The sequence below is a fragment of the Vanellus vanellus genome (genome assembly GCF_965231255.1).
Source record: "Vanellus vanellus genome assembly, chromosome: 5".
Classification (NCBI taxonomy): Eukaryota; Metazoa; Chordata; class Aves; order Charadriiformes; family Charadriidae; genus Vanellus; species Vanellus vanellus.
The window spans coordinates 30,611,719-30,731,798 of NC_138910.1; the positions used below are offsets into that span (position 1 = coordinate 30,611,719).

Here is a 120,080-nt window from a genome sequence, read left to right on the forward strand (position 1 = left end):
CTAGTGAAGGCATACCCACAGCACAGATGGGGACAGCTCACATTCAGGCCTGGTGCTGGGGAATGCCAGCACCCAAAATCTCACGCACCCAAAACACCCACAACTGCATCCAGAGCCCAGAAAGCAAAGGCTCAAAGCGTGCCTTAGCTCCTGCCTTCCTCCCAGAGGCAAAATCTGGGTTGCCTGTCGCGCAGTGGCCAGTGGCTCTTGTGCCTGTGTGTGGAGCACTGACTGCTGCTACCACACGCCAAAGTCCTCAGGGATTTCAAGACCAGAGACTCTCATTACCCCCTCCGAAATCCTCCATGTCTGCAAGTCCACCCAGCCTAGGCGTGCATATCATTTGGCTCTGTCAACCTTATCAAAGCTTAATAACTTTAAAAAAAGGCAAAAAAAAGCTCAAGTCCCTACACCTCTTTGCTTTACACTGGAAGTTTTGCCTGTAATAAAGCTATACAGAAGAGAATGACAAGTCACGTGTTCCTGCGGAACACAGTGGCATATCTCTGTAGCAGGAGTCATAACTTTTAATTCTTCCCAATGATGAGTTTCTGTGAACTAGCAGCTCGGCAGAAAGCAATCACAGACAGTTTCATTATGGCTTTCAGTTGATTATCCAAATTATAGCTGAGAGCAGAGGGCAGCCTTTTTATTATCATCATTGCTGTACAATTAGAAAATGCTGATGAAGCTCCACAAAAGCAGAAACTCTCTTTTTTTGCTGGTATTTTTCATTTTTATAAGTGTTCCCTTGGGCAGTATCTTGGTTTGATTCGACACACCGGGGGGGGGGGGGGGAACAGGTACATTGGTGGGAAGGGAGGAGATAAGAAGGGGGAAAATGGGGCAGCTCTTCACTGCAGTTAATCTATCAGCTCTCGTAGCCTGCATCAGGTTTCACCACTCCTCCAGATGTATCTAATTCTTAGAGCCTGGCTGTAAATAATGCTGTATTTGCTACACTGGGGACACATAAAATCCAATTAAGAGCCAGGTAGACATCTGTTGGCTTGCTCTGTGCTTCTGTTTCCTTTTTGGGTTTTTTTCTGGTTTGTTGTTTGTTTTTTTTTTTGTTTTTGTTTTTTTTTTTTTTTTATGAATACAGAGCAGAGCAACCAGAACAGGATTAAATATGGTGTAAGTGCAAATACAGTTGATAGGCTTTTTATTCATCTCTGCAGTACAGTATGAGTACAGTGCTCTATGTGCATCCAGCACTATTAGTGACAGAAGTTGGCCCGGCACAAAATTTACTGTGGAAACCCTGGAATCAAAAGAGAAAGTGTTTCCCGCCCCTAAGAACTCGCTGCTGTTGTTAAAAAAAACCTCTACAAATTATTAGGAAATCACTTTACCTTTAATCAGCAGGCAGAGGTGTTCATGAAGCTCCACCATGCTACACAGGTCTGCTTGGGAGTCCAGCTAGTCCCTGCTCGTGGCTCCAGCCCAGAGGATACAGGCATGGGCTGGCAATATATGTGTCCTCACAGACATACCTTCCACCCGTTGAGGCCTCTTCAGCTGGGATGCAGTGGTTTCTGGTAGAAGCAGAAAGTAAAAAGGTGGTAAATATTTCTGGATTTGGTTCTTTCACTGCTGTATTGTCAGCCTACACTGTTTACCTGGACAAACTGCCTTTGTGAAAGATACTGTGACTTTTAAAGGACTTTAGAAAAGGACTAAAAGTGAGCCTCCTTTGTAAAGACTAGCACTTGGCCTTGTTAGAGAACTCAGCAGATTTTGCAAAGAGCTTTTCAGCCCAGGCTGTGGGCAGGGACAAAGCCAGGGAGCACTGATCTCGCTCTTGGCTTTGCCTGTACCAAAGCAGGGCAGGAACCTCCTGCCCCTCTTGTTGTAGCACCAGCACACCGTCCCTGGCCTTCGACCCTTCTTGCTTGGAGCAGTAAATCCCAGTTTTGTCCGCACTGCTGACAAGCCTCTGGCTCCCAGGAAAGGAGAGGTGGAGGCCCAGCACAGGTGACTATGGGCTCCTGGTGCCAGTGGGCAGCCTGCCAGTCACCCCAGCTGGAGGCTGTGCTAGCCCAGGCACTGCTCAAATTAGCAGTGACCCCCGATACTGAACTGCTTGAGCAAGAGGGTGCTGGGGACCTCAGGGTGGTTTGCAAGGCTGCCCCTCACAGCCGTCATGTTTAGCATCATGATGCAGCCACCAGCCAGCTCCAGCACAGCAGACCCACCGTGTACCGTGTACTGGTACAAAAGGAGATCGATGGATCCCCTATGCACAGGACACGGTTGCACGCTGCACCAAGGCAGGTGCACTTCTGCTTCCCCCCATCGCAAGGGTCTGCGCTCCCACCTGAGAGTCGCAAGGCTGCGGGCTGACAGCACTGCAAACCCCAGCACCAAGAATGACCTCGCTTAACTGGACCTGGAGGGGGGCTCTTAAGTAAGAGCCCAAAGTCCTTGCTGCCCTGCAGGCAGGAGGGACCTGGCAGGCGGGAAGACAGGACGGCTCTCAGCCCTTCGCGAGCAGGCAGAGCAGAATGAGAATCACCGCCAGCATTTGTGGAGGGACCCTGGCACCCAAATCCTACCCAGGTGCACCAGCAGCAGGGGCAAACATTATGTGCCCAAATGATTTAAAAGCTGTGGGCTGGGGACAGGAATTCAGATTTAAATCAGTTGAATGCTTTTCACCATGGATGTCTTGCTGAAATTCCCTTGAAAATCCTAACCTCCATCAATACTCTTTGTTTTTATACATACTTTTACAATTACACAACTTAACATATTGCAGGAAAACAAAACCATGCCAAACTGTAGTCATATTCAAAAAAGCTACACCAAACAGCACAACTTCTGAGGGAATTGATTCAAAATTATTTCTAACAGTGACACAGACTTTAGCAACACCTGACACAAGTGCTGCAGTTTGTAAAATGCTACCAGAAGTTCAGATATAACTAAGACTAAAGTAAAATCAGGAAGAGTGGCTGCATTTGAAACTCATCTTGCCAAATGAATCAATTATTACTTAACAATATTCACGTATACAAGTGCACATAAAATGTACATAATTCGTTTCTGTTGGTCTCTCCAGGGACTGGGACCCCTTTCTGCGAGGCAGGGTTGGTACAATGAAGGGGTGTTCCTGTCCCGAGGTGCCACCACCACAGCATGCAAAAGGCAGAGGCAGGATCAGGACCTTGGCCCAAAGGCACAGGATGGTCGGTGGGGATGAGGAAGGGTCCCTGCCATGTCCAGCACCACCGCCATGGCTGATCTTCAAATCTCCTTGCTGTGATTCACACGATGCGGAGATAAGGAAGAGGCAGTGAACCTTACATTTGATTTTCTTTGGGGGGCATATTGCAGACTGAAACTTTTCAGATATGTAGTTTTTGAAACACAACACGTTGTGCTTTTTAATTCTTCTCTTTTTTTTTTTTTTCCTACATGGGCCCTTGAAAAGAAAACAGTCCCCATAGTGAAGTTGACATGATAAATTAGTATGGCCCTGGCAAAGCCCTCACTCTTCATTGGGCAAATACTTATTTATGGACTTTCAAATTGTGGCTCATGTAACAACAGGGTGAGTGACTTTCAAAAAATCTCCACCATGTATTGACCTGATAGAGCCTAATGGGTCCTTCAGAGCAATTAGGTTTTATTGTGTTAGCGTCTATTGTGTATAAAGACCATTTTAAAAACATGTGTTATTTACCCAGAAGGCAGTAATGACTGTTTAAATACACAGTTAGATTGTTTCTGAAATGCTTGCTGCTCTATACATTGCAAAGAAGTTACTCCAAGTATTTTTCAGAGTTAAATACTTTGCTCCACTGGGATTTCCAAGCAGGGTGGTTGTACCACATACATTTGTATGCTTATAGCTGTAAGTGAATTGAGCTCTCAGGAAAGCTGCCAAATGAACAACCTTGAAGCACGAAATCTGAGAATTTTTTTTTTCTTGACCAAAGGGCCAGGGCTTGCCACGGTAGTGGTCTGAGCAGCTCAGGCCATTTCCCAGCTGAGAGAGCAGGCATTTCCAAGTTTTGCCCTGTCTGATCTGAATGTCCAGCAAAGGTGACCTTAACAGCCATGAAGCTGTGGTTTCCACCATAGCACATCTAACCCTCCATGTGCATGTGAGGTGGGACCATCACCACTTCCCTGTAACCTACTGAGGGGGGGGGAGGGTGGGCAGCATGCAAAAATACAAGTGTTGGCTTCTGAACACTGGTGCAGATTTGAGAAGCCTCACCCATGCCCAGGTTCCTCAGCAGGCAGGAAGGAGCACAGCTTCACTGCACAGCAAAGATTGTCGCTGGCTTACACCAGCTTTGTCTCTGATCACAAGTAAAACAAAACCCCAATTAATACATGGAAGCTGTCAAGTGCCTCTATGAAATAATAATAATAATAATAATAATAATAATAATAATAATAATAATAATAATAATAATAATACAGACTAGTTACTGCTTGCTTTATCTTCAAACCAATGCTGTTTTGATCAATACCATCTCTAAATAGGCATTGCCTTTTTTCTGCCCTCTTCTTTGCTGTGAGAGACCTTCAGGGTGAAACTGCCCCAAGCAGTTCAGCTTTGGCACAATGTTTCCCTGCCCTGCCTCAGGTCACAGCCTTTGGAAACCTGTTTCTATTTGCTTGTTTTACACCTAAATTAACATAATATCTGTTACAGGTACTTTATTTCCAGGGGCAAAAGTACTAAGAAGTTTTCTAATCCATCAGAGAGAGAGAGAATTTAGAGGAACCTCTGGCTGAAGATGATGTAGCAAATACTTCGGAGTTAGGATGCAAGTTTGTAATGGCCAATGTGCAAAATCCTCCGGAGAAAACACTCAAGCAGCCTGGACTGAAGCTGGCTGAAACTTGCCATTTCTGTTTTGTGGAAAATTCCAACATTAAAAAACAATGTAAAACACACCAGTTTGTGCCAAACAGGGCAAGCTGCCCGTACTTCTGAGAAATCCTGCAGCATCAGGAAAAGCTAGAAGGTTTCCTGTCACAATGTGAAGAAGTCTTAGAAGCCCCCTGTCCAGCGAAGCCTTGGGAGCACAGGATGGGGGAGATCCTGGAGCGGGGAACACGGAAATCCTAGGGTGCCAAGAGCTTGCTGGGAAACCGGGCAGAATTCAGCCAGGAATCAGCCCGGTGAGCACTCGTCCCTTAAGTTCTGCCTGGCTTTCAGAGAAAGTCGGTCAGTCAAAATAGAAATGTTTCCAAGAAACTTTCTGCCTATGCTGAACTGGCACTTTATGAAGAAACTGTACGGGTATGAACATCTGCGGTTATGGGTGGTCTCTCCTGGCCTTAAAATTCTATGAATTGGTGAAAAACATATGATAACAACTGTTGCTGTTAAGACTGACTTCAGTCTGTGTTCAGAATAGTTCAAGTTCACTCCCTTTCCTGCAAATACGAAGTTTCATACAATCAAAATAGATTTCAAACACATAAGCCCCTTTGACTGCACTTCTTCTCTAAGCTCTCAAGACACTGTGATCGAGATTTTCCAGGTGCAGTGATTCTGGACCCTCTTGAGGCAACCTTGAGGGATCTTTATTTCCAGAAATTGTTACAGACCTATCCTCTGGATATTGAACTCCTTCATAACATGCCACATTGCCCACTCAAGATCAGAGGCCATCAAAAAGTCACCCTACATTTGAAAGCTTTATGTGTACTCATCTATAGTATCCTAAAAGGAGAAAGGTCATATGCAATGCACCCGTGCTGTGTTTTCAGGTTTTCATGAACCAGTAAGTATCAAGGCCAGAGACCTCCTGAAACAATGTCCTCTCCCTGACCTTTCCGGCATTCTTGCTAAGACCAGGCACTTCAGATTCTTCATATCTGCTTTTGACATCCTTGAAGTGCTTGACACGGGGCTGGAGGAATATTTGGAGCTAAGGCTTAGTGAGTCATGTCATTCACATCAGATGAACCAAATTATGTTGAAATACAGATTTAAATCCCTGCATAATCAACATTTATTGGACATAAGTAAAAAGAGACAGAAACAGATGAAAAGGCAATTAGCACTAGCTGGAACTATACGTGTTTTGATTACTTCCTTCTGCAAGTCATTCATGTAATAATGTAACACACAGGTCAAAGTGATTTTGGAAAGGATGTTGCCAGCAACCTTCACATTCAGGCATTAGTTAGATGTGAAGAATTAACACATGCAAGTGATCCGTAGAGCTCAGTCTTAAATAGCAACAGCTTTAGCAGGGACTAGTGTTACAGAATTGGAGCACACCAAGAGATTCGCTGGGCAAAAGGAGTAGTACATTCTCTAAAGCCTGTACCCCGCTGCCACGTGCAGCATCAGCAAGCACACAATGATGTTACGCTGCTTGGGATATGTCCTAGTGACGCAAGGAAGTACTCCAAAATATTTTCAATCCTTCCACAACTGCTAGCACAGGGTTGCCAAAAATTTTGGATGATCAGGTCGCGTAGTTCTCTCACAGGCTCTTTTCACCAAACTGATACAATCAAACTGATTTTATACAAGCAACAAGCTGACAAAAAAGGTAGCATAACTGCTGCAAAGATGGGGCTCACACAGGGCGGCATCTTCCCTATGGCATGAAAACGGTGGAGTAGCTTGGTTGGGCTTTTTGCTCAGTGAAGTCTGTCCAGCTGCAGCAGATTTCACTCTCTATGTGTATCATCTCCCTTATGCTGGTGAAATTAACTGTTCTACTATTTGGGACAAGGGAGCAGCTGAGCCCTTCTCCATGCCTCCCACGGTCTGGCACTGGCAGACCCCCAGCTGTTACACCATCATGAAGCACATAGGACCCCACTGGGTGCCCTCAGAGAAATTACTGTGCAAGCTTCCACCACGCAACTTCATTATTTGCCCCTTGCTGTGCTAGGTGCCGAATGTACCTGCAGTACAAACAGCTCTCAGGCTGAGCAGCCACAGAACACAAAAAATGGGAGAAAGGACAGGTAATTCTCCCTGCTTTTGCAGACAGGAAAGGTCTGTGATTTGCCCTGATGGCCACACAGAGCTGGGAAATCAACCCTTCAGTCCTAAGCTGGAAAAAGACCATTCTGGCTCCTGCTGCAGACGCTGCTCTGTTTCCGTTCCACTAGAGCACATTAGGCTGACAACCTCTGGCGCTACGCTGCAGGGATGCGAGGCTGCGCGTCCGTTCAGCCAGGGCCAGACTGATTGTCCTGGAGACAAAAATCCCTTTCTAGTACAGGGGCAGCCTAGAGGGGAACGAGGCCGATTCCTTACCTGGGCCAGCCAGGCTGCATCCCCACGGGACTAAACATCCCTCTGTGGGGGAGGAGGGGAGAGGGCAAGGTGAGAATACAACGTAATCCTTTCAGCTGAGACTCTGCCAGGGATGTTGCTAATTAGCAGAGAGAGGATGTGTTGTAGCTGGTGAGAGACAGACCCGTTCTGTGTTGTGAGACGGTGCCTTCAACCAGCGCTATCTGTGAGACTCGTACGCTGTGAGCTCCCTGATCGTGTTTGCATTGTGGGAGCCATCCCAGCAACACCAGCCGAGGCCTTGATGCCCACTGTGCTGGCCTCAGCCTCATGCGAAACCCGTGATGGGATTTTGGATGGACCAAAATCTTGGTCGTGAAGCTTATTTTCGCTGTTCTAATACAATCAAACCTATTTTCATAGACATACAGAGTGGCTGCGGCTTCCAGGTTGTGGAAAAAGACTGATACTGGACCAGCAGCTGCATTTCTTAAGCTTGCTTGGGTATCTTAGAGAGAGGAGAGTGTTGTACCTGTCACTAACAGAGGAAATGAGGAGGTATTTTCAGTCTCCACCAGAAGAGAGACAGTGGTCCAGAACTGTATGTGTGTGCGTGTGTGCGCGTGCGCGTGTATCACTGTCACACACTGCAGTTTGGAAACGTTTCCAGCAGAGAGTACTAAATTTAGTCAGTTGGTGTCTGGTCTAATTTATACTGAGCTGAATCTGCAAGAGCCCAGGTTAAGTTTGTGGGGTTGTGTGTGGTTGTGCCTGGGATCAGCCCCTGTTCCAGCAGCCCTGTACCCGCAGAGAGCCGAAATGCACATCCATTAGCTGAGAAGAGCCGACAAACTAATGGCCAGGCCCTGCAGCTTTCTTCCATAGATTTTACTTAGATTCCCTGACAACATAAAAGGAACGATTCATAATTTTGTGTCTCTGTGTACTTTCCATTTGGGCTAAGATGCCCTGAATTTCTCCTCAATACTCAAGCACATTTATGTGGGGTCAAACCTGCCTTACGACTCTTTTAACTTGGCATACTCCTGAGACACAGCTAACTGTTGGTCGGGCACGTAAGCTCCTGACTGAACCTCGCGCGAGCAGTCCAGGAGATGGGCTGAGACTGGTAACAGCAACAAGCTGGTCTCTACAGAAGTAGGGATTAAACATATTCGGCTGCACACTAACAGCCACCCGAAACAAGCCCGAGCCGCGCTGGGCCAAAAGGCACTTTTGAGAAATTCTGTACGTGCCAATGAGGGCCTTGGGGTGACCCAGAGCTGGCACCGAAAGCAGGGAGAAGGGGTGGACGCAAGTGCTGTTTGCCCTGTGCGGACTTCCATGCCCAAGGGAGGGCACGGTTTGGGCTTCAGCCCGAGCAGATTCCTCACCTCAGCTACTAAGCTGCCAGAGTTGCTGTCGGGCCTTTCCCTAAATAGATTGTAAAAACCTGTACAGGCCATTATTTCATGAGCAAAGAGGGAAACAACGGAAGCAGAGGAGAACAACAGCGGTGACCTCCAAGGCCCTGCTGGGGCAAGAGGGACGGGAGAAACACAGCCCAGCCGTGAGGTGTGTCACGCCAGGCTGGAGAAAGGGACGGGGCTGCTTTAGAGGTCCTTGCTGGTCCCAAATTCGTACCCTGCTGCCCTGCTCTGGCCGCAGACTGCCTGCCATAACTGGCTAACCAGCTTTAGAGAACAAAACCCAATTTACCTGCCACCCAGAGGGGCCAAGCGAGGCCTCCCCAGGGCCAGAGCGCTGCCATAAGGGAGGGCTGCCATTTCCCATCCCGGAGCTGCTCCCTCCTGGCCAGACCCCGAGGGAAGGGGGAAGGGGCAACGCTGGCAGTAAGTGCAGGAACAATTCACTGGAGAGCCAAGGCGCTCTTTGCGGTTTGCCCACTAATTACTATTAAGCCCTGGTTCCTTTTTTTTGTGTTCCAAGGGGCGTCTTCAATGTGGCACTGCTTCTTGGGCCTTTCATGCGGCTGGGCTCACCCCTGAATAGCAGCCGTCGCCCACCCCCCTCCCCTTGCTACCCCTCTCTCTCTCCCCCTTTTTCTTTCCCCTTTTGCTTTTCTGATAGTATTTTCTGTCCATGTTGTGTAAGGCCCTAAATGAATCTTGACTGCCCCTACGGCCGACTGGAGACGCACAAAAGCGGCCCATTCCAGTGGCCACAGCGCCATTGTGTGCCCTAACAATGCACTAATTGGCGGTGACAATTGTGCGGCTGGGGAGGAAGAGGGGGCCGTGGGGGGGGGACGGGACATGGGTCTTTTCCAATCAGTGAGGCAGGTCAATAAAAAGAAGAGAAGGCGTGTGAGGGGCGAGGGACACGCTCTGCTCCGCGTCTCTCCTGCCAGTCCCACGCAGTTTGCTCCAGGGTGCCGTGTCCCCCGTCCCCTGTCCCTCCCCCCCCCATTCCTACAGGGAAGGGTAAAACGAATAATTTTAATGGGTGGCTATGCAGAGCAAGGGATGTGCAAACTAAAAGGGTCATCTCAATCTCCCAGGCTGTCTCATCACCCCAGAGGCTGAAGAGCTCATGTGATGAGGACACCACTGAGACATTCATGGGAAAAGATCACACACAAAGCCAAGGGGATGCTGGTGCCGCAGTGCTCTGCTCTGGGCACACATGTGAGAGGGAGTGCTTGTCTCTGACTGAACTGAGCTTAAAATCCCCCTTTATTTGCACAAGGACAGTGGGGTACAAGGACAGGGTGTCCTACAGTGCTCTACTGGGGTAGGTGGTGGTCCTGTGGAGTAGGTGCTGTTGGGAGTAGGGGAACAAACCTGGGCCACATTTTCAACATCAGCTGAGCTGAGAACGCAAGGAATGAAAGGGACATCAGGCGCCATGGGACTGAGGCCGTTTATTGCCATTGTGACACCTCCCAGGACTCAGAGGGAGAGACCAACCCAGTCTCACACTGAGATCTGGCTGGAATGAGCCCATGGACTCTGAGAGCTGCCCCACAGTGAGAAGTCAGTGGTGGAGTTTGGAGGATGATATATCTGATGAGATTTCAGCTCTACTCATTAGCTTTTACAATAAAATCTGGGACAGCAAACAGCATGGGCAATGCTTCTGAGCAAGAAGTATGGAAGGCTCATCTAGTTGCCTAGGTTCAAAATTAGTTCAGACAGCCAAGAGACTGAGGTCAGATGCTGAAGTGCTCAACACCTACCCACCTGTTTTCCAGACAGACCATATCAGCTCCCTCAGAGACCAGTGAAGACCAGCAGGTATGGAGCACTCTGGTTCCTTACAGGGAAAGCAAGGCAAGCCAGGCGAGCAGCAACATTCAGGTTTATGAAGGGCTCTGAAATGTCCCTTCTCAACAAAGATGCTTCTCTTCTTTGAAGCCGGCTGATTTTTGAGAAGCATTGTCCAGAGCAGGGTCAGGAAGCAGGTAACTCTCCCACCCCTCGCAGAACGGCTGTGGGACTGCTATGGTAGTGAATGCTTCTGCTGAACAGTTTGATGGAAAAGAATTACCTGCTGCATCTGGAAAGAAGCAGGAAAACACCTTGCCATGCAGTGGCATCTAACCAGGGAACAACTACATAGGAACCACCTCTAGTGGACAATACTTTTCTGCAGCATGACTAACAGGTCCCATGTATCGGCATGACTTGGAGAAGGAATATTGCCATAATCTCATGAAGAGCAGAGACAATGAACAGGGAGGACAAACTGGAACCACAGACCCATAGACAGGCAGGCACTGTGCCTGGATTTAAACTCCCTGGTGCTCTGACTGATTGGGACTGGCGTTTCAGTTTGGCCCAATACATATAAACACTGAGCTCAGCTGCAAAGTCTGGTCCTGCAGCCAAAATGTTGAGGGGAAGCCTACAGTGAGCACAATGTGAGAAGTGGAGCTGCAACAGCCTAGAGCTGAAAGTGTGCTAAGCCCAGGGTATGCTCTGTAGAAACCCTGGGACACTGGACTCTTGTGCTTTTCACCTCACGGCCACCCTGAGCACAGTATTTTTCTTAATGTCATCTCTCAGCTTTTATGGGTCCTTGTCAGCATTTCTATGAAACACCAGGGGACTATTCAGTTCAGATATATTCCTGCTCCTGGGAGGAACCCTCATCTCTCTCCACTGATTGCAAGGTGGACTTGTCAGCTGCGTTAGGCTCCTAAAAGTTAGTGGTGGCAATATCCTCCCTGAGACAAAACCCCTAGTTACCTGCTCTAAACACAGGAAACGTGCCTCTGCTCGCCTTCCCCTAGCAGGCCTCCACACAGCTCCTGCTGACGGCTATGGAAACATTCCCTTGGATTACCATGGGTGCTGGAGGAGGGCCTTATATAGTGAGACTTCTCTGCCTCCCCTTTGCCCTAAGCCCTTCACAGAAGTACTTTATTGTTTTATGACAGCATGGTAACACTTGACATAAAACTCTAAGCACAGCTAACAATGTCAATACTGTGTAAATACCTACAGTAGAGACCCATATTTTATTATACTTTTGCCCTCTTTTACCTGCTATCACCCAGGGTTAACTCTGTGCTAGATGCACATGCATTTTACAAGGAATCTGCCAATTTTATAAACCGCTACAACTCATGTCTCCAAACACTGAGAGCCCAGCTCTGGTTCTTTTACAAACTGCAGCTTTCATTGAAGTCAGCAGAGCTTGCATCTGCTTAAAGGATCGATCATGCTGTCTGTTAAATCAGAGACAAGTGCTCTTCAGAAGTGCAGAGTCCAAGTCAGAACAGGACATTTTGCAATATGTACACAACAAACAACATCCACCAGTGTCACAAGCAATTGCATGCTGATGTCTGATGACAGAATGGTGCGTGCTGGGGTCTCGGTTCTTCCCTCCCAGCCTTGCTCCCACAGGAGTCTGTACGCCCAGCTCTCATAAATCAGTGGGATTACTTGCAGGGAAAGGCACAATTCGGTGGAGAGACACTAATCATGTTTCATGACTTAGTCACTGTACTTTAGGTACCTGCCTGTAGTGTCAGTCCCAAATGAGATTAATTTATAACCTTTAGTGCTGTGAAAGCACTTTGGACTGAACTGCACCATGCACACTAATTACATCCATTACTTTCTTACACGGATTCAGCAACTTGCACTTTCTTATTTTTAAACAATACTTTACTAACAATTCCTTCTTATTCATGTGTAAATACATCATATTGTACCTACCTGATTAACACCTGGGAACTTTCAAGTCAATGAAAGTTCCGCCCTTACCACAAGCTCTTATCTGACTTCTCTTGCTTTCCAGGTGAGCCTCACGACTTCATTTTTAATATCTGAGGCTAATGCCTCAAACTCAATTATAGAAAATCAAAAGTCACTTACTATAAAGAGCAGACTGACTTTTTAGGATGTTTACAGCCTCAATGCCAAGTTTTATATTTGTCTCCGCTTAAAATGGTTGGAATTTACTCCTGCTTGCCTTGGAGACTTTGTCTGGTTTTACTTGTGACAGCTGATTATCTGAGATGCTTTTCACCACCCTCTCACAGTGGTAACACCCAGGCCTCTAGATGGGACCAGTATTTTGGAGAGTATTTAGTTAAACAAGAACTATTTTAAAAAGACAGTCCAAAGCTATGTACACACACTCCCAGAATATTTTTGTTTGCCCTCAGCATGCCTTTCACTGAAAAGGTATGGTAAGCCTCAGACCTGGAAGGTTCCTCTCTGTCCCTAAGGAAAGAAGGAGGAAGCTAGCTCCATTTGGGTTAATCTATTACTATACTGTAATTGGGATTGTATCATACATGTTACGGAAAAGTTGAAAGAGAAAAAAACAACCACATTTGTTTCCTTGAGCCTGAGGCACAGTTCTGGACAAGGAGCTTGGACCATTTGATTTATTTTAGACAGTGTCCTCAGGATTTCATAAACTCATGGACACTGTAACTTATTCCCAGAAGAAGGGCTGCGTTTCAGTTCTGCCACCTTTTAGAAAACCAGTCAACTTCCTGTATTAAACCAAATACTGTGAATTTTGGTCTAAGAGATAGAAAGGTAATTTTTAAAAATGAACTGTCCTGACCTTTGAGAGAAGAGCTGGAGCTTGGCTTGGCATGCTCAGGTGACATGAACCATTATACCTCTCATGGGACTTGGCCATAGGAGTTGATCAGCTCTCCTGGCTCAACCTATTGTAGAGCATTTAATGCAATGAGAACACGAAAGAACAAAATCCAAAAGACTGGCTGTTGGACCATGATCTAATATTCCCAACCACATAAACTTATATGATTATAAAACACTGACTTGTCCCACCAGCTTGGGGAGTATCACCCATGGAAAAGAACAAGGTGGGTGGATACTCTGGGGGTGCCAGTCTGTCCCCCTTGCTCAGCATCAGAAACAAATGCCACTTTGCTACTGTTTACCAAGGGACCTGGAGGGCAGGCCACAATTCCCAGTCTGACTGGTATTTTCTGTGGCCTGCTGTGTTAAATTAACACCATTGGTTAACAGAATAATTCCCAAACCATGGCTTTTGGGGGTGTGCATGCAGGAATTAAGGACAGGGCTGCCAAGGTAAGGTTTTACTGACAGAGTTATGTTTCACCAGAGGGCACAGCTTTCATGGAATGACAACGTACAACAGGGAGAAAAATCCCACCACTTTAGCTCCTGCCTGAAACCAAAAGAAATGTTGCTTGAAACTCCAGCCCCAAGTTACCCGTGACAGCTACTGGAGCACATCCCTTCAGCAGCTCATTTCAGCGACGGTTCATGCACTGAAACAGAGCGCAACAGAGAGGCTGGGAAAGGGCAAGGAGGAGAGAAGAAGCTGTGTAAATACAGCCACAGGAGGACAACGAAAAAAAAAACCAACCAGAGTGCTCCTCACTGGGCTCCCTAGACCCCTATGGTCTCAGCTCTGTGTTGATGCTTTTCCCCACCATTCCTTACAGGGTGAAGCGAGGAGGGGAGATGGCAGTGAAAGGGCAAGGAGACGTCATAACGGAATTTACTCACCTTGTAAAGCAAATAAGGAGGAAGAGAAGGTCTTGCACATGTTTTTTTCATGCAGCTTCTGTGGTCCCGGTCAAACATTAACTCCTTGCTTGTAGGCGATTTCATCACAGGCATGAAGTCCAAAGGTTCCTGCAGTAGAGAGGACTGACATTCCTGGTGCACTTCTGGTCTTTCTGAGGAGGGGCAGGAGGGCAGTGAGGGAGGAGATATATCCTTCTCTTTGAAGGTCACAAGAGCGTGGGGCTAGCTGCGGATTTCTCTGGGGACCCTCAGGCAGGGGGTTTAGGCCCATGGCTCAGCGCTGCAATCCTTAGTCACCAAATCCACAGCTCCAGGGAGCTGCAGAAGCTCCTCAGCTGATGCACTGGAAGGAGCAGCCCAGAAGAGCAGGAACCGTGCCTGCTCCTACATCTGTTGGTTGGAGAACCCTTACAACGTGGGCAAAATCTTGCTCTCCCAGTCTTTCAGTGGTCCCTTCAGTCCAGCTAGAAGATGCCTCCCTTACTTAGGATTCAAGGCCCTCAGCCTGGACCCTTCTGGCAGAGTTCCATGGGACAGCCACGCCGTGGGGAGCTGCCTCCCTGTGCCTCCCAAGAGCTCCATACCCACAGGCGCTCAACAACAACAGCTCCCAATAAGCCCCCCCGAGAGCTGTTGGAGGTCAGCACCATTAAAAATCCAGGCATTTGTGGCTTTCAAAAAACACTTAAAGGATTCTACTGGGAATCCAAACCCACAAAGCCTGATGCAGTCATTGATGGCATTTCTAGAGAGCACCTGGCTCAGACCCAGCAACAGTAAATATAATTTCCCCGGATTTGGAAGATTTTCACCAGCAGATTAGCATTTGTAACAAATGCTCTCTCAAAACTTGTTCTACCCGTAGCGCAGTACCCACCAGAAGGCAAATTATAAAGGACGAGTAACATTTTTTTTTAGTGTTTATTGAGAATTGCCTTTATACATGAGGGACCGGTGCTCTGATGCTGTCACAAGTGAACCCAAATAAACCCTGCTCAAGTGTCAACAAGCAATTCAACTCACTGAGTTTAAATTATAACATTATTACACATCAATAATAAATTAAGACTATTGCCTAGTAGTTGCAGATAATTTAAAAAAAATCCTTGTCAGAAGTATCAGAAGTAAAAAAAAAAACAAACAAAAAAAACCCACAAGAACAATGAAACACACATAATGATGTTGCCAATAAGTTAACATAGTAGCACACACACGTAATGGTTTTCCAAAAACTCGGGGTGCACTGCCAGTGGTGCTAAAATCCATTGCGAGTGCTGCAGGTGAGCTGGTGCTCCGGCACGAAGGGAAGCCAGGGCTGCATCCCGCCGCTCACGCCTGGCTTCCCCCAGCCTCTAACCGCCTTGACCGAACTAAAGTTGATTCGGAAGCTGCCTTTATCACTTAAAACCCTCCAAACACACATTTTGCTCATGAATTCTTACTTTTGCTTAGCTCAAGTATAGAAGGGGCTGGTATAAGCTAACCTGGCACCACAGGTATCAATGCCATTAACAATCAGTCTGAAAACACGCTTTAGTTTAAGCAAGATTGACTTTGTGGACAAGAGCATAAGCAAAACTGAAACAAATCCTTTTCCCACCCAAAAAAATTTGTGTACTCAAGGATTTATGTTGGTTTAATGCGTGGATTAGACATGAATAAATAAATAATTGAGCCACTGACAGTTGTGCACGTAGACGAGGCCTAATACACTTTGGTCCTAGATAGCTGATAGCTTTCCAGGCCTGGATTTCGCTGATGCTGCCCACAAGTGGCATCTCTGTAGTCTGGATTAATGGTCACCCTAAGGAATCTGGACAAAATTGGCATTTGAACATATGACCCAAGCCAGTGTGTGCACACCAGGGCTTTCAAGTAAAGAAGGACTTTGCACATTATCATCCGGGCTGTCTCTTCACTACACGACAGCACTGCTGTTGTCAAACGTGGACTTCAGATCACAGTCAGTATGGACATATGCCCAGGGCTGACACATGCTGGAAGAGTGAGCCACATACTTTAGCAAATAATGCTAAAAATTAAGCAGATTAACCCCCTCCCTAAGGTAATGCTGACCAACCCCTCACTGGGTTAGCCTCCAGGGAACCAGGCTGTGGTAAAACTTAAGCTTTGAGGGAATGCCTTCACTCCCACAGCACTGGACCTGGCTGTGCCACGCAGGGAGGGAGTGCCGTACGGGAGTCCCTCGCCACGTGGCATGGGCTGGCCACTGGTTCCAGGAGGAGCAAAATTGCACGTGACCTGACCCCATTCTAATGCCCAGTGCTTGCCGTTATTATATATGCACAGCTCCTAAAGGTCTCACATAAGCACAACTGCATTTCTGGCTGAAGAGAAGCCCAGCTAGTCTCCAAAATACACATAATAAAAAACAATGCCATCTCCATGCTACCCTTTCTCCTATTTCCCTCTCAAAGCACAGATAATAAATTTTATGGTCACCACTCCTAGCAAGATGGAAACTGCCACGAGCGAGGGTTTCGAGCTCCAAAGCCAAACACGCTGCATCATGGCAGAGCATTCCCGACAACATTCTTCACTTTTGAAAATTTAAGGCACCAAATTGAGCAAAAGTGAGGGGTCTCCATGCAGCTTGGTGTCTTCAGAGCTGGTATATGCAGCCTGTAAAGCACACTTCATGAGGGCAGAACAAGCAAACTGATTCACTCAGCTGCCCCTGCAAAAAAGCATGCGCAGCCACGGGAGAGTTTCAGTTTAAGCCTACAAGTTAATCGAACAGCAGATTCAAATCAGGAAATCCAAAACAGGAAGATAGACACTACTATACAGTACTGTAAGGCACTCCTACTGGGAAGGGAAAACTGGAAGGCAAATTACGAAGGAGAGAATGATCAGACACGACTGGTTCAAAAGCAACACAACGAGCTATGAAGCTCAAAGTCTAGCTGTAGGCTCAGCACTGTGAGCAAAGACAGGGACAGAGACAGTGAGAGAGAGAGAGAGAGGGGGGACTGGCTTGCAGCTGAGCAGCAGAAAGAGAGAAGATTATGATGATTATTCAATTACATTTCTTTTATACAGATCAACAGTCAGCTGCAATCCAGGCTGTGACCTGGGGAAGCCCGGGAAACTCGTCGGCTTCTGTTGCTGCAGGGAAAAAGCAAAATACAACAGTGCAGTTTCCCCATTTCATTGTAAACAGACATCCTCTGCTTTTTTTTTTAAGCCTTTCAGGACATTATCATCAAACGATTATAATACACACAGTATATTTATATTAAGAGAAGCCTCGATAAGAGGAGCTCTAGAGGTACCCTGATGACTCACTCCTAACAGGGCCATCAGAGCCTGTGGAGTATTGTGAAAAACTCAAGTTCCTCACCAACAAGTACCTTCTCTCACTTATCTAGGAAACCCTCACACCTCCCAATTCCTATCACCCCAGCAATGAGCCCATATTGGTATGTACCAGCCAGGATACTGTGTCACATCACAAACCCATCGTTTTTCATCACCTAGGACAGACAAAGAAAAGCAATAGAAAGATTTCTACATAAAAGATCCAAATTTCTCTTTTTATAGGTTGATAATATAAAAAAAAAAGCTGCAGTCTGCATCCCCTAGGTAGGTCCTTCTCCTCATTAAAGGAAAGCTAGAGGGTCAGAGTTAATAGGAAGAGAGACTTGAATAAGGATCTCTACAGTGTCCCAGATTAAAATAATCTCAGACTAACTAAACTGAGATGAGAAGTTTCTAAGTAGTTGTAGAGGGTCAGGCTATAGTCCACTGCAGTGAAGCACCCTATTTCTACACTGATTACAAGTTCTGTACAAGCAAAAGCAGTAACTGGATGTACAGATCCATTCCTCCATCAGCCATGAGAGCACCTTCTCTGTGAAGGAGACAAACAGCACATTTTATTCTTGATTCACAATTAAATGCTATTGTTCTGATTTATTTCACGCATGGATAGGATGAGACTAGAAGTACTAATACGTGATTTCACCTGTGTTGGTGTGGGGAGAGAGTTGTGCAACCCGGAAAGACCCTAGGTGCTTTTCCAGCTGATGCCTGCCCAGAAGCCTGCAGGGCAGAGCCGCTGCAGAATGGGAAAAGAGTAGCAGTGGGGACCAGCACGCAGCACTGTTAGCACAGCAGAGACAACCATGCAAGGGTACAGCATCGTCTGAAACCCAAACCACCTACAGAACCACAGGCTGTCTCCTGCCAGCAGACGGGTCTTGCGGGAAAACCATCCTTTTAGAGTTGGGTCTTTTGAGAGTTAGTAATGTGAGCAGTAGTTTCAGTTTATTCTTTTGCCTTGCAGGCCTGAAAAATGAAGAGGGCTTGTTCCTACGGCATCGGCACCTTCTGAGGGCAGGATCGAGCCTTTCGTTATGCTTACGAAAGGCAGTGACAGAAGACTTTATCTTACCAGTTCATATGGAATAACTTTTTTTGGACAGGAGCTAGGCAACCCTGAGAGGAAAGCATCTGCCACATAACATTCTGCTCCTATAGCTACCGTGAGAAGCTGTATTACTTTTCCAAGGTAGAAGTGAACGTGTATCTGTTTTAAGAACTGGCTTGTTTACAACAACATTGGATTTTAAATAAATTAATCTGATCTGTATTGTACAGTACCCTTTTACATAAAGCTTTGGGCGCTGCCAGCGTATCATAACAGCACATTTTTGCTCTTTGCTATTAGTAATGGCAGTGGCTCCGGATCTGTGACTAATTCCAACAATTTTGCCAACATCGTACTCTCTTTTTTCTGTAAATCTCAATTAGCAAAGAAACTGTTCTGTAATACTTGTACAAACCCAGAGTAACTCCAATGTTGTCCATGTTGTTATTCCAGAATTGAACTAGAATATCTAACCACCCACATGACTGGTACTTTGGAGATGAGGATATCTGTCAAAGTAACTAACAGTTTGCAATGTCTGAACCTTGATTTCTTGACTCCATAGGGCTTCTGACAGTGCACACAAGCAGCCTTCTCTAAACCGAGAAGGACAAGAACCAGTGCTGTAAGGTATCTTAAATACCAGAGCATGATGATATGAAAAACATCACCTTTTTTTTCTTTAATGACTCACCATCACGTCTAGAGCTAATTCAAAATAGTACTTGCCAGATTCTGACAGTTTCAGAGCTACTGGCTTTGCCACAGGACTAGTTGTAGTGACACATGCTGAAAAACATGGGAGCGTACTGTTTATTCAGCCGGTACCACTGCAGTTCCTGTTTGCATGACTAATTCCACAATACATCCCCAGTGTTTGCATTTGTGAACATGCAGGGAATTCTTCACGTGGGAATGGACTTGCAAGGAACATTATAAGGATGATAGCTGAAAGCAACTCATTTCACATGAGGAACAGTGAGCTGAGACAGAGACATCCCTGTGTAGGGGAAGTATTAATTTTAGTGACAAAGGTGCATGATTCACCAGGTTTATTAAATATGGGAATCCTTATACTACTTTGCCAAGAACACGGAAAAACCCTCACTTCCTTCCAAAGAATCCCACTGCGAGAAGGACTTCTGGAAAAGAAAGGCACTGCTTGTCTAATGTATACAGATATAAACATGCTTCTATATATATAGTAGTTGCACTCAAATTTGAGAAAGCTCAGATTCAGCTGCTTTCTTTGACTGGAGGCTGGAAAAGGTAACCACTTATACTCCAGTATAAGGCAATTCATTGTAGCATTCTACCTTTTAATGTAAGCATGATGTACCCTGTTCTTTTATTTAAAATACTTGAAGGTGCTTCAATGATCAAGACTGCTTTCTGCCTTGAATACAACAGCCTGCAGATTATACAGGAAGCAAAGATCAGTATTCTGCATTTTCACAAACCTACGTGAGAAGAGAGGAAAAATACACATGCATGTGACTGGCTTTTTTCTCGTGAAACCATATTTGCTTTCTGTATATAGATGTACGTGTATATATATGTGAATGCTTTCATATGTATGTAATACACACATTACTGCAGGGTCTGGAGAAAGAGTTAAGAATGTGAATTGGAAGGAGAAGGAGCTCTAAGTGCTCATGGGAGGTGAAGCCACAATGAATTAAACATACTGCCAGTGATGACACACATCTCCCCAGTAAAATCCATCACGTACTCCCCTTTCATACCATATGTCATTTACCGTGTTTAATACTTCCCTGTGTTCCAAGTGTGTGGAGCAGAACCATACCTCGAGGAACTCCACTCTCCACCACAGAAGTCACTACAGAAGTATAAAATCTCTCAGAGCTCTCAGAGAACACAGGACACAAATTGCAGATGAGCACAGCAAACAAGTGTTTCACAATTTTGGAGGTACTTTCTAACTAACGTGGGCAAGACCACTTTCCTGACTACTAGTTCAGGTTAAACATTTTAAGTTAACTTCACAAAATAAAACCAAAACCAATGTGGACACTTAAAATGTCTTAAAACATGAGACTGGCAGGAGGTCAGAGCCAACATCACCTTACTGGAGATGAGGACGTGGCCTCACAGAGATGAAGAATAACCAGAGTAAAACTCAATGGGCTTCAGTGATAGAGCTTGGCCAATATACCCAGCCCGAACAAAAACAGTAGCAAGTCCCCTGCTTATCTGCATATGGAATAGTTCACTGGGGTGGTTATAAATATATAAACATAGCTGAAGGAATTATTCTGCGTCTTAGGCTTGCAAGCACCCTGAATAAGGTTTGATGGGAGATACTTTTCTTTCCTCAGGGAGGAGTGACATGTAAATGCACTGATCCTTTAAAAACAGCTCTCTGGAAACACGAGGAAATGGAACATGTGTCCACATCAGAAGGAGCAGGTGGGTTTAAAATCATTCCTGCCCTCTTGGGTTCTGTGAAAAACCTCACCAGAACCTCTGCCAAGGCTAATAATAAATAAATGATACACATAAATAAGTAGATGATTCATCAATTCTAAATGAACAACATGAAAAATAATGTGGTCATGGCAGCAAATATTTTCTGCCTTGAGGAAAAGTCTTCTCTAGAGGTGGAAAAGAAAAATTGGGTGCTTAATTAGCTAGACCTAAAGCATTTCAAGTAAACCACATTTTGTATGAGAGCTAGTGGCTGGACTTCAACGCAAAACGCAGTTTAGCCATTGGTATTTCAAAGCCAACAAGGCTTTATGGCTGCTTTGGCAGCTGCTATTCACAGATGAAGAAGGTCAGATATTATTTTGCAAAAAGGTTTCTGCCTGGCTGAGAAGTTGCTTGAGCTGGCAGCTGGGAAAGGGATTCTTGTCAGGCTGGCCACCGCCTTGAGGAACTCATGTGTTCTGATATGACAACTCAAACATGTTGCAAGAGTCTTCAAAGTTTTCGTCCATATTCAGTCGCCTCCAGAAGGATTTCTGCTTCTTCTGCAATTCTTTACGCACACACCTGGGGCATGGTACAGCCTTCACTTTGCACTCAGAGTGGAAGACAGCACCACAGATTTCACACCTGCAAACACAAATTAGCATCAAAATTGAATGACAAAATAGGACCAGAGCATGCAATGGACTTCACATGGATTGCGGGCAGTAGATATTCCTTCAAACAGTTCTGGTAGCTCACAGAGCGCTATGTTTCAAAAGAATGGAGCTGTAAAATACACTGTCTTGCCCACACCCCTGCTGGTGTAAAGCTACTCAGGACCACTAAAGTAAGTCGACTTGCATTCACTTGCAGGAGCTGAGAATCTGTCCCAGCACTTCTGCTTCACAGACAGAAATTTTTAGAAGGATTAATATTTACCTTCTTACTAACTAGCATTCAGGTCTATCACAGAATGGACATCAGTTTTGTTTTATGAAAGACAAGTTTGCTGCTTTGGTTTGTAAAGGAAGAGTAACAACATGTATTTCCATTAAGATATATTTCAGCATTTGCAACAATCAAGATACGACATGTTCCTCACTGAACTTCCAGTGCTCAGCTGTTATGGGAAGAGTAAAGTACGGTCCACTTCAACAGCAGAAGAAGTCATACCACAAACTAAAAAATGCATCCTGTGGAAGATCGAACCAAACCAACGCAATTATCACTTCTGGCATTCAAAGCTGTGGTATTGTGTTTTCAAATGTGATACTAAGACTTCAAACAAATAAAGTGCTCAAACAAGAAGACTGGATTACTTTTGGGCCACTCTGAGGCAACGAATGCAATGTTACAGCAGATCAAGCCCCAGTTCCAGATGCCTGTGGAGCAATGAAACATGTGGTGATCATGGAGTGGGCTACAACTAAATGGTTGGACATTGTCAGCAATGCAAATCACTATCTGTAGTGATAAGTCACTATAGCTTTGTAACCAAATGAAAAAATAAAAGGATGACAGAGTCAGAGGTACAAAGTCTTAGATTCCAATTGGACAATCAAATAATGAAAGCAACAAAACATCAACTTTAAAGCAATTTCGAAATACAAATGAGGGGCGCTGGTCACCCTGGTGATTCTGTGGGAAGTCTTGAAATGCCTCGCACTTTTCCTTTTTCACAGCTATTGTAATCAAATGACTATACGAGATCCAAGTGTCCACTGCTAGATCTTTAGTAGATTTTTTGTTTGTTTGCTTTGAGGATTTTGTTTTGTTTTGTTTTCCTTGAAAACAAGGTTCTTGTCTTCAAGACAGTGAAAAAAAATTGAAAACCTGAAGAAACAAACCCCAAACACTGATAAGCCATAAGGCAAACTGTAGTATTTGGCATGCTGTCTGGCAATACTGAGAGAAGTCCATAAGCTAACACACCCTGTTAGCTATATTAGCTGCATCTGCATCTCACATGTAACTTTCAAAAACCTGTTCCCAATCTGGCTACACATGCACGGGTCCAAACATGGTCTAAATTTTAGTAACTGCAGAGCTTTGAGAAGGCTATGCAGAGGTTTAGAGAGGCACGTTTCTAGCTAGCATAAACTGATAAAACTCAAATCACAAGAAAGAAAAGGAAAGTTAGAGAGGCTAAGTATAACGTATATGTACTAACTACTATGCTCTCCTGCAGTACTTGACTGTCATATTTCTAAGTCCAGCCAGTGAGTCTAAATCTGGTTTTGAATCAAGAAACTGGCTCACACAGAGATATTTATCATTTCTGTGCTCAGAGAGTGTGTGTTATGGCCCTGATCCAGTGAAGCACATAAACACATGCTTAGGACTCATATCCCAGTGATTTCCTTGGGATTACTGATCTGCCTACAATTAAGCATGTGCTTACGTGCTCTGCTGGATTGGGATCTTCATGAACAGACACACTAATGGATGAGGGAGAGACAGAGAGGATAGCAGTGTCTTTAAAACTTTACATCATTCTGAACTGACAGTAATGGTGATTTTATCAAGCTAATTGTCCCTTGTTAGTCAGCAATTTACAGGGCCCTGGAAGTTGCTAGAGGGTAATGATTGATGAGGAGTGTAATTTTGTGCTCTCGTGTTGCCACTCCCTATGCTCGCTCGATATTTCTCCACAGTATGCATGGAGGTGACAAAACTTATAAAAAATTGCTGCTGAAATGGATGGAGCAGGATGAGAGAGGAGCCAGCACATCTGCTGTCCTCAGTCAAAGGCCATCAGCAGAGAAAACAAAGATTGATGGTGTTTAAATTAATATGAATTCATTTTTCAGAAACAAGCTCACTGGAAAAAATTAACAAACTTCTCTCACATTGCTCTGATCCAAAAGAGAGAGAAGCAATTTCTGCACTGTTATTTATTAGAGCTGGTGCAATAGCTGAAGCTCTGACGAGGATCCCACTGTCAGGGACTAACCAGAAGCAGTGCAAACAGCCAGCCCCGCATCTCAGAGTCCACTGCACCAGCAGCCACCGTGACCATCATCAGTCCATTCTGCTGGTGAGCACCATCGATTCACCCCTGACTGCTTCTCTGAAGACCCATTTTCTGCTTTCTCCAGCGAAGGCTGATGTACTCCCAGCCTCAACTGTGGGGTGCAGATGACAACAAAAGAGCAGCCTGGAAGAACAGTGCTCTGAGCTGGAGAACAAAGCTGCCTCTTGCTCTCCGCGGGGACAGGTAGAGAGGATACATGGGTCAGCCTTCGCTGCACGCTTGTATCCCCTCAGTGCTAAAGAAACTCCGTCACTGGGGCAGGTGGGGCAATGCTGATCTTGTTCTGCCTTTTGGGCAAATGGTAAGTCACTCCCTTTAAAGTGATGGAGCTATACTATCCCAAGCCACCTACAGCTTTGCTTTTCAGCATGTCAAATACAGTCAGTCCTAACTGACCCTGGAAACATCAACTGGTTGACCATTCCTAATCCAACTGTGAAATATTTTCCAGTGATACCAAAAATCCCACCAAAATTACATTCCTTCCTAGAATATTACAAACGATTACTTCTTATTTAATCCTGACATCTAATTTTATCGCCACATGTGAGTTTCAGTTTTTCTTTACTGTTGTTTTCAAGCCTCAGTATTACAAAATGCTTTTATTTCACTGAAGAAAAAAATGTATTTTTGTAGTCTATAAAAGGCTCACGTAATAGTTCACTACACTTAGTTGCCTTTTCCTTAACTCTTATTGTTGTCATAGGTAATTCACAGTTCAGGTACTATTTCTGAATCCTGACGACTTCTTTTGGCTAGAGGCCAAAAAGTCCCTGCATCTTTTGTGAGCTTCTATACACCATGGATAATACACCGATGAGCCTGTAAAGCCATTCAGGCCTTTCATGTTTCCTTCTTTAATGATTGATATTGCAATACTGCACATTAACAGCCTCTTGCTATTTTTCAAACATGATTTTAAGAATTTGTGAACATTGCGTGTTGTTTTCATACAGAGTTTCAGTCTTCTAAGAAGGCATCTGAAATAGCTTCCTCTCTATGTTCTCAGTGTTTTCTCTCTTTTTTTCTCTTTCTTGACCAACTCTATTTCGGTTGAGACTATAGGGGGTGTTTAACATTTTAAGGATGTTTTACCTGTTTGAACACCAGAGTATCAAAAATGCAGAGAATTATTCAGACCTCTAAATAATTCCTATTGCATTGAAAAGTGTAAGAGAGAAAGCAAAGTTCTCCATACCTAGACATGCATTATAATGCTCTTATTATCATTACTAGTTACAAAAGAAAAGCCTTTCTACATTAAAAGCAAAGAATCATTCCTTGTATGCTGTGGAAATGACGATGTCAGTATCCCCCATTAAATCTGGGCATTTGAAACATATACATATCAATATTTGGTAAATTGTAAATTCTGGCAAGTTGCTTTCATGCTTCACATACGTATTTCATGGGCTTACGGCTCAAGTAATTCTAGATTCTGCACAACCAATTGGTTATACTCGCATTTCCTCTCTGTACTGCACCACCGTTTTGGTGCCCATGGGTAAGATCAGGTGCCCAACAAGGGTGGTGCCAACACAGAGAGGCCTCAAAGACCTTCCTCCTTCAGCAGACAAAATAAACCAGGGATGATCAAGTGGTGGCCCAGGATGTCATCTGAAAGACAGTTTAATATATTCATTAATGACCTGGATGAGGGGACAGAGTGTATCCTCAGCAAGTTTGCTGATGATACCAAGCTGGGTGGGGTGGCTGACACCCCAGAGGGCCGTGTTGCCATCCAGCGTGACCTGGACAGGCTGGAGAGCTGGGCAGAGAAGAACCTAATGAGGTTCAACAAAAGCAAGTGCAAGGTCCTGACCTGGGGAGGAAGAATGCTAGGCACCAGTATAGGTTAGGGGCGGACCTGCTGGGAAGTAGCTCAGAGGAGAAGGATCTGGGGGTCCTAGTAGACAGTAAATTATCCATGGCCCAGCAATGTGCCCTTGTCGCCAAAAAGGCCAATGGAATTCTGGGCTGCAGAGGGAAGAGTGTGGCCAGTAGGTCAAAGGAGGTCATTCTCCCCCTCTACTCTGCACTGGTGAGGCCACAACTGGAATATTGTGTCCAGTTTTGGGCTCCCCAGTTCAAGAGGGACAGGGAACTGCTGGAGCGAGTCCAGCGAAGGGTAACTAAGATGATTAAGGGATTGGAGCATCTGCCTTATGAGGAAAGGCTGAGAGAGCTGGGACTCTTTAGCCTGGAGAAGAGAAGGCTGAGGGGAGACCTTATTATGGCGTACAAGTATCTAAAGGGTGGGTTGAGGGAGGATGGAGCCAGGCTCTTTTCAGTGGTTCCCAGTGACAGGACGAGGGGTAATGGGTACAAGTTAGAACATAGGAAGTTCCGTTCAAATACACGGAAACACTTCTTTACGGTGAGGGTGACAGAGCACTGGAACAGGCTGCCCAGGGAGGTTGTGGAGTCCCCTTCTCTGGAGATTTTCAAGACCCGCCTGGATGCAGTCCTGAGTAATGTGCTCTAGGCAATCCTGCTTTAGCAGGGGAGTTGGACTAGATGATCTCTAGAGGTCCCTTCCAACTCTGAAAACTCCGTGATTTGTCTCCTGGGAACCTAACAGGTTGAAAGACTGCTCAACATGACTGTATTGGGATGAAGCTGCTGGGACCAGCAAGGTTTATTAGGACAGCTTCAGTACCATGCACTTGGGCTGTACCTGTCTGGCTTCCAAACACCAAGTGGGGAACCAGAGCAGCTCATGGTTATGCTGTTCGTCCCTGAAATGAAGAAAGTGGATGACAGACGTGCCACCATTTCCACCTCACAAATGGGAAACAAGAGGTGAACTGACCTGCTGAAGATCAGCCAGGAGATCTTGGAAGAGATGAGAAGGGCAAAGAGCTCCCCTGTCTCACCGCAGTGCTGCTCATCCTTTCTCTTGCAATTTTATACATTAACTTTCATTTTTTCATTTAAAACCCCCACTTCCTCTATGCCAGACCTTGCACACATTTGCTCAAGTGAGTAATCCCTTGAAAGGAATTTCAGTAAGGATTTGATTTAGGGCTGAACCCTTCATTGACTAGCACTCTTCAGGTTTTTTTCTTTCCCTCCATGCAGAGCAAAACCAAGATAAAAAGGGGTTGTTCATTATGTTTTCTTTAGATGACGCTGTACATTCACCAAGCATCCAAAATACTAAGCCACCTGTAACTCGGCTATTAAAAAAAAACCCGAAGAGCAAACCACAGTAGCTGAAGTAAGCCTTGCCTAGGGATTCCAGTGTGATCACCATCCCACACTACGCACATGTGCCTGTCTGCAGGTATTTCTGAATTGCTCAGCTGTGAACATCACAGACGCGCCCTTCGAAACTCTTGGAGACTTTAGCAGAACACAAAGAAAAAGAAAATGGACTAGCCTGTGTTCACTTACAACACAAAAAAAAAAAGCCCCAAAGGCAATCAATGCCTGACACACACGTGCAGCAATATTTTTTACAGTTGCCTAGGAACCACCGCAAGGAGCCTGCCTAGGGAGGGACGCCCATGTAGTAAATGAATGGAAGAAAGTTGGCACTAGTAGGACATTGATTTGTCCCTATAAGGAGCTTGTTAGGATAACGCCTTATATGACACACTTACGGTCTTTACTAGGCACAGGGCTTTTTTTTAAAAAAAAACCAAACCTGTTAATACTTCAGACTTGCTTTTGAAAAATTTGCCTTGGAAGAAAAAAAAAAAAAAAAAAAGCCCAAACAAAGCCAGAGCAGAGCCCACTACCCACCCCCTCAAATTGTTACATGCCTGAAATTCACTCAAAATGATTAATTCAGTGTTCAGGGAGCCAGTGGTGATTCAAAGCATAATCATACTTTTCCTTCCCATACACCCGCTCATCAGACGGGGGTTACCCTTGATACGCCAGCAGAGCTTGAAGATGCTCCTCATAATGGTGTGGCTGGGTCCTGGGCTGGCGCCGGTGGGTACAGAAACAGCAGAAATAACTGTAACTGCCACCCATCGGCCCAGCTCGTGTGCTGAGGGAACAGATGATGAGGGATGAACTGGTTACAGGCGGCAGCTAGCAAGCGGTGTACAGTGACCACCAGCCTGCACCGATGGGAGTCACCAAGGAAAGCGCCCACGGTTTGCACCTCTGGAACAGCTGGAGGGACCAGCCCAAACACAGCCTGGTGCGGCGCCCGTGACCAACACCACCACTGCTGCTCTCGTTATGCCACCCCAGGATGGCCGAATGACACGATACCCAGTGTCCCTGCAAGAAAACTGCCAGACCAGGGTATGCTCCCTTTTACCCAGCGCGGGTTAGACTGAGCTGCTGGAGAAGCACCTTAGGCAGGGGTGGAAAAAGCCCCATCCTGGCTCGGCCACCAAGGGCTTTCCACCGGGTGCCTCCTCGTCTGCGCCATCTCTTGCCCCTCATCCTGTCGTGCCAGCACCCACTGCCAAGGTCAACCACATCCAACAGGTGTGCAAAGTGGTCAGATATTAAAGCCCCACAAATGAGGGGAAAAGCGGGCAGCTCACTGGAGAGGAGAGAAAACCACCAGCACTCCACCAGTGTGGAGGAGCCTCGGTGTCAATTCCTCCATTGCTGGACCCAGAGAAATCGCAGAACAGGCCTTTGTTTCGGGTGCTCACAGAACAATTTGTTACGGGCCGGGGCTGAACATGAAGCACAGCTTGATTTAACCGCCTGCTATCCTCCCGTGACAGTTGTGTACACACGCTGAGTTACCGCACCGCGGCAGGGTCAAAGCAGGAGCAAAGGGATCCTGCAGCTCCCAGACCCCTCTTCGCAGAGCTCTGTTGCTCCTGATTAAGGAATCATTTCCTCCGTTCCTTCCCAGCTGCGGCTGCAGAGATTTATGCTACGCTTACCTACATGTATTTCCATACTTGCATCCAGCAGGAGAACTAAGGACTGACTATCAACCTCAGTACTCCACTTTGCAAGTTGTCTAAGTTCAGAGATCCCAAACCAAGTAATGTGGCCTGTGCACAGCAGTTCACAAGAAATCATAAAGGGACACTAAAATCAGTATTAAAACATTTAATCTGAAACTGATGTGATTACACTTTAGTCAGTGGAGCCAAGTTACTTTGGAAATGGGAAAAGCCCTACACATGGTAGATCCACTACCTGCAAACCACTGGAGAGGCTGAGATGCCACAGAGATGTAAGTGTTTACATTGCTCAGATATATATGCTCTGCCTGTGCTAGCTGCCACGCCATGAACTGGACTTCATCCCTCTACCTCTCCTATTATTGATGAACTGCATTCACAAAGTGGTCATTGAAGTCCTAAAAGCAAAGAGTCAGGCAATACTATTAACAGTAACATTAACATACTATCCTCAGCCGTTATAATTTGACTGCGTGATTCTACTATTGTGCATTTTTCTGTAAGTCTCAAGTCTGGAAACCCTGTGATTAAGCCAGGATTTACACTTTTGATAAAAGAGAAGGGCAAAGGCACCCGGACTCCATAACTCTGCTATAATGCTGAAGACATGCCTACCTGGATCCAAGATGGAAAACTTAACTTTTTTTAAAAAAAAGGTAAGTATATCAACAACAAGGTTATTAAAGTAATCTTAGAATTTCTGAGCACTTAAGAGTTGGCAGTGTTGGCTTTCATGGGCTAAAAAGCAATTGAAAAGCTGTTGTCTGATCTACAAGGAACCAGATTTGGTAGATGAAGTCTATCTTAAAAGGGGAATTTGCATGAGGAAGGAGGAGGAAGAATTAAGAAGTCTTGACCGGCAAGTTGGAAATACCTAGAGTGAGGAAGATGGCGTAGCAGGGAAGCTGCAAAATAGAAACTGGAAGCGAAAGGGCTGCCATGTTCAGCCAGCAGGGAAGAGCACAAGGCAGCACTGCAGAGACCTTCCTACCTGAAATAAATATCTGCCTTTATGCTGAACATTCCAGTTAACACCACTCTGATATGAGGGAGGTAAAACCAACCTCTAAAGCTAACTAAGTCCCAAAATACAATGCTTGATGAAAAAAAACAGTATATTCTATCTCTTTATGTATTCTACCTAACATTACTTCGCAACCCTGCACAGACAAAAAAAACAGAAGATGAGGGCCAGATTTTGACCAGTTTTGACAGATCTGGGTGAAATTAAATTACCAAGAGAACTTAGCATCTACTCAGGTGCCTCAGTTTCTTTAAAGAAAGTGCTGAGTGTATCACTTCAGCATGCTTTGAACCAATTATCAACATCCGATAAGCTAAGCTCTTTCAAAAATTAGGTACTATACCAGCACAGCTCAAGGGAACTGGGCTTGGGGAACAGCTTTCTAGCATAAAACAAACTAGTCAAAGCAAGAGGGAAAACGATGTACCTTGAGTGATGCTTTTGACCTGTGCCAAGGTGTTTCCTGGAGATGCTCTACGCTACATATTTCAGTCTCTCCACCTAATATCCATCCTTAACGTTCTCCCCAACGCTTAAAGCTGGTTTTGTCCAGTGACACAGCATCCATAACCCAGTGATCTGTAATCTTGCAGGGACTTTGGCATGCACATAAAACTAAACACAGCCTCAGAGCCCTTAGTAAGACTTCTCACTATGTGCAAAGTACATTCATAGGTCTTATCAGGATGGTGGCCAAAGATTATAGAGGCATCCAAGCTGTCTGATATAGTCAAGCCAGTTCTGTGGCACGTCTATTTTAAGCTTGGGTCTTCTGGTTTGTATCTTAAAAGGTCTATACATGTCTTAACTGATCTGCAGAACAAATTAACTTTGCAAAGTGAAAACAGTTTAGCCTTGATAAATGAATACGAACACAAAAGAGCAACTCTCCATGGTTCACGTACATCTATAGACACCACATAAAAGGCAAGGAATTGACTAAATAGTTCTTAACCAAGCAAGTAGCTTTTCTAGCAAAGCACAACAAATTGCCTGTGAAAGTAGTCAGTAGGATGCTAACACACAGGCAAGACCAAAACTTTATTAACTCGGTAGCATATAGTAATCTTAACCATAACTATAATTACTTAATTATCTAATTGGACATAAACCCCTACTTAATGAATAATTCTATTCCATTCCAATGGTATTTTTCTCAGTATTCATTAAGATTTAAAACTTGTTAAAAATTGTTCTAGGTTATAGAACAAATACGGCCAAATATTACAGACAACAGTACCACTACACAGGCATTTTCTTTTCATTTCTGCTTTTAAAATTTATTTATTTATTTTAGGTGAAAGAATTAAGAATTTTTCACCACGTTAATGAAGAACAAGCAATATCAGAACAAATTGAGGGGCAGTGCCTGGCTGCTAACAAATGGGCAAGGATAGCTCTAACAAGCCAATTTATAACCAGGGATATTTCACAACAGTTGTAAAAATAAAATTAGTGATATAATGGGATAATTTTATACGTTTATTTGCTAAATTTAAGCCTGGGGCAAATTTAGTCCAAGAAATAAAACAGGACGTAGATGCTCAAGTTGTTTAAGTTGCCAGAGCTCCAGCAAAAGCAGAGCTGTGAGAGTTTACATTAGCTGGCAATTTGCTCCACAAAATGCGCAATTAACTCAGGAGGCTTTAAATATAGTTCTCATGATTTAAAGGCCTTCAAAAAGATGCTGAAATTGTGAAGTTTAGAAAGAACCCTGATGAACTGTCATATAAACATGGGTAAGGCAGAAAAGAGGAAAATGGGGGAGAGAGGAATCAAACTGACTGGAAGAGGCATCCAAAAGGATGGGACAATTCTTAAGAAATTGTTTAACTACTGAATCACGGCTTTCATTAAGCTCTGTGCAGAATGGCCACCTCCCAAGAAAAGCCACAGAAAGGAAGTATCATTAGAAAGCTTATGACTTTGTGAGCCCACCCTTACATTCAAGGCAGCAAACTGTTGCGCTGTATTGTTGAGCAGGATGTAAAGAGCCTGCCAAGCACAGCCCGCAGACCCGCTAATTAACTGAACTGATTGTGTTTGTTTTGGAACCGTTTGCCAACAAAGGAATGTGTCATGCTGATTAGTGAGAGAAGGGTATGTAATATATGTGTATTCAAACCCTGAGGAGTGCATAACCCAGGTATTCACTCTGTTTGCTCAAGGACTGACAAAAATGACTCTCAAGCAAATAACCTGACCAAAGAGAAACTCCAGCCCTCAAGAGAGGCCCTCCTTTTCTCTCAGCTGTATCTGTCTAAAGACGACCCATCCTTCATAAATTCCAACTGAGGACTGCTCCAGAAACTGCTGAAAATATTCTGGAGAGAAACAATTTCTCCACCTCACAGCTGACCTAAGAGACCATGAAGATGGAAAGGTAACAGCCAGAGGAGAACCGCCTTGGAATTGTAATGGCCTCTCCGACAGCTGTCACTCTTCTCTCCAAAGAGCGAGAAGGGTCAGGGAGGTAGCCAGAAAAACAAATGCCATCTCAACACAGATCCACACCCACACCCACACAAAGAGACTTCACTTTTCAAACATTCAACAGAGAGGTGAAGTTTGCAAAAGCTGTCATGCACCCTCCTTCGAATATTTCTAACCTAACAGCCCAGTTCGCTGGTAGAATTAGTAGCATGCTCAAAATTGAATGAGCAACATTCAAAAGCAAGAAGGAAAAACATGGTCTTTGGTGCTCAGCTGCTTTTCCCTCCTTAACTCAGCAGCTACAGCCAGGGTACTTGGCAGTCTAGTATTGAGTACAAAATGTGAATACGATGCTGTTAGACAGCAATTCCAGAAAACCAGGATGGAGAAAGGGAATTGTAGTCAATTCTCACTGCACATTACAGAATCACAGAATGGTCAGGGTTGGAAGGGACCTCTGGAGATCATCTAGTCCAACCCCTCTGCCAGAGCAGGGTCACCTACAGCAAGTTGCACAGGATGGTGTCCAGGCATGTTTTGAATGTCTCCAGTGTGGGAGACTCCACTACCTCTCTGCACAGCCTGTTCCAGTGCTCTGCCACCCTCAAGGTAAAGAAGTTCCTCCTCATTTTAAGATGGAACTTCCTACGTTCAAGTTTGTGCCTATTACCTCTTGTTCTTGTTCATTGTGGACAACTAAATCACAAATCTGAGCTGTTTACTCAGAGCTCTGTACAACACTTAACTAACAGAAAGCTGAACACATGTCATCAGAAATGTCAGGTATAATTGCAAGTCTTCAGACGAACCTTTTGTGACTTGCCATTCCACCTGCCACAGGTTACTCTGTACATCTGCTCATTTCTAACTAGCCTCCTCGCCTTACCCCTGTCATTCTAGTGGTCAGCACACCTACCCCGGAAATCTCTCTCATCTGTAGGAGATGGAAGCAAACCCAAAATCCCTCTACCTGGCCTTCTCCCTCACTGCTTTGTAAAACACACAAGCTCCTCTGTTGGCATGACTTGCTTCCAGCCTGAAGGTGGAAAAGAGCAAAAAACCAGAACTGAAATAATCTGGTTAGTTTCACAGAGGTGCACGTGCACACACCAGCAATAATGCGAGGTTTAGTAATAAGGAGTACAAAAGGAGTAAGCAGAATGATCTCTGACAAAATAAGAAGGAGAAATATTGGAGAACCTTTGTCCTGGTTTGAGGTAAAACAGAACCAATTTTGTTCAGCAACTTCGCTTCTTAGCTGGGCCTCTTCTAAGCTGATTGTGCTTTAATTAAAATCATTAACAAAGACCGCTGTCTTTGGCATGACATCAACCACGACTTCACATTTGTGAAACATGAACAAAAGTCCTTTCTGGCTTCTAATTCACATAAGAACAGGAGCTAGAGCGGCTTCTTTTGGCTTTCACTGAACTGCTGACAAATACTATTTGATTCCAGAAGGTTTTAAACTCTGTAATTGCAAGGTATGTCTGATCTCAGCTGAAGGGCGGGGGAACAATATACACTCAACAATGTTTTTGTGACCAAAAATCCCCCAGACAAATCAAATACGCAGACATTTCAAGTAAACCTGTCTTCCCAGATGCTCTTACACGTTCTCATCAATCTTTCTGGAATATCTTCAATTGCCTTTCATACAGTCTCAATAGACATCTTATGTTTTATGTCACCTTAGTCTCTCTCTTTTTAACTCAGCCTATCTCACCACGCACCCTAGATACATTCTTTCTTGAAAACCATTTACAGAGCTCAGCTGCACACCTTGTTTAGCTTATGTCCACTGCTTTGTCAATGCATTTTTTAGAATAAGAGTCTAGAAAAAGAATGTGCGAACAGTCTTTGAAACTCGGGTCAGGCTGAAAATCCCCAACGAGTAGTCCTTGGTTATTTGTAATTTAACATCTCTGTGCACACAGGGGAATCAGATTCATAACGAAGCCCTTTTAACAGGCTGGTCCTGATTGCTTCCAAAGGTGGCTCTTCAATTTTATTTTTTTTTTCCCCTTTAATGGAACGCTTTGGAGAACAAATTAAAATGACTGTATTTGAAACAGCCAGGAAAGTACTTATCTATGGAGGAATGCTGTGCTGTCAGATATACTGTCTTTCTGTGGAGTTAAAAAAAAAAAAAATCTCCTTTATTCAAAATCCAAGACATTTCTGAAAAAGAGTAGTAACGCTGCTGCATTGCCAAGTCTGCTCTGGTTTCCTCCATTTTGTTTCTAGGTTTTCCATGCAAGTCCTGTCCCTGATCTGGCATCCAGTACTCCATATAATGTGAAATAAAGGTTCTTTTGTTTGGCTTAGGACTGGCATACGCTTCTACTTATTTTGTAACCATCTGAGAATAGCAATGCCATTAAAAATAAAAAAAATAATTCACATACATAGGCACAGAGGAATATGCACACAGAAAGCAAAGAATTAGCCATAACATTTCATGAGGAAAACACTTCAGAATAGATGGTTATAGTTTTATAATGTCCAGTCCCAGTACATCATGGGCCCAGTGACATCAGATACCAGAAAGATATCTGTGATCACTCCAGAGAGTCTACTTTGCTTTTCAGGACATTATGCAAACTCAGAAGAGCTGTGGATAAATCACACTGTGTGATGCTACTGGGGATTCTTCCCTTTTTGACCAGCTGTTCTGAGACTTAATGGGCTTTGGGAAGTAGCTCTTCCCATCTATTTCCAAGTCTGCTCGTGGTGGCCTCCCTGGACCAGTAATCTAGTGTAGCTGACCAGAAATGTACGTACATTAGTGGGATCAATCCCGTAGTTACTTAAATAAGAGGTCACAAGGCTGAGAATTCGCAAGGATATGACTCACGAGTCAAATGTATGACTGACAGTACAGTACCTGCTTGTAGAAATGTCCTCAAAGGGGTAAAGGATTTCTCCATTGTTGCAAATCTCACAGATGAAACCCTTTTGACTACAAAGGCTGCAGCTGTACACATGAGAGGTGGCGAACTTGATTACCTTCCCCAAGAAAGGAGCCAGCTTTCCTTCAATAACCTGAAATGAGGAGAAGACAATATTGAATGAACCCCTCAACAAACGACTAGAACTCAGTGAAGGGCTGAGACAGTATTTAATACAGAAATGTAGATAAGTGCTGCTGGTTAAAACAACAGGAAAGTCACTTCCCAACTATTACAGCTCCATGAAATCCCAAGTGACAACAGTAGCCAATGAACTGGCAATGATCCCAAAGTAAAACCAGTTAATATCTCTCTATATGGCAGCAACACACAAGATTAGTAGCCATTTTAAGTACAACAATGCATTCATATACTAAGGCACAAAAAAGTAGATAGGAAAAGAGATTAAGGCTTCCATGTTATCATCTAACTGACAGCTATGGATACCGCCTTACATTTATGATTTTCATTTCTTGTTAATCTTTATGCACAAATCGCAGTTTTGTCTTTGTTCCCCTTCCTCCAAAACACAAGGGGGTTTTGCATATTTTTTGTGAATGGAACCCTGGCTTTCCTCCTTTAGTACGGTTGTGTTTCCCATTGAAAACCATCAAAATACAATATTCCCCTCATTGCCAAAATGAATAAATTCTCAGATAAACTCTTGAATAGGAACTGTGTTTTTTTCCTTCGGCGTCCAGCTCTCAAATCAAGAAGTCCCTCACTGCCAGACAATCCTGCTAGACCATTAGAAGTGATTAGCACTCCCTGCGTTGGTGTGAAAAAAACAGCCATGCAGTATAGATTAACCTGCTAGCCACAACACTCATCTAAATTTGTGACTCGGTGACAATGTCTCAATAAGGGGTGCTATTCAGGCAAAATACTTTCCATTCAGATCAAACTTCCAGAGACTTTTAGGAATTCTGCTGCTGTAGGCAATAATGAAGATGGAATAAGGCCCTAAGTGTATATTCTTCTCTCCTGGGCTTCCTGGGGTCTGAATGGCAGCCTGCCAGATTAGTGATAGAAATGTGTCACGGGATTTGATAGCGACCTCCTATAAAAAGGAAAAAGAATGCAATAATTGCTGATTGAAGGCTTGCACAGGGCTGTGTCCTGAAACCTAAGAGTGGGGAGATTTAGACTCAAACATGCGCCAGATTCAGTTCAGGCACCCCTTCCCTAAACAGTGTAACACACCACTTGTAATTTGGGTTTAGTGTCAGTGAAGCTAGAGAAAGCAAAGGTCAAGGCAGAGAATTAAACCAGAAATTTTTGGAAGCATGCTTTCCCTATGTAAAGTATAAAGGAAATAAATCTGTGTTCCGGGGCAACCTCCTGCCCACTGGCCAAGACAGCCGCTGTTTAAGAGTACACATGGAAAAGAAGGTGCGTAGGTAGCACTGATGTTGATGGCACTGAATGGCAAAGGCCGAAATGTGCCCCCTCTTTGCTTTCAGCTCCAGCCCGCTAATAACACCTGCAACAACAGGAAGCGGCAATGTTATTACTACTACTGCAGATAGGACATCTGCTCATGTTAGAGGAAAAAATGACGTTCCTATTGCATCCTGGTATCGGAAGATCCCCTTCAACCAGAATATAAACAATGCGGAGAAACTGCTGCATAAAATACGAAAATGAAGCCATAGTTCAAGGTACTGCTATTACTAACCTTCTAACAGATGGTCAGAAGTTAGTCTAGCTCCCCTCGGCTGGGTCTTGTTTTTCATTTTAAAGAAAGAAATTTTTTGCTTGCAGGCTCCAGAGTTAGAGAGGGTGTGAAAGCCAGACAAGTCGGGAGTAGGAGAGAGACACGAAAGCTGACAGTATTCAACAAACAGGAGGAAAGAAACAGTGAAGCCACCCAGCTAGTGACACAGCTACAATCATCCTCCAAAAAGCCGTTTAGCGCTAATAGATGAAATATGCATGCAAAGACAATAAATAAATCACAACACACACATATTTGCCAAAGCATTTTCATGCTACAGCCACCACCTCTCACAGGCCACAAGAGCTCAGCTTAAAATGCCAGGCTGGAGACAGAGCTGCAAACAAACTCTCTAAGGCTGTACTAATGTCACCGTCAGCGAGGACTTAAATCTCTGAATTAAAATCACATTTTATATAATGTAATAAACAAAAGTAACATAATCTATTACCTTCCTAAGCACCAGGGGTGAATTTAAGCCTATACAAGGCACAAAAGGTTTCCCAGGCTGAAGAGCTCGCGACCTAAGCAAGACAGATTGAGAGTGGGCAGCTGCCCCCGAGGAGCTGGTGTTACTTGTCCCTGTTTGTTTATATATTTATTTGTATGGCTCCTGGTAGCACCACAGTGGGTTGGCTTGTCACTCTGGCCACTGCAGACGTACAATGAAGGTGATATCTTCAAAGAGCCATGCATGCCAATTTTGCAATGTGAATTACAGGCCATTTTACTGTATTTTAGGAGGAAGACAAAATGCAACATCAAACTGATGTTATTGCTATTTTTAGCACCTGTAAATTTTGTGTCATTTTGTTTCATCAGAGACCTCAAGGCTGTGCACAGGATATGACTTTTCCTTGCAGCCTTCTCTCATTCGTGTTTGTAGTTAATAAGAGTAAAATCCTGATCTCCATTTACCCTGGCAAGCAAAAAGGAAGATTTCTACTTGCTGTCCCCAAGAGGAGTTTCATGGTAACACTTCCCTAGTGAGCGTTTTATGGCTTGGGAAAAGGAGCGTAGGACATGTAACCAAAGATGTGAAAACTTCTCCTGTGATTAAAGACTCTCTTGCGACAGCTGGAGGCGCGGGGTCAGTCAGTTTAGACAACCCAGAACCACGATGGCAGAGTCCCAGGATGTTCTCCCAGTTGATGCTGGAATCTGATCTTGAGTTTCAAGGAAACACAAGCGATTAAAGAATAGAAGTGTGTTAAACAAATGTAATGCATTACCCAGGTATCAGGGAAATCAGGGGGGACAGCTTCAAGAGGCCCTCTTGGCAGAGCCAGTAACATCTATGTCATTCTTTGCAGCTGTGTCTGTTCCTAAAGCCTTTCAGAGATGGAGACTCCACAGCCCCCACGCAGTCTAACTCAGCACATGTCTATTCTCATTGTTGGAGTCACTCCTAAGCTTCGACTCGAACCTTTCCTAAGGACAATTCAGTTTACAAAATAAGTTTACAAAATAGAGAAACTGTGAAATCACATACTGCAAGCTGTATAACAGTCCATCACATTTTAAAAGAAATGTGGAAACTTAGCACAAAACTAAGAGTATGCCAAAGGAAGAGAAACCAAAAATTTCACCATCGACTTATCCCTGTAACATAATACAGCCTCAACATGCACCTGCAAAGACTTAAAAATATATTCCTGCCTCTAAAAAAAAAAGCATCAAGTTTAAAACAAACTTTGCTGAGTTCAGATTCTCTTCTACCTACAGCACACATGAAGAGCAAGATCTGTTTTCTAATCCAAATTCTTTGTAGTACAAGCAATTGCTTCCTTGTCCAAAATTAAGAGCAAAAGGTGATTGATGAGGGCATCCTGGTCATTAATTGATGGAGGGTGCAATGCAGCTTTCTCTTCCTAAATCAGTCAAGGAACCCATCCCAAAAGGACTCTGGACGTGGGGCCATGCTCTTACAGTTAGCTTACCACTGCTGTACCTGGAACATACTGGGGTATGCTGCTTGGTGACAACAGGAGGAAAACACTTGTGTTCAGAGGCGCAAAGCAAGTTGTGTCTCTGAATAGCGCCAGTGTCCAGATCGTAATCACCGTCCACCATTGTGGATCTGTAAAAACACTCCGCTAAGCTACCACAGGATGGAAAGCCGTGGCTTTGCATACCGCAGCTCCTAACTGTGCGTCTTGCATTAGGAACTGTATACAAATACACACCCACACGTACACACATAAGAGGCCCTGCCCTCAAAACACTTACAATTTAAGCCAACAAGACAAACACCACTTTTTCCACACTAACAGCCACACATCTCCCACCCTAAATGGGACAAACTGTGTTTTGGAGGAACCTCCCTGCCTGCACGGCAGAGAGCATCCCTCTGGCCAGAGCACGGCTGCAGGTGCCGGGGAGGGCAGAGGAGAAGCCAGGAGAGCAGCCTGCACCCGGCTTGGGAAAGCCGAGGTGGCGTTGGCAAGCAAGAGGGGAAGGCAGAGACTTGTCTGCAGCGGTGGGAGAAACTAAAAGGGTACGCAGTATCTGAACGCATGCCAAAGAGGCGGTGGGACAATTATTTTAGACGATTTCTAGAACAGAGGCTTTCCGTACAAAGTTTTGAATAAAGGTAAATCTCTGTATATCTTTGTGCTACTGGTCAGTTGGGTAGCAGTATAAATCCAAAGAAACAATTACGCTCTGTATGAGTGTGTGTGTGGGGGAAATATGGGAATTGCCGAATGCTAGCAGACAAGCCAGTGCTGGCAGCAGCTGTGAGAGCCTTGGGCGGTGGGAAGACGCAATGCACATGTACCAGGTTAAGTTTTTCCTGATTCAGCAGGAAGACAGAGAAGATGAAAGGCAGCAGGGGCTATAGTACAAGTTGAAATCCCTTCGGATACATCACATTAATATGATCATGAGGGCAATGTGTGGTCAGTCAATGTTTAACTCATTGTCAGGAGGGCTGCTGGCCCCCAGAGGTTTCCTGATCCTTCTGTCCAAAGACTGGAAGTTAGTCATACTTCCCTTGCTCTATCAAGGTGATGTTTTCAGAAACAAGTGGGGAGCCAACCATCTCCAGAGAATAAGAACTGGAAAGACCACAGACCACAGCATCCTCCACAGGCAGAAAAAAACCTCCTCAGTGGCTCACTATGTGCACAACAGGACCGTTGCCCACAGACAACTTCCAGGAGCAGCATGCGTTGCCCAGGGGACTCTCACTGGTACCCCTGTGCCCTCCCTCCACGACGCATTTCTGAGCTCACACACTGCCCTGCACCAGAGGAGAGGCAGTCCCCTCACCTCCGACACATGCTGAGCTGCAGCTCTGTCCAAACCCCATCCCTCATCCAACCTCTCCAGGCCGAGCACAATGCTGGTAGAAGTCCACCTCTGAAGGTCCCCAGCCCTAGCCTTGCCCCTCAACCTCCTCCTGCCATGCAGCACAGTACAGGGGGTCCAAAGCCCCAGCCCATCACACACAGCAGAGACAAGTCAAGTCACTTTGTCTTCCCTTTTCAGTCAACAAAGACTCCTTGTATGAGAACATACTTACCAGCATGAAGGAGGGTTGCACAAACTAGTCCCACAGGAGAGTAGTAGTGAGTACAGTGTTGCAATATATATATATTTTTTTCATATTAAAAAACAAACTAGAAAAGTGCCCGAGGTTCTGCCATCGGCAGAACTTCTCTGCTGAGAGTTCTAACCCAGAGAGATGGTAACCTGAACTCGTGGCTTGTAATAACTTTCTGTTTGGAAAACAGAACAAGACAAAACCCATGCATTTAAAAAAAAAAAAAACCTAATACAAAATTAGAGTTTGTTCCAGTCCCTGACAGTTGTTAAAATTAGAAAAGACATAATAGAAGCCTCTGACTGGGTGTCACTGAAAAGCAATCAAACATTGATTAGACAAGGTAAGCATGGAAATCCCCTCCAAACGCAGACTGCATCACTCCCAAAGAGGTAATATTACAGGGGCTTTAGGAGGAACTGTAGTGGGTGTGTGCGGAAACAGAAGGAAAAATGAGTCAGCTGTAATCCACTATTGCTTCAAGTAACTCCTCCATAGCCTTCTACCCACCTATTAGACCAGGTCCACAGTAATACCCAACCTTTGCATCATGCCACATAAATCAACACTGAAATCTATCAGACACGATGAGCTTTCTGGACAGGAGAGAAAAAACAGTACAGTTTTCAGACATTTCTCAGGGCAGTGAGTGTTTGTTTTGAGGGCAGGGCTCCTGTCAGCAATGCTAGCTAAGAAGTAAAAAGCAAGGAGTAAGACCACTGTCCCTGCAGTGGCCTATGTTGTGAATTTGAGTGAGGGTCATGAAATCTCCTACCCTGTCTGTTCATTTTCACCAACTTCTAATAGTGCAGTAGATGTTTACATAGCATGGAGATCATAAATACCTTTGATCACCTACATGAGGATGGTCAAGACAGGCAGCAAAGGGGACAACTTGTGGAGCTTTCAGATACGCTGCTCTACTTGATGTGAGGAACTGCCAAGGTTAAGAAGTCCAAATTCTGAAAAGTGTCGCGGTATGTTAAATCACATCAAGGGTTTCTGGATTAAGATAATTGTTAGATCGAATTTTCTAGTCTGTGCAATTTCCAATATATGATAATGAAAGTAAAATCAGAAGTAGTTTATTTTTTTTCTTATATTAAGATCCAAGATAATGGAGAATCCACAGATGAAGTATATTTTAACACAAGCTATCCAGAATCTAAGAGAAGGTAGAGAAATCTACCCACATCTGTATATTCTGCCCGTCTGGCATAAAGGACAGCCAATGACCACAGGCATCAGGTGCCAGTGCATCTAGGAACACTCCACTTCACTGTGGCTAAGTGATCAGGGAATGAACACTGAGAAGGGAGATACAGAAATGTCCACAACTCTCCTGAACTCTCAGACCTGGACCTGCAATTTCCTCATGTATGAGAAGCACAGGAGGAAACCCCGGTTATTATCTTAACAGAGGAGTATCTGTTGCTACTGCTCTGCTTAAGAGCCCCACCACCAGGGTTTAGTCGTCCAGATAAAGTGGTGAAAATACTGTAAAACTCAGGTACTGTATCACGGCCACTGTGAGACAAGCTAAATTTGCCAAATGGCTTTGTGACCCCACCCTTGTAAATCAGCTTGTTAATCATTATCGTCATAGAGGCGATAGAGCTGTTTTATAAGCCAACACTGAAGCAGTAACATTAACTACTTATGTAGGGGCTGGTGTATTTCTCTGCAGATAACATTTATTAGAAGGCATTCTCTTTAAAGACACAGGCTTGCCTCGTAACCTTCTTCCGTAGCACAGAGCAATCTGTTCCACTTCTTCCTCCAGTCTGATTTACATGTCAGACACAAGTGATGCCTGGAGGGGATGGGTTAAGTGATATGAAATCCCTAAAACACCTTGAACTACAGGTTCAAATCTCAACTGGATTGTCCCGGCCTCTCCTCCTGACAGAACAGAATTTATGATTATTTCTCAAGGCCAGACACACACTTGGCTCTATCTGAGAGACAGACACAGACAGAATTTGCCAGGAGGCACTGACGCAATGCAGAAGAGACATGAAAAGGCCAAGAGGCACTGAGAAAATAGGAGGGGTGGTAGACATGAAGCTCATTCACCATCCCCAATTATATACATTGAAGGGATAGAAAGTCCTTTAATTATTGGGATTAGTGTAACAAGCATGCCTGGCAGAAGGAAGCTATCTGAAGGAGCAGTCAACAATTGTGCACAGCTTTCCACCATCCTCCAAAGCCAAGCTTTCTGCCTCTTCCTGGTTGTTTTCTTTCTACCTCTCCAGAAACAGCTCGTCTGAATCAAGTCTTTTGCTAACAAGCCCAGAGGTAAGCTCCAGCTTTGCCTGGACTTCAGAGTACCATAGAGAACGTGCTTCCTGGACTGAATGAAAGGGAAAATAAAATCTCCTTCTGAACAGATTGGTTTAGTTCATCACTGTGCTCCCTACCCTCCAAACTCCACTGGTGGAAGCTTTGTGGAGGAGGACAAAACACCCAGTAATCTTTCTTCGCTTCCAAGACAGACGAGAAACGTGCTTTTGAAAGAACTAACAATGATATAAGAAAACAGGGCTAGGAAAAACAACTCTAGAAACCTCCAGCTTATTCCTCACCCTGCGGCACAACCAACTGACAAATGACTGACTTGCTTAAAAACTTCTCACCACAGAGATTCCACAACTCTCCAGCGCCCAAAACAGCTGGAAAGCTTTTTCCTAATGCCTGCTGCAGATCCCTTTTGCTGCAGCCAACCGTCTTTGTTTCACACTCCTATCCTTTCATTGCGCAATCTGTTCCAGAAAGCATTTTCTGACGCATTCTCTTCTCTGTCACAGGTGACCCTGTTGCAAGCAAGAGCAAGAGCAGATCAGGGCGCAGGACAGCTACAAATGGTCGCCTTATCTCTTTGCTAACTGCAGAACAAGCGCGTATTTTCAGCTTTCGTTAAACGTGGAGATTGGGCATTAAAGCACAAAGGGTAAAACAATCTCTGCCCCCTGACAGATTTCAGCAGGGTTGGGGATTTCTGCCACGAAAGCATGGGCTTGGAGACAAGCGTGCTACAATATGCTTAGCTAAGGATAATGCAAGCTGCAGAGAAAAGAAAGGGAAAACATATTCCCTGGCTGGGAAGTTCCTAGTCATTTGTATCTAGTGAACAGACAATGGTCGCAGACTGCTAATTTCCTTGAGGAATTTTTTTTCCCTTCCGTTTGCCAGATTCCTAACACCGTGAATTCTTGTTACGATTTCAATGCACAATTAATCTTCAGTTCAGAGGAAAGGGAAATGGAAGGAGGAAGGATGATCATGAGGTAAAAGCCCCAGGGAGGCAGATATCAGATCTCAGCTGTGCCCCATCTTTTGTGCAATATACAGGTCTGGTCAGCTTTCCTTGCTCCGTTTTGACTCCCAGTCACCTCTTTCAGATTGCCTGCCTTGTTTATTTAAATTGTAAGCGACTTAAGGGAAGAATGATTTCTTAATATTTGTGTACACACACATTAGAATCAGTCACTATGCACTGCTGTAAAACAAATAAAAAAAACCCAACCCACAGCAGTAACTTCAGGAGAGCCCCATCTTTTGTTGCTCCAGCCACGCTATGGGCCACAATCCCTGCTCCCCACAGTTTGGGTGGGTGATACCTGCCCATCCTTAGCTTGTGGTAGGGGTAGCGGCAGGGTGTACAGGAGTAATTGAGGCCAGGGACTCCGTTCATCCACTGCTGTCATCAGCACAAGGTGCCGGCTCTGACACGCATGACACCGGTTTGCCATTGCCGGCCTTGACACGGGCAAAGCGATGTCGTGCAGCCACACATTGTGTCGCGCTAACGCATCACCCACACAGGGCAGAGAACAGCTCGAAAGGAAACTTGGCAATAAACACTGCAAAGAATGAAAAAAAAAAACACCACAAAACCAACCACCAAATAAATCAAACTAAAGCAGAAATGAGTGAGAAATTGAATAAACAGAAATCATGAGCTCCCTTTGACTTCTTTGTGCTAGGCAGTCCACACTCACGGCACAGCCATTTGCTGTTCGTGGTCCTTCCAAATCAGATCACTCGATCCGTTGCACTTTAATTTGCTATTAAAGTGATATTCCACAGATTTGCATGGCACAGCCATTTGCTGTTCGTGGTCCTTCCAAACCAGAACGCTCAAGATGCGGCACTTTAATTTGGTATTAAAGTAATATTCCACAGATTTGCCACTAACTATAATAGGCACTGGGAAGAGGAGGAAAAACAAAACGAGGTCAAGAGCAAATGCTGCTAATCTGTGACAAGCAGATACAGGCAGGGAGCAAGGTGAAGACAGAGTTTTACGTTGGCTGGTGGAGAGGAACAAACGGGTGACAGTCCGAGTGAATTTATAGCAGGAGGCAGAGGGGATGACAAGGTCCCTCCAAGACCTGCCCAACTCCTCTCACGGAAGGGAAGAAAAGCCTGAGATTTCAGCAGGTCCCTCTGCGCAAGCTGACGCAGGTGGGAAAGAGATGGAATTGCCTCAGTGCAAACATCACGCCTGGAAATCACTTGTGCCAGCTCCCCAGCCAGCCCCGCAACCAGGCTCCAGCCCTGCAGCCTCTGCCTTTGCACTCACTGTGCTTCAATCGTCTCGCCTTCTTTCTCCTTCCCCCGAGGTTTCCAGGCAGCTACATGTCAATTTTGTCACACCCCAAGTTCTCCTAATCTTGTTGCAGGGATGAATTATAGGTTGTTTTAAGAAACAGGTATTCCAAGTAAAGGTTAAAGGCTGTTTTAATCAAACAAGGTTGAAAGAGTACCAGGAATTTGGCTGGTAGAGAACAGAAAGCACTTTCCTTAGCTTAAAAACATACGTGACTCTAAATACCTACACAAGCAAATATGCATTCAGGCAGAGAGTATATATGAGCCTTTTTTTTTTAAGATTAAGCAGGCAATTGCATGCAGAGATATTAACTGACTCTACATGCCCACTGAGTAAGACATTATTTCATGAGTGATATCACTAAACAGAAACTTTCCTGCCTTGCACAGGACTGGATCGGGGCATTTTAAGGAGTCGTCTTCTGAAGGATTTTAGAACAAGAAAGCAAAATACCAATAAAATGGGTAGGGTTACTCTGAAAAAAACTTTGTGAGTACAAAGTATATTTAAAAAATTTTGTAAAACAAGTTTTCTTCTCTCATCCAAGCAGGTAGCCACAAGACAGTATTTTGTTTGCTTGGGAAATTTGGTTTCTTGGGATGTTACTCCTTGAGATACATTCAGCTGCCTCTCCTGAATAGAGATTTTATGTGAAGTACAGCAATGAGGTTAGAGCCCAATCTTTCACACGGCTAACCCTGATCTCCAGTACTGGGCCTTTCGTTCTGCACAGCAAAAAAAGAACAGAAGAAACCTGGTTAGCACAAAGCACTAGGAAAGGGGTAACTTATATTGCTACTGCCTCTTCTAGAGGCTGAAAAAATTAAAATATCGCCGGAGATCTCAACTCAGAAGCTCCTGTGAGGCAGTGGCACAACTGCTGGGTTGGCTTAAACAGAGCTTCGCCCTAAAAAGCCACACTTACCCAAGTGGCCTAGATTACATATTCACGTGGAAAAGCACCACATGTATTTAATAAGCCCTGTTGAAAACTCTGGTTTCAAGCAGCGCAAAACCCAGTTCTGCTATTAAAAATATCTATTAACAATCTTGCTGTATCTCCACGCTCTGCCTTTGAGACTTTTAACACGCCTAACTCAGATGAACTCGTCTTCTTGGCTGTCGCTTGCCAAAATGCTCCTGGCCAGCCCTTCCCCCACGAGCCTGGCTGGTTCTGCCACGCTCTCCGCCTGACCACGAGGCATTCTGAATGACAGCGACTCCCTTCCCCAGCAGAGCCGCAGTAAGAAGGAAATGCCATGAAGATCATTGCCATTACCACTAATTGTAAGTTGAGCTGTCAGCACTTTGGGGAATTACACACGCACCTGTAATATCAGCTAACCTGAAGTTTCCTGTTCTGCTGAAAGGCAGCTCCGTGCTAGCAAACTCCAGGGAGTGAGAGAAATGAGTGATAAAGGAGTCATAGCCACAGGAAAGTATATAAGCTGTTTAACTGGTGTTTTGCTGTCAGACCTTTTAATAGTTATGGAAATGTATAGTGTGTGTTTTTCCCATCCTAGGACTATGTTCATATTCTTCTGCTAATACAGCTACCACAGTCATACAGGCACAGGTCGTAAAGAAAGGACATAAAGATGGCTGTTAGCGTTGTGTTGTTATGGTCCAAGATGCATGTTTACATAGTTCAATACAGAATTATCTAAGTGTCTCAAAATCTTAATGTCTTTACATTGCACAACAAATTTAAAATAGGCCAGATGCCATACCCCTCCAAAGTGCTGGTTTCCCTCTTCTGAACTTAATTGTGCTGAGGATGTCTATTTTAAACATGCACATAGTAAAGTGGCACCAGTTTACCTTAATTCCACTAGAAATGGAATTGTCCTGTGTGTCAGAGAAAGCCTGCAGCAGAGCTGGGAAGAAAGTCCAGACCTCACGTGCTTTAGGTTCATCTTAGGATGAGAACTGGGCCACCATACAAATCAACAATGTGTACACCTCTCACCTCTCCACACAACCATCTGTTTCTGCCTACCTCCCGCCAAATATTTAAGAGCAGGGGCTGTACCTGACGTAAGTTAAAACCCACCACTGTTTTAAACCAGCTCTACTCTGAGCAACGTCTTCCAACCTGTGGCCAGCTGAACACTGGCAGTAACACACCGCGGGACCCGCATCTCCATCACACATGCTGTGACAACCCTTGCTTGGGAGGCTGGGGACGTAAATTAAAGTTTTCACTACAGTGCTGAACTTTGAACTGCGGCAACTACGGCACAGATGCGCCTGGCATTTTGCTGCCCTTGTTGAGCACAGTGAACTCCCGCAGATAACTGTGACAGACAGAGCCTCAGCTATCTCAGCATAGCCAGGCCTGCCAAAAACCCAATTCTCCTTTTCATTTGCCACCTCCTGCCCCTCAAGCAAGAAAAAAGGACTTGTCTAAACTTAAAAGGATCTGCTGGTACAGCTACGTGGGTAAACCTCTTTGGTAAATAAAAGTTTAAGCTGATACAGTTTATATTGAATCACTGAATGAAACAACTGATAGCAGAAGACTTTCCCATTGATAGAACCGAGTTTGCACTAATGCTTTTACAGGTATGGCTATATCTGTTACGAGACGCGGGTGGGGGGGTATTTGTCATGCAGCTATTCCAGTAACACCTCTAAAACTAGAGCAAGCCCAAAGTATGTTAGCTAAGACCCATTTTTGTCAATCGATATAGCCACATGCTGGCTTTCACCAGCACAATCATGTGGGTTATACGCCACATCCGATACTTTTTGTGCATGAATAAAAAGAAACTGCTGGACAAGGACGCTTTGGACTTGGAAGTCATCAAGCTGTATGTTATAAATCCAAGCTGAGCATTTCTCAACTATTGTATGAGGACTGAGTGACCAGAAAAGAAGTTTTACTTCCGAAAAAAAATAGCAAGTAAAGAGCAAAAAAAAGGTACACATCTCGTTGCAGTCTTTGCTATTGTTGGGACTTATGAAACAACTTGTCTAAATCAACTTAAAGTTTTGCACATGCAAAAATGCTAGAAAGAGCATCTGCAATCTACTCCTCCATCTCAGTCTAGGAAAATACAGGGAGGACCCAAATTTGACACTGGAAAAGGAGGTGTGATGAAAATACAGCACGGGTTAAAAGCCTGGAAAAGCTACCAAGACCTAACAATGTCTTTGTTCTTCTATGGCTTTCTGAGCCTGATCTAAAAATATACTAGGCTCAGATTAGGTGGAACTTATGTTTCATTGAAGTTCATTTGTATTCCCCACATTTTTGTTAGGGAACCTTATATGCGCAAAATCTTGGACGGAAACATTAAGATTTTCATATTGGGAATGCTTCTGTTACACCAACTGTTCACCTAGTCCAAAACCCTATCAGGTCCTGTAATCGGTACTATATACGTCAGAGGAAGATGAAATCACTGATCCGTCTGTCAATGGGGAAGACATCTTCCTAATCCCCTCAGTAAATAATATGTCTATTCTGAAACCTTATAATCTCTTTATCTTACGTAGTGTAACTGTGGACATTCTCATTATGGATACTTAATCCTCTCAAAGATGATAAACTTCTGGCCTCAGTAATATTACTGTGGCATTAAGTTCCTCATGCTTGCTGTATATTCTGCAAAGAAGCATTTCCATTAAGGATTTTTATGTGTATCTCATATTCACTGTATGACCTGTGCTATATTATTGCAGAATAGGGCTCTTCTGTTCATCTTTTCTCTCCATTGTTCTTCACACTGTTTATAGGTTCATCTACAGGTAGATAGTCAGGAAAGTTGATCTGAAGTAAATGGATGTTTTAATTAAATTTTAACGGATTAGTTTATCTACAATGTTAAAATGGATAAATTATACTGCATTAAATCACTGTATGGACATACACATTCAGAATGAAAATGGACTTAATACAATTTAGCTCACTTTGCTTCCAAAGTAAATGGAGATAAACCAAATGAAAGCCACTTATATTTTGAATAACAGTATTTACACAGTGATTCAATGTAATTCAACTCATCATTTTAATTTCCCATACTTTGTCACTTCAGTTTTTTTTCCTGAGTGTTGCCATGTAAACAAGTCTTCAAATCATCATCTTTTCAAATCTCCTATCTCACAATTTCCATCCTTGACATCTAGTCATTTTTGCCATTACGTGGATCCTTTTTATTTTATCATACATTTTGGGGTTAGTATAGTCAGGATGAAATAATTGCCATGATTAAGAGTGTTTCTACAGTAAAGACCATCACTGCAATCAGCTTTGTACACTTGTATCTCTTGCTATTTATCATAAAGAAACAGGCAAGACTGTGGATTAAGCACCTGAATTTTGAACTTGTCACACACAGAATCTAGTGTAAGTAGCAAGAATTACATTTCCTAAGAAATCTAAGAGTCTTGTCTGAGTCAGCTTCTGTCCAAATCAATGTTTAACAGTGTAAAAACTGTTAGTCTCACCAAAACCAGCCCCATAGTCACACAAAATGAATGGATAGTTGTTAACTCCAGCTTGCATGAACTGTGTCCACATGTCCACAAAACCAGTGACACATCCATTAGTAATGTCAGCACAGGACCGAGTTCACACCTCCAGCAGGTTTAGGGCGAAGCTACGCTGGACTGTGACCGCACCGTCAGAGACGATACCACACATAAATAAGGGTAATCTGTTTTTCCAGTGTGCTATGTCTGCTGAAACCAGCAATTTCAGGAGTGAACGCTTGCTTCCTAACAACTGGAGGTCCTCCTCTTTAAAGCTTTAATTGACTGGAATAGCCCTGGATAAACTGGCTAGCAGAGACGCAGTGGTGTTTTGGGTGAGGCAGGGCAGATTAGTCTCTGGGCGAACGATGGCAGGGAGGGCTGGAAAGGAAAGCACGTGTAGCCAGTGGGGCAGAACAGGCAAGCTGTCACGCTTCGCGTTTCTGCTTGTTAAATCCGAATGCACCTGATTAGTTTATCTCGCCTGCTAACACTTCCAAGGACAACAATGCCAAGCAGATTCTAAGAATATGTACCCCATGGGAATGCCCACAGAGAGACTTGCTGTAAACTTTAATGTAGTCCCGGGGGCCCTGGTCCGCAGTGAAACCTTGCTGGGGTACATGCGTGCATTTGTGTTTATTTTAAATAAACACGCACGTACAAATGAAGACCGTCACTTGCTGCCTCTGTGGTTAAAGGTCAGGCCTATTCACATCGGCACTATGAGCATTTGTTAACGAGTAACGTACTAGCAAAACCACTACCTCACTAGGATCTGGTGAATTTCCAAAATTAAGGACATTTTGTTTCAATTTTTTCCACTCCGCTTTTAACCTCACAGTTAAGGTCTTCCTCAGTAGAGCCCTGTCTGAACGGATCCAAGTGACAGTCATCCCCAGACCATCAGACAGCTCAAGTGTGTACTTTTCCACATCCGAAAGATCTACGTATGGAGCTCTGTTAAGCTTGGAAAGATACTTAAATTGGATTCCATTTTAGTATAGTATTATATGCTGCTTCATCTACTGGCAAACAGGCATTTCAACTTTCTTGCACCTAAGAACAGACCTTCATACCACATTTTTGAAACTCAGTTGCTTGGTAGGAAACGACCCGTGGTTTTTTAGGATCTTTAAAGAGAACTTGGCTAGGAAACAAATCAGAACTGAGCTGGGACTAACCAGGGTAAAGGTTGCTTATATCTGCAGATTACCCCTCTCTGCTTTTCTAATTCACTCACCACGCCTTATCTTTCCATTAATCTTTAATAAACCTTTTAGTTAATTCCCCAAACACATGCAATCTACATGACAGCAGGATACAGTGCAAAAGCAGCCCATGGATATGAGCAAATAGGCAGCAGAGGAATCAAAAGGAGAGGAAACTTTTAGGATTAAAAACCACCCAAACTGCAGGTTAGTAGAAAATCATGAGCATTCGGGAGAAAGCAGTGGTAAGGGGCAAACCAGGGAGGAGGCAGGGACTGTAAAGGTATTAGTGTTTCTCCGGCTGCTGGATTCATTTTCTCAATGGGGCCCTCCTCCCCTTTCCGCTCTGGTTCTACTTTGACAAAAACAGGCAATCCGATTTCAAACCCGGAGCCTCTGAAAAGCGGAAAACCCTCTCCAGGCTGACAACAAGGATATAGCTAGATTAAAAGGTAAATGCAATTTAACCCTCCCCAGCAGAAATGCTAATCAAATTCTATTGCCTCTAAACATGATAAGTTTGGGGCTGGGGCCCTCAGGGGAAGAGAAGGTGTCTTGCAAACACAAACACAAAGAAACATGCTAAAGGGAACTGCTAAATCAATGGATGAATTGTGACTTCTACCCTCCCTCCCTCCCACAGGGTGCTTGATAAGCTGCTGATTGCTTCTAAAACATCTACTACCAATGTTGGGAACTGATTAAGCAGCTTACAAAGCACTGGGGGCTAATAGACAGGGCCCACCAGGGAGACTGCAGCTCTGGAGTTAAGTAGCTTGCTTTTTCATGGCTTGATTATTAAAGATGAGATAGCAGAACACGCTGAAAAGATGTGGAAACAGTTTCAGACCTCAGATGACTGGCCTTTTTATTTTATATATGGAATGATTTCCACCCTGTGACTTCACCAGCCAACAAAAGCCATGTTTCCTGCAGTTCTGTAGTCTCCAGTTCTGAGGGGCATTTGAACTACCTCAACTTAAATGTGTCAACTGAACATCCAGCACTGACTATGCTACCCGCCATCCTGCAGAAAAGGCACCATTAGACAAGGGAAACATCAGTGGAAGAAGCTTAAAATAATGTGTTTTACGTATCACTGGCAATGGCATTAGAGTGTGAACACAGATATGCCCAGGTCAGCTAGTGCATCTCACCTCACTTCTTCCTCCACTGTGCATCTCAGCGCTGCAGCACATTCACCTCAGGTTCCCTATCCTCTCCTTTCAGCTCTTTTAGCCAAATTCTTCTTGTTTAATTTGGTACGTAACAAAATTCTGCTGTTCAGGCAGGTGTACTGCGAGGTGCCTGCTTAGTTCAATCAATACCAATGCAAAGACACTTTTTGCTGGCACTTTACCTCTTCTGTGCTCACGACTGTCACAGTACCACTGCATGGCTTAACTCTGTGTAGCAGGCTTCCTGAGGGTTTTGTGGTATTATTATTATTATTATTATTATTATTATTATTATTATTATTCCCCCTCTTGTGGTAACGCCTAGCAGACTTTGTGAATAAGCATGTTGCACTAGGGACTGTACAAACTCAAAAATTCCTGAATAATTATTCTTTCAAGCAAAGAAATAAATACCACTTTTCACCTGTAGGCTGTCATACATGAGCCTTCACTGATCAGATGAAAAATTACTTGCAGCAAAGTTCTCTTTGCAGACAACAGTTTTCTTTCGTAGCCTCTTTCCAGCTCCAATTCAACACTGACGCTCTAGGCTTTCTCTCCCTCATCCCTAGCCAATGCCCCCGGTAACCCATTTTTATATTAAACTATAAACCACAGAGATGGCTCAGAAGTAAGGCTATTTATGCTACAATTAGCTAGAAGGGGGAATGTACAATTAGCAGTGATGATGAGAACAGGCTTGATGTGTTAACATGTAGAATTAGTTGAAGAAACTTACCTGCTGAAGGTCTGCGAGAGAATAAAGATGGATTTGCTGGAGAAGATACTCTCTGGGAAAGATCCTGGAAAAGAGAAAAATGGATGTGTGTCATGCCTTTTTGACTGGGAAACTCAAAGATTTTCTCTCCGCACCAAATTCTGCAGAACAATGATGCTACAGAGAGCTTGTCAGAAACTGGAATTATATCATCCTGTAAGCACCAGCCACTTTTACAGCATTCCTCACGGGCACAACGATTCCACAATAAGAATAAATGCTGCACCAGTGTCATTCTCCAACTGTCAGGTAAGCATGTACCATGACATTTACAACCGTTGAAAGCTCATCCTGAGCACAGAAGGTGTTTCTTTAAACAATTAACCCAATAAGAAAAACAAGTAACTCAAACTACACATTAAAAGTATTTCTTACGGTTTTTAGTACAAGATTCCTGGTCTGCTAGAAAGCTGTAACAGTTAATTTCAGATGTGACTTATGGTTTTGTAGCTGAAATAACTATATTCTGAAAAATGTCATGCAGATACTGTTCTTCCAACATAAAGTTGATTGATATCAATTCCCTTCTGCATACAGAAATACATGTACTGGTATAGACTTTATAATGACTTATTTGAGAAAGGCATATTTTCCTTACATAAACCAAGGTTTCAGGCAAGACCATTGATTATCCACTGACAGACCCGTTCAGTAAAGCTAAATTACCGAAACCTGAACAGAGAAGAGATGTCCTAATTAGAGTGGCTTGCAGTAAAATGGAAAACTGGGTTAAAGTAACATTACAGAGAAAAATGGACCATGTAAAGGTAAGTGGATATTAGCAAGAAAAGTTTATGAAAACCTATGTATCTGCCATAAAGATGACAGGAAGAGAAAAAGTGCATCTAAATAAAATGTCTATCTTTGTGTGCATGCACAGAAACAACCAGCCAACTGGCTTTATTTTCCATCCACACAAAACAAATATAACACCACGCTAAGGTATCACGGGGAATAGAGAATCACATCACTCTTGCAAAAAAAAGCAATCAAATATCTCAAGAGGTGCAGCTACTTTACACTACATGTTGCTTAGAGAAGTAATCGTGAACTCAGTTCCTCCGTTACAGTCGTGTAGTTTTAATGCAATACAGAAATGAAACTCTTGATATTATTAAATGCATGAACAAAGCTCTGGCAAAGACTGGTTTGTAATGGTAGAACTGAACGGCAGTGAACTGAAAGAACACTGGACATGTTCAAAAAACCAAAAATACTGAAAGGCGGATATGAACTTACCTGATCATGATATGAGACTAACGAAAAAGTACACAGGGACTCGAAGAAGAGATTTTAGAAGCTGTGACAACATAATTAGCTAAAACACAGATCAGCAGGGATAACAGTACCAACTACAATCTTTGACGGAATCTAAGAAATATTGGAAGCACCTCTGTTTATTCTACTCCATTAGTTGTCTTAAACAACTATCTTAAACTGATGCGTTCAAAGCTTTCTTGGAGGGACCAGGACTTTTCACTGCTGTTAAGGTGAGCGGTACAAAGTCTCATACTCCTTTTGTACTTCTGAAAAAAATCTAAGCTTTATTAGGGTGGGAGGGGAGGAGTCCTGCAAGCAAGACACCGACAACTGGGCACTGCCAATCTTACAGCACTCTTCTGGAGCAGGACTGTGCCCCTGCTCCTTCTGACTCACCAAGCATGTCCCCTCTACCCACCCAATTCTCAGCTCCAGTCTCACCGGGATACTGCATTTTCCCCTTTCAGTTCTGTAGGCTACACCATTCCTCCTATTAGAAGTGACCGTGTTTCAGTGGCTCCGCTGCATCACACCTTCATAATACATTTGGCACAGTGTCAAAGACCACTAGAAAACAGTCAAAATCCAGATATCTGACAACATATGATATTGGGATTCCTCATTTGCACATAGAAGATTTATTAAAATTGATTGCTAAGGAGTCAACTCTGAACAGCATTTTGAAGTCATTGGTATTCTTCAGCTCTGATAGAATTTCTTTCATTAAAATTTCCACATCATTCTCCCCTGATCACACAGGCAGGCACTAAACAGTGCGGTAGCTTTGCCAGGAACTGTATTATTTGCTGATGCCCTTACAGCACTGCTAAGAAAAATAATTAGCTAATGAAAGATTTCCTTTTTCAGGAAATAGCCTGAATAGCCCATACGGCAGAAACTGTCAATGACTAATATCAATGACTAACATCACGTTCCCCTGCCTTCAAGGACTACATTTTATTTCCTGCAAGTTCTAACTCCTAATAAAAAGTGTGCAGATGAAAAAGAAACTCATGATCGAGGGACCTCCTTTGTGAGGGGGGTCTCAGCCAGCACAAGCACAGACCCTGCTGACAGTCACCCTCTCCCTATACCTGTCCCCCTCCCTGAGAGATGTTAGTTTGCAGCAGCAGCGGCAGCTCTGCAGAGTCAAGCATCCAACACTCCTCCTCCCTTCCAAATCTATTTCCAGGAAAAGAAGTTAGGCACTGCCCTCCCAGCCTTATGCAAGACACATATACACACGCACATACCCGGCACTCAAGTGAGAGGAGTGCTTATTTCCATTGCTATGGAAACTGAGGCATTAAAAAACCCTCAGCAAGTAAGGCTGGTCCAGCTTCTGATTTGCAGTCCTTCCGCTGACTCAAAAAAAACCACAATTTGGTTGTGGTGGGCCACAGAGAAACAGCCAGAGCTCCCGTCTACAACAGCATTTACAAAATTTCTTATGAAGCAACCGGACCAGTTCCTGTATGGTTCCCAACACCCGCGGAGGTGCAGAACACTCCCTCGACACCCGCCCACGTCACCAAAGGTGGAGAGCACACAGCTCCGTGAGTGTGAAACCACTGAAATCACCTAAAAGTAGGCAGGCAGCTTAGCCCCTGATCATTTAAAATATAAATGACGTGCCCTCACCACACCTGTGGTGAGCTGAGCGGCTGTTTCAAAAACACACCTTCCCGTGCTGCACGCCTGCATTTAAGATCTCCTCCAGAAAACTTCTATTAATCCCATTTGGAAAGAAAAACCGAAACATAACTTATGAAGCCACCTCCCCAAAACGCGTCTCTTTCTTGCCAGTTTTGTCAGCCTCTGGTGGGTGGGGCGTTTGCAAGAGCTTAAGGGGGCACCAGAATATCAAACTGAACCACATTTTCTAAAAACCTCATCATAAAATGTAAGCGCATCAGCTGGGGCAAGGAAACCCACACAGACCAAGCAGTCCAGTGAGCAAGAAAATGAATAGCGGCCGGTTTCCGACAGCTCGCTTGTCTGCACGGGTTCTCTCAGCCTGATGAGGTGACGGCTTATATAAAGTCTTTTTCAGTAGGGGGCACACGGGACTAATTCAGAGCCGTTAGCTTCTCCACCCAGACACTTCTTCTCACATAACTAGTAGGAACGTAATGTCTTGGCCATCTCCATCCCTCTGCAACTGCAATTGGCCAAAGGAAGCCCAAGTCAGTGGAGTACAGCAGACGAGATGGGGCTCACACAAACACCGTGCCATTGCATCAGCATCCAGACAAAGTACTACATGGCACCCAAATCAACCTAAAATCACATTCATGTCTAAAAATGGAGCACACAGAGCAGACTAAGATAACTACGCTTAGAAACATTTCACTAGAAAATACATATGGACTTTCTGCATGAGATGGAGCTTTGAGCGTGCTCGGGTTAATAAGGCCTTGATCCAAAAAGACCAAAATGTGCTTATTTTTGCCTTGATATAAAGGTCCTTTACAAACACCAAATGGGACATCTCTGTTAAGTTATTTGAAAGCAAAATAAAAGATGTCAGTTTTGTAAATCTTTTGATTGATGCGCTATAACGAACTGGATTTTTTTTTCAAAGTTGGTCAATTAAAAGCATTAAATAAACAGTGTCCTTTCAGTGCCATCTTAACACAGAAAAAAACCCGTAGTGAGCTAGACAGAGGTCAAACGCAAGATGTTAAGACTCATCACAATAAAAACTCAAACCTCTGCTGCTTCAGAATGTGACCTGTGACCCCCGAGAAGCAAACGGTATGGAGTGCACGTCCCACTAAAAGCACCTCCTAAGTTTTCACAGTTTGGAAACTCCCGGACCAGTTTCACCAGCGATGCAAAACAGAAGAGCTGTGAGTCACAGGAGTGCTGTGCTGTAAAGCCTGGCTACCAGTCAGGGTTAAGCCTGCAGCGAACAAACCAAGTTCAATGCTAACCAGCCCTCCAGCTTTGCCAGTTCCTGTGAACAATGAAATCCAAAGTCCTGCTGGTTAAAGGTCTCTAAATTGCTTTATTGTTATGTGCTAGGAATTAAAAGCAATCAACGCAAGCAGGAAATAAACCCACCATCGGAGACTTTCAGTCCAACTAAAAGAGAGAATCGAGCATTCTCAGTTTGTGATTATTATTCTTTTTTTGTTCAACACTTTGTAATCTGAAGCATAACCTTCAGGCAAGATAGAACCAGAAATTTCATCCGTTCCCTTTAGGATGATCTTATCAGGTAAGTATTTGCACAAACAAAGGTTATCTTTTAGTGTCCTCCTGCAAACAGAACCACTGATAAGACCTTGCTTTTTGCATTTGGACAAAGTGCGTAGTCACGGTGCTTTGTTAGCACTAAGTAATTGCTCTGCATTTAAAGCCTGTTTATCATCAGCTTAGGTAATTTTTCTCCAATGGGTTAAATACCCTGACAGCTCTGCTAAAGCTACAACCAATTAATCTGCCCAAGCCTGACACTATAACCAAAGTACAAACGTGATAAGCAGAGCGAACTCTTCTTTTTCCAGCGCAATCAAAAGAAATCAAGTTAGCTGGCAGGTGGGCACAACCAAGTCTCTTTTGTACCAAAAAGCCTAGGATGGGAGGGGAAGCTGGCACCACCATTTTCCTGTGCCAGCCAGGAGTGTCTTGTTTGACCAGGTTGGGAACGGTATGAGCGAGCTCTGACTCACGGGAGACGCAGATGCACCCGCCGCGCCGGCAGCCCCGTTCACGCCTCCTCTCCGCAGGAAGCTGCTGCGCCCACAGCTGGCACAGCAGCCCGGGTACCAAGTCCATTTCCGCAGCCAGCACAGGTCATACATACCCTGGCACTGCAGCTTGCGCCACCGCCAATTCATTTTTACGCCACTGCACCACGCTGCAAACCAAAGCAGCCATAACAGGCAAGCACATGCTGATGACCGCGGTTCCCATATTTATTTATTTATTGCCCCCTCCCCTGGACCAGGGGTACGAGGACCTCTGACATCCCTGCGGTGTGCACCACCAACAGCGGCGGCACACACGGGCGCTGCAATCTCATTGACAGGAGCTCAATTTTTTTCAGAGTTACTATTTGATTTTAAAAAGTACAGAGGATTATCAGTGACTTGCCAGTTATTGCAAATAGACGTGGCAGGGTAAATAACATTTCTTGCTAGGTTTTCTCTTGCAATTCATTTGACATCGAATCTGTTAATTTAAGGGAGAGAACAGCACCAAAGGTGAGGAGAAAAGGTAGATTTTTTTCCAGTGTTGCTAATTCTTAGAGTTTTATTCAAGCTTTTGATTTTGTATTTCCTTGGAACTCTCAGCTCCTGGAAGTATGTTGGGAGAGGAGAACCCCCAAAAAAGGTTACTCAGGGAAGTGGGGCCCTGGGAAACCCGCTGATTTGAAAGTCGAAAGGTGATAATAAACTAACAAATTTAAAACAAAACAAATAGCTACTTATTTGTTTAATTCTTGTGGTATTAGATCAGATTAATGTGGGGGTTTTTTTCCTAATTCTATGGGTGTGGCTAAAAAAGTATTTGTGAACCATTTCACATCCATGAGGTACGAACACTCTTCTGGTTATGCTCTGGGAGCAGCGATTCCTAAATATCTTCAGCCTAAACTAAGTGCTAGATTTATTAGCAAGCATGTCCAGGTAAAGTATTGTTTCATGTTGTTACGAAATTCCCCATGAGCACCCCTATGTTAAAACAGTTACTCTTCTCATCCATCAGCAATTCTGAACCAGTATATAAACTTTCAACTAAAATGCAGTAGACTAACTCTCACTCCTCTGTGGTTACTTGAGCAAGGTTATGGAAACATTGTGAAAGACAAGAATTACTACAGATCAAATTCAGGAATCAAGTACGGCTGTTACTAAAAGCAAGATGCAGAGAATTAGAGGCACACAGTTCCATTTTGAAATCAAAACAGCTTAGATCCCCCAATTAACTTGAAATGAAGAATAAGAAAATGCTCTCTGTTTTTGTCAGGCACTTCTGAACCCTTGCAGTTTGCTGCTGGAAGTTCTAATATAAAACCACAGAGACAAAACCGGCACAAGTCAGGTTTAATGTGGTGTCCACATCTAATAGGAACTTCTTTTTAAATCACAAGGGCTTTTTAAAGCAATCTAGTCCTAAAAGGTGAATGGAAACCACCATTTTGAAAGATGTCTAATATTACTGACCTATTTGACAAGGAGATGCAGGTACGCCCCTAGCCTGGAAAACGTTAACATGAACTGAAAGACCCACCTGTCCTCTGGAAAACTTATCGTATATACCCTGGCATACTCCTCAGCTGGATGCTTACCATGGTAGAGCACTGGCTTGTGCTTTTAACCTTTCCTTGGCTTGAACAGACAGCAGTACTACCTCCACCCCGGCTGTTCTGGCATTCATCTTGCTGCTCCAACTCTGTTTGTTACCCCTAGTTGAAACAAAAGGTCGAAGTCCACCTTAACTCCATCCCCTACAGTTTTAGCCAAATGCTTTTTAAGATGTTAACTTGCAAGGGGACCCTGCATGCACGGTTACTTCTTCAAAAAGACACAAGAGTGGCAGCAAAGAGGTGGTCTGTTTGCAAGAGCTCCATCAACAGGCATGGTTTATTTCAGCTACTGCAATGACTACACAACTACACGTATGCAGTCTCTATATAAAACTAATGGCTCGTGTATACTTCTCTGCATTTGCTCACCTTTCCTCACTTTGGGGTGTTGTTTGGTCTTAACACTGGATCCTCTCAGGATATCCAGATACCCTCTTTGAATGAGTTTCTCTCTCACCCTCTTTCCAATCACCCATGCAACAAATTTTCTTCTTCTGTTGATCTTGCCATTAACTCAGAGCCCTGAGTGCTACGAAACCACATCCTTCTGTTCCTTTCCTGCTCAAATTTTCTTTTTGCAGCCTACAGCTTTCACAAGTTGTGTCTTTGTTCCACTGCTTTGGGATTTTCGCTCTCCAAATGGCCTACCCATTGCAAAGAAAATGGAGAAAACTCTCTCCTTTAACAGTCTGGACATGACTTAATGACCTTCTGTTGTCCTTGGACTGAAAGACAACATAGCCCCAGCTTCATGTACGTGAGGTATTTGGTAGTATAGTGATTGCATAAGATCAATCAGGATTCCTGTGATGTGTTTAGACAGGTTCCCCAATTGCCACACAAATATTTTGAAAGTAATCTACTCTTGTGTCAGAAGTGATATGTCTGAGGCCTCACTGTAGGAAGTGACAGGACTCTATTGTTCAGCATAACTGAATTTGGGCTTGTTTCGCATCGTGCTGACAGACCAGCAGGCTCAGCCAGGACCACACGTCTGCAGCACTGGAGGTGTACCTTTAACCTTCTGCCTCAACAGCAAGCTCTAATTCGGTCTTCCTGTAAGATGCTAAGTAATGTATCCAGCACTGGAGTTTTGCTAGGGTAAAACTGTTGTATTGCTGTTCTGGAGCTGATAGACAAATTGTATCAGACAGAGATGAGGAACAAGAGTGAAATTTTTCCATATAGTTTCTCACTACCATTGAGAAGATTTACTTAGAGAGGAAGGGCACTGCAATGAGCACTAATGCACAGGGGAACGTGCTGCAGAACATTTACCTTGTGTCACTGCCCTCTGTCTAAAATATCTGGGCTAGCAACAACTGAACTGCAAGTTTAGGTGTACAGCTGAGAGCACTGAAAGTCCAGAGAGAGCTCCAAGGCTGACCTGGGTTAGCCTACCCTACAGTAGACTCGGAGGTGCCTGAAGACTTCTCAAAAAAATCATCCTGACAGTTCCTTGACCTGAAGAGCCTTCAACCATGACAAGAACAGAGGAAAAGAGGCTGTGGCATACGGACACACTGTTAGTGCGTCTTATGTCTCGAGAAAAAAAGAAGGAAGCAAAACCAGAATAAAACTTGCATCATTCAGCACGGCTTCACAGAACAACCTCGTCATTTAACAGACTCAAAGATTCTCACTCTTTCCCAGCTATCAATTTTATTGACTCCATCTTGTTCCCCTGTGCCATTCATTCATCATTCATCATCCCACAATCTGCAGGTGGTGGTGGGATCTGTACCGCTCCACTTGTACTAATTCTGTTGGCTCAAGGTTTCGGTCTTGTGTATTTCTGCCTGAACAGCATCCACACAAGCAATGCAACCAAAACAAGTGAGAACTTGTTGAGTAAAGACATTTGAGGCAAATTATGTCTGTTGCAATACTGAAGTGACAGCCACCGCAAACTAGATCTAACAACGTCCCTTGTAAAACAGGGAGCTCGGCAACAGGCTCAGTGTCTCAGCTGGCTAATCTCTGAGGAACGCTGCTGATACGCACCGGTGGAGGGCCTTATTTCTCCTCCCAGCCAAGTCCGAGTTCCTTATTTTTCCCCTTGCAAACATAAAAAGAGCTTAGAATCTGGCGGAGCAATAGGTGAGAATAAATCATTATAACTGATGGAGACCACTTTTATTGTGAGCCTTCTAGCTACTCTTAGGATTTCTTCTGCTTCTTTTCATTTCTTCCTTCCTTTCTACTTAGTCACTTGCTCCTTCAAAGTTCACAATGTGGTTCAGCCCCGAGTTCTCTGCTAGATGCCAAGTTTCAAAGTTCCCAAAGTACCTATCTATGGACACCAAGCATTATAAATAACATTTCCACATTTAAGCCAACTGGATCCTGAGCTAACCTGGTTTATAGCCATCTGGTATTCTTCAGAAAAAGTGACTTGTAAGCACTGTAAACAGTTTTGTCTTCCCAGAGGACACCAAGAGTTTCCAACTTTGCTGCCATCTTCACTTTGCGATCTGGGTTCAAGAGCAAGGTATAGATTTAAAGAAGATGATAGTGCAAATAGTATTAATAAAAGAAAGCCCAGAGCGATCTGCTTTTTCCCTAATAAGGCAGGTTCTATCAGTGTCCCAAAGGCAGCAAAGTGCCAATACAATTAATCAGTCTGTTTTTAGTTCTCCCTAGACAGCAATATTAACAGTTTGTTTCAGTCTGTTTATATGGGTCTGACAGGTCTTCAAGATGCTGTGTTCACTTTCTTGTGATTAATAGTCATTCACATACTAAGGTGAAGACCAAGCAGAAAAAGAATGGTTTTAGCGCAGGACAGATAACTGGATTCTCTCCCCCAGTCTTTCATTTCTAACTAGGAAACAGTACTAAATTTAGGAATGCTGTCTCACTGTAGTGTTTAAACTCCTCCTTTTCTTGCAACTTGCCCATGTGATGAGCCAAATGGAAATTTAAATCACTTTTTTTGTTTGTTTGTTTATTTTTCAGCTGTGCTCTATAAAGCCATTACATTGATAGTGAATGTCTGTGCACTGGGATACTAGATGCAGAAAAGAAAAGCCATTGGGACCGTTCTGAGCAAGGAATAACTCCTTCTGGGAAAAGAACCTTTCTTCCTTTCCATTTCTGCAGACCTCTTAGGGGAGATCTGAGGGACCAATTGAGCACCAAACCCACCCCAACAGAGGCTTCACAGACCAAGAAGGAGCTGGACTCTAAGGTGTGTTTCGTACACTCCTTCAGAGGCTTTTATAGTGCTTTTAACAAGTCCTACCAAACTGGAGATGCTTTCCTAGTACAAAAGCAAACCCTTCTTGGTTCTTCTCTACACCACAGAGAGCCTTCTTTAACTGAAGACAGTGTGAAGGAACCCTTATCTAAGAAAAAGGAGCATTTGGAGTGTTTCCCAGTTTCCCCTTCTGCCATTCTGGGTGCTTCATTTTGATACAGGGAATTTTTTCTCCCTCTTCCCAGCCCCGAGAAAAGACCAGGAATACATTTCTGTCCTAATTTTTGTCCATTCTCTCTTCTCTCCATTTCCTCAACACTCGCCATCTCTACTTTCTGGAGGCAGGTTTTGGGGCTGCCCCTTTGTCCTAGTTTCTTCATTAACTCTTAATTTTCTGAGATCCCTTCCCTCTTTGAATCTCCTCCTTCCTCTGGCTTTCCCTCATCCCTTTGTCTCTAGTCCATTGATTTCTCTGCTCAGGCCTCCTTTGATCTCTCTTCTTTCACTCAATGGACCCAAGTCCATTCAGTCTTGTGCCTCCTCCTGTCTATTTTAATCAAGGCATTCTTTTCTTCGGCATTAATCAGAAAGCATAATTTCTTTCTGCCACTATTTCTGAACAGCAGCATTCACAAATCTTATTCTCCTTTTAGTTTTACTGCAGTTGAAGAGGATGGCATAGGAAAGTTGAATAGCTGAATAGCAAAACAGCTCTGTAAGATAACACCATCCTCTATTATAAAATAAAAATCACCCTAATTTTTAAAGTACTGTAAACCGCCCTATCAAATAACCTGAATCGAGCAGTAAGACACAAACACATATTAACACACAGTGGGTCTGACATAAGAACTCAGTCCTGCTCTCCAGAAACCTGTTGCTATACCTTTCCCTTAGTTGTTCTAGGTAGTTCATCAAAGCAGTGACATCAGTTATGTACCAAACAACAGACTGCCTCACTCCTTACCTGAGATAAAGGCACTACTGCAGCCCCCTCTCCCTCCCAGAGAACTCAGGTCCCCCATTCCTAAACACCATCACCCCATTTCTTTTGGAGATCCACAACAAAAGTAACTTGGCTTTTTTAAGGTCACAACTGTGGCTTGGTGGTTTTAAGAAGATTGTTAATTTTTAGCTTGTTAGAAAAACGCAGCAGCTGCTGAATGGACTAAGACACAGCACCTCTAAAATGAAGTTCACTTTTTATAAAGCTATTGTTTCCACCACAGAAAACTCAATATGAAACACTTTCTGCTGTGCTGTGATCATGTGTTTTGCAATAAACAAAACACTCGGCGCAGCCATGTCATGGATGGAAAAGATAGTGGCTGAGCACGAGCACAACTGCCCTGCTGTCAGATAAACCATATGCTGGATCACATGCCAGGGGACTACGTCTGGCCTCTGCCTTTGTGTGAGATCATATCACAAAAGAGGGCAGAAATGCTGGACAGGTGGTTGACTCTGGTCCCTCTCATGCTTTGCCATACTGTGAAGTGTTTCAAAGGTCCCAACAGTGGCTACCACACTGCGGTGCCGTGGCAGGGAGCATGAGGTATCACACCTGACTGAAAATACTCACGCACAGCCAGGAAGCCTGAGAAGGAGTAAAAGATGCTCACCACAATGACTGACCCCTTGGCTAACAGTTGTCAAGAACTTCAGACCTTCAGACCCTATAAACCCATTTTCTTTGGCAGTAGATAACCCAGCTGCCCAGGGAAGTCACATACAAGCACATCTTTCTAAACAGGTAACACCTTCAGAACTAAATTGTGAAGGGGGGAAGAAAAAAAAAAAAAAAAGAAAAAGGAAAAAAGCAACATGGCAAGGAAACTACATCCTTGTGCTGTGTGTTGTAGTTCTTACCTTCTACGCAGATCTTCAGCCACTGCTGCTCTGCAGCTGAACAAATAGGCTCGGAGAGATTTCAGCTGCTGTCTCAGGCGGACGACAGTTGCCAGAGGTTCAACATGCTTGTACAACATGGGATTTTCCTGCTGGATATCAATCAATGGCTCCTCATAAACATATTCCAGGAACTCTTTGGCTTGCTTTGATACCTGAAAAATAAAGCAGTTTAGCTAGGCTTTCCTCCCAACTGGTTTTAAGCAGCTCTTCCCCTCTGTGATCTGTCAGCTCTTCTCTGCATCTGAAAACTTACTCTGTTACTAATTACAGATGAAGACAGAGCTGAGAGAGATCCAACTGTATCTGCTTATAGCCAAGTCAAATTTCATCAAGCCCATCAAAGTTGAGTGTGTGAGATAACTGCTAACTTACCCAACGTACAGCAATATATGCAGCCATGCATGCTTTCACTGCAGCGTAACATAGCTTACCAGATATTTTTCAAGCCAAAAAATGATTACCAAGTTTCTTCCTTGTTAATATGTTTCTGTTTGTTTGCTGTTTTCTTTTTGGCAAGAAGCAAGTGATTAGGTATGGGCCAAAGCACAACATTAGAAAAGGAAATGTACACACGGCAAATCCAATCACATTGTACTTTCCCAGGGAATAGAATTCCAGTGTAAAGCACAACTCCCGTTTGTTTCATACTCAGCCAGTATGGTTAAAATGACGTAAAAAGAAAATAATCAGAAGCACATCTATCACGTTGTCCTGTGTTTTTTTTTTTTTTTTAAATACAGATGAATAAAGTTGAATTTTACTGGTATTACTCAATCCCAATGTTTCATCTGTGAGAAATTTTTCTTATGTCTTTTTCATGATAGTGCTCTGTTCTATCTTCACCTGCAACGAGCTACTGTAATCTTGATAAATTAATGGGACTTTTGTTCCCACTAGAAAAGATACTCCTGTTTCTGAGGTGAGATGGCCAAATTCCCTCCCATTCCTTATTTCTGCATTTTATCACAGCTGGAAAAGAAAAGATGGAATTATCTGAAATGAGCTGCAAATCAGTTGAAACTGTGCTACAGAAATACTATTTGTTCCACAATTCAATTAGTCCTCCTGGACCTTTAAATTAGTGTTTACACTGAGTTGAGGGAGGGATGAATTAGGCTAACAAAAGGAGAAAGGGCACACCATAGCCTCTTGAGAGTTGGGATGTTATTTCCCTTCTGGTGCTGTAAAGCTGTAAGGTAGGAAGTAAGGAAAAGCAATACACATCCTTATATATAGCATCACTTCCAAAACCAGCACAAGTTCCTAGTTACAGGAGTCATTAGCTACTTACAGGAGAAGCTAGCCCCAAATGTAACCGTTTCACAATGCATAATAAAAAAATGTAAGAAATAATGCCAAGGCCAGCCTTCCCACCAAGGAATTATCTGTGTATAACTACACAGATAATACAACGTGTAATTTTAAATACAACAGACCATAACACCACAGGTTTCCCAGGGTCTGAAGCTGTACTAAATATCTCACCTATTTGTATTAAACGTCCCCCTTATTTCTTTTTTTCTTTCCTTGGTTTTTGGTTTGGTTTTTTTTTTTCAAATAATGCATGTACAAGGAATTGTGCTGCCTGAATGGAAGCACAGGTAACATGCTGTGTAAGGAGCAACGCAGGCAACTTGGATTTTGTAGAAAAAAACTCTACAAACCCCAAATATGTCAAGTTTTCTATCACTAGCAATGTTGATGTTTTATTAGACATGCTAACTGCAGTGCACAAAAGAGACTGCAGTTAAACAACCTGCTTTTACAATCATAAACTCTTTGGCTGTAATATCTCAACAATCCCCTGACAACTGCTGCATCTGTAGTAAATATTATTCCTCTTCCACCAAAGGGCAAATTAAGCTACATATTCAGTGATTCCCTAGGAGGCATGTGAAGGCTTGGTAGAGTGACTAGCACCTCCCACCCAGGAGGACGTGGTGCCCAGCGACGTCTTTGTAGTCTTACTTCCTTGCTTTAAAGCCCTGCTGAAGTGATGGGCTCCGCATCCACCTGCCCTGCTGTCTCGGGAACCAGAGGGCAATTACTGTCTGAGTACTACACCCACAACTGCGCACACTTGTACTCTGTATGGGGCAGCTCTCCTGAGGCTGCAACGTTAAGAAATGAAAAAAACAAATGCCAGATTTGAGACCATCTGAGTGACTCTTCAATGCGTGTGCACCATGATGACAAAGTATTACCGTGCGGCTCTGGTGGTGCATGGTCTGAACGCCGCCTTTGAGGAGAGAGGAGCGAAGCCAACCTTTCTCTCTCCTTGCCAATACAATGTACCCGCGGAGCGCTGATCGCAGGAAAAGTAGCTTTACCCAGCATCACTGACCGACACGTAGGTGTTGTTTCACTCTGCAGGCCTGACACAGGCACGCAGTTCGTGTAAAACATTAACTCACATCCCCGACCACAGCAAAGTTACAAGAAGCTGAAACGCAGTCTTATAATGGGAAGGGTCAGGCAGTCATAATTATTTAGCCTGCTACCAGCCAATATTCTAGTACATGTATTAGCATACTCACAGTCCCCCAATTTTACTGGGCAGACTAGACAACCCTATTAAATAAACCACAAGGAGTGAGAAGATGCAACAGGGTTTTCGCTTTAAACACCAAACGAGGATGGATGCTAACATTTCCAGACCTTTCTTTTCTAGAGGCTGCAAACTTAGAGTTTAGAATTCAATTTACCAGAAGTCAGCCTGCCTTGAAGCCTTCTGGCACGGGGAGTTCATTTCCTGCTGTGTTTGTCTGGCATTTCGCGCAGGCTGGAAGCCACCTGAACCAAACTGCAACACTTACTGGTTTTTGCGTGCAAACAGGGAAAACAGTTGGCCTAAGTGAAAGAAAAAAAGGATGTTCGCAAGATTGCCCCTTTTCTTTTCCCTTCACACAAACATGTGAAAAACACAAATATGAAAACAGTAGGGAGACGGGGGGGAGGGGGGGAGTGAGCCTGGGGACTCAACTGCTGCTTTGATTATGACAGAAGAAACACGCCTAACTGCCAAGTCCTTCCAAAGAGCTTTTATTGCAGTTAAGGGGATTTTTCTTTTCCTACCCGTGTGCTTTCAGGTGTTTAGTGCGTTGTTGTTTTTTCAAGACCCTGGGTATGGGAAGATACAACTCTACAGATTTCCACCGCTTCTGTTTTTTCGTGACCTCTCTTGCCAAAAGCAGACAAGAACCTCCCCATTTGCAGAACCTACTTCACTGATGCAACAGTTTACAGCTGCTGCTCAGATGCCTAGGAAACATAAAAGAGAAACATGGCCAATTACATTATCGTCATAAAAGCTCATGTTCCAGAGTACCTACTGGTGCTTGCTTTGCCAGAGATAGGTCAGACAGAGCCCAGAAACCCCCGCAGAGATGGGGGAAAGGCAGCAGTGGGAAGGAGCGCAGGTTTTTCAAACTCTTCATTCACTTTGCTTCCGTTTGGTGGACTGACAGCCCCATTTCAGACTGTGTGAAACACAGAAGCTTTGGAAGACTGAAGCCCTATTTCAGTTCTGACCATCAAATGTGGTATATGCTTACTTCCTGCAGGACCTCTCCGGGGTATGCCACCAATCTGGCTAGGAGCGAGCCACCCACCGCAGAGGCTCCACTTGCTGTGCTACCTGCAAGGGACAGGGCCACGCATTTAGGGGAAGGTCTCTTGTTTAGCTTCATTTTGGGATGTTGCTGCACAGCTTTGCATTGGGCACACTGGCTAATTGTGGGAGGTGAAATGGTGACCAGTTGAGGGATATTCCTTTAAAGATGAGCCCAAAGAAAATTATTACTACCAAGATCACCTCAAGGATGTGGGACATGGTATCTGTCTTTGCCATATCAGCACATTTAATCAATACACTAAGGAATCATGCAGTTTCACGGTAACTATTAAGAGCAGCAGCCAGCACTAAGTTGCCCTTTAGACCATACAGAAGAAAAAAACATCAGACCTTGTCTCTGAATGGAGAAAGGAGATGTGGATGTAGAAGTGCAGGCAACATGTGCTCTGTATCAAAAAAGTACTGCTTAGTTCCCATGGAGGCATATCAGGGACAAAAATAAAAGCACATGTATGCAGAATTGAACAGAAGGGGGAAAACCACAATGATTTCACCAAAGTAACAAGAACTACTTGTTATTTTTACGCTATATAAAGATTGGACGGAGTTGAGGAGATCCAACCAGTGATCTCCGCTCAGTTGTCACACTGCCACTGTGGCACATGATGTCCTCTTCACCTTCCCTCTCTGCCTTAGTTTCTGCTCTAATTGTTGGAGATAGTGTAGTGTTTTCCTACCTAAGGGATGCTGTTCCTTTCTTAAATCCATCTCTCTGAGCACTTTGGCACAGAGACTAGTAAAGTATCTGCACAGAATTTGCTTGTGCCCCCAAGCCACCTCATAGCTGTTCTGCCTGTCTACCAAAAGTGCAAATCGATACCTTCTCACTGTTATAGTGAGATTACAGTAGATGAAGTTTTCAGTGAATGCCTAAGCATGAAAGACCCATTTCCTTTTGTGCCTCAGTTGCCTATACCAAGACCACAGGAAACACAGAGCATAGTTTTTACCCTGCAGGTTTAGAAAACAAACCAGTTTATTTTCTTGGCAGTATTACTGACAGCTGGATATGAGGTCTTTGCCTTACAACCCACTTCCAGGGCTACCTATGCTACTGTGGGCTAGCAAGTTTAGCCCTTGGTAAAAGCATCCAAAGAAAAAAACCTCTTAAATATTTATTCCTAGCTTTTAGGAAAAGGGGGGGGGGGGGGTGTTATCTCCCCATATAGGAGCTTTGTAACTCTGAAGAATCTTGCATTTCATGGCACAAGACTATCATTTTCCTGATGGCAGGCTCTGGCTACCTTTTAATAATCTCCCCGTCTGACAAATTTTCTTCTTCAAGAGAGCTGCTTTTCCTCTAATAGAGCATTTACTGGTTGTTTTTTTTCGTCCTTTTCAAATAGCCCATAATAATAATATTCGCAGACACAAAACATCAAACAGCCTCTCTCCCTAACAGTAGCTGCTAGGTCTGAAGCTCTAGCATGGTCTGGATTCCTTATGAGTTTGTTATTATTTCAGCATACGCTCCCCGAGCTCTTGAACAACCAGATAAGCAACGATGGAAAAGATGCCACCAAGAAAGAGGAGCATGGCTGCTCCTGTGGAGGAACGCCTTAGGCCTGGCTAAGGAAAGGAAAACATCTGTCTTGTTGAGGGAGTGTGGCTCATTCTGGCAAGATGGACAAAGAAGACAGTATTAGCAGTCAGTGCCTGTAACCTTCAAGCTGTCGCAATGTCTGTGTTTCTACCTAAAGAGCAACTCAAGTCACTTGCTAGCAAGCCAGCCTGCAGGGAGATTACCTTGTATTTGGTAGTGTCCCAGTTATGAACCAGCCGTGCAGGGATGAGGAAGCTGTCATCCACGTGGCAGGTGCTGCAGTAATACCATCCACTGTAGCTGCACACCTTGGCTTTCCCATTGGACAAGCCTATGGAGCGCTGACAGCCTGGAGGAGAGAGAGGGGAAAAAGTCTGGGTCTGTACACCACGCAAGAGGTACACCCTTAGGGTGCAGTAAGAAAAGTAGTTATTCCCCCATCTGAAACCCTTTTTAAGTTTTATTTATTTATTTTAAAAATGAGACATTTCTCATTCCCTTAAAATAAATATCACTACTCTTGCACTAGCGCTGAACAAGCATGCACTAACTTGGGCATCTATGACAAAGAATTTAGGGAGCAGCCAAAGGATACTTAGCACTTCTCAAGAAACAAAGGCAGAAGACCAACTTTGAGACACTGGGCATTTAAAAGGCACGGCCATCTGAAAGCCATGACCTGAAGCTTAGACAGAAAACACCAGACCACAGAAGTACTGCACGCTTGCTCCAGACAGCTCCCATTGTCCCCACAACAGAGTGGCTCAGCACTGGCTGCCTGGAGGAGCACAAGCCAGCTCCTGCTGATGGCCAGAAGGGATGCTGACTTGTCAGGTAGGATTCGGTCACAGACTTAGTGCAGCCAAGGCAAACCACAGTCAGACCATGAATAATAACTGTGAGCGGCAGTCACATTGAGAAGGAGTAGTCCCTGACTAGCAGCAGTGACACAGCTCAGTTTCCTGTAGGGTTTTTTTTTTTCCTTACGATTGGATTACCCTGTGTCTTACAACGTCTGAGGTCTGGCTGGTACTTTTTTCTCAGCGGGATCCCTTGCCTCTTCCCATGCCCTCTTGCCTGGAGTCCCTGGGGTAAAACAATATATTCAAAAGCTGCTGCTTTAGTGGGAAAGAACTAAAGCAGAGCTCTCCTTCACCTGACCACCTGTTTTCACAAAACACACAGAAACTCAATGTATTTGACACCTCTGCCTATTCTCTCAACAGTGGCTAAAACGAGCCAACAGGTTCCAATAATATTAGAGTGGAGGGTTGAAGACAGACAGCACAGTCACATTAAACAACCTGCTCAGGAAGCGAGGCTAAAAATGTTTGGATAAGATACAATGAGATGTCTGTGGTTCTTATTAACACCTCTTTGACACAGCACACATGACAGTATTTCTGCTTTTCCTTCAAATGCTGGTGTCCCTGTATGACATTTACAGCTACAGACACAATAAGCACCAGAGCCCCACTCCGGCATGTGCTGTATGCTCAGACAGTCTCTGCTGGAGCTGGTTCACAATGCCGATTAGCAGAATCCTTGTACATCACTTCTATGGCAAAAGTATTGATTAAACAGAGTCTTTTAGGCAGAAGCCAACTGACCGACTGCTTTTGTCAGTATAACTGATTTTGTTTAGTGTAATTACGTAACTTCTCCCACTGAAGGCATCTTTTTTCCCCAGTAGAAATTATTCTGATTTGAGGAGAGACTGCAGCTCAACTACTCTAGGCATAAATCAAACTCCTCCTTCTCCCCATTAGCTGATGCTACCATGTCCCCTCTGCTCTAATCAAAATAATTAGACTAACCTGACCAACACAATTAGTTCACTTCCTCCTGTTCCACGCTCCAGAGCCATTTGGCCATTGAGTGTCTGCAATAGGCATGATCAAGTGAATCAACATGGGACATGTCCTGTCTCCATTTCTCTCTCTCCCTTCCCCCCCCTTTTTTTTTTGTTTGAAGTGACACTATGCAGTTTCTTGAAAAAGGCAAATATACAAACAGGTTAGTTGATGAGAGAGATACTTATGATAATGTCTTCTCCTTTACCATTCATAAGATCAGAGCATAAATACAAACGTGTCTCAAGTGGTATAACTCAACATACATAATGCAAAAATATGATCTCATCTTCACTAATAATCAAACAGAAACCCCAAACATTATGACTGTAAACTATTATCACTGTAGAAATAATTTTTGTAGGGTAAATATTAGCAGAACTTTTTGCAAAGCGGTATTTTTAGGGCAGAAAGAATGTAGATATGCCTTCTATAAGGGTAAAGTCAATTCAAGTAATTCAACAGTGTGTTACCAAAAAAAGATAACCTATGACTGTTGCTTGGGTTCAGAATTTAGGACTCAAAAACTTCGTACTTCCCTCAGTGCAAAGCACTCATATTCCCATCTTTCCTTTCCTGTTCTTTTCTTTTTTTAAAAAAGCAGTTTCCTGACTAGTCAGTTAAAAGTTTCCATGAAATCCTGCTCCACTGTGCTGTTATGGATGAAGTCAGCAGGCACGCCTGGTAGTAAGCTCAGTATCAGTGGTCTGTAGTGCACATAAAACTATTCTTTCAATTTTTAAAATGCATTCATACCTAAAGGTGATGGTTTTGCACAGCTGACAAGACATGAAATACCAGTCTTGTTCATCTGACATGACATTCCTCTGACTAGTAGCCCTGGAAGATGCTTGCAGAAGGTACTCACGCTGTTGCTATGGAGCCCATGTTTTTAAAAGCACGACAGAGGTAAATCTTGCCCCTCTGTAAAGGAAACAGAGAAGTATGCCCACTCCTCTCCTCATGGAGCAAGATGAAGGAAACGATGAAAGAGACCATCCCCCTTTCCCAAGCTAAACGGGAACAAGCCCTCAGAGAGGACGTTTGTGTTAGCAATACCTCAGTACAGCACGTTCTTCTGTGTCGGCCTTGCTAAAAGAAGCGAAGGGTCTGAATCTTTCTTCTCACTAGTTGCCTCTGAATTTCCTATCACTGAAAGGCACTGAAGCATTCATCTTTATACTTCAACTGGCTCCAACTTTAGCATTCATTACATACAGCCGTCGCCTCACACTCGATGAAACAGACTGCTAAATGACATGTAGCATTCTCTAGCTCAATGTGTTTGGACCAGCTAATGAAGTACTAGTGGTAAAGCTGTGCCTGGATGAGACTGAAGTCTCCTAACTCAATGCCATTGAAAAATTCCCCAGTAGCCAACACTTACTCGTCTGGGGGATGAGGATGGGACAGGACACACTGATTTCACTTAACTGCCACCATGCACTCCTTGCCACTCCACAGGCTGCTAGTTTGTTTTAGTGCCATAACTCCTGTATGTTAGATTGAAGGCGAGAATAAGCTAAACTCCAATTTGAATTGCCATCATCCTAAACTAAAATGTTTGCATTTGAGAAGTGACCATTTTGAGGCCTAATTTCTTGCAACCTCCTAGAGCCAGAAACTCACTGCAGTCCATGGAGATGTTTCCTCAGGAGAGGAATGACAAAGCACAGAAATGCCGGGGGGACTTCCCTTCTCCTCCCTACATTCAAACCCAAAAGAACTGAAGGTCTCTGGGGCGAGGAGGGTCTCAGCAAGCAATCTTGGACTCCCTCCCCTTCAGAAAGACTGGTTTTATAAAACAGAGAAAGTGGAAGAAGTTCCTATCCAAGCAGCATGCATTGCTTTCTCCCTTATTCCAGCCCTTCTCTGAGACCACGTTTGTTTCCTTGTTCCTCAGAAACACATTTTTTACACAGAGTATTTTTCATTCCTCTTCATATCCTCAAGTAAATCATATTCTGCAAAGCTACATGACAGTTGTAACGTTGGGGTATTTCAGATGAGAATGTGGCACTGGCACCTACCTTACATTTTCCCTTACCTTGCAAGCTTTGCTGTTTTAAAATCACCGTCTTTTCCATTCCTATCTGTTGTGAATCATAATGATGGCTATTTCTACAATCCTTTCAAATCAAGTTATCAAAGCACTGATTTTCTTTGATGTTATGCAGTTCAAAGTGATGTAGTGTGACAAACATATTTCTGTGGCATAGATCACTTATGCTACTTTGTTTTTTTAAGATGGAAAAAATAGAGCAAGAGTAAGAGAGAAAGAGGAGGAGGAAGGAGTAGCTTGTGGCTTAATGCCTTTGGCCTGCACCTGGACATTCAGGTACATAAACTTGCCCTTATGCTTACCAGAAGCAAAGCTAGTACTGATTCCTGACTTTAAACTCTTGAGCATCCCCCCCAGCAAGATAGTCAGATGTAGCTGACCGCCTCAGAGATCGATAACACAACTCAACAAATAATTTGGGGTGGGGGAAAGGACCATTTCATGTTTGCAGAGAAAACACTTACTTGCCTATAGCTAGAGAAAGCACCTTCCACAGGAGGGGGGGAAAAAGCAGCACAACTTTCACCAAGCCTCTCTCACCTATTCCTAATGCTCAGACAAAGTATTATCCATACAAGATCTGTACAAAGGTCTGGCAAACCCTGAGCCCAGAGCAAGGAAAATACTGCAATATTTACTATTACCCCAAATCACCCCTACCTAAAGGATGTTATAGAGCAAGCTACAGAGGGAAGAAGCGTAGCTGTAGGTATACTGTCAGCAAACTGGGGGAAGGAGTAATCCCAAACCTTTCATCACAGAAAATATAGCAAAACAACCTTGGAATCAAGCAAAGAAAATAGGGGTTAGAAAAAATAGCAGCAAGAAAGTACTGCTGGGCAGAGATGAACCTCTCTCAACAACATGTCTGTGAGCAGAGCGGAATATCAACATCAAGAGGCCCATCTGCAAGTGTTAAGACTTCAGGAAGAAAGAAGTAAAGGAAGACGAGGTTAAAAAGTTACGACAAGTTTCTCTCCTTGACTTAAGGTGATGGTGAGGATAGTATGGAGGAGGAATACAAGACACTTGAATACAATTCCTCTTCTGCAAAGAGTGGAAAACACCATTTCTGCCACTTTCAGGATGTTGCATGCTCTTACAGTCAAGGAAGACAAGCACAACTATTCTTTTTATCCAGATACCTTTTTCTTTAATATTTAGTAAGAAAAGATTGGAGTAGCTCCACAGTGAAACAGAGAAAGTGGAAGACCAAACGAGAATTAAGTACACAACTGTTTTCCTTATTCAATAAAGTTCCTTGCTCAGTATCAGAAAAAAGCAACTCCCTCGTGATTGTGTAGCATAATTAAATCTGTGACAGATTAGCCTACAAGCTAATTCATTTAGAAACAACATACAATATCAAGAAAAGAAAATGACCCACAGACTTCAAAAAGCTTTCAGCTTGATAAAGCCATAAAACAGACTAAGCAGAAGGAGCACAGCAACAAATTTTCAGTGTTAGATCAGCCGTACAACATTGCTCAAGCTGCTCAGCACAAACAGAAAGAGAAGGTGAGAATGACTTCAGTTGCTGGCCTTGTGCTTCTGTGCATCTATTCCAATTCACTCCACCACGGGAAAATTCAAATTCACAAGGAAGACACACTAATGATCGAGCTCAGTTCTCCCTCACACCTACCCACATTTGAACTGGCATTACACTTTGTCCTTTTCCCTGCATTACTTTTTTTTTTTCCAAAGCCATTCTCTTTCTAAAGAAATAATCAAAACCTCATAAACCTCCAAACAAAGTCTGATACTTAACTCACCTTGCCTACTTTTTTGTGAGCTTCTTAAGGACTTTAAAAAAAAAATGACAGCAAAACCTTAACAGACTAAAGGCAAAAAAATTTCCCTGTTGAAGCCATGTGGGTTTGATCCAGTTATAATCATCTAAGCAACATAGAAATCCCACATTATTTATGTCAGCGATGTACAAATCCCACTTTAATTATAATCTAGATCAGCTCCCATAGAAATAAGAAAGGGTTCACTAGTCCCCAACTGCCAGACTATTTTTTTTTTTTTAAATAGATTCCAAAGGACGGACCAACCATTCTGAGTCAATGGAAACCTTGAGTATTAGCTGGAGCTCAGGACTAAGCCCTAAATTAACAGCCTTCCCATCTTCATTAGTGCCATTTGAAGATACAATGCATAGCCCTGTCTTTCCTGTCTCACACAATCCAGCTCAGCTAATTTAGCCTACGCAGTCTAGGCTTGCTGGCTACAGGCTCTAGACTGGGCTGGGGAGACAGGTCATTCCAGAGCGTGACCCATCCCATTGTACTGGTGATGTCTCAGAGGCGGACAGCCGCAGAGCATCTCTCCAAGGCAGATGAGAAGAATCACCCCCTAGGCACCTGGGCTTTCTTACAATCAGTGAAGACTGGATTAGCATAGGCATCCAATATTTAGACTGGTAGGGGTAGGCGAAGTAAACACCACCCTTTAGTGTCAGTCATGCTGAACACACAGAGCTGTGACCCTCTGCAAGAAGATGAACAATAAAAAAAAAATAAAATCACTGGTGGAAACAAGCACATATACACATATAGCGCACATACATGCATAGGAAACATTCTGCATGTTTGTATTGTACTTATCCTTTGTAGAAGAAAGGATACAAACATGCTGCAGGTTACACAGCTAAATTCTGCCTTCCCAAAAAACTAAGAGTAGTTAAGCCTGCAAATTTAACACTGAAAAAACATAAATGTCAAAGAATAAGCTTGCACTTTGCCTATATAAGTCAAGAACAACATTTCATCAACAAATCAGGACCAAAAAATACTAGCTATGTGTCAAATGGCTGCAACAAAACTACACTTTTGGAAACTAGCTTTTTATTTGCTTGGATTTCCTCACTTGAATTTCACCAGAATATAGGTTCTTTACCTCTAGTGTCAAATGCTGAGAAGGGCTGAGATACCATTCTTCCCAGAGAATTTGTTCCAAGGGAATTGCAAACAGCTACGAAGACACGCTTCACACACAGTTATACTTTGTGAATCCTTTAACGCGTGGCCAGTTTGCATCCTCCTAGTGCATCCTTTCAATGCCTTTCTCCCCATTCCCTGGACAACGGCACTGAGGAAGAATACCATATACCTCAAGCTAATTTGCTATTCTTTCCCCCATGCCCTTATAGGATTATTCCGTACAGTATCTGGCGCTTTGCTGAGACTCTGACGTGCTGTCTGACAGAAGGGAACGGGAGCTCCCGTGGAACGACTTATTGGCAGGGCTCAGTAATTCACCGGCTCTTTAGTCAGGGATGGGAACCGAACACGCTTTCTGGGCCAGCTCTTGAAGTCTGCCAGCTAGGAGTAAGTAGATAATTTGAGCATAGTTGATAATGATATTCCCATTCCTACAGTTGATTACACTCGTGCTTGGTTTTCTACGCTAAGAAGGTAGACAAGAGAACATAGCAAAGAGCAGGCCAGCCGTTTGCGTGACCAGAGCAAGCGCTGGTGCCAGTGTGCCCAGCTGTGGCCAGGTCATTCAGCAAAAAGGGTCTCTACTTAACTCAGTCTTCATTTCTGCTCCACAGTTAGTCTGAAGAGCACTTACCCCTGCCCCGCTCACTCATTTACTTAACACTGAAGGCTACCTGGTTTGCTAAGTCTCACTTACTTGATACAGCAGCTATTAACATACCTAGAAATAATCAGCTCTCTTTCTGTTTGAACGCACAGCTGGCTTTGTACCCCCTTTTAATATGAGGAACAACTGTTCAGTAAGTGTGGTTATGTATTTTTGCCAATGCTATTTGGCTGAATTTCTTCTTAGTTGCACATCACTACCACAGCAGCACCTTGGGCATACGCACTATTCAGATTTACGCCACACAGGTATGTATCAGAGTCTATTGATGTTGCAGAAGGAGAGACTCAGAACCTGAAACCTTCCCACCAGTTGGCCTGTGGTTTGTCTTGTATCTTCTTTTACATTCCCCCTGATCTGATCCACATGTAATAGTTTTGCCAGTAATACACTGCTTTGGCATGTGACAGAAGTGGGAGGAATGGGAGAGCCCTGCAAACGCACACCCCCCACCCCCTAGTTTTGTGGCAGTGGTCCTAAAGCAGCCATTTTCCTTCTGTATTTGTCTCTCAAGGCTGCACACTTGCATGGATGCTCTGATGCTGAGCAAACGCACAGTGCATATCATAGTTTTTTTTCCAGAGCAGCGTTAAGAGGGGCTCCCGATGATGCCGGCTCCTGTTAAACCTCCAGGATTCCCACATCTTTGCCACCTCTTCTCCTCTGTCAAATTTTGTTAAAACAGTCAGGTAGATTCAAATCTTACTTGGATATTCAGAATCCCTGTTTTTGGCATCCTCTTCTTTAAACTTTAAGCCAAAAGATTCATCAAGACTGGCTTCACACAACAAATGGACCAAAAAAATCCCCAAGCAACCAAGAGTTCTTTGGGGGCAGTGGAGCTAACACCAAGCACCCACAAGCTGGGAAGAAACAAGGCACAGCCAAGGACAAACGCAGAGCCTATATTGAGAGCAGAGACATGCTCACACACAGCAGAATTGAGCTCATACAAGTAAAAGAAATAAGCACAAATATTTTTTTTGAGGGGGCGGGGGGGAATCAAAAAAATAACATACTGAAAACCTGCAGAGTTGTTCACAGAGGCAGATGAGAGCAATGGGGTCACAGATGCCCTTTAAACCTGGCAGGAGGAATATGTAGATTCATCAGCCAAGACATTCCTATCAGCTGTTCAGCCTGCAGGGCTGAGGCAAAGAAATCAGTCAAACACCAGCTGAGGATTGCAAAGCGCAGGTCACGGTGCAGCACAGGCACTGAACTGGCCAAGTACTCACCTAAACTGCCCTTCTGGGCAGCAGCAGGTCCATGTCAAACCTAAACCCTATGAAGGGGAAGATCCCACTCTGTGAAGGTGCCAGCCAAATCCAGGAAGGTGAAGGACCTAACCTTCTGCCAGCTTAGCTAATATTTTTCACTGCCATTTCCCCTAGTCAAGCCATCTTAAAACCGGATTGAAGAGCTCGCTCACCTTCACCACTGAAGATTAAATGGCTTCTGTGATCATAACTGATCACTGATAACAGGTCTAATCAACTCAAGCAAGTAAGAGAGATACCGTGCGGTATCTTGTGATCTCTCCCCAAACAAAAGCTGTCACATGGTCACCGTGGACCAGCAACCTTGTGTTCTGAAACGTGTAGGTGCACTGCAAATTAAGTACCTCCTTGCTACACAAACTCAAGTCACCCTTGTCTGGAAACCTTCCTCCCACTCCTCCCAAGTCAGTGGCCTTGTTTAGACATGGTGTATTTTCCAAGTACTAATTTAGACATGGACGATGTTTTTTCTGCTCAGCTAGTTTTGGGTAGCAAAGAATAAGAGTTTAGAAATACCACCATTAACAGTGGAAGTTTTACTTTTGAATCAATAGAAACAGAGCCTGAAAGTCACATACAAGACTGGAAGACTGTGGTCTAAAGTGAAGGTACTTAAACAATAAAACCTTTACAGTGCAAAACACATTCTCAAGGGATTTTACAGATTCTCAAGTAGAGGGAAGGCAAAAAGCTGCTGAAGTCTTGGAACAAAGAGATCAATTGAAATGAAACCAAGCACAAAATATATACAGCACTTAGAAAGCACAATCCTAAAAGCCCTGGACAGGTGAGAACAATTGTTATTTGGGACTAAAAATGTGACAAGAGTGCTGACAAGCTTCCATAGGACCTTCTGGTATTTTACTATTGTGCTATGTTTGCCAAATTCATCCCCCAGTATTTTTATTTCAGTGACATGCTACAAACAGGTGCTGGATGTGATGACAGTTCACGAAGTATTTGCTAAATTCAAGGAAGGAGCACCCATGCTTTTCAACTATCTGCATTTGAGAAGTTTCAACTATATGGCTTTTTGAGAAGTTGAACATCAAACCTGGCTAATGCTTTTTTGCCTTTTTTTTTTGTTTTTTTTTTTTTTTAAATCATACTTGCTGGCTTGCAAGCTATTCAGAAAATACTTTCTTTTCACTGAGGAAAAAAAAAAAACAAACAAAAAACCAAACCCCCAAATTTTACTTTTATTGCAGTAGGGGCTGGTTTCAGTCCAGTGGGGTGAGCTAGAGCAGAGGCTGCACAAGCTGGTGGTGTTGCACTGGACTGTCCCTCATCTACACACTTGATCCCAGCACCAGAGGCAGAATGACTGCTTGAAAACCAGCGGCTTTCCACCTGCTGCTCAATTTGACAGGGCTGCAAGCTCAGGAAATAGCCCATTTACTAACCTTGGCTTCTCTGCACCTAGTGTTCAGCTCAGCCAGCCAAGTCAGTGGAGCCCTAATAGCAGTATTTATCCTTTTGGCAAGACGTGGAGAAAGCAGGGAGGAGAAGACAGAAGGCACCCCAGAAGAGGAGCAAGGAAAGCCACACAGACAAATAAAAGGGTGTAGAGCACATTTTGCAGAAGGCAGAAACTCCCACATCCATTGGGACTGGCTGCTAAGCAGCGAGAGTTCCTGGCAGACACAATTGACTTCTCTGGAAAAACGCTTGTTTTAATAAAGGACAGGGAGAGAAAAAATAAAAGGTGAAAAGGAAGAGAAGGCATCAAAAGAACTGGAGCAATGCAAAAACAGGAGGCAAGGGCAGAGGCTGTTTTGTTTGTTTTCCCCATCTATGGAAACCCAAAGGCACACGCTAAAGGAATAGCAATAGTGAAGGGCAGCTGAGGACATTTGCTCCTTACAGAACTCCAGGAGAGTTCCTCCAGGAGAAATCCCTGCCTTTCCCCAGGAGCCCATGGATGGTCCAACAGGGAGACAGGACAGCCACTGAAGTACTCACATCCACCTACCGCCGTCTGCATGCCAAACACGTTTTGATGGAAGCCACCTCATCACAATTTTGTAACATGAACAGTTTGGGGATTTCTCTTGAATCCAGGTGAAATAAAGACACAAAAAATAATAACATATTCCCCCCCCCCCCAACAGATCCTCCTCACATGATGCATGTCTCTCATTTCCTGCATATTAAAGAACAAATCATAAAACCTGATATTTACCAGCTTGGACTTGCAACCAACTTTCACTTCATACCCACTTAAAGACAAGGGGTAGGTCCCTCCAAAGTCTCACCTGAGCAGACTGAGGCTCACAAATGCCAGCCTTGCTCAGAGCCCCAAACGCTTCCCACGGGAACATGGCTGTACTCCAGTGACAGGACAAGAACGAGCCTGCAGTTATACGAACGTGCAAAGGACAGAGGAGGCTGCCATTCCAGTGCCAGCAGTTTCTACTTAACCCCATATTCCGAAATGTATTGCTGTTCCAAGCCAAAAATATAAATGATGGCAGCAAAGGTAAAAGTGCTTCTAAAAAACACACCTCTCCGCTGTTCATCAGTGGCCCATTCGTTCATTTTTGGAAATTATGAGAAATAATGCCCTGCCCTCCGCAGTAAGACAAAGAGTTAGAAATGCGGGGAAGAGATTTTGTGTCTGCTCATCAAGCAAAAGAAAACTTTTTTCAAGCTGCCCTTCTGACTCCAGTGTATCAACAGTTTGTCCCCCCTGCCCCATGCCTACATTTGACACCACCGCCCTGGCTTATATCAGGCCTTGAAAAGTGCTAGTCAGACTCCAAGATAAACTTGTCAGTAGTGAGGCACAGACATTCCTATTCTTCCCTACCTGCTTGTGAGTGTCAGCTGTTTGTCTGGGAGCAGTCCCTTGAAAAGCTTTTACTGAGGGAGAAAAGGAAAGGGGGATGCAGAGGGCATTTCGGGGGGGGTGGGGGGGTGGGGAGAAGGGAACTGGGGAGGGTAACCCCACAAAGACTGCAAAGAGAAAATTAAAAAAAAAAAAAACCAAACCAAAAAACCCACCCTGTCCCCATCAGGTCCTCCCAACAACCTTCTTTATCAGAGGTTCATTGTCAATCAATTAGCCGAGACAGCAGGGGTCTGTAGGAAGGGGGGTAGCTTGAGAGACAATGGTCTGTCCTGTTGTATTACTATTTAATCACTTTTCCTAAATAAATAAAGCAGCCCTGAGGTGCTGTCATGTCAAGGGAATTTATAACAAAAAAACCCTTCATTTTTCATTGGTCATTACTTTTCCTTCCCTCCCACCCCTGCAGGACTAGAGAGGGTTATTACTGTAGCCTTAAGTTCCATCTTTGTGTTGCTTGCCTTTGATTCCCACTCGGACCTTGCCACTTTCTGGCACTAATTTGTCAGGCCGAACAAAGGAGGGATTTGTACCTCCTGTAAGGTCTCAATTAGGAAAGGCTTCTGCTGTATTATGTGCCATTGGGACAGGACACAAAGACGGTAATTACAGGAATTTGCACTAAATGGCTGAAGAATTCACAGCAAAACTTTTCTTCCTCCCCCCTCCTCATCCTTTTCCAAGCTTACCCCTCCCGGCAGCCCTGGGGAAAACCCGCTCTCAATGCCTGCAAGCTGTAATTACCAACAGCAGGCCCCTTAGGTTAAACAGCAGCCCATGCGGGGAACGGCGCAAACCGCCTGCGGAGACCAAGGCACAAGGAGGGAGTCTCAGCTTGCTGGTGTGCCTCCAAAGCCTCCTCAGCACAAGCTTTTCTGAGCCAGGCGAGTTTCCCCAAGTTTCTCCCGGTCAGAATTACAACTATTCATGTCTTTGCACCATGGTGACAGCCCGGAGTTCCAGCCGACTCTCAAAGACCCAACTCAAAGACGGCAAAGGGTCCGCTCCTACCATAAGTGCCGTGCATCCCCATCCTCAGGTACAGGGAATCCCGGTGGCCAGCTTCTCACAGATGCTCCACAACTCACATTTCTCTGCACAAGAGCGTTTGTTCAGTGTCGCAGACTAAAAGGAGAGCACAGGAGCACTGGGAACGTCTGTAAATTAGGAAAAGACTCCATGCAACCCTGACACGGTCAGAGCACCTTATTTCTGTTGGGAACACATGAGTGCAGATGAATTGTCCCATGTTTGGGAGAGGAAATCCACCCTTTCCCACAGAAAAGTCTGCTCCCATACTCTATAATGCAAGACTAAAACCTATGTCACATTGGAGGCATGTGTTTTGCTGCCATCCCAAGGCCTGATCTTATTTTTGAGGTCATTGGAAATGCTCACTTGAAACTCTCCTGGACCTCAGTCATAGGATGAAGCAAAATGACAAAATTTTCCTCTACTGAGCTTTGAATTAAAAGAAGTAAGGAGAAGAGAATAAAGTTTTAATGTCACCCGGGACATTATCTTAAAATGAGGCTGTCAATTCTGCTTGTCTTCTTGAATTTCACAAGGCTGTCTGCTGGATAACACACTGGGCTGAATCCATCTTGGGGATACTTATTTGACCCATTCCCAGAGTCTCCCTGCAGCTTTCCCTCTCACAACCACCCTTAAAGGTAAGACATGACCATTGTCCCATAGTGTTCAAGGAATCAGAGTTGACCCAGGCACCTTCAGTTTCAGCAGTAGTTTGGCACATAATTGATCCCATAAAAAATTGACATGAAGTCATGCACAGAGTTTGTGGCCAAGAACAGAACTGAATGCAGGCAGAAGCCCCCATGTGGTCATCAAATCAATAACTGCAGTGAGGCCAACCTTCAAGATGCTCCAGCTACCAGGTGGGTGCAATGCACTGTGGAGAGGTGAGCAGGAACACCACCTGCGGGTGTCTCCCAGAGAAGGACAAATCCAGTTGCACCCACAGCCAGTTCTGAGGGCAACCCAGTACTTCTGGGGCTCAGGTCTCCCCTGGAAGGGATTAAGGCCAGCCAGCAGGTTGCGGGCCTACACAGAGCCCCCCAGAGCCATGTGTGGTTCCAGAGCAACAGGAGATCCCACACCAGACAACCTCCTCTACCCCAGAGCAGACTGGGGAGGAGGCAGGACCCTCACAGCTCCCATAACAAAAGAGGAAAACCCTCCAGAAAAGCTGTTTCTGATACAGCTGACAATTTCCAAGTGAACATAACTAAAGCCAGCCAGAGAGTACAATTTAGGCACAAAGTTCCCAAATTTGCACCACAAAGGTGCCCTTGCTGAAGTAAAAGGACAAAGAACTCCATTCACACAGGTCCTCTCTATTTTCACTTCATTCCCAAACTGGATAACATCATGCCCTTGCCTCAGAGTAGAGTCAGCAGTCAAATGAACTGAGATTTGCAATTAGATGCAGAGGCTTCAGGTCATGTTTTCACCCCTGCCATAAGAACCGAGCAGATAAGCTCATGCCTGAACCTCAGTACTAGAACGCACGTCGCTAAACAATGGTGTTTCAGGGAAGCATATATGCTTTGAGGAGTCTTCCGAGAAGACCCAGAGCTGAAAACTGAGCTCCAAAAACAACTTGGAGGAGACAAGGAATAAATAAGGAATAAGTAATAATAAAAGGAAACAAAATTAGAAGTCGGAAAGTTGCATCGAATCTAGAATTCAAATCCCTTTGATTCTGGACCACATTTCCACTGTCCTGACAGCAAGAAAACAGCTCAGGCACCTTGTTAAGGCAGCCCTGGCCTATGTAGTGCTGTATGTTACACATGCAGGATCTAATGTTTCAGCATTGCTTATGAAATGCAGGTGAATCCCAAAATATCCCACAGGCTTTTCTCCACATTTTACAGAGAGCAAAGAAAGGCTAGCACACCAAAGTGTCTGTGGCCACAGTGAGAGGCAGGGAAGAGCTGTGGGCTGCTGAAACACGTACATGCCCTTCCAAGTGATTCTTTTTTTTTTTTTTCCCCCGCAGAAGGGGAGCGGGTGCAGACGCCGCAGGCTGGTTGCTTACCTGCACACTTGAAACTCTGAACTGTGAGCCCTCTCTCTAGAGACAGCGTGGTCAGGATGCTTAGGAAGCTGGTGGTCACAGACTGGCGCTTGCTCTTTCTGAGGTCATTTCCAAAGGGCCGATCTCTGGGTTTGTTCCTAAGCGTGACCTGTGGGTTCTGAGTTAAACTTCTAGTAGCATTGGCTGCTGCTCTCAGTGCCTCCATCCACTCCTGGGCTCTCTGACGGGTCTCTGCACGCAGGCGGAGGACATCTTGAGGAAAAATGACCTGAAAGCAAGAGTCACAGCCATCCTGAGTATCCGTCTGGACTGACAAGCACACATCGACATTGTAGCTTAGCAGAGGATCTTCATCAAGCCTACCGGGTTGGAATGCCATGAGATAAGACCTGTTCAAGACAAAAGTAAATGCCTTCCAGTTATTCTGGACAGTTAACCTATAAAGAGTCCCTGATTTGAGAATATTTTGGTACTCTTTAGTGTTTTCAGTCAAATTCATGGACAGCAAGAGCTTCACGGGCTTCTCTAACAATCCATTGGTTTGAGAAAGGTCACTGTTATTTTCAGGCTTTGGCACATTCTCCAGTTTCTCCTGCTGTCTCGTGAAAGCAGGCACAGAAGCACGCACCGCTTCCCAGAGCTTCTGTCCCCAGTCCAAAGCCTCCCATGAGGACTCCGCCTTCAGCTGTAGCTGCGAGTTGTCCGACAGGACAGCGTCCACCACCTTGGTTTCAATGCAACCAGTAACAGTGACCCTTTGAAAATGCATGAGTGGATACACGGTGGGAAGAGTCTGGTTGCCACTGCTGTCCAGGCAATACAAATACAGTTTGTATGGGGAGAGCTCAGCATAACAGGTTTGCCAGTAGCTGTCATTGTCTCTTCTAATTTCTAAGTATCCCTTCTTCAGAATATTTGGGAACATTGGCTTGTGTTCTGGAGGAAACAAAATGAGAAAGTTACCATTAATTATTTTTAAATGATCATTTCAAATTGCTACGTCATTCTGGCTTATACATCTCTCCTACCTACACCTGATATACCTGGAGGACAGGATCACAGAATAGTTATACTTATCAAACACAAGCACTGAATCTACATTTAAGCCAATGAGAATACCGCACTTTTTTACTCAGAGGTACCAAAACACTTTACAAAAAGGGGACAGGGAAGCACAGGGACAGCGAAACAAAGCAATTTTCCTGAGATTATCCAGGAGAATAGTGACAGAGCAACGGAACACCGCAAGTCTCCCAGAACCTAGTCCAGAAGAGTATGATATTATCAAGTAATCTATTGCCAATTAAAATAGATTTTGCCAGTGAGAAACAAATACAAACAAAAACAACCCAGCCCTGAGGAAAAAATTCTTACTCACATTTGACTTCTACTTCACCTTTCCAGTAAGGGTACCTGTGATGGATCTTGACTTACAAACAGTGGCAGAATTAACAGACACAAACAAAGAGACTTCTGCCCGCGGTTGTCCATCTCCCTCGGAGACTGCTATTCCCGATGCAGGAACCAGGTAGCCACCTGGGAACAGCTCCTCATCCACCGCCCGGCACCATTAGGTCAAAACAAAATCAGCATCAATTGACCTTAACACGCAGTGTTGCAAACCGCAGCGATACAGGAGCTGTGTCACTCGTGGTTGCTGCCCTCAGGCTGACAACCTTAGAAAGAAGGACAGGGTAGACAGCTGGAGGCACAAACACATTTTCAGCGTCTCAGCTTAACCAGTTACCACTCACGTTAACAGGCCACGCTCTGACAAGTTTCAGACATGATCATCTCTGAGTATACCTAAAATGTCTTCAGTGCAGAGCTAAGAGAACAGAAGTGTTTGGACTCGACAAAGCTTGGAAACAAAAAGCCAAAGGTGAGCCTGTATAGAGTTACTGCATCCCCATCTGTCCCGGGCTCCCCAGCTAACACGGCCAGGATTGCTGACCAAGCTGCTCTCACCACCGCTGGCTAATGGGTGAGTCCGTCTATCCTCCCAGGGGCACAAGGAGGGTCAGGGACTATAAGTATTTGAGGGACTTAGTCACTGTCCAAGGGGCTTCTGATACCAACTGGTGAGAAAGCAGAACTTGGGCTGTAACCTACAGTCTAAGGAGGTGCTCCTGTCCTTGGCTGAAAGCATCACTGTAGTCGGTTGTGAGAGCTTCACAGGTGGACAGGTGAAGAATTCAAGACACCAACAGTGTAAAAGCTTTGGCCAACTCTTCAGCGAAGGCCAACTTTAAGGATTTATAAGGATTAAGCACACAAGTTTAACTGAAACTTTCACATTAAACATACATGAGAATTAAGTGTTTGATATACTTAATGTCAGTATGCAAACCTCATGGGGGTTAAAAAATGGGGGAAGGACGCAACCTCCCATCGACACTAACAAAAAGGACGCGCTTCAGTTTCACCTTGCCAGTTCAGCCTCAGCTTCCCCACATCACCCGCTTACTCAGAACGGAGCCTGCTTTTAACACCATGTTCAAAGTGCTCTACACTTACAAAGATTTCCTGCATGTATGACTAAAATCAAAACAACAATTAAAAAATTGCTACTTTGGCACTAGGTCTGAAAAGGTGGAAAAGAAATCAATATAACTACACTTTGCCAACAAATAAGCTACTCGAGAGTATTTTAGCTAAATATGAAAACTGAAAGCCTAATCTAAAACTCAAAATGACAGAGAAAAAGCACACTTTCATATCCCAAATGGATAGATATGTGCATGCACACAAACACACACACGCACAAAAAGAGAACCAATTTTGTTCACTGTACATCTCTGGCCCTGACATTCATTAGTATTTCTGCGCTAACTCAAAAGCCATTAATTTCTCTGAAACCCACACTAATCCCTTTGTAGTGCAGATAATGGGCAGCCATTCTAGAGTCATCTTCCCTTTCTATTAATCCAATCAGAGGCAGCGCTTCTGCAGCTCCAACTGCAATCTCTCTCGCTTCCATCAAGTACAGATGACAGTTCAAGCTTCTCCATAATAAGACAACTCGTAACCTTCCCCCAGCCGCCCCCCCCTTCATCTGCACACAGGTTTGCTTGTCTTTTGTTGAGTTAGAGAAAAGCTATCTCTCCCTGCCTTTCACAGAGGGACACACACCCCCCTCCTTCCCTGCAAGCTCCTGTGGATCAGCTCCACTGCCTCTCCCTCTAACTGGGACAGAACCAGCAGCCAACTTGATTAAAATTCAAATGCCGCGTACTGTTTAGGTCAGGGCAATAAACATGGGCAGAGACAGGTTGTATCCATATGCTCCACATACACACACACTTTAAAACCCTCTGCTTTATCTCCTCGATGTGCACTGTGCCAGATAATACCTTTCCAATCAGAGAGCAAATGCTACCACCTCTCCATCCACCTTCCAAACAGAAACTGCATCTCTTTTCCTCCCTGCAGAGACAGGGAGAGTAAATTGAGGAAGAGTAAAAAAAGGAGAAATAATCACAGTAAATGGCCCACGCCTGAGCCATTCGGAGTTACAATTTCAAGGGAAGAGGGGGAAGGAGGCAGAGGGAAACAAAGAGAGACTCAGCAGCTAGGGACAAGGCACTATCTTCCTCAGCGCCCCTCCTCTCCTTTGGGAATTGCCCACTCGTGCCAGCTAGGAACGCTGCAAGAAGCACGCACCTATCCCTCTCCACACTTGGGGGCAACTGGTGCAACCAGTATTGCAGGAGAGGGAGCCCAAATGTCGTCTCAGCACGACCAGAAGATATATGCTCCTGAACAACTGACTGTACTTGCTTCCCTGTTGCTATGGCAGAAAAACTTGCCCTGTTTTCCACCACTGAAGCATTTCTGATGACAGCAATACCAAGTAACTTGGAAAAGAGCAGAAGCAGTGATGCCTAGATTCTGAGGGGTTTGTCTCCTGAGGTGGCACTCCTCTCTGGGGTCTTTAATGCTTAGTAAGAGATGAGCATAAGTTACAGAGTTTTTGTAATAGTCCTCCTCTCCGATTTCCATAGAACTTAGCAGACACTTTTAGGACCTAAAATGCTCTCAAATTGGGTTGAGCTAGTCACCTGCTTGGTAGGGTTTGGTAGATCAGGGACAAGCTGTGCCTCAGCCAGCGTGACTCAGATTCACAATGTCCACTTCTGACTTAAAAATACAGTCTTTTCTTCCCACCTATCTCCCCATCTGGCTCTGCAGGTATATCTCTTCCAGGCAAGTATATCTGATTCCACTTGGTCCTGAAATAATGACGTTGATATTTAGCCAGAAATTCCCAGCAGATGGCTGTCCTGGAGCCAAATCTGGCTTCTCCCAATGCCACCTCTTTTCAAGAGACCACTACACCAGTGGAACTTTGAACTAGGTAGCAGTTTGCATTAATTTATACACAGAAGCAGCAGCTCTCCCCACCAGAAGGGCATTCGCTCTTTTTCACCTTCTTCAGGCTTAGGGAAAGCAAAACCTGCTTTGAAAATGTTGAACTTGCAAACTCTTAATGTTAGATTTATGCATTGCTAGGGAGGTTGGCTTAGGCATTCACCAAAAATAAGCTCCTCACCGAATGAACTGCCTAAACAGATGGATAAAGAACCTGAACAAATCATTCTTTACGTCTTTCCTTTCAGGTGTGGCATAGTGTGAGAAATGTATGAGAAACTCTGCTGAAGTCTACAGGATTCTGGCTCCCCAGTCACTCCATCCAATCCTTTTTGCTCCTCTGCAGCAAGTTGAACACTCGTATAGTGTTTGCTGAGCAGACCACCAGCACCCTGTGCGTACCAACATGGTGCCTGTGCCAAGGGGGCAGTGGAGAAGGAGGCTGGACTCATTCAAAGTGCAAGACCAATCCAGAACAGGACTCAACTGGAAGAGACAGAAGTATAATGAGTTGAAAGAGATGGCTACCTACCACCAGCTTGGAGATACATAAAACAGCAGCACTTGCAAAAGAAGTGAGAATATCAAAGATGGATTTGCTGATTTTTTTTTTATAAATTCGCTCAATTCAGCTTTAAAAAGAAGGAAGAAAGGATATAAAGTGACTGTCAAAGCTACGAAAATAGGGTCAATTCACCTTAGGAGAGTTAGCTGACACCACTAAGGGAATAACAGCAACTAACCTGAAAATTCAGTTATAAAAGTCATCACAACATCACTGGAAGCAATCAGCACTGCCCCAGGAGATGCACTGCAAATTTATCCCCTGTATGTGAGCCCCTCCTACTGCCTCCCACCGCAGAGCCCTCTCCATCACTCCACACCCTCCCACAGCCTCCCAGACAAAGGAGTGGAGTAGGTCACGTCTCACTCCACCTGAGGCAGCTGCCCACCCTAGACCCCTCCGCTGCTGCCACTCTCTGCCAGCCCTCCATGGCCCTTCCCGCTCGGAGGGTGCCCAAGCCCACGGAGCAAGCAAGAGTGAGCCTTCAGGGAACACAAGTGAAGCACTCTCCCAATTATCTGGTGGGGTTAGAGGGGAAGTATCATCCGGCAGATGAGTTGAAGTCAGGTGATCCAAATTATACTCCCATTTGATCTTGGGCAAAGCGCCTCACCTCTGTCCCTACTCCTGCTCCCTATCCATACTGCGTGGGGTACTTAAGCTGTGGTCTCCTGGGAGAAGGGGCTGTCTCTTGCTAGATCCACAGACAATCCCTGGCACTTATGGACCCCCGCAGCAGAGGGCATCCAACTCATGTTGGATTTAACATAACATTTTTGCCTCCTTAAATCTTGAAAGGCCTCAAATCCCTGCAATACAGCTACCTGTTGAAAATAAATTTGCCACGGGGGGGTTAATCGGTTCACCAACTGGCTTGATACCTCTGGGATTATTTCCAAGTGGTTTGAGGCTTCCTGTTCTCCAGAGAGGAAGGTGCAGAAGTGTTGTTTCCGCACATCTGCCTCTTGGATGACAGCACCGTTATCTTCTGCACACCACCACGGATCTATAACGTTCTACCATCCCAGTGGCAATTAACAGCCTACTGGTCTGCCCTGGCCGTGTAGCTTCTACATACCACATACAAAAGACAGTGCTATAGGGTTTGGGGTTTTTTTGCAAAATCACAAATGGCAGGGAGGCTTCAGAAACCTCCCTGGTAGATGGGTCAGGAGCTAGGCTTTACCTGGCTGTCACTGGAGGGGAAGCATGAAGGCTGCATGTCACACCTCCAATGTTTTATGCCTCTCAGGATCTCTGGCCACCCTCCACCTCTGCAGCAGCTCCCTTACCTGCCACACGTCCCCTTTCCAGCTTTGCAGCTCCTCCCTGAGCAGAACAACAACAGCAGCAATTGATAGCACTGCTGCCTGCTGCTGTGACCCACCACCACAAACCTGCTCAGCGCACTGTACTGGTACCACTAAACGTTGCACAAGCCAATGTCACAGGCACAGAGCTAACAGCCGCCACCACTACTGCTGCCGAAGGTGAGGATATCTGGCAAACAAAGAAAAGTCTGTGTGGTCACCAGAATAAGAGAAAGCAGCATTGTAAAATGACTCCTTAGAACTCCAGCATCACCCCCAGCGCCCAACCTGTGAATCAGTGGCGTGTTGCTCATGAATACAGATTTAGGCATCTCACCTCCACAAAAACACACTAGAAAAGTATGCAATATGTACAAGAGCTCTATGAAGAAGGGCTCAAAGCTCTCTTGAAATACCCCCTGCACAAAATCCGAGTACGAGATCATACCTTCAAAGTGTCCCAAACGATTGCTAGGCTCGCAGCCGGATAAAAAGATGTGAAGAGAGGGGGGGAAAAAGGTATTTTCTTAAATCAGACAGTTGAAAGAAGGAGGTAAAATCCTGGCGTCGACCAGACACCGTAGCATTTGTGCCTGTCGGCCAGTTTTAAGGCAGTCACCTTCCTCTGGTACATCTATTTTGCCATGCCACAGTGCTGCAAACACCCCATAGGCTCAGCTTCCTGACAGAGCACACTGCAAAAATCAATGGGGCTGGCTGAGCACCTCCATAGCCGCTTGTTGGAGAGGGGCACAAGGAGTCAGCCTTCTGCAGTGAGGACAGTTTGTCAGCATGCAGGTGCTCAGCGCAATGACAGCTCTGGAGTTCCCCAAGCTCAGAGGCACGGCTGTCAAACAAAACAGCTACCCAGGAAAAGTCCTATAGCACCCACACTCTCAGAACTGCCTGTGTTTGAAAACATCCACATGACTATCAAAGATAACTGCTCACACATTGTGTTTCAGTGATCTAAGCAAGCTTCCGTGGGATACTACAGAAGCAGCATTCTCCCTTTGTTTGCCAGGCCACATGCCCAGAAATACAAAAGCCTGTCTTGAATTTGCTTACAACTTCCATCTTTGCTTGCTCCACTTACCGCTTGACACTGCTCACTTCTAGTACCCACGCTGTTTTGCCAGCAGGCCTAAGGAGATACTGCCCCAAAAAAGGCACAGCATCTTTTCAGATCCTTTTCTTTTGCAGCACATGGAAAGGATCCAGATTCATTTTATTTGTATTATAAAAAAGCAAGCAGCAGGAACAGATAAGCTCATAGTAATAAATATACTAGGAAGATAAGGAAAAAAAAAATTGTGAAGAGTTAATCTATGCAGCAACTGGGCCAGCCTCAGAGGACTGGGAGACCTCTGCAGGCTCCAGAGGGAAGTCCTTTACCACAATGAGGACTGATAGGAGTGGCTGAAGTTGCTCTCAGTATCTCATACGCATTCATTTTATCTGTATTAAAGCCCTGGAAAGGGATATCTCCACAGGCTGGGGCCACTATGACTCCTTCAACCACTGCAGCAGCTTTTCGCCAACCTTCAAATACATTTTTCAGTCTCTTGTGGAGAATAATTACCAGTCCCAGACACACATACCTGCAACACCTATTTTCTTGCTTTTGCTTTTCTCTTTCCAGCTTAGCTCACAGTAGCAGCAAGCTCTATGGCAGGCTCTCTTGTGAACACAGAGGGAAGAAATACCATGGCTACCTTCTAAAACCTGCACAGCAGCTGAACACAACAGGTTAAGGAAACAGGCTAAAAGAGTGCATTTTTCAGAGCACAGAAGTTCTCCTTCCTCAAGGAGGTACCGCCGCCTTCAAACATGCCATGCAGAAAGGCTCTTGGAGGCCACACAGCCAGCACTGACAAATGCCTTGCACCTTTGCAAAAAGCAGTAGAAAAAGTGTGAGCTGAGCACCTGAGAGGGACTGTCTGCTGCTGGGCTACAGGTGAGTACTGGGAGTTCTTCAGCCACTCGTACTAATCCATTTCCTTCCTTTGCTCAGTTCACCTCCAAAATCCCAGAACTTGACAATACTGCATCTCTTCTGCAAAAAGCCATTTTGAAGAGATCTACGCTTCTGGCAGCACTGAGCACAGCAATGGGACTTGTTCCCAGTACCATAAAGAAATCAAGGAATGGATGGGCTATGGGATACCTGGCACTATTGCTATAATTCACAAAACTGCTTTATAGATGCGAGGTCTTCACAGTTATAACTCACAACTACAAACTGGTTAACGTGAAATCATAATGATAAAGAGTATATCACACTCTAGCAGAGTTTGTTCACTTTTTCTGTGTGGAGAAAAACTTCATTGCATTAACTGCATTTAAACGGTACAAGTGCCTGCTGAGGGGCTGCGGAGAGTACCTCTGAACTGCACTGCCGCTACTAAAACAGCACACCTTGGATACACACTGTGACGGGGTGATGGAATCCCAGACTCAACCTAGCTTACAGAATCCCACTGTTAGATCCAGCTATACACAGAACATGAGTCTCGTCTTTCCTCTTCCTCTCATGGTTATATCACAGAAGGTTTTCTATCAAGCTGTTCTAGACACTGGTTTGAAGTCCTGCTATAGACTCGCCTCTGGATACAGCAAGGTCCTTTTAGGGCTTCCAGAAGGTTGGCGCACCTCCCTGAAGTTTATCTTCTCTAAGCAAAGTGGACCGGAACAGCTGAAGCTGCTGAAAGTGCAGAGACTCTCACCCGGGAGGGGTCAGACCCCACAGTATGTGGTCCCTGACTTCAGAAGCAATGGTGTCCCAGCACTGCAGTTCCTAATACAATTTCTTCGTTTGCCAGAAGGGGAAGAAAAACCTACATCACCGTTTCCATTTTTTCATATCGCTTCCTTTTATGAACAGCTGCATCACACCATCTTCCATTTGTGCGTAAGGGAGGAGGGAACGTAGTTTGCTTCACCCCAGACAGGCGCAGTGCATTAGGGTACACCACAACGTACTCTTGAGGTTGCCTAAATCCTGGACTGACAGAAGGGAGACCTCTTCAGCCCCGGACTACGCTGCTCAGCGCCAGCTGGATTGCTGGCTTGCTTCTTGCAGCTTGGGCATCCCGCGGCAGCTTGAAATCACTCTCACTGAACAGGTACACAAACAAATCTTTACATACAGCACGGCTGAGATATTTCTTATTGTAAACAGTATGACTAGCAGAACCCCTTTCTTTCACTGAGGGGCACGTGGGGAAATTGGGCCAAAAGGATAAAGCTTAAGACACTATCAGGGACATGTATTGACCTTTAATGGCTAGATTTTAATGGTGTTTCTGTAGGCACATAAAGGTGTTACATGCTAAGTTAAACCTGTGAGATGCCCAGGATACAGCTAACAGAAACTGAGAGCTCTGTCTCCAGGCTTCGAGGTGCCTTCCTGTTCTGCACCCTTTCCATGGGAAGGACACGGAACAGAGACCCCACTCTGCAGGAGGCAATATATCTCCCTAAACAAAAATAACAGCAGGTATACTTGCCTTTGTAAACCAAGAGCACCCTTCTCTGGGATACAGCAACTATGTCACAATAAAACACAATAACCTACATGTTTGTGTGTGTATACATACATACACACCTACATATTATATATATTTATATATGCACATACCCACAAACACAACCATTTAGCCACCCGCTTTTCATGCTTTTCATGCTCCAAAATAGTTGACTTACCTGGAAAAGGAAAACCTTGTTTTAACCCTAAACAGGCTACCTATTCATAACTGGAGCCATTCCATCATACACACACATGCATGCTTTCACAGCCCTTTGATTTTTAAATTCCTTTGTTAAGCTCTGCTTTTATTTAGATTATAAAACCTTTGTGGCACTGCTTTTCTTCTCCCTAAGCGCCCAGTCCACTTCTGGCACCTACAAAATAAATCATGGAGATGGAGACACTGGTTCAGTGCTTCCAAAGCCCTGAGCACAACCTCTTCCAGTGCAGTGCTCAAGGAAGGAAAAGGAAAAAGATTCACTTGCTGAAATATCTCTTCCTACGGCTCACTGGAGACACCTGCCTCAATCTGATAACAAGGCTTCCTGTACCCCATACAAAGCTGGCAGAGATGCTCTAATATTGACAAACACAAACTGCATGCTTAAGTTTTTGTTAATTGTTTATGGACTGAACAGCCAGCATTTCTTAAAGAAACAGAGCAGAGATCTCAGGCCTTACAGGAAAGCTTTGTACGCCCTCTTTTTAATGGCCGCTCTTTAACTTTTATGAAAACTGCCTTTGTTTGGATTTGCCATTCTCCCAATCGCTTTAGCATTCAAAGGTTTTTAGTTTGGGAAAATTAGGTAAGGAAATGATCAGAAATCCATAACAAATAATTTATTTTTTCCCAAGTCAAACTGAACAAAATAGAAGCAAAAAGTAAAACAAGCTCAGTTTTTCAAACCGTGAAAGGAACAGAAGTCAAGACTGGTTTAAAAACTGATCGGTAGGCAGGCAAACAGACAGAGCTATATCAAAGACAACAGAGCTATGCTGATTTCTATCACCTTAAGAGCTACCTCAGAGCTGTTTTCGGGGGGGGTTGTTTGTTTGTTTTTTAAATATGAAGCTCCTCTTTCAAGATAAATATTAAGAACAAATAGGAAAGTGCTCGTATCAACAGAAACAATAGAGCATCAGCACAAACCTGTGTTTCCTTGGATGTCCTCTCCCTTGGTTAACGCCAGGTAAGAGAGCAGAGCGCAGTTATTGTCCTGACCAGGCGCAGGTGGCTGCTGCAGGGAGGTGCCCGTGAAGACCACTCCCCAGTTGACATGGCTGATATCGGAGCGTGACCTGTTGTGTCCTGGCTTGAATGTGGAGGCTTCCTCATTCTGCACCAGGATGTCGTTCACCGAGCGAGGCCTGTCTCTCCTCCGCTGGCAGATGTTGAAGATGTTAAAAGCTGCGGTCTCCCCTTCCCCTGCCCAAGCAAGGTTGTCAGCAGCTGTCCCCCTCTGCACCACGCGCTGGTCTTTGGCAGGGAATGCTGTCTGAGCTTTGGTTTCCAAGAGGCCATTTTTGCAGTGATCCCAGATGAGGCTACTTTTGGCTAAGGAGGCGACGTTCCTCAGATTCCTGCTCTCTGTTACCTGATCAAATACCTCATGCCCAACCAGTTCGGGGACCTCCTGTACACCGTACACCTCTGAGGGCTGCACAATCTTTTCAAGCTTAGTATCAAAACTATTGAAAAAGTCTTCCGTCACTTCCAAGGCAGGGCTAATGTCATCAACTTCAAGAGCCTCCATATCCTGTGCTGCCGGTGGGCCCGGGGTGTCGCGACGCTTCAAGAAGACACCACATCAATACCCAGGGAAAGCGCTGCTTCACATCTGTCCTTGGCACACCATTAACTTAGAGATGGTGAGGCAAATACATTCACCACCCACAATCCTCAGTGGCAGAAAGGAACCAAATCAACTCGCCTTCAGATGGGAGTCTTAACATCCACTGATCAAGTGGGATACGGTCCCTCTATGAAATACACTCATCGTGATGGAGAGTACCTGTAAAGCAAAGCAAAACATCACATCAGTAAGGGCCTTTTCCCACGTAAGTATGTTTAATCACATCACTCCTTTCACAGTCACAGTCCCCTTGATTTTACTTTCTCCTTCATTTGGCACCAACGTTATTGTGTATGAAGAACCCCTTTGGCGTTTCTGTTCACTGCGTGTGAACTCTGTGTATTATCACTTCTTCAACTGGAACCTGCGGAGAGCAGGATGGGGCACCAGATAAAGGGGAACCCAAGTGATGCCATTTATTAACCAAGCTTTAGAAAGCTGCACTGAGAGGCAGTACTGACTGACATCACAAATGCAGATTCCTAGGGAATGCTTAGTACAGGTTCCCATGGGGCTGCAAGAAAAAGTTGAGAACTGAAGGGTTACTGAAATAGGCCAACCAGCCTCAAATACTTTGTCTTTTTCTCCCAGATGGCTTGCACTCCCAATCTGAGGAGACCAACTTGAGTTTCACAGCAGCTACTTCGCCTACTTGTCTGCATAAACAGAACTGTGGTATTTGCCTAACAAATCAATGCTATTAGGCTGCTGCAGAGTACTGCACATAGAGTTTGTCTCTAGAATATCACTGGGAACTAGAATTGTCTCTAGAATATCACGCGAAACCACGTGGCAACCTAAGCCCCAGTAAGAGAAAGCAACCTACCAGCAAAACAAAATATATGATATCCTGCACCATCACAAATCTGCAGATCTTTATTTCCAAGCAGCTGACTCACAGGGCAAAACATAAGAATAGCGAAGGGCTTTAAGGCTAGAACTGCTGAAGAGCTGTATTGACCCACCCGAGCTCACGCCTGTGAGGGAGAAAGAAGGGAGGGTTTCTATTCCCTTTGGTGCGATAAGGGGGTGCCTCACTGCTGACTTCTGTCACACCGAGCCTGCTGCCTTCTAAGCCCTCCCTCTTGAAGCTCTATCCACAGAGCTGCCATGCTTGAGGGAAGTGTTCGGTATGTATGTTTAAATCGGGGAAACAGTCAAATGCGTGCAAGTTCTTGGGACCTGGAGCCTGGGCGTTTGTGCTCGCAGGGGAACAGCTCTCACGGTTGCTCGGAGAAATCACAGTACCCAGAGCCTGTACGTGCAAAACAACCCAAAGTCAGAGATAACGCATCCCAGTTTTGACCACATCAGCTCGAGTCCTAGAAGCGGCAAGGCTGCATTAGCGCAGAGCTCTGCCTAGACTAATACACTCTTAACAGAACTAATTAGCCTGGGCAGGGCTGATAATTAGCAGCTCATTAGCTTGTGAATGCTGCTGAAGTGCTACCAGGACCCATGAAGATTTACACTTAGCAGGAAAAAACATCTATTAAACAGCATCAAACACATATAATACTTCTATTTAAGGTTCTTTTTTTTTTTAATCCAGAACAGTCTATTTGCCTAACTTATATTAGCAAAGTCTTTTAAGTAGGCACCCTTTCCTATAGCAAGCCAGAAGGAGGAAAGAGGCGAGCAGCCCCCCAAGGGGGCACAGAATGCTGCAGCACAAACCAACTCCCCACAATCACCCGCTGGTTTCCTCCCATCCCTGCTTCGGTTGTGGCCAGCCATGACACAGCTGCTGTCGAAAGCAGCAGCTCACCCTTCCTCCTGACAGATCAGCAGTTCAGACCACGATCTCTACAAACACACTCCAAATAAGTAATTTTCAAAAGCAATAAACAATCACATACGTAACTCTGGAAACTTCAAGCCTTTACACTGGCATCTCTCTCCCCTTATCTCTTTGCAAGGATTTACTTCACTAGCCTCATAGTGAACCAGGACTAGGACCAGCTTCAACAAGTAAACATAGAGTAAGACACTGAAAGCAGAGCCAGAACCGCAACCACAGGGCTGAACAAAACAGATCTGGAGTGGTTTCAAATCAGAACAGTATGGGATCAGACTCTTTGCAAAGCCGTGCAACCATGCCAGTGGACAGCAGTGGGAAATAAAGTCATCATGGGCACATCTGCACTGTCAGCTTAATGCAGCGTGGAGTTCACTCTTGAAGCTCACTCCTGCCAGCAACCCCAGAACAGTGTCCTGCTCCCCGGCACCTTGCAGCTTGGGATCTCCAGGCTAAGGGACACGATGTGGTATAACCCGTCCACTTATTCTACACCCTCCTTTGGTACGTCTTTAAAGCAAGAATGGTATTTTGAAGTTGCAAAACTGCAACAGGCATTCAACTGAACAGAACCAGCACTAACATAATCACCCGCCAGCAGTGAAAGTTACAGGCTGGCCCATACAGAGATGCCCCTTCACAGGGGTGAATACAGCGGAGAATACAGCCTTGCTCTCACTCAAGGCACTAAAGCAGCAATCACTCCAGAAAGGCTCGTGACACGCCACTGAAGCATTTCAGTGGTAGCAGATGCAGTGTTGCTCTGTTCTTGATTTTAAATCGTGTGGAAAGGTGGAAAGCAAGGGGAAAAAACTGAAACTTACATTTAACAGCTTCATTTTTAAATGCTGGAGGCTTCATGTGGCTGCACGTTTCTGGATCCTGTGAGACTGGAGCTATCCAGTGTCATGCAGCCAAGCGTGGTGATGCTGAACTACAAACTGACCTCATATCCAGTACGATGCTGAATCACAAGGTCATGGGAAGATTACAGGCCCCTGCATCACACGGTTCACAAATTGCAGCACTCATACCTTCCAAACTAGTCTGCTTGCCCTGCTCAATAAAGATGTGAAAGGTGACCTCAATGGTGGCAGGCTCATCCCACCAAGAACCTCCTTAGATCAAAGCAAGAGTTGTGCCAGTAATTCTCACTAGCACTGGGATTCTGCAATCACATATCCTCCATAAACACAATTTGGCATTTTCTGACAGTGGCACTCAACAAAATTTTAATTCATACTTCTGCACGGATTTGGTGCCAAATGAAAGCAAAATCTGATATGGCAGTAAACAGCTCCATCAGAATCTCCTCCAGGAGGGAAAGCAGTGAAAATCACTTCCTTCACACAAAGGGGGAAAAAAGGCAAACAATAGGATAGGATGAACTCTTTTTAAAATATTATAAAATGTGTTGCCTTACATATTCTTGGAAACACCTGAAATTTTCCAAAGACATTCAGCCTAAGGCAGTGAATAGGAGAGGGAGAGAAGCATCGACCCAAACTATTAAAGACTGCCAAATCTATAGGCAACTGCAAGCAGGGATTTGTTATGGGAAGCAGAAACCTAACAGCTCGTCCAGGCCCCTGGGAACTAGTCTGACTGAAAAAAAGGTGAAGAAACATGGTGCATTGCACTTAGCAAAAACTGCTGCATACAGGGACTGCCACAGCTGAAAAACATGCTTTCCTGTAAGTCTGTCTAGCACAGATACAGCTTTTGTCCATGAACGTGGAACAGATAATTAACATGCACTTACAACATGAGTAACGTCTTTACTATCACGAGCTTATAGTGGCCATGTTACTCATACAGGTGAGGTAAACAGCAAGGGTTGCTGGTGGTGCCACGTGAGATGCAGAAGTTCAGTTTAGTCAAGATTACTTCTCTGAGAGAAGCAACAAGGACTTAACCCGGGTGACAGCAATCTGACAGCAGAGAAAAATCATGGACGATAAATGCCAAGGAATGTACACTGGAGGAGATCATTTAATTTAATGGGCACAAGTTGGAACATAGGAAGTTCCGTTCAAATACAAGAAAAAACTTCTTTACAGTGAGGGTGACAGAGCACTAGAACAGGCTGCCCAGGGAGGTTGTGGAGTCCCCTTCTCTGGAGATTTTCAAGATTCGCCTGGATGCAGTCCTGAGTAATGTGCTCTGGGCAATCCTGCTTTAGCAGGGGAGTTGGACTAGATGATCTCTAGAGGTCCCTTCCAACTCTGAAAATTCCATTATTCCATGAACTTCCGGATCTGTTTTTCTGGATCCCCACAGGCCAGGGAAAATACCCAGGCATCGCATGGCAAAAATTAAAAAGCAGGGAAGAGGTAAGGGCAGAAAGGAATCATCTTGCAGGTGATACATGCCACCACAACAAGCACTTGCTGTGTACCCCCAGCTTACATGTTATGTTCAGGACTGTTCATTCTAGCTCAGGCAGGTGAAAAAACTAGAGCCAGCATGTGTCTAGGAAGCAGTGACTGAAGAGGTCCATTTAGCTCACCAATCCATACAAAAAGTATACATAAAAGAAGCACTTTTCAGTTTGGTTTTGTAAGGAAATGGAGTTTGTGCTGCCCTCCGGCCTAACTGCCAGTAATTCTCCTTCTCTCTCTTTCTTTTGAACTGTACAGGTAACTTCAACAAGTGTGACAAAGCAGTAGTGTCCTTAAAGATGCAGTTCTTGAACTGCTGTTCAACACTGGACAGGAAACAGACCCAAACTCACCCTCCTGCTCCAGAAGAAGCTGGCAAAACTCACTCCCTTATCCTTTCTAGAAGGCCACTGTCACCACCTGGGTCTCTTCAAATCAGCCACTGCATGAAGCAGCCAGTGTCATGTGGATCTGAAAACACTGGGAAGCAGAGGGGGAAAGTAGGAAGGAGGAATAGGAGGCATCATACAACCTGATAAGCAGTCTTGTCAGTTTTGGTGCTCACAGGACCTCCTCTTCAGTGAATGGGTAACGGATGTAGAAGCCTGGAGAAGAGAAGGCGCTGGGAAGATCTTATTGCGGCCTTCCAGTACCTAAAGGGGGCCTACAGGAGAGCTGGGGAAGGACTTTTTACTCGGGCATGTAGCAATAGGACGAGGGGGAATGGCTTTAAACTAGAAGAGAGCAGGTTCAGATTGAACATTAGGAAGAAGTTTTTCACGCTGAGAGTGGTAAGGCACTGGAACAGGTTGCCCAGAGAGGTTGTTGAGGCCCCATCCCTGGAGGTGTTCAAGGCCAGGCTGGACGTGGCCTTGGGCAACCTGGTCTAGTGGGAGGTGTCCCTGTCTATGGCACGGGGGTTGGAACTCGATGATCTTCAAGGTCCTTTCCAACCTAAACCATTCTACGATTCTATGTAACAATGAGTGATACACAACGGATAAATAGGAACTTCCCCTTTTCTCTCCTATTTGGAGAGAGAATTAGAAAGGAACAATCAATGATGTTCAGAAGCAGTGTGTTTAAGAGGAAATGCATAAAGGAGAGGAGCTCTCAGCCAGCAAAAGATAGCAAAAGGCTGGTAATAATGTTAAAAGTCTCCCAAGTCTCATTGATTCCTATTGGCCCTTAGGCCCAAATTCCTGGCAAAGATTTGGGTGTTTCTGAGAATTTTATCTCAAGAGTACAGGAGGAGTTTTACAAGTTACCTGTATGCAAACAGAGAGCAGGGGTGCCCCAGCCCCTGGAGAGCTTGCCCTATCCCCTTCTCAGCACCCTGGAACCTGCTGTGGGAACCAGCTCTGCTTATCTCGCACTGCATTGCAACTCTGGGCTGAAACTCCAACGCCAACAAGGGGAAACAGAAAGAGATGTTCTTTCAATTGGGTAACAATCCGGTAGCAGAGAAAATTCAAGTCGCCTGAGGTACCTTTCTTTCTGGTATGTTGTAGGCCTGGAGCGCTACAGTCCAGTTTACGAGCTGTGATAAGCCTGGTCTGAACAACAGGTCATCTGGAAGAGAAGATGGATGTACAGCCTCTTTGAATACAATCCACTGGGGCCGGAACAGCTAATACCTAATGAGCTTTTCTGCCTGTAAGTTTGAGCAACCACAGCCTGTGACCTGAATGTCTTCCAGTGGCACCTTTGACAACCACAGCCTATGGGTTTTGCTGCCACAAGGACTTCTGACTAGCTCTGCGGGTCCCACGAGCCAAGTATTGCCTGGAATTTAAATGGGATCCGCTTAGGTCAATGACAGCCCCTGAAAATTAGGCTCTGCTGTGCAGAATCCCTGAAAAAAGTTATGAAGCTGAAGACACAGGTGCTACCTCTTACTTAAGAAGTTGAGCTGTATTTGTCAGGTGGGAACACCCGAATGGGTACAAGAGAGAATAAGGATGCCCAGATGGCTGACTGTCACAAACAAAGTCTTTACCACTGCCTATGCACTTCTATACATTGCTGGCACAGAATGCTTGCAGAAAAGGTTGAAGAACTGACAGTGGCAGCACAACGCAAGGTATTGTGGAGCGCCCTCTTTCCAGCATCCCCCTGCTGTAACTAGACAGCAGATGATGCTTTATTTATTTACAGTATAGCAAGGCCTACTCAGCAAACATTCTCCATCTTGTTCTGACCAGAAGTTCTTTCAAAGCATGATGGTATCTGGGTCTCTCTCCCTCAGCTGTCCAGGAAGCACAGTATTATAGCTGCTGTGCTTGAAGCCTCAGCATACAACGACCCCAGTCAGATCCACTGCACCGCGTGCCATCCACATGTAACCAAAGAGCAGTCCTGGTTCAAAACACTTATAGTCCCAGCAGTTGCGAATCCCATGCATACAGTGACCAGTTCTTCAAGCACCAATTGCACTCCTGCTTGCCTCTCATGCTCCACTTGGAAAGGCAATTGATAACTAGGAATTTCATAAGGGACAATTGCAGAGAGCAAGTGTCAGCTGGGACACTGTCCCTGTGCAAACTATCACATTTTCTTTTATCCTGGCTGTATTTTGGTCACTCAGTACAAGGCAAGCCTTCTCCCCAGGTGATTCCAAAACCGCAGGTGACCTACTGCTGTGTACACCGAGTGAGCAACACCCCACGCAAGTTGTTAGATTCATCATTTAAACGTCTGGATGAAATTTACAGTGCCTCACAGAGAAGATAAAACTACAAGAAACTTTTCATATGGAACAGGGCACCACAGTTTCAAAGAGGTTGCCATATGATAGTCAATGTATGGTTCAACATGGCCTGGATAATTGTCTTTAGACCACATTTTTAAAGCCCCTCTTCAAAAGCCTCTTTCCCCAACACACAACTGAGAAATTAATTGCTTCAAATTTTCAGACGATGCCAATTTTAAAGTGTTTCACATAAATACCTTCTGACTGGTATTCCTGCACAAAACCACTGACAATATTCAGGAAAAGGTCACGAAAACTGGAGAAAGAGGCTTTCTGGTCAGGGATGCTTGGCTATAGGGGCAGGTGCTAGAGGGGATAACTGTGAATGTAAGCATAACCATTTCCATGTCACAAACCTACCTGTTTGCTATAGTCGCCCTTCAGGATGAAATCGACTGCCAACACTTATCAGTGAAGAAGAGCTCCCACATCCTGTCTGCTAGACCCAGCAAGAGGCAAAGAGCAGGAACAGCTGCTATTAACTGGGTGCCTAATCTCAGACAAGCTAAAAGACAGCAGTGACCTCTTCCACACTACAGAAAACAAAACAAAACAAACAAAGAAAAAAAAAAAACAACTGAGAAAAGACGAAATGAAGAGAGTGGCAAAACCAGGGGAGGAAGCGGAATGCCATACTCTGTGAGGGGAAGCAGACCCTTAGTGAGGATACATGAGTCTCGCTCTGTGAAAGCACAGATATTCCCCAGCTGCTGATCCGACCCAGTGCCTGTAACAAGGAAAGCTCCCCAGGCAGCCTCCATCCGTGGGGAACTAACAGCGCAGCTACAGAACAGCTCATCCAGTGATGAGCACACAGTAATGAACAATAAACAGTGCTTATAGTATACATTATCTTTAATTTTAACTGCATTTTGGAAACAGTAATTAAAACGCAAGAAAATCTAAGCTGAAAAGCGCACAACAGCCTGCTGCACCAGAACAAAGTGGTGTGAGGAGGGTGAGGGTGAGGAGGACTCAGCAGTGGAGGAAGACAGACCACAGAAAGCTTTTCTTTTCCGGAGACTGACTGCTGTACAGCTTTCCAGAGATCTTTATCATTGACTCCTTCGCCTTGCAGCCATCTGACACACATCCCTCCTGGCTGGGGAGCATCACCCAGTAATGAGGAGCTGCATCACTTCCTGTGGATGAGTAACTGCTTGAAATCCCAATAGCTGGACTGGAACTCCGGAAGGGGTGAAGGACCCTTGGCAAGGAAAGGAACAGAAAGCAAAGCAGACTGACCAGAGGGGAATTAGCTGATGGTGACGCACAGCCCAGGCTGCAGCCCAGCCAAACCCATCAGCATGTGGGCACCTTCACAGGTTACATCAGACTGAAATCCAGACTACCCTCTTCTGCATGCTGCCTGTTGGCTGGCTGACCTCACAGGGAAGGATGTCAGGCATAGAGGAATAGAGGCTGTCCCGAGTCCAACCACTGCCTCTGTAGATGGTCTGGATGCAAACACCTCAAACCCACACTACAGGAGCAAAATCTGTGTGGACAAACAGAATGAAGCGGTGCCGTGATTTGGCCTGAGGCACGGATCTTAAAGGCGCCTGAGGCATGGTCTTAAACATACATGTAGCCGAAAAAAACAACCCAAGGGAGGGTGAATGATTTCTACGCTTGTGCTCATTTGGCTTGCATGTACAGGTTTGTCTACAGTTGTATGACTTGCATTTTACATGCTGCTGTTGACTACAAGAACTCCTGCCTGTTCTGCCAGGCAGACACCACAAAACAGTCTGTTACCTCCTGATCACAGAGACCATCAGAGAACAGGGTATCCAAGAGGGGCAATACAAACATCCTCCAGTACAAGAGGAAACCAGTACAAGAGGAAGCATGACTGAACTGGACATTCAAGAAACAACAAACAACATGACCCAGTCTAATATTTCTAGCTGTATCTGTCACGATGTATCAGCTTGTCTCCTGCTAGGATGCGAGGGAATGTTGTACATGCCAGGTGAGATGAAACTTTCTTTTAAAAAAAAAAAAAAAATTATGGTTGATGCAAATTGAAATTTTACAAGTATCTCCTCACTCCACACTAGAACTATGCTGAAGGGAAAAGACAGACAGCCCTTAAAAGCTTGAATTATTTTTTTTAAGAGATCAGAAATTAAGACAGTTTCAGCTTGTCCCTGTGAGTTCTGAACAGAACTAAAAGGCACATTTCGTTCTTGAGGATGTTGCTCCTCCAGGACTCATTTACAGAGGCAGCTGTAAATCAGGTTGCTGAGCTTTCCGCTGTTGTGTGCAGCAATGTCCTGCTGCACCCAGAGGTGGCTGCATTTAAGCAAAGAAGGACATACAGAAGGGGGGCTGCCAGGTGAAGACATTTACCTCTTTATAAGTAGGCCTCAGGGACAGTAAGATGCTTTGGGACCTTTCTAGATGAAGCACTAGCTAGTATACATAGCAATATAATAACTGAGTCCTTTACCATTTATGCCAGACTACACAATTAATTTTTACTTAGCTCTGCAGGGTAGTTCCTTTGAGGCACACCAAGCAGGAAGCAATGGTCAGGCTCCAGCACAGCCCAGGATAAGCCCACAGCTGAGAATAACATCTGTCATCGCACCAGAGGCCAGAAGAAGGGTAAGAAACACAGCATTTCCCACAAGAACACAGGAGAGATTTCTTCCCTGAAATCATGGCACAGCCATAAGAAAATATACCTAACATCCAAATCTGTCCAGCATACAGATTTCTGAGAAGCCCTGACCTGCAACTGTACCCAACTCCTCTCTCCAACCGTGGTCCCCAAGGAGCTCAGCTGGGACAGGACAAGCATAGCGAGACCTGGATTTCCCGTAACTATTAGTGGCTGAATGGTGACACCAATGGAAATACAGCGTTTAATAACAAACTCACTTCAAACCTCAAACTAAGCCCTCCACTTGTCTTTCAAACAGCCAGAACCACAGTGGCTTGTCACATTAATTATCAGGGGAAGGAAAGGAAGCAATGATCCAAACAACGCTGAAGTTCGGCAAACTACCACAGCAACCCAAACCCTCAGGTCCCAGCAGCCCTGCCACAACAGCAAACGCCACAGGCTGGTTGTAACCACATGTACCACTACAGCCGTGTAACTACTCAGCACAAACGCTTGCTGTTTTCCAAACTGAACTACAACTTTACTACAGATCATTTTCACAGAAGCCCAACTGAAACCTCAAAACACCTGATGAACCTGAAATGTTAACACATAACGCAACTTCAGTCTGATAAGATTCTGCAGGAACGATGTACGTAGCTACTGTCAACTGACGAGATCCTTCATTCCGCTATGTAGCGCCCTGTTTCACATTTTGGATTTCTGATTATTTTTTTTTTAATCCCAAATTTAATTCACTACTTTTGGATGAACAAGCCTGGAAAGCGGCAAGATGAAAACTACTGTTGCTTAAAGCGTACGGGCATCGGTCCCACTAAGATTCAGATGCTTTCTTATTCTTACACACTGCGACCTTTCGTAGCCACTCAGCAGGACTATGCAGTGCAAATTTTTTGCAGGATCGGGGCCATAAGTGCATACTTGCAGAACAGAAAAGCGATCGGGGGCGAGTCGTGATTCCTTACACAAACCTAATCTGGACTTTCTTCCCTTCTCTTACGCCCTGCAATGCCAGCGACCCTGGCATTTCTGCTGGTACCACACATCCCTGCGTGATGGATACGCTCCCGTCGGGCCTATTGGATTGCAGAAGGTATAATGCCACCGGCGGTGTTTGGGTGCTTGCTCCGTACAAGAAGCAATTTTACCGCAATGTAAGAAGCCCACGGCATCATGTCACACGCGGGGGCGATTAAAACAGAGCGCGATGCCCGCACACCGCGCCTACACACACGGGAGTCTGATTCTACCCAAGGGGGGGGGGGGGGGGCAGCCCAAATTCCCATCGAGAAACGTGAGCGGCTCCGGGTGGGGAGAACTAAAGGACGGGGCCTTTCCAGGCACATGGGGATGCGTCTTTTCCAGCGGGGCACATGACTACCGAGGCGTCCGTGCCGGCTGTACATGCAGCCGCGGCCCCGGCTCCGGGCAGGCAGCCCGCGGCGGGCGGGCAGCGGGGCGCAGGCGGTGGCGGGGGGGGGGGGGGAGCCCTCCCCGCCGGCGGGGCCGGGGAACCCTCCAAAGCCCCACACCGACCCGCAGGGGAGAGGATTTACCTGCCGCCCGGAGGCCGCGCTCTGCCCGGGGCTCCGAGGAGGGGCTCCCCCTGCTCGCCACGGCCCGGCGAGGATCGGAGCCGCCGGTGCGGGCCCCTCCTCGCCGCCGCGCTGCTGCCGGGCGGCGGGGCCGCGTCCTGCCGCAAAGGCGTCCCGGCCGCCGCGGGAAACGGCTCCGCGGCACCAAGGTTCCTGCCGACGCCGACTCCCGCCCGCCCAGGGGGGAGCCCCGGTGGCCGCCCCGGTGGCCGGGGGAGCCCCGGGCAGAGGTGGCCGGGAGAGGTGTGGCGGGGTGCGGTAGCCGCGGGTGCCCCTCCGGCCTTGCGGCAGCGGTGGGGACGGCGGGAGGTCACCGCCTCTCCCGGGCACCCGCCGGCTTCTCATTTCCCCTTAGAAAAAAGAAAATAATAGCAATAGAAAAACCTTCAGGTTTTCCCGTATAAGCATAAGGGGTATGGGTGGACTCGATGATCTTAAAGATCCCTTCTAACCTAGAGGATTCTATGACGAAATTGCACTTTTCCATGTGTAAAGCTGCGGAGATTCGCGGGGAGCTGCTACTTGACTTCGGGAGAGAAGGAAAACGCAGAACACTGAATGGGTTTTTAGAAATGGCAGGTGCCAGCACACTCACCGAGGGAGGCGTGAAGGCTGCAGGGAGCAGCACGGCGGCGCGCGAATGCACATCGCCACGGGGCGGCAAAAAGGTCTCCGGCACAACCTGTCACCCAAAGAAAACAAAAAGTTACAAGTCAATTACAAATAGCTTATTTCATTGGTATGTAGCTTGGCACCCCACCCAACAATACACGTCCAGTAAAAATAACTTCATGGCAAGATATACCCGTGCGCGGGTTAGGGGCGTACCTGAATTTTGATGTCCAGTGTATGCAGACCAACTCTGGGTAGCTTCACTTACAGATTTAAAATCATGGGTGCTCTGCTGTTTCGCTGACTGCGTCCCAGGGGAGCCAGCGGTGCCGCACTGAGCAGCAGAGACAAGGTTCGTGCTGAAATGCAACTGCACGACAATGTGGTGCTGAACGGAGTCCATAAAGAGGATGCACAATCCACAACAGAAGGCAGGTGTTAGGTTAGCTTCCAGCAGTAGTTTTTCTTCTCATCCTGGCACGCCAGTATATATTGCAAAATGTGACTGGCACAATTAACAAAGTTGTGTTTGTATGGGTTATCTCATTTCGGTGACAGCAAGGATGAATGAGCACCTTTGGCAGAAAAAAATACCAGTTTATCTGACTGAAAATTAATTAACCTTGGCCTTTACAAATAATATATTACTAAACCACCATACATTTCAAGTCTCCTAAAGATGAATGGCTTTTTTCACTGGGTAACAGTCAAAGATTCATCTTTTTATTCTAATTCAATTGTATGCACGTGATCCCTCAAAGGACAAGGCAGTATCCTCACTTGCCATGTGATTTATCGCCATCCAGCCTTTTCTCAAATGGTGCCGAGACATTTATCTCTCGGTCTCCTCAGAAGGAAAGAGGCTCTTTAGGACTCCTGTGTCTGATGATGCTTCAGGACTTTGCCTCTCTGCTGACTATGAACTATGAGCTCCCCTTCCAGTCCCAGCATACTTGCGTGGGAGGCACTGGGCACGCTGGTCCATCGCCTGTGGGGACACAAATGTCAGCAGAGGAGAGCAGATTTCACTGCTGTGTTAAAAAGCAGTTGCCTCTGTTTAACATTACACTCATGCTTAGGTAGTTTTCTGGGAAGTGGCCCATACATCATTTCCACCTGTAGTGGAAAAGTGATTTCAGGCTGCAGAAGGGCACAGATGTCATTTCTTTTTAGGGGAGGACATCAGTGAGGCCTTGTTAAAGAAGACTCACCCTTCTACTCAAAAACAGACTCCCAGAGACGCTTGGCAGCCATAAATGTGGAAGCACAGTAACCACATGCCACAAACCCAAAACAATCCCAGCTGTCTTAGCAGCCAAATCAAGTCCCAGGCACTCAGTGCAGTCAGACACTATTCCTTACCCCCTCTTTCCTACAGCCCAAGCAAGTCCCACGGGGCTCCTTGGGACCCCATTTGCCAGACATATCCAGACATTGCTTTGGTTCGCATTGTGCAATCCCCAGCTGCGCGGGAGATGGGAAAGACACCTCCTGCCAGTGCCCCATGCCCTGCCAGACACTTCCCAGGCCCCCCCCCAACATCCTCGCGGCATTGCCTTCTGCACTGTGGGGCTCTGTAGGAAGCGCTCTGTTCCCCCAAGAAAGAGGGGGAACATATAGTAAAAAAGGCTGATACTGGTCTCTTAATTCCATTCTTCTCAGCCCTCTAAAGAGCGCTTTTCCCAGCTCTAGATATTCCTAACTCTGTTCTTATCTGCTGGAAACCATTTGCAAGGACTGGAATGGGTAACAGTTTCCACTACCTAAGCAAAATGCAATTAACACGCACCTTTCTTACACTGGCTGTTCGGGAACACTTTGGGTTCAAGTTTTTAATTTTCCATTCTGTCTGAGAAGCACTTTATAAACAATTGTTACCATTTTATTGACAGGAGGAGGAGATTCCACCCCCTTTCAAAACGACATTTTTATATCTATGATCCATCAGATATCCCTCTACCACAGTAGATGAACCACTGAACCACTGAACAACTGAACCTTTCTGAAACCAGGTGACTCTGTTTTCTTCCTCTAGTCTGGTAGAGATTTCTCTTCCTGCAGTCTGTGTGCCAATGGAAAAGAATACATGACCAACCTTATCCTTCAAAGCTGCAGGAAAACACACTCTAATTCTGAAGAAATAGGAACCTTGGAAATTTTTTGTTGTTGCTATATTTATTTAAGAACATAAGTTCCAGAAATCGCAATTTTCATTGTTTAAGCTTATCACCATCCTCCAACATGAAATCATGAGCTGTTTCAACGAGGATATACTGGTTAAAGACACAGTGGCGGCTAGCCAACAAAACCTTCCACACAGCTTGACTTCCAGCTTTGTCCCCCTTGCTCGTCAACCATCAACATACAGCCCAAAACAGAACAGAGTGCACAGAGCCACCTGGTGGTTAACTGTGCGAGTAAACAAATTGTGCCCTATACGTCCATGCGATGAAGACATAAATGACCTCATCTCCCATCTGCTTGGTACGTCTCAAATGTCAGCTTTTCTTAGCTTTTTTGGTTGAGGTTCTGGCAGTCTAGAGAGTTAACACCGAAAGAGGGAGAAAAGGCTCGCTCTGTTAACACTAGAGACAACTTAGCTGCTTTCCTTGTAGGAGAGTTTGCAGGACCGAGTGCTCTTCTTTAGATCTGAACATCTCCCACGAGTACTGCAGAATCATCTTCCAAAGACCGTATCATTGTAATGCGTACTCCAGAGTTTGGCTCTTGTTGATAAGGATCCAAACATCTTTCTCAAACTGGGGAACTCTCAAGAACCCATTGGGCACGTCCTTCGCTGGCATAATGCGGAAGGAGCAGTGCCCATTTATTGCGGCCGTTGACAGACTTGCCAGTTCACACCGGCTGAGCGTTAGACCCACTGTCTTTCCCCGCTGTCTCTGAAGAAGGGGCCTTTTTTTCACACATTTTAATTACTGACTCCCTACATAGAAGCTATTACCTCACAGAAATGCCGTTAACTGGCACGTTCAGCACAAGATGAAACCTTTCCGATAATTGTTCCTTGAGTTCATGTTTGTGAAAATAAATATCATCAGATGATTAAATTAAACACCGCAGCCAGCCCAGCTATACACTATTTTCACTTATCATGCAGAAGGGGAGATCAAAGAGAAAGGCTCAGGTAAAGTTGTTCCAACTCCTCCGAGTTTGGTTGATAGCTGCCTATTGAACACACTAATTAGCTCCCTGCTTGGGGTGCGCAGCACAAAATTAACCCTCCCGAAATCGGGCGGTATAGCCATTTTCATGCTCCGGAAACAACCGGGTGCGGATAGGGGTGACTGTCACCTCATTTTCTCTGTGGGGTAAAGCAGCGGCAGAGCCCGATGCTGATTTCGGAGACTCTGGTGGGCCTGCCTCCGGCCCCCTTGGTGTCTTGTGCGAGTGGGAGAGGAGAGCTGTGCCTGGGGAAGGCGAGGGAAGGCTGGAGGCGCTCCTCCTGCCGTCCTGCGGGGCTGCTGCCCCCCCGCTCGCCTCGGGCGAGCAGACGTGCCCGTCCCTGCGCTCCTGCAGCGAGGGGCAAAGACGACCCCCGCCAGCCCCCTGGCTCGGGGGATGCTTCGACAGGGAGACGGTTTCCCACATGGAGTTTCGCCCAGCACCTTCTTCCCTGGTGGCGGAGGGCAGGAGGGGCGAGCGGAGCGGCGGGCGGAGTAGCCCTGTGGCCGCTGCGAGCCCCGCTGGTCCTCCCCGTGAGCGCGCACACACACCAGACACACACACACACACTCACACACACACCCGCGCAACCAGAAAGCTCTGCTATTCTTCTGCTAATGGGATTGGCACCGCTTAAAGCAGTCTGCGAGGGTATTGTCTGCAACCACAGCAAGAGAAACATTATTCAAAGGCCATTCAGGCCCCAAAAGAAGCGGCAGAGCAGAGTAATTATCGGAGACTCTCCATTAACGAGGGCATCTTTGCTCTTTGTCTGTGTTGGTTTAATAAGGGCCGCTAATGGGGCCGGGGGAGGGGCACGCTAATGCTTCTAAACAAACCTCCTTCCCTTCCCCACCCCCGCGCTGTGAGGACAGCTGCCTTTATGGGCGCTGACAGCCGAGCTGGGAGTTACCATATTGCAGAGTGACCTTCGGGAAAACTTAGTGTGAACCCAGCCGCTTTCAGCCCCGTCCCCACCGAGCCGCTGGGAGCATCGTTGGGGTAGCTGTTCTCTTTTTAGCCTTTCCGTACTTCCCGGTGCTTGCCAGGCCCTTTTGTACAACCCCCGCCCGACCTCTCTCATGTCATCTTGTGACCCTTCATGGCTGGACACGACGGCACTGAGTGGCAGTAATGAGGGACGACAGTGCAGATTAAGTTCTCGCAGCAAAACCTGGGGCTGCTGTCCATTATCCGGCAGCTGTGACTGGGAGATGCTGCTGGGAAGGCAGGACCGGAGCAGCCTCCCCTCCCCACACTGCTGGAGAAGGCAGGCTGGGATCTAGGACGGGCCAATGGCTCCTACCTTCTGTCTGCCGGTGCTTTTCTGGTGATGGAGAGGTGAACTAAGGCAAAAGCCAGCATGAACCTCCATCCCAAGAGCCTTCAGAGCCACTCTTAGAAGCATGCAGCTAAAATTCTTCCAAGGGTTCCCAGACTGTCCCCATCTTCACACACCAGTCGTAAGGGGCCAACTTCTGAGGCAGTTTGCAATATTAGAGGGTCAGATGCACGCTGGTCACTTAAACAGTGAAGTGTGGATGCAAGGCCTCAGGAGGTCTCTGCAAGAGATAGCACTCAAACAACAAAGTGTAATGATACACACATACGTGAACAATGAACAATGCAGCCTTTTTCAACTAGGTGTTGTGCTAGATTTATTTTCAGCCAACGGGGAAACTAAAGAACAATAAAAGGAAATGATTCCCCCAAGTTTGTGTGGGTCTTTTACTGAAGCCAAGCCCTGGACATCATACTATTCTACTTCACCTTCAAATGATGCACCCCTAACAGATGGTTGTACTGAAACACCAGTCCGTGGACTGCAGAGACAAAGCAGTGCCTGCGTACCTGTATGTGTACGTGTCAACAGTCTCAGGAACAGCATGCGAGGGCCACCCAATGTCAGCGCTGCCTCTCTTGTTATGAGAAAGGTGAGGTATGGACTGACAAACTTCCCTGTACAGACACCCACCCAGCCCTCTCCACTTAGACAAATGTCCCACTGCTAAAGGTTTATCACAAGCAGAGGAAGAAAGCTACATGGAAACTCCTCACTGCTTAAACCACAAGACTCTGGTTTGAAGGAACAGAGTCCACACAAGATTTCACCCTTGTTTCCTGAGGGCTTGGTAGTTTTGAAATGTTCGTGATTTTGGCCTTTTCCTTTCAACATTTCACCAGTGACTGCATCTCTTGTAGCAAAAGAAACTTTTCAGAGGTGCTCCTCTGACTCACCTCTATAGGATCAAAACATCTCAGAACAACCTTGCAAGTCAGAGAGAGAGCAATCACCCTTTACACATAGAGAGCCAAGTCACAGGGAAATTAAATAATAATACCTGGGGTCATTCTTGCCATGGCAGAGCTAGGAAGTGGGTATAGTTCTTTCTCCAGAGTCTTACTGCAGTGTTCTGAGGTCAGTGGTATTCCTTCTTCCTCTTTTGAAATGTCTGGAGGATCACACTCCTGAAACAGAAAATCAGTCCTATTTTCAGCATTTAATTCTTCGCGTTAATCACAGTTTCTGTTCATGTTCTCTTTTTCTTTTTAGAAGAATAATCATTAAACATACACAGAGGAACTGCCTTTGCCTATGAATTTTGTAATCTAAACGATGGAGCTAATACACTGATATATAAAGCAATGGGTTACTAGGAGCTCACAACCTGGCCTCTGATAGGTGTGGGTTTTGCTTTATAAGTGTCTTTAAATGCCATCCTTCTTTGCCACTAGCAGATAATACAGTCAGCTTTGTTGCAAACGAAGATGATAGTTGAACAAAAACAAAATAGTGACTCAGAAGGAAAAATGGAGATCTTGTTGATCTCCAACTCAAGGGGAAATGGATGGTGAGGTGAAAAAAAAAACACCAAAAAAAACCTTAAAGAAGTTGGTTTATGACTTTTCTTACCACAGAAAAAACAACTGCAGCACCGGAAAGGAAGGATGGCCAAGGCAGACAAATAGGTTTGTCACGAGAAAGGGGAGTTTTGAGATCCTGCATGAAGGAAAACTCAATGAGCAGCTTGCGTGTGGCAGGCTGAAATGAGGTGGTCCTGTGGTAGAAGGGAGGAGAGCTCACAGCAGTGACAAGGATAGGATGGACGATGAGAGGCTGGTGGGTCTATTTCCTGGAACTTCAGCCAGGATAGTACAGTTGAAGATGAGGCATCTAGTACAAAAGAGACGGGAATACAGCGACTAAGGTCTTGGAACAAAAGCTTCAGTATGAGTCATCACCTCACGGGCAAGTCTTTGTCCAATTTATTCTCCTTCAGGTATAGTTTCTGCAGGGAGCAGGGAATGACTACATTGGACCTCGTCAAGCCAGTTCTATTTAGATTTGCTCTTTAACACCTATAGTTTAGTACAGGGATATTTCCTCCCCAGTTTTCCCTTCTTTTTTTTGGTATTAATTCTGCTAGCATTTGAGACTAACAGACAATGAGTGTCAGTGGATTCCTTCCAGGTTGCTCTGCTTCACTCTACTGCTGTTATCCCGTCACACTTCAAACTAACCAAGTGCTGATCTGAATCCCACTTCATCAGTGAACAGGTCTGCATCAGCTGTGCAGTTTTGGATTTTGCCCTGAATTGTGTTTGAGCTCATAAAGGTAGACCTGAGCCATTTTTTCAATTGCACCTATGCCTTGAAACCCAGGGGAAGATGAACAGGAGTAACAAGGAGTAAAAGATGCCTTTCCAGAAAATCGTTTGTGTATGTTTGCAAACTACTGCACACAGAAGACACACTGACCAGCGGGACAGGAAGCCACTGTTAATCTCTGCAAGCACATCCCAGTTCAGTTCAATGTAACTTCCCTGCTTTGTCTTCGTATCCTTTCAGCTCTTCTTTCTCCACAAAACAGGTCTTGCTGTGCCAATTTAGCAAAAACCTTTCCCTCTAATGCCCTCAGCTGGCACTTGCTGCCCCTGCCCTCTGCTCTTCATCCCTGCTGGCTGTTCATTCTCCTGGCCAACAAGAGTGGCACAGGGGAGAAGGACTCACCCGCCAAGCAGCCAGGTAGACCAAGGCCCCACAAGAGCAGGGAGGACAGCAGCAGTTGTGTGACATTTTTGCCTGTCCATGCAGCCCCATTTGGAAAGGCTTAAAGGCAGAAAGGCCAGATTAGGGTGGTGACTTTCTGCCTTTACTCCTTGGGCATGCCGTGGGCTTCCTGGGCGAGTTTAGGCCGCAGCTGTTTCTGTCTCCACATCTCTGTCTCCCTGTTCGGAAAGGGGAATGCTGCTGTGAGGATACATTTGAGAACACTTAAACTTTGACAGGGAGAGAGAAATTAAGTTGTTCATGAACTCATCTCCTGACCAGTCTGATGTGGCTTCTGCATCCAAACAATCCAAGGACTGGGATCACCAGGGCACTGTGTTCATCCTCCCCATGCCATGCGGGTATAGGCAGCCTTGAAGGATGCAGCTGTATGTTCAGTCCTGTCATTTCCTGACATGTCTTCGCTCTCCTCTCCCTGCCTATGAAGTCTCCCTGCCTGCCTTTGTTCCAGGCCCATCTTTCTCCTTCTCCTGGTCCCACACCAATTTCTTAGCCGTTCATAGCCTGTTTTGGTTTCTCCATTTTCTCAGTCACAAGCATTGACACGATTCTGGTCTCAGGACGCTGCTCACTCTCCCTGTGAAGCCTTTAACATGGCAGACAAGAGGAGTATCTATACTACGAGAGGCAGCTCAGTGCAGAGGTCCTCTAGCCAGTGCCAACCCTGCCAGCTTTGGGACTGGGAGTAATACTGACGCCTCAGCGCTGTGCAGCACTGAAGTCACCTACCTGCGGCACCGTGCTAACAGCCGTCCTGCCCCCACAGCCTCTGCCAGTCCCTCTGCACAGCAGCACAGCTGTGCCGAGCCTCCAGCCCGTCCAGGGATCTCTCACAAGGCGCTGCTTGCATGCAGTATGGATACAGCCTATGGGAGCTCCTTGCTGGGCAGCAAATACTCTAGGAAGAAAATACTGAAGCTGGAGTGAGATCAGTGAACACATGTTATAAAGCAATTACTTCCAGCCCCAGTTTCCCTGGAAAGGTTTGGATAGAGAGATCCGAAAATGACCCTAAGTAGAAGTCTGAGATGCCAGAGCTCTGACAAATGTAATCTGCTACCTCTATTTTAAAATAGGTCTCTAACAACTGGCTATTTCTCCCCAGAACAGAAGTTAGAGGCAGACCTTCAGTGACTGCCTCTGCACTCTTCTGCAGTGACTATTCATCTTAATGCTTATTTAATTAGCAAGTAGCATAGGGGGGCAAAGAAACAAGATTACATTGCTGCTGCGTTCCTGAGATCTCTGGCTGATGTTGTAGCTGTTCAGGTGCAGCTGCAGTTAGATACACGTTAGAGCAGCCTCAAGGCTCTTCTTCTCCACACTATGAGGAGCAAGTGCATAAATGTGACCCACAGGTATACTTTCCCTGTAGCTTGCAACTCCTATACAAATACTGTCCTGAGAGCTAAAATCCTCTTTATATATCCATCATTGTTCAGAGTACATCCAAGAACACAATCAACCATTTTGTAAATCCTGAATAGTATGTGCTATAGTAGTCTCAGCCTTTTTCATTTCAACTTCTATTGTTAGGGCACAAAGAAAAAGAAGGAAAAAAAAAAGGCTGACAGAATTTACAGGGAATCCAGCTAAATAAAAAATGATGCCATTTGTGTTCACAGAGATGAACTGCTTAGGTGATAAAGGAACATGACTGCCTTGGCCAGAGGATTCTCTATAATGTCACCTATAAGAGAGTAAAGAACAGCATCTTTTGGTACTTACTGCATCCTTTAAGCCCAAGCAATCTAGCTTTATGCAATTGTGCTACAAGACATTAAGGAGAAAACTTCAGCCCTCTGTGCCCAGGGATACCCTAGTATCTTCTGTTCCACAAGCTAGACTGAACTATTAATCATAGTAATCATCAGCACTTAATGTTGGGAAAACTGTAGTACCTAATCCCAGGTATCTATGAAGTCCATGTGCTGTAATGCCCCATCTTCAGCCCTTTGCAAGAGCTCCCTTGTATGGCTTCCCGAACAGCACCTATTCCAGCAGAAGAGCATGTTTCTGGCTGTAATATTCCAATGAAATCCCCTACTGTGACTTGCATTTGAGTGATTATTCTGTGTCATACCTAATACCCACCTGTTGGTATGGTCCTTCCTAGCTGATATATTGTAATTTCCCCACTATGGCTATTAGGGTGAAGAGCAGGCTGAAGGCTCCCAGTCACATTGATGCTGCCCTGACAGCACCCAAAAGCCCCTCAGGAGGACACTGCTCCCTCGTCGCTGATGCAGAAGAGAAAAATCATGACACTGAGCAGTTCTCGCCCTTGAACTGCAAAGGGTCAAAGCAGCCTCACACTTCCACCCAGTGGTATTGCACTTGTTTATCTTGCATTAAACACTTCACATTTAGAATAAACTAAGTTAGAGGAAGAACAGTTCAGCTGTATGTGCAGGAGACGGCTATTAAAAGGCTGTGTTTACGCAAGCCACCAGCATCCCTCGCCAGAGTGTGCGTCTGTGCATCACTGCCCTCTCCCGGGCAGCCCTGCCCCCGCGCAGGCACGGAGGCCGGCTTGCCAAAACTCAGCCCAGCGGTTGATTTTGCTTTGCCTCAGGCGTTGAAGGAATATGATTGACCACTTGCTGTTGCCCTGACACCTTCAGTAACTTCACTGAGCGCCGCAGTGACAGCTGAGCTCCTTTTGAAGGAATACGGATTTGCTAAAATATAATTAAACAGGATAGGGGTAGTGCTCGCTAGGATTAGAATTCCACATGTCAAGAAGTCTGAGTGATTAAATGGCTGTAACGTAAATTAAATTTGCTCTGATTATGCAAAATTATCTTAACTAAGATATTTAAGTGAGCCCATTTCAAGTGTGGCTGCGTTTCAGCCTCCAAAAACCCCAGCTTCTGGTGGCTACGCTGCTCTCAGCTGCCCTGTTACAATGACAGATCCTTAGAGCAGAAAAACAAGCAGGTGGCAAAAGAGTCAGCCAACAAGTTTCAGGATGTTACCTTGTGCTTTCAAGTCTCCTCCTGGGTCCTTTGGAAAATTCCCCTTGGAATACCTCTTTGTGCATGTATGTATATATACAGTGCGTTTGCATACATCTGTTTGCATGTGCACGCAGTCTCTGATCATCCAACCCTGCACACAGCAATACTGTCATGCTGCTTACACTCTTTCTACACCCTACTTCCCACAGCAGGGCTCTTCCAGGGTACAAATCCTGCCACCTTCCTTTCCCAGTCTTCTGTTCTGGCTAATGCTCTCTATGGATGCCTGGTGAGGTGTTCCTCACCGCTGGCCAGTGAGAAACAGCCTTCTTTACAGCCCTACTGCTGGCTGTTCGTCTTGTGGAGGTGCTTCTGGGATGCCTTAGGCCCACCAAGCTGGCACAGCCTTCGCTGTCTCAGAGAAGACCTTAACAAGTCCAAGATGTATTTGCCTTTCGCTGCCTCAAACCCACAGTACAGTTTGCTGAACGGTGCGAGGTGCCTGCTGTCAGCTCCTCCCTTCCCTGAGACAGTGGGCACCCACAGCTCAGCCCCGTGGCCTCTCTCCAGTTCCATGACTGCTGCAGGCTGAGCCAGGGCTAGAGGCCAGGTGCGACACAGGGAGGCTTAAGAAGCACCTCTCTGAGCTTTGTCCACCCAGCAGCCTCTCCCAACTGAAGTCTTGCTAGGGTGGGCGAGAAGGTATTGTTACAGGTCTGTGTTTGCGCCTCAAGGAACCGGCTGAGCACAGAAATGCAGCACACCAGGACTTCTCAAGAACATTTATGTGGTGCTTTCCTGCCTACGTATAAGGCTGATGCCTGACCGAAGTCACTATGGCAGGTATAGTCTGAAAGCTGCACTACCATGAGTGCTCCCTGTGTTGCAGTCCCCCAGGTATTAGTAGGGATACAAGAGGGCTCATTTCCTCAGAGGAAGTTGTTAAGATAAATCCAGCCATGACAGAGAGGTGCTCAGACATAGAAGAAATTGCAGCTACAGCATTTCATGATCTGAGTGTCTCTGAAAGCCACATGTAATTTCCTAAGCAGATAAATTCAGCCCTTCTTGTTTTGCCAGTGATGGAAAAAGGTGCATTATAGTCATCAATGCCACTTTACTTCCCATCTGTGTTTCCTCAAGAATCGTCCAATTGTTTCACTCTGACTGCTCAAGCTATGAGCTCCCTCTAGTATCAAAAAGAATTAATGCAGTTGGTACCTTTGCCATCCTAAAGAAACAGAGAGCAAATGTTCTAAGGAAATACCAGTTTTACAAGGAAATTCTGCCCCTTCTCTTAATTTTCGACAAAAAAAAAAAAAAAAAAAAAAAAAAATCCTTGAAGTTAGTTGTGTGCACAGAGCTAAGCGCCAGCACCTTAAGAATTACAAGGCAAACATACACTGCCTGGATACCAGCTGATACAAGCTGAAAAAAATCTTTTTGATGTTGGCTGAAGAAAGCAGCAGAGTCACTAATGATTCACAAACCACTCAGAGCCTTTCCTGGGGTCTGACTTTACGTTCACTGAAGTAAAAGTAGGATTGTCATTGACCACAGCCATTACTGATTTTATTAACATTTCTTAAATTTAAATATTTAATTGGAACAAAACCTCTAATTCTTCTATAATGCATGTCAAACTGAAAACAGCTTGGATTCTATATTCTCTACTCAAAGGTAAAAATTAAATAAATTAAATTGCTAAGTATGTGACTAATTTACAGTGTAGATTTTGATGACTGACTGTTCAACACAGAAGCAGCAATACAAGGTAACAGCCACGCTAAAAGTTCTTTCAACACACAAGCAAGTTGGCTAACACTTCAGGAAATATGTATCTTTAAACGACTGTCTTTGTAAAACAGCTGTACTGACCATAAACAGTCTCTAAGGTTCTTGTATCATTGAGCTGTCACATGAAAACAAAGTATTTGCTTTTTACAGGA

The 120,080-nt window shown here is 44.9% G+C and overlaps 1 protein-coding gene across 1 annotated transcript; it reads right to left on the bottom strand.

Annotated features, from left to right (window-relative positions):
• Positions 1-21,447: 21,447 nt before the first annotated feature.
• Positions 21,448-96,064, bottom strand: PLEKHM3 (pleckstrin homology domain containing M3). Its single transcript, XM_082483845.1, has 7 exons — positions 95,441-96,064; positions 84,516-85,451; positions 69,997-70,142; positions 64,575-64,768; positions 52,891-52,954; positions 35,341-35,498; positions 21,448-21,715 (listed from the first exon to the last, which is right to left on the bottom strand). The coding sequence occupies exons 1-7, from the start codon at positions 96,042-96,044 to the stop codon at positions 21,538-21,540; spliced, it is 2,280 nt and encodes a 759-aa protein (XP_082339971.1). The 5' UTR covers positions 96,045-96,064; the 3' UTR covers positions 21,448-21,537.
• Between the last annotated feature and the right edge of the window lie 24,016 nt (positions 96,065-120,080).

Bases quoted from the DNA above. Each gene is read 5' to 3' on its own strand.
- PLEKHM3 (XM_082483845.1), bottom strand. From the start codon at position 96,044: ATGGAGGCTCTTGAAGTTGATGACATTAGCCCTGCCTTGGAAGTGACG. The intron at 70,143-84,515 runs GTAAGCAACCAG...TCTCTCCTCCAG, and splicing joins TCAGAGTTTCAAGTGTGCAG to GCTGTCAGCGCTCCATAGGC. The intron at 64,769-69,996 runs GTAATCTCCCTG...TTTATTTTTCAG, and splicing joins GGGACACTACCAAATACAAG to GTATCAAAGCAAGCCAAAGA.